Raw genomic sequence first — 114,679 nt, 5'->3', positions numbered from 1 at the left:
GAGGATCAAGAGTTCTTCGAGCGACGTGGCATAAAATACGCGAGGCGGATCGCCAGAACATCGTTTATGCTGAAGTGGCAAAGGGAATGGGATTTCTCCAGCAAGAGTAGATGAACACACAGCATGTCTAAATGGACGAGCGGGCCCCATGGCGAGGTGAATTTTCACTTGATACTATTTCTGTCCGGCCATTGCACAGTGGTTCCATTTGTTCAGGGAAGCGGTCATAACTCATTTTCTTCGTTTTTTGAAGGGCAGAATTTTTATAAGTGACCGGAAATAGCATGTTATGACTAAAAAATGATATTCCAGTTCATTTTCATGATCATCACTTGAAAAATATGAACTTTGAACATTTTTATTTATGATAAATGAAAATATAATTTAAAAAAACCTTTATTTTGCACAGAAATCAGTAATCAAATATTTTAAATTATTATGAAGAGTGGGTCGAATTCTGAGGAATTTCTGCTAAGTATTGCACGTTAAAACATGTATAGCACGACTGTATCATAATAGATTCTTGTGAATAGAATCAGTATTAGCATTATAATTGTGATTTTATTAGTAGGTTCTATTTCTACTGCAATAAAATAAATATATGAAACTGAATATTTTTTCCAGAAATAAGGTAGTTTGCATTGTCGAAACGCAGAAAAAATCATCACATATCGAATTAGTATGTATAACTACAGTACCTAATGCCCAAAAGCGATAATTCTGAAACAATAGTAACAATAGTGCAATTACAGAATCAATTACTTCTGAAATTATTTCAAACATATATTGAGGATTAATTCACAAAACGTACGTAAAAGGAAATTTTTCAACCATACAAATATTTTTTGATTTTTTTTATTTTTTATTTATGTGTATTTATGTGTATCTCCTGTAAAAATTTCAGTCATTTTGGTACGCATTTCAGACAATTACAGAAAAACTAGTATATATGAAATTTTGTAGTTATTTTAATACATATTTTTTATAAAAATAACGGGTAACTTCCAATACATCCTGCAAGTTTGTATGCAAATATTTGCAGCTACAACCTTCACAGATTGATTCTCCTACTCAAATCTGATCATTTGCTGGCGGACGATTGATTAAATGTGGTTAAGAACATGTTTGAAATGTTACATGAATTTTTATTATGTATATATTCTATTGGTAAAATTATGTGCCTATTACTCACATCCCCATTGGTCCAAAAACATCCAGATCCGGTTTTTAGCGCTTCGAATTGGAAGATAAACATCTATTCTGATTCTCTGCGTTGAAAACCAATTGAAAATCTACTTGCTCTTGTTATACGAAGACGCGGTGTACAACTCAAAATCATGTGTTTTTTCGACAAATTTAAAAAATGTAAAATCGCATAACAGTACCCACGCTCTCATGCAAAATATGCAACAGAAACTTACATAAAAATGGATTTTCTGCATTCTTGGGAACATTATTGATTAATAAAAATTATACAAACTCATAAATTAGACAATCAATTTTTCGATTTTTGGCCTATGGCGGTACCACTGTGCATTGGCGCTTAAAGTGGTATCAGCTCAGATTCGGACATGCAAGCTCCCCCGCATGTTCTGGATGCGCAGACTGCAACGAGACCCACTTCGAATGCCCACGCTTCATGGAGCAAATGTGGAGTATGCAGGAGATATGCGGTAGAGATATCACTCCGGACAACATTGATGAAAGGATGGAAAGGGGACGGATAAGTGGGATTCCATTATTTCCACGGTCTCCCGAATCGTACTTGAACTACAGAGAAAATGGTGAGCCGATCAACAGTAAGTTGAGTTGGCCCCTTTTCCATCCGGGAGCTTGAGTCCAACGGTACTAGCCAAGACCCAAGCTTTCAGGGGAGAGAGGACAACTTAAGGCAGTACCTGGAGGAACGCTTACCAATAGAGAGTACTCATGTACAGTCCCCCCCTCTTTCTCCAGGCATCCCCTAACGGGCGTACCGCGAAGATAAGGAAGAGAGAGATAAAGTTTTTAATGGGTCGTTCCCGACATAACCCGAGAACCACCTCTTGGGTATCTGATCAGCAGATTTTCTCATTCTATATAAAAAAAACTACGACATAAGGAAGTCACATCATTATAATCTAATTATTTCAATTGTAAATTGTAATGCTGTAATATCTCGAGACCTTTTTCAAGTACTTCTTAATTATTCGATTTTATAAATTTTATCCAAAATGCATTCATAAAAAAAGTAAAACTAAATACTTTTCTTCGATGTGAATTAATGCGTGTAATTGTATGCAATGATAACAGAAATATCTGACCCTTCTATTAATATCGCATAGGCACCGACAAAATCAATACCCAAGGTTATCACTAATTATGCATGCAACAGAGCACTCGCATTTCCTTAATGATCTCAATAAAAAATACAACAGAGTTTTAATCACATCAATTAACTTCGAATCACAAACCAGTAAACTCAGAAAGGCGAACACATCTTCCAGGGTCACGGGGGCCTGTCACCAGCAATGCAGTTTGATTAAAAGTGCGTCATATAGAAACCATAGATATGCATTCCTTTCGACAATATCTTACCTTTCAACAATGGATCTTCTAGCGATAAACAGTTCCACAGCCTCGTTAATGTCCGTTGTGAACATAATCGCATTAAACTACTTCACGGAATTCCACACCGTGTGTGTGATCAAAACTTCACTTGATTACGTCCTGATCAACGTACCGATTCCAACGGCCGTGATTACTGTGGATTCTACCTTCAATGAGACTTTTCAAACTGCCGTAGATGAGGGCTGTCAAGCGTTTATCGTATCCGAACGGGCGTTGATGACATTCATGGATGCGTTCGTCGAAATTCATGACAACTCGGATCAGAGATCTTCTAACAAGAGGCTTTTGGTACTTTTGGATATGTACGATTTGGAATTTGTGAATGCATTCATCAAACATCCAAATACACTGGAGCTGCCGAGCACTGCCCTGTTGGTTCCAAACTACTCCGAAGATTCCGTTGATGTGTACTCTACAAAGTTTTTCAACGATGGTACGAGAAGCACTGTCGTGGTGGAGATTGAACCCATCGAAGGGCTGGATTGCTATCCGGATAAATTTAGTAACATGAATGGTGTTCCGATCCATCTGTGCACGCTTATGTATCCACCGTATGCGTACTATGAGGAAACGGTTGGCAGGTTACACTATTGTTGAGAACATTTTGCCAAGGTGAAGATTTTCTTGTAGATTCCGGAGAGAGCTAACGCTCGTTATCATACGTCCTTCAAGAAAGAAGACATTCCATTGTATTTGGATGGGACTGAGGTGATACTGCTCGTAGAATTCTGCCGCAAGTACAACTGCAGCGTAGAGGCGTCATTTGGTAAGTTCTGCTACGTTGTTACAATAATTACCATGAAATTAAACTCAATCGATTCCGGCAGACGAAATATTCCTGTGGGGAGAGGTGTACGACAACCATACCGGGAATGGACTCTTGGGCTCTGTGGTTGAGCGTCGAGCTGACATTGCCGTGGCAGCCATCTACTACTGGTAAGATCTTTGCACCCCGTAAGTTTCTTTCACCATATTCTCATTTACAGGCGACAACCGTACAAATTTGCCACCTACACACAACCGATAAGTCGTTCTGGTATAACGGTTCTTGTTCCAAAGCCTCGTATTCTACCACCTTGGAGAACACCGTTCCTTTCATTCTCGTCATCTCTGTGGTTAGCAGTCTTTGTAGCCTTATGTGTTGGCGTTTTAGCCGTATGGTTGATAGAGAAAATACGCTTCAAAGTACTGCAACCCAAGGAACTACCGGTTACGATTAGCGATGCACTGTTAACAATGATCGGTTTCTACATGGAACAAAGTGCTCGTATGAGAACCGATATGATTTCATGTGTCCTGCTGTTCACCTCTTTGTTGTTTGCTGGCTTCATGGTTGGTAACACCTACGGTGGAGGCTTGGCAGGTATCATGACCATTCCACAATACGAGAAACCTATTGATACTACCATGGATTTGGCTGAGACTGGGATTATGTGGGGAGCCACCGCCCTGTCGTGGATATTCTCTATTATGTCAGCACCACAGGTAACGCTACTTAATATAGATTCGAATAAAGTTAACAATGATCTCGTACCTAGCCGTACATGAAAAAGCTGGTAAAGTCATACCGAGTTATTAGTGATGACTTCATGGCAAAGCATTCCAAAACCCACGATATGGGATTTGCCGGAGAACGTACCGAGTTCCAGCATTTTGTTCCGGCGGATTTTGTCGACAGTGAAGCATCGACCATGCTTCAACTGCTGAAAGACGACCTCTACTGGGAAAGCGTTGCTGCAATCATCACCAAAACATGCCCTTTCAAGCAAAAGTTCAACGACCTTATCATGCAGGTCAAACAATCCGGTATACAAAACTACTGGGAACTTCAGGTGAGCTGCGCACATTCCTAAAACTGGAGTTTAACTAATAACCGTCCCTCAAATTCCAGGCCTCAAACAACTATCTACACGGAACGATTCAGTTGAACATTCTGAATGCTAGATCCGTCGGATCCGGTGACAACGTTGTCCGACTGACGATTTCGCACTTTTTGGGCGCGTACATGATTCTGGGGGCCGGACTTGGCATGGCAACGTTGACTTTCCTGCTGGAGATTTTCCGTGTTCGGTTGACGCAGGCGATACACCGGAAAGCTCGCCAATTGAAACAAAAGCTGTACAATTTGAGTAAATCCGTCGTGAACGAAGCATTCAGTGAATAAAACAAGTTTACGTAAAACACTGTGATAAGTTTCCGGACCTACTTACCTTACCGATCAGGCTAAGGCCGGGGTGGCCTCTGCTGTATATAGTAGCCGCCTCCATTCCACTCGGTCCATGGCTGTTTGTCTCCAGTTCCGCACTCTGCGTAGGGTCCGCAGATCGTCCTCCACTTGGTCGACCGACCTAGCTTGCTGCGCTCCACGTCTTCTTGTACCGATCGGATGACTCTCGAGAACCATTTTAGTCGGGTTGCTATCCGACATCCTGATGACGTGACCCACCCACCGTAGCCTCCCGATTTTCGTGGTATGGACGATGATTGGTTCTCTCAGCAGCTGATGCAGCTCGTGGTTCATTCGCCTTCTCCAAGTCCCGTCTTAAATATGCACTCCGCCGTAGATGGTACGCAACACCTTCCGTTCGAAAATTCAAGGGCGTATTAGTTCTCTGCATGTAGAGTCCATGTTTCGTGCCCATAGAGAACGACCGGTTTGATCAGCGTGTTGTAGATAGTTAACTTCGTGTTACGGCGAACTTTATTCGATCGTAGAGTTTTGCGAAGTCCAAAGTAAGAACAATTTCCTGCCACAATGCGCCTCTGAATTTCTCTGCTGGTGTCGTTGTCGGCGGTCACCAGTGAGCCCAAGTACACGAATTCTTCAACCGCCTCGATTTCATCACCGTCGATATAAATTCGGGGTGGCGGGCGCGTCGATTCCTCCCTGGAGCCCTTTGCCATCATGTACTTTGTCTTTGACACATTAATGACTAATCCGATTCGCCTGGCTTCACTCTTTAGTCGGATGTACGTTTCCGCCATCGTCACAAATTTACGAGCAATAATATCAATATCATCAGCGAAACCAAGCAGCTGAACGGACTTCGTGAAAATTGTTCCACTCGTGTTTATCCCCGCTCTCCTTATCACACCCTCTAAAGCAATGTTGACCAGCAAGCACGAAAGACCATCACCTTGCCGTAACCGTCTGCGAGATTCGAAGGCACTCGAGAGTGTCCCTGATACTCGAACTACGCACATCACTCGATTCATCGTTGCCTTGATCAATCGTATCAGTTTATCCGGGAATCCGTATTCGTGCATAATCTGCCATAGCTGTTCTCGATCGATTGTATCATACGCCGATTTGAAATCGATGAACAAGTGATGTGTGGGCACGTTATATTCGCGGCATTTCTGCAACACCTGGCGGATGGCGAACATCTGATCCGTTGTAGCGCGTTCACCCATGAATCCAGCCTGATAGTGCCCCACGAACTCTCTTGCAATCGGTGATAGACGGCTGCATAAAATTTGGGAGAGCACCTTGTAGGCAGCGCTCAGTAGTGTGATCGCGTGGTAGTTCCCGCAATCCAACTTGTCGCCCTCTTTGTAGATGGGACACACGATACCTTCCATCCATTCCTCCGGTAAAACTTCCTCCTCCCAAATCTTGGTAATGGCCCAGTATAGTGCTCTCACCAGTGCTTCTTCACCATATTTTAGAAGTTCGCTTGGCAGTTGATCTGCTCCAGCGGCTTTGTTGTTTCAACCGGCCAACCTCCTCTTCAATCTCTTGGAGGTCAGAGGCCGGAAGTCTTTCGTCCTGTGCACATACTCCTAGATCTGTTACCACGCCACCTTCGGTACTTGCAACGTCGCCATTGAGGTGCTCATCGTAATGCTGCCGCCACCTCTCGACCACCTCACGCTCGCTCGTGAGAATATTCCCGTGATTATCTCGGCACATGTCGGCTTGTGGCACAAAGCCTCTGCGCGAGCGGTTCAGCTTCTCGTAAAACTTTCGTGTGTCCTTCGCGATCTCGTTCTTCCTGATGGCGCTTCTTCATCCGGAAGACTGAGCTCTGCCTGTTCCGCGCCTGTCTGTAACGTGCCTCATTCGCTCTCAAACGGTGTTGCAGCACTCTCGCCCATGCTGCATTCTTCTCGTTTTTCAACTGTTCACATTCGCCGTCGTACCAATCGTTTCTGTGATTCGGAGTCGCGAAGCCAAGTGCTGTAGCCGAGGTACTACCTATGGCGGATCGGATGTGCCTCCTGCCATCTTCAAGTGTAGCTGCGCCAAGCTGCTCTTCCGTTGGTAAGGCCACTGCTAACTGCTGCGTGTAGTCTTGAGCCACTTCTACGTAACGCAGCTGCTCGATGTTGAGCCGCGGCGTTCGACTTCGACGCGTGGTGATACTGTCGAAAGTTTTGAGCGCATGCATACAGCGACTAAGTAGCGATCCGAGTCTATATTCGCACTGCACTGCGGTATGTGCGAACATTAGTTATATCCGAGAAGAATTTACCGTCGATTAGAACGTGGTCGATTTGGTTTTCTGTTTGATGGTCGGGTGATCTCCAGGTGGCTTTGTGGATATCTTTGCGGGGGAAGAAGGTGCTTCGGACTACCACACCACGGGTGGCTGCAAAGTTTACGCATCGGTGGCCGTTATCATTCGATACGGCGTGCAGGATGTTTCGCCCGATTACCGGTCTGTACCTTTCCTCCCTTCCTACCTGCGCGTTCATGTCGCCGACAAAGATTTTCACGTCACGCGGCGAGCAACCATCGTATGTTTGCACAATAGAAATGCAAAGCCAAGAAATATTGAACAAAAGTATATCACGAACCATCGTAATCAATTAGTAAAATGGCCTCACGTGTCACAGCAGTACAGAGAATAACGCTTAGGTAAGCAAACTATAATATTCGAACATCTAGTAAAATCGAGGTTAGAGATAAAAACATTAATCTCTTACACTGGTTGCAAAAAATGAAAAAAAATGTATATAGAGAAACTAAAATGAGGGTGACAAGATTTGCTCAAATCGATTATTTATTTTTGTTTTGTATTATACTCACAACATTACACTCGTTTGCTTTATCATCATACAAAGCTACAGCATAGACATATTTAGACATTATGATAAATTCAGTGCGATTGTTTTTACAAGCCTTTCCTTGTGTGCACATTACCATAAAACCAGACATTTGATGAAGTCATTTTGCAATACAGTGTAACCGTTCAGCTACTATTATCCCAATATTATTTTTAATTTGTGCGTATTGTTGAGGAAACTGTAATGTTTGTTTGTTAAGTGTTTGGAATAAACAGAAGTGGTTAGCGTTAGACTAAAATTGTTAACTGTATTAGGTAGTATGAATATGTTGTAAGGTAAATGTTAAATGTAATTTGAATTAACTATGGTAAAAATGGGTGGCGGGCGAAAATCAACTGTGGCAGTAAAATCAGATAAACCGGTAGCACAATGGGTGGTGCTGCTACCAAGGATAGGAAACATGGAGTAGCGGTTAAGGAACAATGGGAAGGCATGGACTGGAGGGCATTTTAAAACTTGAGCTGATCGCCATGATCACTTTCATTTCGGCATTCGTGTGAGACACAAGTGAGTTTTATTTCAAAGTGGCTTTTTGTAAGAAGTTCAGTGAACGATTATAGTGCTTGAGTCCAGCCCAAGTTCATTCAGGTATGCCACATTAAATGGTCTCTGTGATACCAGTGCCTTTATTCCGGATCATTCCAACAGGACCTTTTGAACTACCATTTTGGTACTGTCACGGAATCGCCCCTCACCATCCACACGATTCGGCCTAGTTCGGTTCCCCGGTCTACGCCTAACAGTAAAAGACCAGGCTCTCTGGTCACACTCACCAACCGTGAGAGAGCTCCTCGGGCTAACGGCCCTAATCACCAAAGAGGACCCTTCTCGGCGTGGCCAATACGATCTCGTCCGTGGCCCGTCGATCGAGCCAAAAAAGTCACACACACTCTGTCATAGCCCAAAGAAATACCATAGTTTCTGCACCCGTTGTTCCGCGTACCCCATCCGAATTACCCAGTAGCATGCCGACCCTGTAGATCCAGCTCTAGGGGTCTCATGCTACTGAGCTAGTTATCCGGGAGTCTTGGTTTAGTCACTTTATTTATTTATTTATTTCATTTCGTCAACCGATGTAGACTAGTACATTATACTTATACATATTTTTTCTTATTTCTTAATAATATACTGTGGAAATCCTCATAGGACACCAGGCTAAGATGTAGGATTTGTCCCAGAGAGCTGGGACTGGGACTTCTTCTTCTTAATGGCTGTACGTCCCCACTGGGTCTTGGGCCTGCCTCGCTTCAACTTAGTGCTCTGAGCACTTCCACCAGTTATTAATTGAAGGGCTCTTTGCCTGCCATTGCTTGAATCTTGTATATTGTGAGGCAAGCACAACGATACACTATGCCCGGGGTTCGAGAAAATTTTCCCGACCGGAACGGGCATCTAATCCGCCATTTCCGGGGTGGCGATCCATAGCCTTAACCACTAGACTAACTGGAGACCCTGTTCTACGCCACCTGATGGTAGTTCGTGTTTGTTAGCTGAGGTTAACGTCGTGCAATGATGGCTAAGTATTGATTAGGTGTAACAAGTAATAAGGTAGGAACATAAGGATTATTCACGATTGTACTGTATGCTAAATTTGTGGCGTGTGATGCATTCTGTGTAAAATTGTGTGATTATTTATTAAATGTAGGACACGCGAGGAAAAAATGTGGGTCTGGCTTGCAGTTTTAGTGAAGTAGGGTTCGGCGTGAACAGACGCGTTAATTGTCATTTTACTCGATTTCACGGATTCGAAACTATTTCACCGGATGATTCATTCTGTAATACTGTTATTACACCAGTATTTCAAGTATTGTACTTTGTATATGTTGTGTATTATGTGCTCAAGGGGTCGCGTCTCTCTACGTGGTGGAATACTTATCACTACCAAATTATATGTTTATGTGAAAGTGTTGATGATTCATCTTTTGAACTTTTAAAGACAATTACACCGTCTTCGACCTTGCGGCCTCTACAGACTGAACAATACTAACATTTGACAACGGACAACACATATAACACCCAGTGGCCCAGTGGAGAATTTTTCGTTTGACGAAAAGTTTTCCCCGACTGGAGCGGGAATCGAACCCACACTCCGAGGCTTATGAGACACCTAAACGACTGACGCCGCTAACCGCTCGGCCACGAAGCCCATAAATCGGAACCAGAACTCCGAATACTTTAGAAACGTGTATTGTTAGGTCGTTTTCTTAAATCTCCTTCAGTTTAGTCGAATTGTAGGACAACTTAAATCATTCTTCATAAGCCTCTTGTAAAAGGCTATATAGGGGAACTTACGTATTCTCGGCAGTTTTGTTCTCTTCGTCATGGGAGGTTTTTTGAAACCTGTTGGTCTCAGAATTGGCCTCAAATCCTTCCCAACCAAGCTGAGTTTTATGCCCAAATTTCAGGCGATTCGGCCCACAAAAACCCCCCATGACGAAGAGAACAAACCTGCCGATAATACCCTTCGTCACCCTACCTACTTCTCCGAAAACAGTAACCCCATCAACCTTTCTCAGTAACAAACAAATTTACATGTTGCCTTTTCTATTCATAGGAATTGCACTCCGTCGCTTCTCCAGTCCATTAATATGGAGTCGCAAACGCGTGCTCCATTCACTCAGCAATGGAGCTTCTTACGGGGGACAATTCCACTACAGTTCTGAACGCTTCGCTCACAGCGTATGTGAACTACCTGGTTCTACGCTATCTTTCGAGTTACTTTGCAGTATGTGTTTTCACGAATCCATCCGACGACATCCAGATCAACATACCTGTCCCGGTTGTGGTCATTTCGATCGATTCCAGCTTCAACCGTAGATTTCAAGATGCCGTTGACGGTGGATGTCAAGCATTCGTTGTGACTGAACAAGCGATGACTCCTTTCCTGGATGCGTTTGTTCCCGTCCATGACAACTCAGATCAACGGTCTTCGGAAAAGCGACTGCTGGTCGTGATGGAATCTGAAGATGAGTTACATTCGAAGAAATTCATAACACACCGGAGTTTTCTGGAGTTCACCAACGTGGTGATTGTGGTCCCAAACCATTCCACCGAGTCTGTAGATCTCTACAGTAGTAAGATTTTCAACGACGGGACAAGGAGTACAGTGAACTTCAGTTTTGAGCAAATAGAAGGACCAGACTATATGCCAGATGCGTTCCAAAATATGAATGATGTTCCTGTTCATCTATGTACTCTTATGTATCCCCCATTTTCGTACTATGAAGAAACTGTGAGTTGTCCTTACAATGTCGTAGAACAATCACAAACTTGACCGTACTTATAGGTGGATGAAAAAGCCAATGCGCGTTACCATGCATCTTTTAGCGAAAAAAACGTGCCTCTATTTCTTGAAGGAACCGAAGTAACTTTGATCGTAGAGTTCTGTCGCAAGTACAACTGCTCCATCGAAGTTTCATTGGGTAAGATCATTTTCGTAACCTTAAAAAATACGTCCAAGTTTCTCTCCATTTCTGTAGACGAAGAACATCTGTGGGGTGAAGTGTTTGACAACCGCACCGGAAATGGCATCATGGGAATGATAGTAGAGCGCCGAGCAGACATTGCAGTATCCGCCATCTTCTTTTTGTAAGAATCTACAAAACAATACCAACAAACATTCATGTGTTGTTTCATCTTTCACAGACTTAACACATACAAATTCGCCACGTACACACATCCGCTGAGTCGTTCTGGAGTTACGGTTCTTGTTCCGAAGCCGCTTATACAGCCACCCTGGCGGACACCATTCCTATGTTTCAGTCCCTCTGTATGGTTAGCTGTAATCGTAGCTTTCTGCGTTGGAGTCTTGACCGTATGGTCAATAGAAAAGGTACGCTTCCGGATATTGGATCCCAACGAGCAACCGGTAACCTTCAGCGACTCGACTATGACGATGATCAGATTTTACGTGGAGCAAAGCTCTACGATACGAACCGACCTGATGTCCTGCACTTTACTGTTTATCTCGCTGATTTTCGCCGGCTTCATGATTAGCAATACTTACAACGGAGGACTGGCAGGGGTCATGACCATCCCGCAGCACGAGAAGTCCATCGATACGGTGCGGGATTTGGCCGACTCTGGAATGCGATGGGGACAAACGGTTCTGGCTTGGTTGCTCCCTATCATGACAGCATCGCAGGTAAGACTTTGCCTGGTTTGCATACACAACAAGACTACAATTCAATATTCCAGCCTTACGTGAAACGTCTGATGTCCACCTATCGAGTGGTGGATAAAGAATTCATCATCAAACACACCAAGATGCACGATATGGGCTTCATTGGTGAAAGGACCGAGTATGATCATTTCGTTCCGGAGGATTTTGTGGATCATGAGGCGTCGACTATGTTGCAACTGCTGAAGGACGATCTTTACTGGTCGAGCGAAGCAGCTGTCGTTACAAAAACATGTCCATTCCGACAGAAGCTAAACGATTTCATAATGCTTATTAAGCAGTCGGGCATACAATACTACTGGGAATTACAGGTAGGACATCAATAAAAACTGTTCGAAAGAATCTTTCCTAAGAAATTTATACTTCGTCTTACAGGCATCCCACAAATACCTGAATGGATCAATTCAAACCACCATTTTGAATGCCCGATCCGCCGGGTCGAGATCAAAAGGGCACATGATGAAGCTTACCGTTTTGCACTTTGTAGGAGCGTACATGATTCTGGCTGTTGGTCTTGGACTCGCATCAATAGTATTCCTTTGGGAGATTTCTCAAACTCGCAAAACAAACTTATCGACCAGAAGGAAGCAGACTAAACGGGAAGGCTGAAATGCTTCACTGTGTACCTTTTTAGGCTATCCAAAGCAACGTGATAGTTATTCTGCATCTTGATAATATTTCTGCAAGTATAGCTTAAAAATATTTTAACTTATTTTTATACGGTATATACAATGCATATTTATTCATTTATATAACATGCAATGTATGATAGAATAAATAGAATGGATTGTCATTCTGATTGATTAAAGCCCGTAGGCAAAAAAATCGGATTATTTTTAGTGCAAAAGTTTTCCTTTTAACTCCTTGCAGGTACTCGGATGGCGATCAGCCGTTCTAACCTGGAGGATCGACCCTCAGGTTTGCAGAAGCTAATCTATTTTTTTCTAAGCGGTTTGTAGTTTGCCTCCCTTTAGTCTCCAAAATAATTTGCTGCTCTATGGTTTTTGGAGGCTAACTACAAATTGTTGGAGGCTAACTTTTCTGGGCATTGTTAGGCAAAACCTAAGGCTTTAATCGGAATAAATAAATAAATAGAGGAAGGTAACCGGGACGTTGTTTAGACAGCAATAACCCAGATTACATAAGAATTGCAACGAAGTGAAGCGTTTCCTCCACGGGGGTGCTACGGTGATCTGATTTTGTTGCCGCTTATCATGCGCAACCAGAGCACACTAGTACCAACATTCACTCAATACAGCAGCGGGAGAAAATAAGGAAAACGCACTTCGGCGAACAAAGTTTACAAAAAGAGGAATTGTGTGACTTTTCACAAACAATTATCATTCTCTATAGGAACTTTATCTAAACATCGGCACTCTCAAATTGATCATGATCAAAACTTTTAGGGGCTGTCCATTAATTACGTAAGGGAAATTTTACGACTTTTCAACACCCCCACCCCCCCTTGTAAGATTTTTTGTATGAGAACCCAAATATTTTTGTATGGCGCGTAAGATTTCTCAAACCCCCCCTCCTCCATAAACCCTTACGTAATAAATGGACAGCCCCTTATGAGATCTAATGTGATGTGAGCGTTTTGCACCGATACCCCTCGTAAAAAAGTAAACATTCAAATTTCACGACTGTATTGGTGAATATTTTGGCTGGAGCATAAATTTATGCTCCAAGTAAGGAGACACAATCCAACCTGTCAAACTCCATAGTGAAAAAATAGGTTGCGGTCCCCTTGGTTTCCTCCCAAAGTAGTACTTAAAGGTGTAACACGAATAAAAAAAAAAACTGGATGGTGGCTCTAAAGAGGATCAAGGCCTATGGTCAAGTTGTTTAATACGCTAAAGCCCAACCCAAGCAGCACACATGTCACAAAAGAGTATCGACAGCACAAGTTTTTGGTTGTACAGGAGCCACAATTATGTTATTTTAACCAAGAGCCAAGGCGGGAATCCTTGAGAAATCCCTGTGAGAATCTGGAAAGGATTCCTGGAGAAAGTATTAAAAGAATTCCGGAAAGACTTTCTGAAGGATCTCAGATGGAATACCTAGGCGAGTCCTTGAATGAGTCCCTGGTAAAATCTCGAAAGGAATACTGAGAAGAACCAATGAAGAAACCCCGGGAGGATTCAATGGAAGAATTCTGGAAGAAATTCCTGAAATAATTCCAGAAGAAATCCACCACGGATCCCCAGAAGATATCCATGAAGAAAGCCTAGCAAAATCCCTCAATAATTTCTGAAAATAATCTTGGGCTTACCCCTAAAAGATTATCAAATGGAGTCCCTTTTAATATTTGAAAAAAAAAATCACAGGAGGGATCTCTGGGAATCGAGGAGACATCCCAGCAGGAGTCCTGGAAGGAATGCATGAAAGTAGCCCTAAAGGAATTATTTAAAGAATCTCGGGAGTAATCTCGAAGGAATACCTGAATAAGTTCCTAAAACAAACAAAGAGGAATCACGAAATGTCTGAGTAAATGCCTAAATAAAAGTATCCAGATGTGATCGTTGAAGAAACCAATAAAGAAATCTTACTAGAAATCCTTGGAGAAATCATAAAAGGAATCCCCGTGAAAATTCATGAATAAATCTAACGAAAACCTGGTAAAATTCGGTAAAGAAATTTCGAGAGAAATCCTTGAGGGAAGCCCGGAAAAAATCCCTGAAGGAATCTATGATGGAAGCCCAGGAGCAATCACTAAATAAATCTCTACAGGAATATCGGAAGGAATCCTGAAAAGAATCTTGGACTTATCCCTGAAAAAATATCATAAGGTGTCTCTTTGAATATTCTGGAGGGATCCTTTAAACGGCCCTAGAGAAATTTCTGAACGAAATTACTGCAGGAATCCCAGGAGAAATCTCGAGAGGAATGCTGGTAGCAATCCCTGAAATCATTAAAAAAAAATCTGGAGGAGAATTTCAAATGAATATCGAGATAAATTTCTAAATGAAGCCCGGGAAGAATCAATAGGTAAGAAAATCATTAAATATCTGAATAAATTCCTTAGATGATCCAGGCAGAATCCCAAAAGAATTCCGGAATAGAAATCAATGAAAAGAATTCAGAAAGCATCCCTGAATAAATCTCAGTCTAAGGGAGTTCCGAGAAGAATCTATGAACAAATCCTAAATGCATTTCCAAAGGAAACATGGTAAAATTCAATAAAGAAATCCCGGGAAGAATCTATAATAGAATCTCGAAATAAATTTCTGAAAAAAGAGTTATCCCTCTATGGTTGGCTTTTTCGGTCCGGATAAATTATAAGCGGGGTGAAACTATTTCATCCGACGTTTCGACCCTTGCTTTGAAAGAAATGCCTAAAGGAATCCCATGAAAAAATCTAGGAAGCATCCAGGAGAAATCCCCGATACAATCTCGAGAATAATCTGTACATAAATTCTGGAAGGAATCCCAAATGGAATCTCTTAAGGAATCCCGGGAGAAATTTTAGAAAGAATCCCGGGATGAATCCCTGTTAGAATGCCGGAAAATATCCCTGAAGAAATCTCGATGGAATTCCCTGAAGGAATTCTGAGAAGAATTTCTAATAGAATCCCGAGATGAATCAATGAAAGGATTTCGGAAAAAAATTAAAACGGAAACGAATCACGAAATAATTCCCGAGGGAAATCGCTAAAGTAAAAAATGACAGAAGAAATTCTTTAAAATATATCCGGAGAAATCAATCAGGAAAAAGCTCTAAATGAAATTCAGTAGAAATCATTAAAGGAATTTCGGATGTAATCCCGAGAATAAGAAAAGGAATACAGGTGAGAATTCTGTATGTAAAAAAAGTTCTGAATGGATCCAGTGATGAGTCCTTGACGGAACGCCGAAAAATATAATTAAAAAAAATTTCGTAAGAATTCCTAGAAGGAATTTCGGGAGGATTTCCTAATGAAATCCCGGGAGCAATCAACGGACGCCTTGCGGATAGAATTTCTAACCGAATCCCTGAAAGAATCCCAGGAGAAATTCCTCAAGGAATCCCAGGAGAAATTCCTCAAGGAATCCCAGGAGAAACCCCTAGAGAAAACCTAGTGAAAATCAATGATGAAATCATTAAAGGAATCTTAGAGGAAATCACGTAATCAATCCCGGAAAAAATGCCAGAACAAATTCATAAAACAGTCTCAAGGAATCATTGAAGGAATGTGGGATAGAATCCCGGGAGAAATCTCTGAAGAAATCCCGGGAAGAGTTCTTGATAAAAAAAAACCCTGAATGAATTCAGTAAGTAATGCCTGAAGGAAATCCGTTAAAATCGTTGTGGAAATCCCGGGAAGTACCAATGAATGAATCTTGGAAGGAATACCACAAGTAATCCTTAAAGGAATCCTGAGAAAATACCCCTGAAAAGTTGTGGAGAAGCCTCTGATGGAATCTAGGAAACAATACATGATAGAACGAGGAAGAACTTCCGGGAGGAAAACCTAAGGAAATCCTAAGGAAAACCTAAGGAAGGAATCGATGATGAAATTCTAAGATAGCTCATATACACTTGAACAAAATAAATACAGGTTGTGTTATTTTGTTCCAATGATTTTTGTAACAACGGTTGTTATAAACACTTGTACCGTTAGTAGTTGAAATAACAGAAATTCTAACAAAACTCGTTTCCATTCAATATAAAAGTACAACAAGTTGAGATATAATCATAACAAGATTATATCAAAATTTGTTATACTAAATATGCTAAACTATAAAAAAAATAACAAGTGCTGTTATATATTTCAAAACAAATTTGTAACAAGTTTTGTCTAAAAATCTCATGACCGCGGCCGTTTATAATCTTCGAAGCAACGTTTAAGCCAACTAGTGAGCCATTTCCGATGGTAATTTTCGCAATGTACAAAGTATGGATCTTCTAAACAACTTCTACGGAGGCAGAATGCTGACATATTGTGGAACTCTCCAGATATTCACTTAAAAAGTACTGACCCTTACATATGACTGGGGTCTCCAGTTGGCCTCGAGGTTAACGCTATGGACCACCAATCCGGAGACGGCGGGTTTGTTCCCGTTCTGGCCGGGAAAAATTTCCCGACTCCCTGAGCATATTGTACCATTGCGCTTGCCTCACAATATACAAACTCATGCAATGGCAGGCAAAGAAAGCCGTTAAATTAATAACTGTGGGAGTACTTGAAGAGCACTAAGCTGAAGAGAGACAGTCCCAGTTCCAGTGGGAACGTAAAGCTATAACGAAAAATAATAAGAAGATGATGAATAAGAAGAAGGTCGCTGGTCGTTTGGAGAATAGGCCGCTGGACGGATATGGGTAAGTTTGTCTGGATGTGCTCCTGATGGTGGCTTCGGAGAGGATGAGGGTTATGTGGCTTAAGTTTTTCTGGATGTGCGAAAGTCAGACTCGAAGAAGTGAAGGGAGGTTATGTCCAAAGGCTATGTGCTCCAATTTATTTTTTTAATGATAAAAGTCCACGAGAAACTCTTTTTCAAAATTACGAAGTACTTTGGAAGCCAGGTGTAATTTCAGTGGTTTCTTACATCATGGCCAAATAAAAACAGCAACAGTAAAATCTCCTTTACTACACTGGCAACAAAAATCGAAAACAACAATGTGCAAATAAACTTAAATGCGGGTAGGTTAGATACATATGCCCAAATCGATTACATATTTATCTTTCAATTGCGTGTCTAACATTATACTCGTATGCTTCATCCTTATACGAAGCTAGTATAGAGATAGACATCATGGTAAATTCAGTTCCACTGTTTTTATAGGCCTTTCTTTGTGTGTACATATTCAGAGCCGTAGCGTGCAGTTGGCCAGATTGGCCCCCGTCAAGGGTGCCAGGATCAGAGGGACGCCGAAAAGGCTTAACTAAAGCTATAAGAAATGATGACTGTTTTCTTCAAATTTCACTGTTTCAAAGTATCTTAGATTATTCATGTGCAAATGCCGTTTCCCCAAAAAACTCAGATTTTCCTAGTTTATTTTGAATATTTTCCATGATGTTATCTGGGAATCAATTTACTATTTTATTTTGAGAAACTTTTTTTTTTTCAATGAGCAAAACAAAATCAATATGCTTTCGAAATTCTAGTGAAAATTTCTTCCAAAAAAATCCTAAACATTCACACTGGGGAATGTCTAGAGGTTACTTCCGAAGACATTTGTCGCATTAATTCAAATATTTTACAGTGTTGTTATTTTTTTTTTTAATGGAAACATTCAGGTGATGCCTTCAGTTCATACAATTGTTATTTCTCGATAATATTTATTTGGGCTTGTAAATCTAGCAGAAACCACTCAAGTTCCATTGACCAAAAAAATCAGTGAGTTTTTTTTTTTTACATCCTCAAAATAAATTAAGTATTTCAAGAATTCTTCATAAATATCACTAGATAATTCTTTTGAATTTCTTGCTGGATTTCTTTTGCAAAGACTTTGGAAAATTCTCAACGAATTCCTCCAGAAATTCTTGCAAAAAAGCTTCTTCATTAATTTAAAAAAATTAAAAACAATCTTCTGGACATTCCTCTTAAAGTTTCTCTGAAAGTCTCTCAAATAAAGATAAATCAATCAATTAAAGTTTCTTGTATGCTTCCACCACAGATTCCTTTATTAATTATTCTAGGGGTTGATACTTTTATTTTTCAATAATTATGTTTCACAAATATTTTACTGCGTTAATCCTGAAATTCTTTCCATAGTTTCCTTCAGAAATTCTTATAACGACACGTGCAAACATATCTTTGAGGATTAATCAGAAACCCTTGAATAGATTTCCTCAGTAACTTCTCCTTAGATTCCTATGAACAATCCAGCAGAGATTCTATTCAGAAATCCTTCAAGAGATTCCTTCATAAATGCCTCTGAGAACTCCTTCAGAAATTCTTCCAGGTATTTTTTTATGAAATCTTCTTTAGATTATTAAAGAAATTCGACCAAAGTTACCTTCCGAAAATTGTCCATAGATTCATTTAGAAATGAGAAATCGCTCACATCGTCTAATGGTTTCCCTTATAAATTCCTCCAGAAAATCTTAAATTGCAAAAGTTTCAGAAATGTCTCCAGGTATTGTATTAGAAACCTTCATCAAACCTTTTAGGGATTTTGTTTTAGAAAATCCTCCAGAGATAACTTAAGAAACCTTTTCAGGTATTCCTTCAAACATTCTTTTTTCAGAAATTATTCCAACGGTTTTCCACACTCATACTTTTTTAAGAACTGCTCCAGGAATCCCTGCGAGAATTCTCCATAAATTCCACTAAAAATTCTTGCTGAAATGTCTTCCGGGTATTAACAGGTTTTCCTCCGGATTTTCCTGCAAGAATTCCTCCAAAGATTCCTGTATATTATCATTCAGTAATTCTAGCAGGAAGTTTTCGAGAGATTTTAACGAAAACTCAAATAGAGTTTTCTTCAGGAATTCCTCCTGGTATTCCTCCATGCCCATGGTGCGTCTAATCATTACAGTAAATCTTCTTATAGATCTTCTGGGAAATATTTTGATTAAACTTCTGAAGAAACCTTTGGCAAAGTTAATGAAAAAATCTGCAAAAACCGATTCCTGAAAACTCCACCCCTAAAACTCAATTAAGTATTTTTAAAAACAAAATACAGTAGAATAAAAAAGAAAAGAAAAAAAAACTGTTAAACTTTATGAAACAAAATATGCATTATTTATGTTAGGAATCTGAAATGTAAATTCCAATTATTGTGGTCTCAATGATATTCTTGAAATCCAAAATGTGGTCGTACATACAACCGTATAAGAGAAATAAATTTTAAAAAACATGTGGGTGACTTCCACTGAAATTCCTAAAAAAATATACGAATGTAAAACACTTCGAACCACCAAAATCCAAGTTATAGAGAAACCTTGGAAAAAATTGAATGCCCTTTTTCAACGTTGTCTAATAGTTGTAGGACGTTAATCTGGATGCTTGCCGAGGGCGCCATGGTACCACGCTACGGCTCTGTACATATTACCATTGAACCAGACATTTGATGAAGTCATTTTACAATACAGCTACACACAAATGCTAGTAATGGAAGATGCAAACATTAGTTATGCGTTCAATGAAAGCTCTTGCTAACGGTTAAAGCCCTGGTTGTCAGTATTCTTTCTGACTCATAAAATATTAAAGGTAAGCTAAATTCAATCAGAGCAAACTCTGAATACCTAATACTGTCAGCTATCGGAAAGCTATCGGAAGTAATGAATCACATGCATTTAACGATCAATTCAAATTTCATTTGATTTGCGCGATCGTTCCACCAGATGCGCTAGTGTTCGATCGCTTTGACGTTTGTCAGTGTACACGTTGCTGAATGCTGCAAACGAAAATAACAGGAAATTTGTGTAGTAGTGTGCGTGTCAGCAAAACGTCCAATCGAAATCCATCATGATCGACAGTGTCGCGCGCGGTTTTACCAACAGGTGGCAGTGTGCTCATGAAAATGACACCGGGAATGTGAACGAAACAGCATCATGTGACACGTCGAATTTCGTGGTTTTTCAAGATACATCATTCTGAGCTGCTTTTGTGTTATCCAAAATACTTCCTCCTGGGATTTCTTCAAGGACTTCTCCATGTTTTTTTTTTTTTTCAAGGAATACCTCTATCGATTCTTCCTGTGAATTTTCTAGGTATTCCTTTATGGATTCCTCCCGATATTTCTTCAATATGCTTCTCTTGGGATTTTCCAGGCACCCCTGAAGTTTCACTAGACATTTTTTTCAGAGATTCCTTCAGAAATCCCTCCTAGGATTATTCTAGAAATTCCTACTATGATACCTCCCGCAATTCTTCGAGGGATTTCTCTCTTGATTTATATTGTTTTTTTTTCAGGAATTCTTGAAGAGATTATTCAAGACAATCTTCCTGTAATTCTTCCAGAAGTTTCTCAGGCGATTCTTCCAGGAATTCCGTCAGAGATTTTGGCCTGGAATTTCTCTTCATGGGACTCCTCCAAGAACTCGTTTTGGCCTACCTCCAAGAATTGATTGCCTGCAATTCTTTCAGGGATTCTTTCATGGATTTCTCTAAAATACTTCTAAGGATTTTTCCAGGGATTTCTCTAGATTCCTTCTGGTATATATTTAAAGAACATCTTTCAGGATTCCTCTAAGCATTCCTTATGGGATTTCACAAGAGATTTCTCTAGGAATACCTACTAGCACAGACAAACAGACGTAACACTCTTAAAAACGGCTTGGCACATGCAATTTGACGATCAATTCGAATGTCGTTTGATTTCCGCGATCCTTCCACCAGAGGCGCTAGTGTTCGATCGCTTTGACGTTTGCCAGTGTACACGTTGCTGAATGATGAAAACGAAAATTACATGCGATTTGTGCAGTAGTGTGCGTGATAGATAAACGTAAAATCGAAATTCATCATGGCCAACAGTGTCTCGCGTGGTTCTACCAACAGGTGGCAGTGTGCTCATTTGAAAGACATCAGGCAAAAGTTGTTGACGAATTTCCTCTAAGAGTTACGTCTGTTTGTCTGTGCTACTAGTCTTCAGAAAAATCACTAGAAGGCATTTCTGGAAGTATCCTAGGAAGACTACTCGACAGAAACACAGCAAGTATGTCAAGAGGGATTTCTGCAGGCATCACAGTAAAACTTTCTGGAGGAGTCATAGAATCATCATTCATAGTCACAGAAAGAATCACAGTAGGAATCGCTTGTTGAATCCCAGCTGTAGCTCCAGAAGGAATTCCATGGGAAATTTTCGGAGAAATCCCAGGATAAAGTTTGTGGAGTAATTTCTCGAGGAAATACCTTCTGGAAGAATCGTAGAAAGAAAACTCTTGATGATTGAATCATCCTAAGAGTTTTTGAAAGAACCCCAGGATAAATTACAAGAAGAAACCCTAGAAGAATTAGGTATTACAGTAAGAATTTCTGGATGAGTCATGGAAGATATTGCTGGAAGAACCACAACAGGAATCGCTTTGACGAATCCAGCTGGAACTCCTTCGGGAAAACCAAGAGGAGCTCCTGAAGGATTCCCATGAAAATATAAAACTGTGGGAGAATCCTGAGATAAAATCTAAGCTTTTCCAGGAGTTCTTCTGGTGATTGTTCCAGGAACGTCTTCAGAGATTTTATTCAGGAATTCCAGCTGGGATCTTTTAAGCAATTACAACTGTGGTTCTGCCAACAAATCCTCCTAGGACTCCTCCAAATGTTCTTGTTTTCATTAGTACCTTCAGGAGTTCTTCTAGGAATTTCTCTAGAAATTCTTGTGGGATTTATTCAGATATGTTTGCTGGGATTATTCAAGGCAATATTTTGAACATTCTGCAAAGTTTCTCCGGTGATTCCTCTAGGAATTCATTTAGAGACTTTATCGCGGGATTCCTTCACTAATGTCTTATGGGATTCCTCCAGGAGGTCCTCATGACCTTCCTCCAGGAATTACAGCTGGAATTCGTCGAACAACTCTTCCTGCGGTTCTTACAGCTATTCTTGCTAGGACTCCTCCAGAAATTCTAACTGTGAAACTTCAAAAATACTGCTAGGGATTCTTCTAGAGCTTTCTCTTGGCTTTTTTGCTGGGATCCTGTCAGGCAACCCTCCTGGAATTCTTGTTGTAATTTTTTCGGTTGTTATTTCAGGGATTTTTCCAAGGAATCATCCAGGAATTCCTCCAAAGATTTTTCGTAAAGATTTTCCAGAAAGTCCTCATGAAACACCTGCAGAAATTCCTCTTGTCCTTCCTCCAAAGATTCGCCAACCAACTTCTCCTGCGGTTCTTCCAACAATTCCCCTCTCAGAAATTTAGACTATGGTACCTATGGTTCTTCTTGTGATTCCTATAGAATTTTATCCTGGCATCCTGGCTGAATTATTTCCGGGAAATATCCGTGAGATTTATTCAGCATTTCCTCCTGGAAATTCTTCAGGGCGTTATCTATGAGTTCCTCCAGAATACCTCTACCGGTTCTTCTAGGGACTTCTCTAGACATCCATATATTTTTTCTAGGAATTTTTCTTTGGATTCCTCCAGGAATTCTTGATGGGGTTTCTTTAGAAAGCCCAGCATAGTTTCCTTCAGCAATTCCTCCTAAAACTTCTGCCGAGATTTATACAATGATAAATCCCGGAATCCTTCTAAGAATTCTTTCAGAGACTTTTCCTAAGATTCTTCCTGAAGTTCCTCCGGAGATTCCTCCAGGTATTTTTATCCAAGAAATTTTATTCAAAGATTCCCCCATAAATTTCCCATGGGATTCCTCCAGGAGCTCGTATTGGGCTTCCTGAAGGAGTTCCAGCTGGATCCCTCAAACCAATACTTTTTCCAACAATCCCTCCCACGACTTATCCAGATTTTTTTTACTGTAATACCTCTCGGAAATCATATAGGGTTTCTTCTTATAATTTCACCTGAGGTTCTTACGAAAACTTTTGAGGTGATTCAAGGCAATCTTTCTACGATTCTTCCAGAAGTTGCTTTGGTGTTTCCACGAGGAATTACTACACAGATTTTGTCCTGGGATATCTAAAAAAAAATCCCATGAAATTCCTCCAGGAGCTCCAGTTGGGATCCAACAAGCGATTTCTACTGTGATTCTTTCAGGAATGCCTGCTGGGACTCCTCCAGAAAGTTTTACTGTGATACCTTCAGAGAAACCTCTGTAGATTTCTGTTGACATTCTTGCTGGGATACTTTCAGGAATGCCTCTGGTGATACTTCTAGTGATTTTTCTAAAGACTAGTAGGTATTACTAGAGTAAGTATTCTCTTGTGAAATCCCATAAGGAATTCTTGGAGGAATCCTGAAAAATGTTCTTTGAATATATACCAGGAGGAATGTCTAGAGAAATCCCTGGAAGAATCTTTATAAGTATTAAGCTCTCGGTTAATAACTGTGGAAATGCTCACAGCTGAGATGCAGGTTTTGTCTCAGTTATAATTTTATTTATTGATTTATTTTTATTGTTCCAGTCACGATTTTTTTTTCAAACTCGCGTTTTTCGTGATTCCGACGGTAATTCGGCTGGTTCTACACCACCTGATGGTAGTTCGAATTTGTGAGCTGAACTGAGGTTAATGTCGTGCAATGGAACAATAGCAGTGGTTAGGTGCAACAAGTATTAAGTTAGGAAAATAAGAATTTTTCACGATTATACTGTACCTATACTAGCTTTGTGGCGTGTAATGGCATTGTGTGTTGTGTGGTGTAATTATTTTTTGAATGTAGAACACGCGAGATAAATATGTCTGGCTTGTGGTTTTAGTGAACTAGGGTTCGGCGTGAACAGACGAGTTAATTGTGTCATGTTCCTCGTTTCCACGGAATCGATGCTATTTCACCGGATAATTCATTCCGCCATACTGGTGTTACACCAGTAACACAAGCATTGTACTTTGTAAAGATTGGGTATTATGTGCCCCATGGGTTGCAGCCATACGCTGTTGAAATCTCTCTCGCATCGTACTGATTTTATCGCTCATTCGTATGAAATTTTGTTCGATATTTACAAGCTACTTTTTTTTGCTGTAAAATCAACAGAGACGAGAGAATAGTGTTTTTTTGCTTTTTGTGCTGTTGTGTGTACGTACGTACACGTTATATTAACACCAACACCATTGCATAAGTGTTCGGGACTCCACGCTGTGAGAACTCAATGAAATGAAAACCTAAAGGACGTTAAGGAACCATCTTTACTAACTATATGATACAATTTGGTGAGCTTGTTCCATGTTTTATATTCCCATATATTTTAACATGTTTTTACACATTGTCAAACTTCTTAACTCATGCAACTTAGTACGGTATGTCTTCGAATCCTTCATTCGAGAAGGATTTCTATGCTCACAATTAATATTACAATATGACATCGAAACACTTCAAAGAATCATTCTTGCGGTAAGCAAAACCGCTTTGATGCTTGTGTCATATCTAATGATTTGCAACAATCATCAATATTGACAGGAAAAATAATAAGACGTAATCTAACCCGATTATTTTTGTGTCAGCCTAAATACCTATATTCGATGAGAAAAACCAACCGATTTTTTTTAAGAACACTCGCTACGTGATGAAATGCTTTAATCAATACCAAATTATATGTTTATGTGAAGGTGCTGATTATTTATGATTCTGTATAACTTTACCGCTGCATGATCATAAACTGCAACCAGTACTCCGAAGACTTAACCAGTTACATGTATTCATCTGTCGTTTTCTTTAAACTCCTTCAGTTTAGTCGAAATGAAGGATAACTATAATAATTCTTCCTAAGCCATTTGTAGAAGGCTATATACCTACTTCTTCGAAAACAGTAACCCTATAAACCTTTCTCAGTAACAAACAAATTTACATGTTACCTCTTCTATTCACAGGAATTTTACTCCGTCGCTTCTTCCATCTATTAATATGGAGTCGAAAACGCGTGCTCCATTCACTCAGCAATGGAGCTTCTTACGGGGGACAATTCCACTACAGTTCTGAACGCTTCGCTCACAGCGTATGTGAACTACCTGGTTCTACGCTATCTTTCGAGTTACTTTGCAGTATGTGTTTTCACGACTCCATCCGACGACATCCAGATCAACATGCCTGTCCCGGTTGTGGTCATTTCGATCGATTCCAGCTTCAACCGTAGATTTCAAGATGCCGTTGACGGTGGATGTCAAGCATTCGTTGTGACCGAACAAGCGATGACTCCTTTCCTGGATGCGTTTGTTCCCGTCCATGACAACTCAGATCAACGGTCTTCGGAAAAGCAACTGCTGGTCATGATGGAATCTGAAGATGAGATACATTTGAAGAAATTCACACATCCAACTTTACTGGAGCTCGTCAACGTGGTGATTGTGGTCCCAAATCATTCCACCGAGTCTGTAGATCTCTACAGCAGTAAGATTTTCAACGACGGGACAAGGAGTACAGTAAACTTCAGTTTTGAGCAAATAGAAGGACCAGACTATATACCAGATACGTACCAAAATATGAATAATGTTCCTGTTCATCTATGCACACTTATGTATCCCCCATATTCGTACTATGAAGAAACTGTGAGTTGTCCTAACAATGTTGTAGAACAATCACAAACTTGAGCGTACTTGTAGGTGGATGAAAAAGCCAATGCACGTTACCATGCATCTTTCAAAGAAAAAAACGTGTTTCTATTTCTTGACGGAACCGAAGTAACTTTGATCGTAGAGTTCTGTCGCAAGTATAATTGCTCCATCGAAGTTTCATTGGGTAAGTTCATTTTTGTAACCTTAAAAAATAAGTCCAAGATTCTCTCCATTTCTGTAGACGAAGAATATCTGTGGGGTGAAGTGTTTGACAACCGCACCGGAAATGGCATCATGGGAATGGTAGTAGAGCGCCGAGCAGACATCGCAGTATCCGCCATCTACTATTTGTAAGAATCTTCAAGCCAATACCAACAAACATTCATGTGTTGTTTCGTCTTTCACAGGTCTAACATATTCAAATTCGCCACGTACACACATCCGCTGAGTCGTTCTGGAGTCACGGTTCTTGTTCCGAAGCCGCTTATACAGCCACCCTGGCGGACACCATTCCTATGTTTCAGTCCCTCTCTATGGTTAGCTGTAATCGTAGCTTTCTGCGTTGGGGTTTTAACCGTATGGTCGATAGAAAAGGTACGCTTCCGGATATTGGATCCCAACGAGCAACCGGTAACCTTCAGCGACTCGACGATGACGATGATCAGTTTGTACGTGGAGCAAAGCTCTACGATACGAAGCGACCTGCTGTCCTGCACCTTACTGTTTATCTCGCTGATGTTCGCCGGTTTCATGATTGGTAGTGCTTACAACGGAGGCCTGGCAGGGGTAATGACCATACCACAGCACGAGAAGTCCATCGATACGGTGCGGGATTTGGCCGACACTGGAATGCGATGGGGAGCAACGGCTCTACCTTGGTTGATCCCTATCATGACAGCACCGCAGGTAAGACTTTGCCTGGTTTGCATTCACAACAAGACTACAATCCAATATTCCAGCCTTACATGAAACGCTTGGTGTCCACCTATCGAGTAGTGGATGAAGAATTCATCACCAAACACACCAAACTGCACGATATGGGTTTCGTAGGTGAAAGGACCGAGTATAATCATTTCGTTCCGGAGGATTTTGTAGATAGTGAGGCGTCGAATATGCTACAGCTGCTCAAGGACGATCTTTACTGGGCGAGCGCAGCAGCTATAGTCACAAAAACTTGTCCATTCCGACAGAAGCTTAACGATTTCATCATGCTTGTTAAGCAGTCTGGCATACAGTACTACTGGGAGCTACAAGTAGGACATCAATATAAACTGTTCGTAAGAATGTTTCATCAGAAATTTATACTTCGTCTTACAGGCTTCCAACAAATATCTGAATGGATCGATTCAAACCACCATTTTGAATGCCCGATCCGCGGGGTCGAGATCAAAAGGACACATGATGAAACTAACCGTTTTGCACTTTCTAGGAGCGTACATGATTCTGGCCGTTGGTCTTGGACTCGCCTCAATAATGTTCCTTTGGGAGATTTCTCAAACTCGTAAAACAAACTTATCGAATAGAAGGAAGCAGACTAAACGGGAAGGCTGAAATGCTTCACTGTGTACCTTTTTTGGCAATCCAAAGCAACGTGATAGTTATTCTGCAACTTTATAATATTTCTAGAATATTTCTAGAACCATAACTATATATTAACAGATTTTGTAGGGTGTACAATACAGATTCATGCAGATGAAAAAATAATAATGAATAATACCACTTCATAAAGTCGGTTTAGGGCTGCCATTTTTATTTTTAGTGCAACAGTTTTGCTTTGAACTCCTTGCAGGTGCTTGGATGACGATCAGTCTGGAGAATTAACCCTCAGGTTTGCAGAAGCTAACCCCTTTTATCTATCCCTGGTACGATTGAAGCTCTTACCGGAGAAGGCTGCTCAATCATTTCTTAGAACGCTTGCATTTCGGCCGGTTCGACATGAAGCATGGTAAGGATAACGTACCACGTACTCACTTACCTACTTGCCTAAACGGTGCTGGGATAAAAGAAACCACAAAGCATGTATTGAGGGTAGAAAGTTCGTTAGTACTGGGTACCACATAAATAAATAAATAGAGGAAGGTAACTGGGTCGTTCCTTTGACAGCGATAACCCAAACTACCCAAGAATTGTAACGAAGTGAAGCGTTTCCTCCCGAAGTAGTACTTAAAGGTGCAACGCGAAAAAAAGAAAAACAAAATGAATGGTGGCTCCAAAGAGGATCGAAGCATGTGGCCAAGTTGTTTATAATGTTAGAGCCTAAGGTGTCTCAAATCTTCACAAATCTTCTAATAAATGTGTTGTCACTAGTCACGTTTTAGTAAAATAAACATGATTTCCAGAATGAAATAGATGTATATGGTGTAGTTCAAAATAAAATCACAGCGGACCCTCAAAATCTAATAAGTTTTATTTTAGCACAATTTTTAAACTATCGTTATATTCTGATCCAGATACAAGATAACTCCAAGCGACTCAAAACAGAATAGAGAAGTGACTGACAGATAACAGTACAGCTTACTACAGACACGTCTGTCCATATCAAAAATTTATCTTATTTTCCTCTAGCACTCCCACTTTTTTAACTAGTTCCTTTTTTTATTCTGCTAGGCCTTGTTGAAACTGTCTGACTTCGATTACCGGTTGATCCAGGATCTTTTCGTTGGAGAAATATTATCAATAATGTTGTTTTTAATCAATTCTTTATATTCTGCTGCTACTTATAACATATTTTTCCATGCATGTAAGGCTTGTTACATTATTGAAGAAAATCCCGAAGTAATTCTTCTAGTAATTCTTGCAGGAATCCCGGGAAGATTATCATGCCACAAAGCATGTATTTCAGTCTCAGCAAAATTGCGAGAAATCCCAGGAGGAGAGGAATGTCAGAAGAAATCAATAAAAGAATCCCTCAAAGAATTCCGGGATAAATCCCTGAGGGAGTCCTATAAGAAATCCCGAAAAAATCGCGGGAGCATTCCCGGAAGGGATCCTAGAGGAATCCATGAAAGAATCCTGAAATAATTCCTAAAAAATCTCAAAAAGAATCACTGAGAGCATCTCTGGATAAGAATCCCACAAGAAATCTCTGAAAGAATCTAGGAATCTGGAGTCTCTTTGAATATTTGAAAAGAATGTCAGGAGAGATCTCTGAAAAGTGTGAAGAATTAGCATTAAGTTAAAATTCACAAATACAAGGAAATTAAAAAAAAAATCTCTGAAAAAATCCTTTAGGAACCCAGGAGACATCCCAGCAGGAGTCCTGATAGGAATCCCTGAAAGTATTGTTAAAGGAATCATTAAAAGAACCTCGGGAGGAATCTTGAAGTCATACCTTTATAAATTCCTAAAACAAACAAAGAGGAATCAAGAAATTTCTGAATAAATGGCTAAAAGGATTCAGATGTAAGTTGCCTGTACCAATTATGGTACTACATAAGGAAAACTATTTGTACGAAAATAACGAGAAGACCAACGAATGTCATCAATATGTTAAAAGATAGCTTAGTTTCCACACTTTACAGGAAAAATATAGAAACGGACCCAAAACTATTTTTAGTATTTATTACAGCGTGTGCCAATAATAGGAACCCTGTACCAGTTATGGTTACATTTTTAACTTCGGTTCCTCTTCGCACTATTTGCATGGATTCTTTACGGGGTTAGCCATAATTGATACAATATGGCGAAAAATTAAAGAAATTTTAAAGAAAATGATTTATTTCTACCATAATTTAGGCAAAATGTGTTTGCACTCATTTACATCTTTTGTGAGCGCGATCTTTTGTTCACATTTTTTTTTCTTGTTGATTTACATCATTAAAGAATGAAAATCAACTATGGCTAATTATTAGTACTATAGCAATTATTGGAACACTTACGCTAGTTCCAAAATAGAATCTCTGGAGGTATACCTGGAAGAATGCTGGAAGGAATCCCGGAAGAAGCCAATGAAAGGATCTCAAAACAAATCCCTGGAGAAATTTTTAAAGGAATCTCCAGAAGAATGCACTACAGAAAACCCTGCAGGAATCCTGAAAAGAATCTTGGACTTATCCTTGAAAGAATATAAGAAGTAGTCTCTTTGAATATTCTGGAGAGACCCCTTAAAGGTCCCAGAAGAAATCTCCGAAAAAAATATGCAGGATTTCCTGATGAAATCCCAAGATTTATTCCGAGAGGAATCATGAAAGTGTTCCTGAAGAAATCATTGAAAAAATCTGGAGGATATTTTCGAAGGAATACTGTGATAAATTTCTAAACATAGCCCATGAAGTATTAATAACAAAAAATAATAAAGTTTCTGAACAAATTTCCGAGATAATCCAGCAGGAATTCCCAAAGAATTCCGAAAGGAATCCCGAGAGAAACCAACGAAGGATGTTAAGAAAGAATCCTTGTAGAAATCTCTAAAGGAATCCCGGGAAAAATCCATGAAAAACCCCGAATGAATCTCTAAAGGACACCTGGTAAAATTCAATAAAAAAAATCCTGGCAGGAATCAAAGACGGCATCCTGGAATAAATTCTAGAAGAAATTCAAAAGAAATTCTTGAGGGAAGTCTGGGAGAAATCCCCGAAGGAATCCCAGGAAAAAATCTAGGGAGAAATCCCCGATGCAATTTCGAGAATAATCCGTACAAAAATTCTGGAAGGAATCCTATATGAAATCTCTTAGAGAATTCCGGGAGACACCCTGTTGGAATGCCGGAAAATATCCCTGAAAAAATCTCGAAAGAACTCCCTGAAGGAATTCAATGAGGAATTCTTAATGAAATCCCGGGAGGGATCAAAGAAGAGGAAAATCTCTGAAGTAATCCCGAAGAAAATGACAGAAGAAATTCTTTAAAATATCACTGGAGAAATCATCTCGGAGAAAAATCTCTTAATGAATTTCAGACAAAAATACTGAAGCAATGTTGGATGGAATCCCAGGAATAAAAGGAGGAATGACGGCAAGAGTTCTGAATGAAAAAAGTCCTGAATGAATCTTGTGAGGAATACCTGAGAACTACCTGAGAAAATCAATGCAGAATGCCCGTGATGGATCCTTGACGGAACGGCGGAAAATATACTCCAAAAAATCTCGAAAGAATTTCTAGAAGGAATTCCCAATGAAATCCCGGGAGTAATCAACGAATGCCTTGCGGATAGAACTTCTAACAGAACCCCTGAAAGAATCCCAGGAGAAATCCCTTAAGGAATCCCAGGAGAAACCCCTAGAGAAAACCCACTAAAAATCAATGAAGGAATAATGAAAGGAATGGTAGGGGGAACAGTCTCTGGAGAAATAAATGAAGGAATCTCGGAAAAAATATCTTAGGGAAAAATCCCTAAGCTAATGATGGAAGAAATCATTGAGGGAATGTAGGATGGAATCCCGGGATAAATCTTGATAAGTTCTTGATGGAATAAGAACCCTGAATGAATTTAGTGAGTAATGCCTGAAGAAAACCCAGTAAAATCGTTGTAGAAATCCCGGGAAGTAACAATGAATGAGTCTTGGAAGGAATCCCACAAGTAATACTTAAAGGAATCCCGAGAGAATAAATTGTGGAGAAGCCTCTGATGGAATCTAGGGAACAATACATGAAAGAACGAGGAACAACTCCCGGGAGAAAACCTAAAGAAATTCCGGGAGGAATCGATGATGAAATTCTAGGATGGCTCATAGATAGCTCATGGCTCATGGTAGATAGAAAAAAAAAGACAAAATAAATACAGGTTGTGTTATTTTGTTTTAATGATTTTTATAACAACGGTTGTTATATAAACACATGTACCGTTAGTAGTTAAAATATCAAAAATTCTAACAAAACTCGTTTCAATTCAAAATAAAAATATAACAATTGCAATAACAAAGATTGCAATTCAATTGCAAAGATTGCAAATTATCATGCATAATCTAACAAATGTTGTTATACATATGTTTGAATAAATGAAACAAGTTTTGTTATAATTTTGAAACTAATATTATAACAAATGTTAATATAATTTTATTCACCTGATAAAATCCTTATAACAGAATTATATCAACTTTTGTTATTTCTAACAACACTTGTCATAATTTTGTTATGATCTTGTTATGTGCTTCTAGCCGGGTTATGCTGCGACATCTTTATATCGCTACACTGAGTCGCAACAGTAGCTTTTGTTTTCTTTCCTGAGCCGCCCTTTCGATGGATTTGATATTAATAATTATTTACATAACCAGACAAAGCTTGACCAAATAAACACATTTGCAGAAAATCAAATTGTATCAAATTGTTGGACTGAGATACTATGAAATAAATCAAGAGTACTACAGCACCATCTAGTGAAAAAATTTCTTACAAGAAATCATTTGAATAGAAGATTCACATCCGTATGAACAATTGAACAACTCCGCCAAAGACACCAGCTTTTAAACCCAAACTCAAATTTACTTCACATTTGATATTGAGCTCATAAAACGTGGCCGTTTATAACCTTTGAAGCAACGTTTAAGCCACCTAGTGAGCCATTTCCGATATTAATTTTCGCAATGTACAAAGTGTGGATCTTCTAAACAACTTTTATGGAGGCAGGATGCTGACATATTGTGTAACTATCAAGATATTCACTTCAAAAGTACTATCCTATTTGATTCGATTCCCGTTTTGGTCAGCAAATTTTTGTCGACACCCTGGGCATAATGAATCATTGTTCTTGCCTTACAATACACAAATTCAATTAATAACTGTGGAAATTCTCAAAGAACACTAAGTTGAAGAAAATCAGACCCAGTTCCAGGGAGAACGTAGATCAATAAAGAAGAATAAGAAGATTATAAAGAAGAAGAAGAAGAAGAAGAAGAAGAAGGCGCTGAGCGTTCGGAAAATCTATCCATTAAATAGGCCTTTGGGCAGATATGGGTTAAGTTTATCTCGATATGCTCCAGATGGTGGCTCCGGAGAGGATTAGGATCTAGTGGCTTAAGGTTATCTGGATGTGCGAAAGTCAGGCTCCAAGAAGTGAAGGGGAGTGATGACATCCAAAGGTTGTATGCTCCAAATTTATTTGTGTGATGATTGAAGTCTACGTGGAACTCTCCATCACAGAAGTGCTTTGAAAGCAAGGTGTGATTTCTGTGGTGTCTTACTTCATTCAAAGTGGTGTCTTAGATCAATAAAGAAGAATAAGAAGATCATAAAGAAGAAGAAGAAGAAGAAGAAGGCGCTGGGCGTTCGGAAAATTTATCCATTAAATAGGTCTTTGGGCGGATATGGGTTAAGTTTATCTCGATATGCTCCAGATGGTGGCTCCGGAGAGGATTAGGATCTAGTGGCTTAAGGTTATCTGAATGTGCGAAAGTCAGGCTCCTAGAAGTGAAGGGGAGTGGTGACATCCAAAGGTTGTATGCTCCAAATTTATTTGTTTGATGATTGAAGTCTACGTGGAACTCTCCATCACAGAAGTGCTTTGAAAGCAAGGTGTGATTTCTGTGGTGTCTTACTTCATTCAAAGTGGTGTCTTACTTAGTTCAAAATAAAAATTTACAACCTAAAGGAAATAAGTGTTGAGGCCGCCTGGCAGCGACTAGGGCACAACATTGAGCATCAAGTAAGTATGTGAAACCGTATAATTTTATTCATTGTCTTTCACCAAATCTGTTTTGGAAGGACACAGCACCCAAATTTCAACTATAAAATTCACAAACGCGCAGAGTAATCCGAACCCTAGAACGATCAAACCTCCCAGCACGTCCTCCACCGCCAAAGCTTTCGGTTCATTCGGCTCACGAATATGCGAATTGAGGGCAACCATTTGTACGTAATAGTCATTGTACTGGTTGATATTCTGATACTCCTTAAGCAGCAAGAGTGAAGCTTCGGTAGCCTGCCCCAGTAACTCGTTGAACCGTTCCATCAGAGGCCACGTTTTGGTAGCCATCGCAACCTCATGCTCGAAGTAGAGATCGTTCCTCATCAGGTGGTATTTACGGATATTATCGGCATTGATCCAATCACCCAACATCAGATGACCGTTATGGAGCCGAGCTAGGGCGAATGCAGAATTTCCTTCGTCGGCCATTTGGCGGAGCGTTGGTAACGGGTACACTCTGAAGTTGGAAAGAAGATTCACTTCCGTTGGCTGTGAAGTTTTGAGCAACGTTATTAGAAAATTCAACAAATTCAGAGTTTACTCACATTTTTCGACAAACGTAATGAGTAGGACCATGCCTCGTGAGCTTGTATCCATGGGATTCCACTTTGAGCTAAACTTTCTTTAGTATCGATTGCTTGTTCAAACATAGGAATAGTTCGCAAACTCGCATATTTTCCCAAATAGATAGTAGCCAAGTTCATGCTGAAGAATAACACAGCTACGGATAGCAACGATTCCGATGCGGAGCGATTTCGAACGATGCTGGTAGACTGAAGAAGATATATGGCCAGTACATTCAGAGCATGCCAGACTACACTTCTCTCCATTGGACCTTGTATCGCAAATCGTACTATCAAAATGTAACATGCCACAATGCAACAGAATGCAACAAAAATGGCCACATAAACAGATCTTGTGAACCCCATTGCAATTTCTTTCCAACGGGGAAGTTGTCTGAAAATGATCATTAGTCACGTTTAGTTTCAAGAAAGTACAATCTTCATTAAAGCTACTTACTTTGGTTTTGGAACAAGGCAAGCAACACCACCTCTCTCATAAGCAAAGGAAAACGCCAAATACTGATAACAGTGATACCAGCTACTCAAGGCTCCAACGCCAACATCAGCACGCCTCTCCGCGACATTTCCCAATATTCCGTTGCCTGTTCTATTTGGATGAATTTCTCCCCACATATTTACTGTATCTGTAAAAAGGTAATTGCGTCAAATATACCGTCATATCGAAATGATACCTACCTACGATCAACTCAATCGAACAGTTGTGTCTTCTTGCAAACTCCATCAGTAGAATACCGTTCGGTCCATTTAGTGAATAAGCCTGATTATCATATTTAATTACAGGAGTTTCGATTTCTGGCTCCACCATAAATATATGTGGGTTGATGTCGAAGGTCGCCACGCGAATTGCCTTACCCATCCAATCCAACGTTTTATCCGGAAACAATTGATGTCCCATTGAGAAGGAATGGTTGTCAATTGTATACCGATCAACCAAATACCATTCAACATCTTGCCCGGTGTTAGTGAATCGGTGAGTTAATAAATCAATTGCAGATCCATCATATGTCGGCTGAAATATAAGTAGATGTATGATTTCTCGCATACTGGAATGCCCTCGTATAGATTCCAGCAAGCCATCCGAATCAGAATATTCCAAGAGAAATATTATGTGTTTATTGGCGTTCCTGTAACCAGCTTGGTCGTGGACTTTTATAAATACGTCTAGGAAATCCTGCACCGCGTGTTGATATACCAAGAAACTGTTACACCCGGACTCAATTCCCGCCAACAAGGACGAGGTAGATAAATTAGTTTGACCGACCCCATCCAGACTTATCAGTACATGCGGGATGTTGGAAAAGGCTGTCACGTGTGCGAAATTGCTGATAGGTTTCCCAAGTATCACACAAACTGCGTAGATGCCAGCTACGTAAGGAAAAACTAAAATTGCAAAGTAATTAGTACAGAACGCAATATCTTAATTGATATTTTCCCATACAAATATGATTTAAAATTTCTTCATAAGTATTCCAATGTGCCACGAGCTCTAAATCACGTTCACGATGCTCCATCCTGAGGTAAATATGACCACAACGATTGATACCCACTTTAGTGATCAAACAATACCCACAAGCCAGCAAACAAAAAAGTCTGTTATATAGTCAATCAGCAATGGTTGGAAGGATAATAACTCAATTCAACGATACCGTCAAGATAAACCTATTTTCCACTGTTGATTTGAGTTTTTCCAGGACCTTCGTCCATTCAGTAGAATCGCTCAAATTGGTTGTTATCAACCGAAGCCTGGGCAAGCGTTGATTAGTATAAATTCTAATATTCACTGAATAATGACGACTCTACTCCAACTGTTTTATTCGACCTTAAGAGCAAGGTTTTATGAACAGAAGATATAAATAACTTAACATGTTTCAGTCGAGAAAGAAATTGCATCTTGGAAGATCATTCTGTAATATGTTTTATTCACGATAATGCTTTTCACGGGGTTCGTGGTTAAATGATTACTGAAAGACTATTAGGTATGATAAATAAGAAATGAACTTCGCAGCGTCGATCAGTAAATGTGAATGATATTTCGTAGCAACTTTAATAATATTAAATGCCTTACATTGATAGTACCGTAAAACGGGGTAACTTTGATAATGCGGGTAACATTGATAGTGCGACAGGCATTGTATAGTTTATCTTATAACTATGATTCCTTCAATCAGTTAAGAAAAAGGCAAACGTAGATTGGTTCTATACACATGAAAGTACATCTTAGACGTATTTTCATTAAAACCTAGTTTATATACAACTTTTTGGGCAAAAATAAAAATTGTTGATGTTTTTGCCATTTGTCAACCCCTTCAAACAATCTGGTATACGACTTCGTTTCAACTATTTTTTCAATGAATGGACTCTTATTCTCGATAGATCCATCATAGTAGATTCCAAATCTGGCCTTGAATCTCTTAACGAAGTGAGTTTTGACGAAATGGAAGCAATTTTGTAAATTGTGACATAAATCTCCATATACCGATAAACGCCTAAAAATATGCAATGCCGCTGTTATTTCATGTAGCTAAATCTGTGTAGTTCAAAATTTGTTAATAAAACATTCAATAACAGCCCCAAGAAAGAAAACTCGCCATGAATAGCATGTAAATATATGTTGATGTACCGTTAAACATATGTTTTTACAAAGATAATGATTTGCGATAGCCAAATTCACTTTGTTTTCCCTCAGTACTCCACAAACTCATTTTAATATGAAGAATTTAGTAGAAAAAATCAATGTTTTGATATAAAATTTCTATCTGATAAATTTTCCAAGGCTTCTCTTATCATGTTCATAACCTAAGATTTCAATCAGTGATTATTTTTTAAGATTTGATACGTTTCACATGGCACTATCAAAGTTACCCCAAAGTGAAAATCTGATTCTTACTCATATGAAAAATCAAAAGTCACCTAAAATATTTGAGATGATCGGATCTTTCAATTGCAATTGATAACTGATACCCCAGTACTTGTTTAAAAAATATAAAACTAGGGGAAATACTGTTATAAGGAAAAATATTACGGAAATTCGCTGAAAAACTATCAAAGTTACCCCGTTTTACGGTATATTATTCAATATTGTGAAATTTCACAGTACCTACTATTAAATGTGTTCTTAACTTCTAAGGCACGAAGACAAATGGAGTGTAAGGGATAGCCGGTGGCTATTGGTATATTGGTTTTTTGGTTACCAATTTGCAAAATGTGAGGTTATGTTTCGTTTATTTTTGACAGACAACTACTTTTTATCTGGAGACTTTTAGTGGCTGAGAATTATCACTTTGAAATTTCGAGCCACATACAGGGGATAGACAAAATGATCGGGACAGGCAAAAATTTCACTTTTCAAAAAATAGTCAAATACTTTTCGAAAAATGCATAAAAAATCTCAATTTTTTACTGTAAGTTGTTCAAATAGTTTTGTATCAATGGTCCAATTTTGAGAAAGATTGGGCTATCCTACATGAAGTTACAAAGATTCTAGAAAACCCTAATCAATCCACCTAGTGGTGATGGCGCCTTTCTCGTGCCTTCGAAAACCCATTTCAAAAAAACTTAAGTGACATGGTGATAAATATCGCACTTTCATGCGTTTAATAAAAATCAATTCAACCTAGGCCAATTCTACAAGTTATCGTTTATCTGGCTTTCGATGTTTGAGCCTCAAACCCTTAAGAAAAAGCCGCTATATTATAATTTGAGCAGCCACTTTTGATTCAAGTCCGCAATCTTGAATATTCTGGTCGCCATTTTTTGACTGCAGACTTCTTCCCCATACCAGATATACCCATTTTGCATGGTTTTAGAGTCTAAAACTTCATTGAACAGCCATCATCTTGAATTTTGAAGCCACCATCTTGGATTTTAGGTGGCCATCTTTGATATTCTGGTCACCATTTTCGGACTCTAGACCTTTTCCCCAAGGGGCCATATAGCCGAGGCGGTAAACGCACGGGTATTCAGCATGACCATGCTGAGGGTGACGGGTTCGATTCCCGGTCGGTCCAGGATCTTTTCGTAAAGGAAATTTCCTTGACTTCCTTGGGCATAGAGTATCTTCGTGCCTGCCACACGATATACACATGCAAAATGGTCATTGGCAGAGGAAGCTCTCAGTTAATTACTGTGGAAGTGCTCATAGAACACTAAGCTGAGAAGCAGGCTTTGTCCCAGTGAGGACGTTACGCCAAGAAGAAGAAGAAGACCTTTTCCCCATATCAAATATACCCATATTGCATGGTTTTAAGGCCTAACACTCCATTAAATAGCCGCCATCTTAAATTTTGAGCCGCCGTCTTGGATTTTTGATATTCTGGTCGCCATTTCTGGAATCCGGAGCTCCTTCTTATATCAAATATACCCATACTGCATGATTTTGGAGCTTAATTCAAGATGACGCTTCAAGCTTCAAAATTCAAGATGACGGCCGTTTAATGGAGTAAACGGCCGTCATCTTGAATTTTGAAGCCATAATCTTGGATTTTGGGTGGCCATCTTTGATATTCTGGTCATCATTATCGGACTCCAGACCTCTTCCTTATATCAAATATACACATATTGCATGATTTTAGAGCCTAAAACTCCATTAAACAGCCGCCATCTTGAGTTTGAAGCCGCCATCTTGAGTTTGAAGCCATCATCTTGGGTTTTAGGCGGCCATCTTGGATATTCTAATCACCATTTTTGGACTCCAGACATCTTCCTCATACCAAATATACCCATATTGCATGGTTTTACGGCCTAACACTCAATCAAATAGCCGCCATCTTGAATGTTAAGCCGCCATCTTGGATTTTAAACCGCCATCCCATATTGCATGGTTTTCTATTCTATTCTGTTCTATTCTAGTGCTTGCACAGCCAGTATTGAAAAGCATCCTGGAAATATCAAAATTTCTTTCGATATTTTCTTGTCAGCATTAATATTTGCAGCATATCAGAAATGATGTGACACAAATATTAAAACGGCCAGGCGCACTGTGCAGACTAATGGGTTGGAAGATAATTCAAAAAGGCAATCAGATTATCCACTTATGAATAACGTAATTGACTAACTTTTTTGAATTGAATGAAGGAAGAAACGGGAACAACCGTACCAACCGTTTCGTTTTAGGAGAATGGATATACCCATATTGCATGGTTTTAGGGCCTAAAACTTTATAAAATAGCCGCCATTTTGAATGTGGAGCCGCCATCTTGGATATTCTGATTGCCAGTTTTGGACTCCAGGCATCTTTCTCATACCAAATATACCCATATTACATGATTTCAGGGCCTAAAACTCCATTAAACAGTCGCCATCTTGAATTTGAAGCCGCCATCTTGGGTTTTAAGTGGCCATCTTGGATATTCTAATCGCTATTTTTGGACTCCAGACATCTTCCTCATACCAAATATACCCATATTGCATGGTTTTACGGCCTAACACTCCATTAAATAGCCGCCATCTTGAATGTTAAGCCGCCATCTTGGATTTTAAACCGCTATCTTGGATTTTAGGCCGCCATCTTTGATATTCTGGTCGCCATTTTTGAACTCCGGACATCTTCCCCATACAAAATATACCCATATCGCATGATTTTCTATTCTGTTCTATTCTATTCTAGTGCTTGCACAGCCAGTATTGAAAAGCATCCTGGAAATATCAAAATTTCTTCCCATATTTTCTTGTCAGCATTAATGATGCAGCATATCAGAAATGATGTGACTCAAATATACTAATAGGTTGGAAGATAATTCAAAAATGCAATCAGGTTATCTACTTATGAATAACGTGATTGACAAACTTTTTTAAATTGAATGAAGGAAGAAACGGGGACAACCGTACCAACCGTTTCGTTTTAGGGGAATGGATATACCCATATGGCATGGTTTTAGGGCCTAAAACTTTTGGAGCCGCCATCTTGGATATTCTGATTGCCAGTTTTGGACTCCAGACATCTTTCTCATACCAAATATACCCATAATACATTATTTCAGGGCCTAAACTCCATTAAACAGTCGCCATCTTTAATTTGGAGCCGCCATCGTTAATTTTAGACCGCCATCTTGAATTTTGAGCCGACATCGTGGAGATTACGGTCTCCAGTGTTGATTTCCGCACAGAATTCGTCAACCATTCTAAAGGTTACACAAATCACCGCAGTTTGATGTGTCGCGTGATGAAACTCGGTTCAGTTTGAAATACGGCCATTTCTACCGGTGCACCGCAGCGCTGGTCCGGATCACTGAATTGGCTATATCTCCGGAACGCCCTGATCGATTCGGACCATTTTTAATAACAACAATGCGGTAAATTTCCGGTTCGATTCGAACTATAATCCGAAAATCGGTCGATGGAAAGTGCCTTAAAAGTGAGTGAACTTTTTTGTACACAGACATACATTCACAAACATACATACACGCAGACATCATCTCAATTCGTCGAACTGAGTTGATTGGTATATGTGATTTGACACTCCCAGCCTTCTATCGAAAATTCATTTTTTTTTCTTGAGTGAACATATAGCCTTTCAGTTCACTTAGGTGAACGAGAAAGGCAAAAAGTCATAATTATCCGATAGCCAACTTTGGACTGTTATATCTCCGGATTCAATAAACCGATTGCAACGAAACTTTAAGCGTTTATGACTCATATATTGAGCTTTGAAAACAAAATAACTAAACTTGAAATTATTAATAAGAAAGGAAGTTAAAGCGATTTATTTAATGATTTTTTAGTAAATTGTACTAACTTTAATATGCTTTCCATTACTTTTCAATTTATTGCCGGTTATTTTGTTATTTACGTCCTTTAAAAATATATTCATATTGAAGTTAATTAGAGGGAATTGGCTTCTTTAGCGTAGTTGAGATAATTCCATATTCTGAATCTGCATGCCAAACTGAGCCGAAATCCAAATTGTCATGAATTTTGGTGCCCGGGAACCTATTTAAAAATCAGTTTGAAGTTTATATGGGAGCGATTTGTTGAATCACCCCTCGTCGCATTTTGTACTGGGCGGAGTTGTCAAGCAGTTGCACAGCTGTCAAAAGGTGATTTCAAAAAATCTCTTCATAATTGATTTTAACCCTCTACAGGAAACCTTAAATGATGGTCCATTTCGGAAACCTGGTGTTTGTACAAACAGTCGTTAATATCTCGTTTTACCCTATTCTGACCATGCAGTATAACACTAAGACAATCAATAAAAGATAGTATTTATTAGAAATCCTCTACATAGAGATGAGCGGAAGTTACATACGTCGATTCGGCAACGCTGTTTGTTTTGTTTACAACAGCTGCCAACACTTGCTACAAAGCTAGATGTTCAAACTTTGTGCGTGACTTCGTTGTGGTTCAAGTTGTTTTGTTTACATTTTCTAATTATAGTAGATTTTTTTTCAAAATTTTGTTGAAATAGCTGAGCAATCGAAGAAATCTGAAATTCATTGCAAAAGTGTTACGCTAATCATATCGGCAGAAGTGAAGCAAGAAGCAGCAATGGAAGTTTTTTCGACAAGTTCAGCAACAAAAGTGTCGTCATAAGCATGAGCTTTTGAAAGCAGAATTAATAAATTTTTATCTTTTTACTAAACATACATATGCCGCCAATATCTCGATATTAAAAATAAATAATTTTAATTTATTTAGTTCCGATTGCAATACCGTTCAAACGACGCCTTCCTACGAACGATAAGCATGTTCATTTGGCTCACACTTTGACAGTTCTCTCTGCACGATTGGCTCACAATGGCCGCCTCCGCAGATCTCTATAATGTAGGATTACTAGTATTTATTATGCCTCCACCATGGTCGGACGGCTCCGTAATCGATCTTGTTTTATTCAATATTAAATCACACAACGTAATCCAATGGGTCCTCCCGTGCGCGATCACCTGGGGTCCATTTGGACCCCAAATTCATTCTTCTGTATCGCATGATCCTGATTTATTAGAATAGCGGTGTCTTCAGTAAAGTTGTTGGGTTGGTCAAGGACTTACAGATGCTGGACCGTTAATTTCGGAATTTCATATATAGGTTGCGCTAGTGAGCATGTAAGTATTCAGTATTTGAGCACATATATATCAAGATCCTGACCACATAGAATTTTGGTGTCCTCAGCAAAGTTGGTTTACTAATGATGGACCGTTTGTTTGGAAATTTCACACATAGATGGCGCTACTGAACATGCAAATTTTATATTAATATATCTCAGGATCCTGATCACCTAGAATGATGGCATCTTCACGCTAAGATCAGTTTACCTATTTTTCTAAAATATGGGTAAATTTTATTCAAATTTGCGTAAACTTTACGCAAATATGGGTAAATAAAACTCATATTTTGGAAAAGTGCACAACCTCATTTATAGGTAATATTAACCCATATTTGGGTGACAATTACTCATATGTGTGTCCACATTACCCATATTTGAGTTTTGGTAACCTATATTTGAGTATCATTTACGCATATTTGCGGTTGTGCACTTTTTGGAAAAAAGGTAAACTGATCTAAGCGTGTTCAGCAAAGTTGTTGAGGTTGCCCAAGGACTGACAGATGCTGGTCCGTTTGATTCGGAACTTCACATATAGGTGGCGCTAGTGAGCATCTAAGTATTAAGTATATTTTCACATTTATATCAAGATCCTGATCACATAGAAATTTGGTGTCTTTGGCAAAGTAGCTTATAGGGTCAAGTGTTTACTAATGATGGACCATTTGTTTGAAAATTTCACACGTAGATGGCGCTACTGAGCGTGCAAATTTTATATTCCATATATCAGGATCTTGAGCACCTAGAAAAATGATATCTCCGTCATAGTTGTTGGGTAGATCAAGGAATTACAGGTGATGTAGCGTTTGATTTGGAACTCCACGTATAGGCGGCGTTACTTAGGCGCCATCCACAAATTACGTAACGCTCTAGGGGGAGGGGGGGAGTATAGCCGAGCGTTACGGTCCATACAAAAAAATTCGGGTTTTCATACAAAAAAGCGTTACGGAGGGGGGAGGGGGGGTCGAAAAATGACGATTTTAGCGTTACGTAATAAATGGATGCTGCCTTAGCACGCATATTTCATATATCTCATATATCGCGGGATTCTGATCACTTAGAAAGATGGAATCTTCGGAAAAGTTGTTGCGTAGGCCAAGTACTTACTGACCATGGGCTGTTAAATTTGGAAATTCGCCATACGTAGATGGCATTGGTCAGCATGCAAATTGTATATGTGATATATTTCAGGATTCTGAGCTCAAAGAAACATAGAGTCTTCGGCAAAGTTGTTGGGTAGATCAACGACTTACAGTTAATCGACCGTGTAATTCGGAACTCCACATGAAGGTGACGGTACCGAGCATGCAAATTAAATATATCATTTATCCCAGGATTCACTGCCATACAGGGTGCGGCAGGAAAAAATGCGAAAACTTCAAGACGCTATCACACGCTGAATATGAGATATATATGACTATTTTTTCATGACAATGTATCAGTCAATGTCTATATTCTAGCACTACAAAACAAAAATAAAAATATTTTATTTTTAACATGTGATAATGTAAGCCTGAAAAGTGGGTGTCAAAAAACTGCGCGCCCAATGGTCATTGAACAAATTGACTATAATTATAAAAAAATAGCTTAAACTCGATGAACAACCAGACCACACTGATCCAGAGCCATGCAGTTTCACATACTAGATGAAATAAGTACATATATTTAATGATATGGTAGAGAAAATTAAAAATTTTGTTTTATCAGTGTTGGCGCGGAACAGACCCAGAAAAGCATCGAAACACCGAGTTGTGAGCAGCACATTAAAACGCTTGAAGTTGACGATTTCGTGCAGCTTCAAACTGCAAAAAGGCGGTTTATTAATGGATAGTTATTTACCATATAATGAATTCATGTTCCTTACACTTTAGGTGTCATTATGTAGTACCACTGCGGTCTGTTCTACCACGCTACAGTTAATATAAACTTCTGCACACTGTAAATAGTTCATTTTTAATTAGTTCTAAGAGTTCACTAGTTTTAAAGATTGTGTCACTTACTCGTATTGTATGTTTAGGTATAATAACAAATTCAATTAGATATAAGTAGAATAGTAAATTTAGGAACTTGCCCTAGCTTCTTCCTCTTTCAGTTCTGACTGTCTACGATGACAAGCATTCTCCCTATTGGCTATATTGTTCTAATTATATATGTCTACAGCTTGGATCTCTGCCAGTGCTCCCAGCGGCAACAATCAGATACGAAATTTAGCGACCTGTGTACTTTTCTACGGTTTGAAAATTCTGATTGTTTTCAGTTTCAGGCGCCGCCCTGCAAGAGTTAGTTACCAAAATGGGAAAATTTTCAATAAACTTTTCAGAAAACTAGCCTATTAGTGATCATGGATCGTTGAAACATATATTGGTTAATGTAAAATGGACGAAAATGAGGTTTGAAGTTGAAAAACACTTTCGCATTTTTTTCCTGCCGCATACTGTAACTTTCAGGTTACCGGTAGTAATCCGGAACCGGTTCCGGTTGTCCCGCCGGAAGTGGCAAAATATAAAAGTGAACCAAACCCATGCATGCGACACATCAAATCGCCGCTTTTTCTATAACCTGATGAATGGTAAGCAGGAAAATAGTCTCAGACCATTTCTGAACCGGTAGCATTCCGAAAGTGGTCAAGCAGGCGGACTGAGAGGACTGATATTATCAGCGCTTATACGTTGAACATAACGTCGGAGTAAGTGCTTCAATTCGGCGCAGTATCATAACGTCCGAGGCCATAATGTCCCAGGGATTTTTTGGTGCATTTTCCAGGGCATAACGTCCGAACATACAAATACGCCACGAAGTCCAAGGAAAGAAGACACATTGGATATTATGACGCATCCAAAGTTTCGGATGTTGTTTCGCAAAAAAACGCGACTTAACGACCGGGACAGTATGGCCTCGGACGATGTAAACCGGCCCCTTCAATTCGATGATGACTTTGATAAAATTCTTGCTTTTTCAAATGAAGTATTCTCAGGATTCAGAAATTAGTTGGTGGTACAGGCCCAGATCGTTGTTATAATTATTTCCTCCTTCTCGTCCGTTACCAAAAACACAAAAAAAATGGGGCTGATCACTGACTCTAAGGCAAGATTGATATAACGTCGACATATTCGACGAGGAAGGCATAACCACCACAAGGTGGATTAATATGGGTTTATAATCTTTTTCGTGAATTTCAACTCCTAAAGAAATTGATAAAGAAAGAATTACCAAAGAAAGTTCAAAGGAAATTTCCAAGGAAGTTATCAAAATCATTGCCAAGTGCTAAACTGCCTTACAGAGTTCAAAAGGGGAAGAAAATTCCCAAACGAATTATCGACATAATTTTCTAAGGAATTTTCAAAGAAATTTCCGATTAAATTACTGGAGGAAATGAATGGATGTGGAAAAATATCCATGCATACATATAGAGAAAAATATGTTACCGAGAGCCGATACACGAGAATGCGATACTACCTGTCGACATACCTCACTATTGTCACCAAGTTCAATCATATTTTTCCCAGAAACACTGATTGCACATATGCGTGTACGACTTGAGAACTCCCATATGTCTGTCAATGAAACGAATGCGAAAGTGATGACAATCGTTTTATGAACCTAGGTATTACTTACGATCGTTGATTATAGAAGGTAGATCGGTCGTTAACAGTTCAGCGCTCTCTAGAACGGTGGGGCGATGTTCCATGCGATGTGATGCATTCCGCAACATTCACTTACTTGAGTTCTGATCGGTGAGATCAACCGTGTATTGCTGCTGAGAGCTATGCATCATCAAATATTCGCTTTTACATTGTTAATAGTGTTCGGATCAGTCCTGGGATCCATGACCTTCGAGGACATGAAGGAAACTGCCAAGATGATGCGTGGTATCTGTCAACCCAAGTACGATATTCCGGATGGTGAGTAATTTTATACGGTTGTTTCAAAGCGTTTCAAACATAAGATGTCGTGGGTTGTGTTATTTTTCAGATGTTGCGGAGAATGCATCCAGTGGAATTTTCCCGGATACTAGGGAATTCAAGGTGAGGATCTTTAAGCAAGGTTAAGCAACCACTTTTGACTATTTTTATTCTGGTATAAACTGCTACGAAGTCGTAGTGTACGGGAAAACAATAATTATGTACTACTTGTCCAACGTTTCGACACCGGAATTGTGTCTTCTTGAGGGATAACCAATGGCTTTTTCATTTCTTTTTCCACAGTGCTACGCCTCATGTTTGATGGACCTTACTCACACCGTGAGTGACGCAGTTATTCCAAGGAGAAGATATGATATTACTTACTGATTGCTTTTTTCCTGTTCTGAACAGGCAAAACGAGGAAAACTGAACTATGAAGCCGCTGTTAAGCAGATCAAAATGCTACCGGATGACTACAGAGAGCCATTTCGCGTTGGGCTGGATTCTTGTAGGACTGCAGCAGATGGAATTGATGACTACTGTGAGGTGGCATATACTCTTCTGAAGTGTTTCTTCACAGCAAGCCCAAAGTTTTTCTTTCCCTAACTCGGATCTTGCTGGAATTAAATGCGTAATAAAATAAGTTTATTTTTCAATTTATAGTCAATACTGTTTCGTATTATGATCTGTTTGATCTTTTTGTACATCTCGAACCCAGACCTCGATCACAAAGCACACTAAAGCGCAGACTAGTCCACAGCCGAGAATTAGAAGGCATCCAAGCACGTCCTCAACCGCCAGAGCTGTTGGTTTATTTTCTCCCCGAATATGTGAGTTCAAAGCGACGACCTGTACGTAATAGTCATTATAGCGGTAAATGTTCTTACGCTCGTGAACCATCAACAGTAGTCCTTCAGCTGTTCGGCTCAGTAAATCATTGAATCGTTCCAGCAGAGGCCACGTTTTTGTACTCATCACTACCTCCAGCACGTAGTACAAATCATTCTTCATCAGCTGGTACTTGTGAATGTTGTTCGCATCGATCCATTCTCCCAGCATCAGGTGACCGTTGTGCATCCGAGCTGAAGCAAATGCAGCATCGCCATGATTGGCAATTGGGTTTTTAAATTAGGAAAAATATATTGATTTTTCGATTTGATACGAAAGAGCACCTTTTTCTGAGCCACTATGATTTTTTTCAGATTTTTAGAACCTTATTTTGGTATCTAAAATCAATTTCAAAGAAATTTTTTGAAATCACCTTTTGACAGCTGGGTAACTGTTTGACAGCTCCGCCCAGTACAAACTGCGACAAGGGGTGATTCGACAAATCGCTCCCATACAAACTTCAAATTGATTTTTAAATAGGTTCCCGGGCTCCGAAATTCATGAAAATTTGGATTTCGGCTCAGTTTGACATGCAGATTCAGAATATCGAATTATCTCAACACCGTTAAAGAAGCCAATTTGGTGAAGTTTTGGGGCCGGGTAAATTTTGAAGGTGGATCGAAGAGTCACTTCGGTTGGCTGAAAAAATGTGAAGATTAAAAATGACTCGAAAATTGTTGAATTCAAACTCTTACGTTTTCTGACATACTGAAATCGTAAGCCCATGCTTCGTGAATTTGCACCCATGGAATTCCACTTTTAGCCAAATCGTCTTTCGAATCAATTGCAGGTTCGTACATGGGTATTGTTCGAAGACTTGCATACTTTCCTGAATAGATGGTAGCTAAGTTCAAGCTGAATATCAACACTGTCACGGAGAGCAGCGATTCCGAGGCAGAACGATTTCGAACAACGCTGGTAGACTGGAGAAGATATATAGCCAACACATTCAGAGCATTCCAGACGATAGACTTTTCAAACCGACTTCGTACTGAAAACCGTACTATCAGCATGTAGATTGCCACTACGAAGCAGAACGACACAATCGTAATGAGATATACATAAGTAGAGAAGGCCATCGCAATTTCTTTCCAGCGTGGAAGTTGCCTGAAATTTTTTGAGAAATATGTTTTGAAGATCACATTCATTATTGGAATGATCGGTAAAGATATTTGTGGAGGAAGCCCTTTCTCGACCGATAGAAGATTAAAACTGGAAACATTCCACAGCTTGCGACGTTTCGTCCCATGGTTTGGGTCTTCCTCAGGGGGGTTATATTGACAGCACTATTAGTTTATGGCCCATTACTTGAAGGTGAACTATCGTCTTTGTAGGGTTTAAGCCATCAAAAGAGTGTTTCCTCCACAAAGAGAACACTGATGAAGTTTAAAGAAACTCACTTCGGTTTCGGAACAAGGCAGGTTACGCCACCTTTTTGAAAAGCAAACGAAAATGACAAGTATTCGAAGCAGTGATACCAGCTACTTATTGCTCCGATGCCGAAATCAGCACGTCGTTCAACGACATTTCCTAGTATTCCGTTTCCAGTCCTGTTTGGGTATATTTCACCCCACATATGTACCGAATCTGCAATAGTAACATTAACAGCTTAAACGATGTATATTCAATCACACGATGTTGAATAACCAACCTACTACCAACTCAATCGAACAGTTACGTTTCTTGCAAAACTCCACAAGCAAAAATCCGTTTGGTCCATTTACCGAATACACCTGATCACCAGACCAAATCTTTGGATCTCCAGCTTTAGGCTCTACCATGAAAATATGTGGATTGACGTTGAAGGTTGCTACCCGTATAGACTGTCCCATCAAATCGAATGTTTTGTCGGGAAACAGTTGATTTCCAACTTCCAGCGCGCGTTTTTCAATATGGTATCGATCGACCCGGTACCATTCCAAATTCTGTTCTCCACTCACGAAGCGATGAGTCAACAGATCAATCCAAGATCGATCATCACTAGGCTGAAAGATAAGCAAATTCATTACTTCTCTCACGCTGGAATGCGCCCGAATGGACCCCAGGAAGTCATCCGACGCTGGCTCTTCCATCAGAAAAAGCACATATTTGTTGGGATTCCTGTAATTGGCCTGATCGTGAATATCCACAAAGACGTCCAGGAAATCCAGTATCACGTGGTGGTGAATTATAAAAGTGTTACACCCAGACTCGATCCCAGCCAACATCAGGCTGGTAGTTGAATCGAGCTGGCCGGCTCCATCTAGCTCAATCACTTCATATGGCACATTAGAAAACGATTTCATGAGAGTAAAGTTACTGGTAAGATTCCCAAGTATCACGCAAACTGAGTAGATGCCGGCTATGCTCGGAAGCACTGTAAATGAAATGCAATTAGCACAAACGACCTGGATGAGATTGCCACTTTGCTTTACATAAATCTTTCAAAATGTTGCTGTAACTAGTCCACAGTGCAACAGCAGTTAGACTTTGTTCGTTATATTTCATAATCCTGTTCATACTGACATCAGTTAGTACCCACAACAGTGTACAAGAATAATGATAAATGAAAAGCTCAAGATCAATCAACACTGCTAGCGCTAATTGATAGTAATTATTTCAAAGTGAATTTTAACCCGTAGACTACGGGGCTTACAACAAAATTTCAAACCGCTGCCAAAGACGCAAACATCAATATTTTTCAATGAAATTTTGAGGTTCACTTCACTATTAGTTGTAGTTTCAGTTATGCTGGGAGCCACAAAAATTGAAGCCACGAGGACAGTTTTATTCCGGTGGACGTCTGGGTCAGGAGGGGTAAAAATTGCATAACCTTCCTTTTAGCAAGGCCCCATTAGTTGGAATTCAAGTGAATTCATCTGAAAAGTTGTTAGTTCTATGTATTATTGTATATTACGTCAGGCCTGGGGGTTAAGAAGTATATAAGTGGTGTAGAACTTTTTCCAGGCCTCCAAAATATTTTCAATTTTGAGTCTAACTTCTATGCGCTTGTAGAAGATTTTGAGGCACGCAAGAAGTAGATTTTCCTGTCTTAAGCATATTGAATTTAACTATAAGTAAAGCTTGATGGTAACACACTGTTTTTGTTAGAAAAATCATGTTTTCCACGAAAGTAACACGATTTTACAAGGAATTGCCTACTTTTAGGCGATAAATGCGGTACCTTTTATGATACATTAAACGCCTAAAAGTAGGCTATTTCTTGTAAAATCGTGTTACTTTCGTGAAAAACATGATTTTTCTAACGAAAACAGTATGTTACCATCAAGTTTTACTTATAGTTTAATTTAATATGCTTAAGACCTAGCTTAGGACAGAAAAATCTACTTCTTGTGTGCCTCAAAATCTTTTACAAGCGCAAAGAAATTAGACTCAAAATTGAAAATATTTTGGAGACCTGGAAAAAGTTCTACACCACCTATATACTTCTAAACCCCCAGGCCTGACGTAATATACAATAATACATAGAACGAACAACTTTTCAGATGAATTTATTTGAATTCCAACTAATGGGGCCTTGCTAAAAGGAAGGTTATGCAATTTTTACCTCTCCTGACCCAGACGTCCACCGGAATAAAACTGTCCTCGAGGCTTCAATTTTTGTGGCTCCCAGCATAACTGAAACTACAACTAATAGTGAAGTGAACCTCAAAATTTCATTGAAAAATATTGATGTTTGCGTCTTTGGCAGCGGTTTGAAATTTTGTTGTAAGCCCCGTAGCCTACGGGTTAAACAATTGGAAAAGCGATTTCTTTTTCTCCTTTTTGCGTTCAAACGCGCTCCTGAACATAAAGAAATGCCAGTATAGTAATAACACTAGTCAATGCTAGCTAGGAAAGTAATGTTTGATCTCTAAACCACGGATCTAGCCAACTAAACTCTTTTCTCCAAGATAAGGGCAATAAATGTCAATTGATGTAATCAACATCTTCCTATTATTTATATCTTAATTATGAATAAGTTGTCCATGAATAAATCAATTTATCACGCCATGAGTCGAGCGTCACAACTAACTTATTATGACACTCAAAATGCACAGGAAGCTTACACACGCTGTTTGCTGAAAATTTCCGTTTTCTATCTTTAATAGTTGGGTGTAGAATAAATGAATTATTCATTTCTATGTAGGAACAAAGGCACCCAATAGCTAGGAGGCTTAAGGTGAAACGTCAAGAAATCCCATGGCAATTTTCCATATAAACTTTAGAGGCACAAATCTGACGAACGAAGCATCGAACGAAGTCACACTTGTTTATCCTGGCTTTGCTCATTTGCAAAAAGAGGCAGCTTTTCAAAATCAAGCCCATTTATTCACGATTTTTTAAGATTGATGCTCTTGAAAACGTGAGTAGGGGTCCAAGTCGGCCATTGTGGCAGCCATATTTGTATTCTCTGAAGTTTCTCCTTAAGGAAATTTCCAGAAATTGTAAGCACAACTTTGCAGCTCAGCCATTTATGAATGAGTGCAAGAAAAAAACTATATTTTCTCACATAGGTATCTACTCTAATACGTAGCATCAAATAATGGCTATCCACTTATCCGCGAGCGATAATGGCGGCGGCGGGCACAGCTAACCGATTCGAATTTTGACGTTTCTTGGGGATCGCAATCGGTTGGCGCTACCAATCGGTAGGTGAAGGGGTGAGGAGGAGATTGAAACTGTTTTGACTTTCCCCCAAGAAACGTCAAAATCTGAACCGGTTGGTTATGCCCGCCAGCGCCATCACCGCTCGCGGAAAAGTGGATTGCACTATTTTTTTTTTTCGGGCTATTCGGGCTCGTTTGGAAGTTAACCATCAATGTTAACTCCTAAACTACCAAGGGTCCAAAAAAAGTCGGAAGTCCAACTTTGACAAGGTATATTTCGGCCGTTTTTCAACCGATTTCAAAACTTTTTTGCGATGGAACCGGACAGGTTTTAAGATCATCGTCCATTTAAAAAAATATAAAATAGATGCGTCTACCCAAAGTTATTAAGCAATAGGCACTTCCTAGTTTTTTTTTTTTGAGAGCGCATTTTTTGCGCACATTGATTAATAAAACAAAATTTAAAGCGATGACATATGGTTTTTTCGACTCTAAATCACGCGTACAGCTGGAGTGAACATGTTCGGGTGATCGTGACGGTCCTCCAACTCTCAAGAGCAAACGCAGTTGTTGTTATGCTGTTAGCTTTAAGCTGAAATATTGTTTATTTAGTTGGGTGCTTTGATTTCATTAATTGTACTTACAATTTTGGTAAACCGATAGTGTTATGGAATGATGAGTCGACAGATTTCGTGTGTATATTTTTATGCTAGATTAAGATAGGTTAAGATAACATTTACTGATGGTATATAGGTAAGTTTTAGGCAAACAACTTACTTGTACTTTTGTAGGATAAGCAATTAGCAATAATTCAGAAAGTTCACTAGTCTAGGCAAATTACTTTTAAGTACAAATTGATAGAATTAAGGATTTTAGTTTAGAAATGATTTTTCACGATTCACTAATGCGATCAAAGTTGTCGTCTCGAATGTCAGTCATCGTCGTTGACGTGTCCGTCATCAGCACGAAGCGAAGAAGCGAAGCGTTTTGGTTCAGTAAGCGCCGCCGCAACGGGGGGTCCGTCGCCACATACCCCCGCCCGTAAACCTTGGTGATCTGCTGGACTTTCGGAACACATCAGGTCCGGTTTACAAGAATTCGCGACGTCCAATATAGCTAGTTTGACCGCTGGTCTTCGAAGAACTCCCGTTGCTGTGCGTACCAAAGCTTGGCGTACTCTTCCGTCCTTACCCGGGAACACTTGTTGTACACGGCCCCGTAACCAACGGTTTCTTGTTGAGCAGTCGACCACCATCACGAGATCACCAACAGCAAGATCCTTCGTCTCCTCGAACCATTTGCACCTTCGTCTAATCACTGGTAGATATTCTTTTATCCATCGTCTCCAGAATTCTTCCGTGATGAACTGCGCCAACTTCCAGCTGCTTCTAAGTACCGATCGACCATCTACCGGGGCTGTAGGTAGTATCTTGACCCCAGAGGAACTTCCCAACAAAAAGTGGTTTGGCGTCAGAGCCTCTTGATCAGCCGACTCCAGTGGTATGAACGTTAGCGGCCTGCAGTTGATCATCGCTTCTGCTTCTAGTAGAACAGTTTCCAGAGTCTCATCGTCCGGCTTACGTGCTGCATCCAAAATTGCCCCCGTCGCCACTTTCACCGATCGAACAAGTCGTTCCCAAACACCACCCATATGTGGTGCTGCAGGTGGTATGAATTTCCAGCTGGTCTCCGCACTTGTGAAGGTCAATGCCAGGGCTTCGTTTCTACGTTTCATTTCTTCCTTTAGTTCCCGGCTCGCACCCTGGAAGCATGTGCCGTTGTCCGTGTAGAATTCTCTCGGAGGGCCTCTTCGAGATACGAAACGGCGTACGGCCATAATACACGACTCCGTGCTAAGAGAGTGCACCACTTCCAAGTGTACTGCCCTAATAGTAAGGCAAGTAAAAACGGCAACCCACCTTTTAACTAGGCTTCTGCCAGCCCTTACAAAAACTGGTCCGAAATAATCAAGGCCGACAAACGTGAACGCCCTGATGAACGGAGTGAGTCGAAATTCAGGCAATGAGGCCATGGCGGGAGGTCGTGGAGCGGCTTTGACAACACGACACCGTATACAATTTTTAGTAATCTTTTGAACCAGCGATCTCAACTTCGGAATTTCAACCTTTTGCCGAATCTCATTGACGACTGTCTCGCGATTGGCATGACGGTATCGACGATGGTACCAGTCCACCACGAGAAATGTTATTTGATGATTTTTGGGCAAGACTACTGGAAATTTGGTTTTATACGATGTGTAGGGAGCTGCACTAATCCTGCCACGCATCCTCAAGATTCCACGATGATCCATGAACGGCCACAGTTTGTAGATGCAGCTTGATTTCTGAACGGTATGATGGTGATCCTCAGGCTTCCCTTGCGACCGTCCAAGAATGGATAATTCTTCCGGGAAGGCCTGCTTCGGCGCAATTCTCCATAGAAGTTCCTCAGCTTGTTCCAGTTCGACTTGGGTGAGTACTCCCAGCTGCAGACTTTCCCGTTTCCTTTTTCGGCGGCAATTGTTCACATAGCGAAACACAAACGCCACAGATCGCTGAAGCTTCGACCACGAGTTGAACCGATGAATTTCGATCGGAAGGTCTACCTGAGACGTAAGATGGCACAGTACTATTATCGAGCGGAGCTCTTCCTTTGTCGGGTTAGCTTGACGCTGTATTGGCCACGAATCTTCGGGTTCAAACAAGAAGTTTGGTCCTCGAAACCAGGGGTTCTCCATTGAAAGCTGGGGGCCATTACTCCACTTTGTTGCTTGGTCCGCAACGTTCAATTTAGTCGGTATCCACCTCCACTCTGTGGGATTAGTTACCGTTAGGATTTCACCAATGCGGACGGCAACGAATTTGTTGTATCTGCGATGGTCGGAGCGAATCCAGGAGAGTACGGTACTCGAATCGCTCCAAAGGAATCTCCGGGAGATCGGTAGGCTATGGTAGGATTGAAGAGTTTCCAACAGGCGAGTGCCAAGGACTGCGGCTTTCAGTTCGAGTCGAGGGATAGAAATGGTTTTCAGTGGGGCTACCTTCGTCTTTGAACCGATGAGTACCACTTGTGCCACACTGTTGACTTCCAACCGTAAGTATGCCGCACAGGAGAAAGCTTCTTCGCTGGAGTCACAGAAGACATGTATTTGCAGATGGTTAGAGTTTTCTGGAATTCCGGATTCGAAATAACATCTAGGAATCCGCAATTGCTCAAGTTTCGGGAGTAGAGTCGTCCATTGCTGCCATCTATTATACAAATCCTCTGGAATCGCCGCATCCCAGTCCGTTCCTCTTGCCCAGATATCCTGGATAAGGATTTTTCCGTGGACGAGAAAGAATGAGATCAGTCCCAAAGGATCGAACAGCGTCATGACGACTTTGAGAACTTCGCGTTTTGTAGGGATATGACGTGGTTCCAGAATATGCCGAATATCCTCTCGCATCACTACGGAATAGGTGAATACGTCTTCGATTGGAAGCCACTTCATCCCCAGAACCGATTCGGAGTGCTCTCCTCGTTCCAGCGATAAATCCTTGCACTCTTCTTGCGCGGTCTCTTCGATACCACGTAAAACCTCCAACTTGTTAGACAGGAAGTGTCGCAGAGTGAAACCGCCTTTCGAATGCACCATCTTCACCTCATTCACTACATCTATCGCCTCTTCGATGGTCCTAAAACTGTCCAAATAGTCTTCCACGTAGTGCTTTTTGATTATAGCTTCGGCAGCACGGGGAAACTCTTTCGAGAAATCATGTGCGTTCTGGTTCTTCACGTATTGGGCCGAAGCAGGAGAGCAAGACGACCCGAACGTGGCCACGTCCATGACGTAAACTCGTGGATAATCACTGGGGCTATTGCGGAATACAAACCTTTGTGACTGGCAATCGGGAAACCGAATTCTTATCTGGTGAAACATTTCCATCAGATCTCCGCTGACGGCAACTGGAAACTGGCGGAACTGGCACAGGACCTTCGGCAGTGGAGTTAGCAGATCGGGTCCAGTTAAAAGTTTGGAGTTGAATGACGTCTCGCCCACCTTTGCAGCCGCATCCCAGATCAGCCGGACCTTTTCGGGTTTTTTGGGGCTGGTTACCACTCCTAAGGGCAAATACCAGATGCGGCTTGTGTCCACCGAAGTCAGCTCAACGAGAGTTGCCTTGTGCGCATAGCCTTTGCGCTCGTAGTCTGCAATCTGATGTTTCACTTTTTCGGCCAAAAGTGGAGTTTTCTGCAATCTTCTTTCCAGAGATTCCAATCGTCGGACCGCCATTGGATAGCTGTCGGGGAAGTCTGGGTTGTCCACCTTCCATAACAGCCCAGTTTCAAACCGGATCCCGTCTTCTGTCCGCTTTGTAGTTTCTGTCAAGATTCGATTCGCACGTTTGTCGTCTTCGGATTCTAGCTTGTAGTTTGAAGCTGTAACTCCAGTATTGTCCAGCGCGAAGTAGTCACGCAGTTGCTCGTTCATTTCGTCTTCGTGGGTGGGCGCCGCAGCAGCATGGAAATTGACGATACCTCGAAGAGTTGTTTGATCGGGAACACAGCCATAGATAGTCCATCCCAAGCGACATTTGGCGCCAACTGGTTCGTTTTGCCCCCCTTCGCGGAGTTTCAGAGGAATGCCTAATCTGAGATTGTCCAGCCCAATCAGAAGCTTTGGTTGAACTAGCTCGTAATCCTCCACCGGAAGGTCGCGTAGATGTGGAAATCTTCGGGCGAGTTCACAGTATTTAAGAGTTTGACAGGGAAGCATTAAACTACTAACTGTCCGGGCGTGTACCAGTTTGTACTTGGAAGAACCCCTTTTCCCGCTAATCTCCGCTTGAACGATCCTCGATTGGTGTTCGGTACGTTTAACGTCCCCTGTCCAATGAAGGGTGAGTGCTTCCTTGGGTCCCGACACGTCAATCTTGTCGGCGATAGAATCTTCCAAGAGGGTATACGAGGAACCTTCGTCGATGAATGCGAACACAACCTGGGAACCTCGGTTCCCGAAGAGAACTACCGGTAGAATTCGAAAAAGCGGCCAAGAAAACTCACCAGATGATACATGACTTGCTGACACATTAACATTGTCCGAAGCCGAAGAAGTGTGGAGAAGCGTGTGGTGCTTCTGGCGACATCCTTCAATCTCACAGCCTCGCCATGACCTACATGGCCATTTCCCATGATTGTTGAGGCATGTTCGACACAGTCCTTTCTCGTTAACAAGCTTCCACCGATCATCCATGTCGGCCAACTTGAACTGTGGACAGTCTGCTACACGATGGCCATCCCGTCCGCAAGATGCGCAAGGCTTACCTGGTTTATGTGGTGAAATGGAAGAAGAATTGCATACACCGGGGGTATGCGTATGGAATGACCCCGATTCCTTTTGTTTCCGCTTTTCCATTCTGTACGAGCTGTTGCCACCCGGGAGATCGTAGGTAACTTCACTCGCTGCGGTGACCAGGTTGGACATGAAATTTCCGAATGTTTCCAGATTTACCGTCTGAAAACGAGACTTATACGCAGCCCAATCCAGGCGGATCGAACCCGGCAACTTTTCCACTAGTTCCCGCATTAAAACCGGATTCGATAAGTGGTCCCGTTGGTCGGCTGCCACGAGATGGTCCACAAGGTTCTGCACCGAAATACCAAAATCTATTAGGGTATCGAGTCGATCTTGTCTAGGTGCCAACGCTTGATGAATCTTGTCAAGGAGCGAGTGGATCAGCAGTTCTGGTCTTCCATAGAGCGTGCGTAAAGTCCGTATGACGTGGGGCACCCCTGCAGGTAAAAGTAGACGACTCTTGACAGTTTCTAGAGCTCGGCCACGTAGACATCTCTGCAATCGGATGAGGTTTTCTGCCTCTGTGTAACCGCAAGCGATCGTTGATTGCTCAAAGCTACTGATGAAAATGGGCCAGTCTTCGGGGTCGCCACTAAACATCGGCAGTTCCTTGCCCAGAACCTGTCGCGCCGCGATGTGATGTTTGGTGAGGGTTACAGGTTCTTGAACCGCATGTTCGGAATCACTCATGTTCGCGCGCTCGGACCGTTGATCGTTAGGATTGAGGAACCTTCGGCTTTGGTCCAGATGGCGCAGAACTGGATGTTCATCAGGCTGCAGCGGAGTTGAATGGATCACTGGCCGACGGGGTATAGATTCCGGTCGTCGAGGTAAAATGCCACGAACTGATGAATGACGCTCAACAGCTCGTTGTACTGGGTCAGCAGGAACCTTCTTAGAGGGGGGGTCGACGATATTGTTACTGCAATTTTCTCCCATTTGATTCCCTTCTAATCTTCCAGCACCCGAATGCTCTTCCAATCATTCCGATACCTTTTGGATGGAGTCCGCAACAGATTCACTTCTACTCATTGGCGTAACTAGGTCATAGCTCTAGGGGGGGCCAAGGCTATGTCGATATAGATTTTTTATACAAAAAATATACTTTTCGCCTGAATTGCTTGATTATTTTTCCGAAATGGATTATTCTGGAGGGGGCCAGGCCCCCCCTGGCCACCCCCTATTTACGCCAATGCTTCTACTGCTGCTTAACGCCGCCTGGCGAATGATTTCTTGCCGTTGCTCCATGGATTCCTTCCTTAACTGAGACTGCATAGCTTTGAGCTCTTTTTCTTCCTTCGACTTCCTTTCACGTAGGCTTCTTTCTTCTTCGGCTATTTTTTCTTTTCCTCCAACTGGCGCTCCGATTCTTCCAGTTCCCTCTTCTTGATCTCGGCTTGTTCCAACAAATCCAGTTCCCGTCGCTGCAGCTCCTCTTCCGCAATTTTCAGTTGAGCCTCCATCATTGCTGCACGTACACTCGACGTCACACTTGCTGCCTGGGTTCTCTTCGAACTGGCCCGAGTGCTTCGAATAGGGCGATCTTCCGCGGGGAGCGGTAATTGCTTACTGACAGCTCCCATATTTCTACGACATACCTGGCAATTATACCGGCGATCCGGTTGTTTAATCGTTTCATCGACGCCGGCGCAGCCAAAATGCTCCCACAGCTTGCACATACTACATTCCACCATGTCCGTTTCCGCGGCATCTGGTCGATTACACGATTGGCAACTGTGGAGTGTGGGTTCATGTCGATCTTTCATCATATCGTCACTCCGGTACAACATTCTCCGACAAAATTCTTAAAGAACTGTTCGGGTGATCGTGACGGTCCTCCAACTCTCAAGAGCAAACGCAGTTGTTGTTATGCTGTTAGCTTTAAGCTGAAATATTGTTTATTTAGTTGGGTGCTTTGATTTCATTAATTGTACTTACAATTTTGGTAAACCGATAGTGTTATGGAATGATGAGTCGACAGATTTCGTGTGTATATTTTTATGCTAGATTAAGATAGGTTAAGATAACATTTACTGATGGTATATAGGTAAGTTTTAGGCAAACAACTTACTTGTACTTTTGTAGGATAAGCAATTAGCAATAATTCAGAAAGTTCACTAGTCTAGGCAAATTACTTTTAAGTACAAATTGATAGAATTAAGGATTTTAGTTTAGAAATGATTTTTCACGATTCACTAATGCGATCCAAGTTGTCGTCTCGAATGTCAGTCATCGTCGTTGACGTGTCCGTCATCAGCACGAAGCGAAGAAGCGAAGCGTTTTGGTTCAGTAAGCGCCGCCGCAACGGGGGGTCCGTCGCCACAGAACATGTTTATGCAAAATTAGTGATTTTTCAGTACACTGATATTTTACCTTACTCAAAAAACTGCTAAAATACTCTATATTTCACATAAAATAAGCAATAAATCAAAATTCAAAGCAATGACATACAGTTTTTTGGTCTTAAATTGTTCGTAGGATTGTACTCGACATTTTTGATGAACAATGAAAATGTTCTAATTACACTCTTATTTTGTTTTACCCGGAAAACTACGAAAATTCCATACTTTTTACACAAAATAGTCAACAAAACTAAATTTAAAACGATAACATGTAGTTTTTTAGCCTTGAAATGTTCGTAGCAGTTTGGGGGACATACTTGAAGAATAATAGTGATGTTTTCATTACACTCAAATTTTGATTCACTCAAAAATCAACGAAAGTATCATATTTTTCACGTAAAAGGGCTGTTTGCAGTTCAGAAGGAATTTCTCGGCCTATCTAGATGCATGGGAAATTCCTTGCCTGAATCGCCCAAGAAACCGTTTTTCTTCCGTCGCAGTACGCAGTTGCGAAGAAATAACAATTCAAATGGCCGTCACCATAAAAAGTTTCTACCAGGAATTGCTCAAGAAGTTTCTTGAGCGATTCCTTTTGAACTCGAAACTGCGCTAAAGTGATGAACAAAAATAATGGCTTACAATGCAAAGTAGTTTTTTTACCTTTAAATTATTCGTGAAAGCGTACTGGACGTTCTTGATGAGTAATAGTGACGTTTTCATGACACACTTAATTTATTTTACTCGAAAAGCTACAAAAGTACCATAATTTTCATACAAAACAGTCAATAAAACAATATTGAAAGCCATAACATGTAGTTGTATGGCCTTAAATTTTCCGTTACAATGTACTGAACCTGTTTTTGATAAAATGTTGATGTTAACATCACACTAATATTTTGTTTTATAAAAAAATGTACGAAAATACCACAAAAAAGCGAATAAGCCAAAATTTAAAGTAATGATATTTAGTTATTCAACTTTGAATTTATCGTAGTAGTTTAGTGGATTTATTTGAACAACCCTAGTGATGTTTTTATGACACTCATATTTTATATCACTCAAAATACCACATTTTGCACACAAAGTAGTCATCAAATTGGAGTCATTGCATTAGTTTTTTTTTGCCATGAAATTATTTGTAAAAAAGTACTAGACTCACGCTTTACTTCTCTTCCGAAGGAAGAACTCATATTTTGCGGACCCACGCTTTACTTCTCTTCCGAAGGAAGAACTCATATTTTGCGAGTTTGTCGGGAGTGGGATTCGATCCCAGGTCCTCGGCGTGATAGTCAAGTATTCTAACCATCACACCAAATCCACTCCACAATAGTGATCTTTCAATTACACTCGTTGTTTCCTAAATTAGTTTATAAAAAAATCAAAAACAACTCAAATAAAGAGAACTTACTATGCGCAGCATATAGTCACATGTTGATGTACCGTAAAAAATATATTTTTACACAGATAATGATTTTTAATAGCTAAAAGCTAAAAGATTTTCACTCCATCTGAGTGACTTTGTTGACTCCACTGACTTCGTTATTTATGATTTTATAAAATTATTCATGTTTTGATACAATAAATTAACCTAACATGTTTCATACGGCTTTTCCCACCATGCTGATACTCTTTGCGTTGCATTCTGTAATATGTATTTTTTGGGATTTAATATGTTTTTCAGAGCACTATCAAAGTTTCCCCAAAATGAAAATGTGATTCTCGCTCATATGGAAAAAATATTGATCACCCAAAACAATTAAAACTGTCCAATCCTTACATTGCAATTATAACTGAGACAGTACAGGCGTTTTAAAATTATTAAATCAGGAAAAATACATGGAATAATATTAGGGAAATTTGCTGAAAAACTATCAAAGTTACCCCGTTTTACGGTATTGCTTCAGAAACTCTTTTACACAGAAAAAATATGTAATTAAAATTCAGTGAGAAATCATGCACATAAAGAGAATGCTAGAGTTAGTGCACTTTTACATGAGATATAATGTAAAATTACTTTACCATCGTGTAAATTTCCGCCAATTATCGCGTAAATCACCATGGACTCTAACCGGTTACGTGACTATTAGCGGAAATTTACACGATTGTAACGTAATTTTACATGATATCTCATGTAAATATGCACTAACTCTAGCATTCCCTTTATGTGCATGATTTCTCGCTGAATTTTACATGAATATTTTTTCTGTGTACGTACATTTGTTTTTCAGAAATTTCCCAAAAGGTGCATTTATATTTTAGGATATGGTCGGGGTTCTGCTAAACCGAACCAAAGACCTTTTTTGAAAAAATGAGTTTTCTTAACCATTGGATGAAGAATATGATGATCTACCTTCAGTGTAAAAATCCAGTAGTTCTTACAGCTCTTCGTGGAGTAAATTCACAATTTCTGTTTGGCAGAACATACAAAAAATAAAATTGTACCCAGCCAGAGTGAACTGTAAACCATTTCATAGAATCAGCGAAATATTTTAGTATTGATCTAGATGATGAACATTTCAAATTTTCCTCATCGCCGTCAGATTTCTAACTTCTAACCGATTCATAGTAACAATCTGTGAGAGAATTGAACACGTAATTAGAAATACGGGTGTTGGACGATCTAATTATATGTCGATGAACCTGATCGCCATTTTTCCAAATCACATTCAGCCAGAGTGAACCAAATCCACTGCATTTTAGAATCAATTTATTCTCAATAATTCAAATATCAACTGGTTTTGAATACCTGCGTTATGTCGATACACCTTATACTGATACTTTAACACAGGAGCCGTCATTGAACAACAAGGATAATAAGAATAATAAAGATTGAAATCAAACACTTGGTTCGCTTTTGCTGATCAAAAAATGGCGTTTTCACGAAAATCATCCTTAAGAAGAATGTTTAGAACTTGATTCTGATTTAACGACTGTTCTTCAGCTAGGTAAAATGGCCTAGAGGTAACTCGCTTGGTTATCACTCAAATGATCCAAGTTCGAACCTCTTTCGTATTTTTGAAATTAGTTTTGTCTTGGTTCACTTTGGCAGAACATTTTCATGGTTTTCTTCGACCAGCATTCATATTCGACCGCCGTTCATATTTCAAACTATTTTGAGACCTTAGTGCTACTATACTATACGTGGCCTTTCTGATTCATGTTAAGAATTGTGAGTGATATTTACTTCAACTTCAGACGATGAAAAATCGAGATTTTTTTTCACAATCCGACTGGTTTTCTCTGAAACAAAGAAACACAGTCAGCCACACTGAACTATAAACCATATTCCAATGTTTTTGTTCAGCCAGAGTCAACTGATTGCAAAGTACTGAGAAATCAAATGTAATTATATCAATGATTTCAAATATTTTACATGTATTCTTTATTTCTGATGGTTAATAAAGGCTTGTAAGTTACATGTGTGCGGAAAAGTGTCAAATTATCATAACTGTTGTTTATTTGTGAGTTGTTGAACTTTAAACTTAATTATCTCGGAATAAACTTTTTGGTGCTTAGTTCGGTTTAGCAGAACCCCGGCCATATCTTCCAAAGATTCTTTCAAAATATTCAAGATTCAAGATTCTTTCAAAATATTCAAAAAATCTTTCAAAAATATTCCAGAGAGAATCTTTCAGGGATATTTTCAAAAACATCAAGGATTCATGCGGAATTTATTTAGGGGTTCTATTTCTCGAGAAATTCTTTTAAAAATCTTTTGAAATGTTTCCGTGAATTATTCCTTTGGGTTTTCATCAGAAATAGAGACGAACCAGCCAAGGGCTGAAAGTCTCTCAAATGAAGATAAATCAATCAATTTCATCAGAAATTCCTTTAGCGATTGCTTGATAAATTTCTCAAAAAAGGATTCATTTAGAAAACCTTCCATAGATTTTCTCAGTGAATCCACCAAAGAATCATTTAGAACAGTGGTGCTCATCTTGCGACCCGCGGGCCGCATGCGGCCCTCCAAGCCTTAAGATGCGGCCCGCGGAGTACTTTTAGACGAATCGAAATTTTTTAACGATTATATGGTATAACTCGTTTAATTTATTAGGAAACAAAAAAAAATGCTGATCAATTTTCACAGTGTTGAACACAAATTAAATCTCAAGGGCTGAAAGTCTCTCAAATAAAGATAAATCAATCAATCAACAAATTAAATCTATATAAATAAAAATGGAATGGTGTTTGTATGTCACGAATAGGCTCGGTAGCGGGCCAACTGATCTACACCATTCTTTCACTGTTTCATTCGTGCAGGGCTCCGACGTGTTCGTACAAAAAATATTCGGGAAAATCGAACGGGAACGCACCGAAAACGAGAAAGTTTGAAATTCCATTTTGAGGGACATTTTCCTACAAAGCTGCATGTCAAAAACACAATAGGCAGGCAGAACGACGTTTGCCGGGGCAGCTAGTGATAAATAAACAAATAGAACAATCCGTTCTATTAAGATTCGAAATCGCAACTCCGAAATATTTCGGCATTTCAGCTAAGTCACGAAGCCAGCTTGTAGTTATTTATAAGTCGTACAAATCAAGTGAAAGTTTGTTTAAATTGTAATCTTGAATCATTTAAGAATTAGTAGCAGTTTTTAAGCGCAGTCAATGCAACGCTGAGCAAATATTTCACATTTCGCCTTTCCGAAGAACATAAAAACACAAAGCACGAAGTATGGGATCTTACGACTGGGAACTTGATGGAAAGGGGGATGGCTTTCTCAGTCTTTGATTCAAAAACGATTTTTATCTACATTCCCGACGTTTCGGCCTAGGGATTTGGCCTTTTTCAAGGGTCGTAGTGATAGACGGTACGACCCTTGAAAAAGGCCAAATCCCTAGGCCGAAACGTCGGGAATGTAGATAAAAATCGTTTTTGAATCAAAGACTGAGAAAGCCATCCCCCTTTCCAAAGCACGAAGTTTTTGACAAAATTCTTAACTTGGTTGGTTTTCACTGTTTAAATTTCTATTATAAGACTCACACATTTTTCGAAACAAAACTTACGAATACAATTTGAATTGTCCAAGCGAAACTCCTGAACAAACTTAAAAAAAAAATCTCGGGAAAGATTCATAAAGCGTCTCCTGTGCCCTTTTGGAGAAACTTTTGGATACATTTTCGGAGAAACTCCAGGAAACATTATTGGAGGTAAATTTTAAGCAACTCTAAGCGAAATATACGGAGAAGCTCAAATCATCCTGGAGAATCTCAATGAGAAAGTTGTGGCGATACTGCATGGAAATTATGGGAGCATCTCCTAGAAAAATGTTCTGGTGCCACTCTAACAGAAATTTCTTAAACAACTTCAGAATAAATTCCTCGAGCAACAAAAAGAGAATTTTCAGGAGTAACTACAAACAAGATTCCAGGACCAAGACACAAAAGAAGCCTAGAACGCCTGAGGAGAATTTGAACAATAAATTTGCAGCAACGTATGCAGCAACTTTAAAAGATAATATTGAAGAAACATCCGGAAACAATTATAAAAAATCTAAATCTTGAAGAAATTTAATGATGAAGTATTTTATCAACTTTAGAAGAGACTCATGGAAAGAATCTACTAAAATCTTTATGAAACTCCTGGAAATTTTTTGGAAAAAATCGGAAGCTATTCTAGGAGAAATTCTTGGAAACGATTAATGAGGAATTCCTGAAGTAACTTCAAGTTAGTTCCAAAGGTAAATCTAAGAGGAGTTCTTAGAGGTGTTCCAAGAAAATTCTAGAAAAACTAAAAGAAACTTCAAGAAATTTCTCGAAAATCTTCTGGAGAAACTCCACAAGAAATTTCAGGAGAAAATCCAGCAAATCTTTTTGGAGCGATTCAAAAGAAATTCTTGTAAAAGCTGCTTGACAAGTTCTTGAAGTGGCTTCAAGGCAATTCTAGGGGTAACTTCTAAATTGTTTGTTTGAATTTCAATTTGAAACTCAAACGTTTTTCTCAACCAAACTTATGATTTTTCATAAATATGCTTTAGAATTGTTCTTTTTGTGCATCGATGTTTTAAGCGGCCCGCAGGCCGATCACGAATTGCAAATTTGGCCCGCGGTATCCTTCAGCCTGAGCACCACTGATTTAGAATATTATCATATTTTTTTTCAGGAATCTTTTATTTTTTTTCCTGGAGCATTTTCGGAGCTTTTTTTTCTGGCTTTCTTCAGTTCTCTCAAGTTTCCATCCTAGTTCCCATGCAAAGTGTTTTTCTTTTATTTGCTCTTATTAATAGTTCCTTCCGTGGTTTTTTCTATATTTTTAGAGATTTCCTATAATTACTTCTGGAATTTCTGCCAAAGAGTTTTCCGATATTTCTCCTGAATTTCTTCGCTGGTTTTCATGCGGAGTTTCTCCCGCAATTTTTCTTAGAGATTTTCCGAGTTCTTTCATGAATTTTCTAAATATTTCCTACCAGAGCTATTTTCCGAGATTTCCCAGTCCTTCTCAGGATTTTTTCCGAAGTTTCTTGCGTTCCTCATTGCAGAATTTCTCGCAAAAATAACGTGGATTCATTCCGACATGTTTCCGGGAATTTACAACAATGAATTTTGTAGGTTATCTCAGGCAGGAGGTTTTCCGAGAAACACTACTAGAAAAGTACAATGCGTCCAGTGACCAATTTTCATACAAAATGCTTAAGTTTGGAGCTCTGTATTTCAGCTTCTAGAACACAAACTCCGAGAGTAATCTCAGGTGAAACTTAAAAAAACTCTCGCGAGAACCTTTATAAGATATCCCGGATGAAACTTCAGTAGAAATTCGGGGAGAAACTCCAGAAAAAAAAAGTCATTGAAATTTTTTTAAACTTCGGGAGAAATCCTAGAAGCAATTCCTTCAGAAAACTCGCGAAAAACTCCTTTAAAATCCGGGAGGAGCCTTAGTTGAAATCCCAGCAATAGTTTCTGTAAAAACCTTAGAAATCCCGGAAAAATCTCATGGAGAAGTACCACCATGAAGAAAACCTTCAAGAGAAATTCCGAGAGAAACTCTGAGAGAAATTCTACGACAACATCTGATGTAGGTATATTCCAGGAGAAAAGAGAATAAATTCCATAAAAAATTGTTTGGGCAAAACGCAGGAGGAAAAATCCAACGAGAGACTCTGAGAGCAAACATGGGAAAATCTCTGGAAGAAAATCTACAGGATTCCCATGAAAACCTTCAGGCGACAATATTTGGATTTCAGAAATCCTGCAATATTCTCCAGGATTTTTTCCGGAAATAACTGTTTGAATCTAGGGTAAAAACGTCGATAGGAATACGAAAGAATCTCCGAGAGGAATTTGAAAAGGAATCCCAAGAAACAGGAATAAAAGAAGGCTGAAAATCTCTCTAATGAAGACACATAACCTAACTTTAACTTTGGAAACCAGTTAAGTTCGTAACTTTTTTTTCGTTTTCGATTTCCGTTTATTTTTTGATGATTGCTACTGCATGTTCAGGAGACGCAAATGGACTCAAATTAAAACAAATAAAAAAATCCCTGATGAATTTTCGGTTTGCCTTGTATTTTTTTCAGGTAGTGGATAGCCTGAAACTGGTACAAAAAAAATCAGTAAAAGAAATCTGCATGTGTTTTTTTTTTTTTTTGAATTTTGTGTTATTGGCTATTTTGCGTGAAAAATATGGCACATTCGTGATTTTTTAGTTAAACAAAATGTGGATATGATGTAAACATCAAAATTTTATCAAACACATGTCTAGTACATTCTAATGGAAAATTTTAGGACTAACAACTACATGTATTTGCTTTAAATTTTGTTTTATTGACTATTTTGTAAGAAAATTATGGTATTTTAAAAACTTGTTTGGTAAAATAAATTAGGAGTGTCATGAAAGCGGTATTATTGTTTAATGTTCATCATTTCACGAAAAAATTCAAGGCAAAAAACCTGAATGCATTGCCTTATATTTTTATTTGTTGATTACTTTGTGTAAAAAATGTGGTATTTTCCTAGTATTCCGAGTGAAATAAAATATGAGTGTCATAAAAACATCACTAGATCACTGAATCCACTAAACTACTACGAAAAATTCAAAGTTGAAAAACTGCATATCATTGCCTTAAATTTTGGCTTTTTTGTGGTATTTTCGTACATTTTTTTTTATAAAACAAAATATTAGTGTAATGTAAACATCAACATTTTATCAAAAACAGGTTCAGTACATTGTAACGGAAAATTTAAGGCCATACAACTACATGTTATGGCTTTCAATATTGTTTTATTGACTGTTTTGTATGAAAATTATGGTATTTTTGTAGCTTTTCGAGTAAAATAAATTAAGTGTGTCATGAAAACGTCACTATTACTCATCAAGAACGTCCAGTACGCTTTCACGAATAATTTAAAGGTAAAAAAACTACTTTGCATTGTAAGCCATTATTTTTGTTCATCACTTTACGTGAAAAATATGATACTTTCGTTGATTTTTGAGTGAATCAAAATTTGAGTGTAATGAAAACATCACTATTATTCTTCATGTATGTCCCCCAAACTGCTACGAACATTTCAAGGCTAAAAAACTACATGTTATCGTTTTAAATTTAGTTTTGTTGACTATTTTGTGTAAAAAGTATGGAATTTTCGTAGTTTTCCGGGTAAAACAAAATAAGAGTGTAATTAGAACATTTTCATTGTTCATCAAAAATGTCGAGTACAATCCTACGAATTAACTTCTTTAATGCTTCTGACTCTGTGAAGAGCATTGTCAAAGCACTTCTTCCTTGTGTGTCTCCTCTTTTGAAGCAGTTGGCTTCTAAAATGCCCCTCCTTGCGACATTCGTATCTTTCGATGGCTAATTTAATCACCGAGGTCGAAGATATGATTTCTGTGCTACACTGGAACTGTCGTAGTATCGTACCAAAATTAGACGCTTTCAAGTTTTTAGTTAACAATTTACAATGCGATGTTTTTGCGCTATCCGAAACATGGCTGACACCCGATGTAACCTTACCTTTTTCCGATTTCAACATTATCCGTCTTGATCGGTCCGACTCGTACGGAGGGGTGCTTTTAGGGATCAAAAAGCAGCACTCATTTTACAGAGTCGATTTTCAACCGATGACAGGCATCGAAGCCGTCGCATGTGAGGTGACAATCCGAGGTAAAACCCTCAGTGTTGCCTCCATATAGGGTATCGGGATGCTTCGTTGGCATAGTCCCCTCGTTCGGCCTATCTTAACGTTAACCAAAAACTCAAACAAACTCGCCGAACTGGATATCGGAAAAGCTTTGCGCCAAACAACTGTGACATTTCGTTTCAGTTTTATCACTTTGGAGTATTAAAATTGTATGAAAATGTCACTTTGTTTAGCTTTTGTAGACGCCATGATTCTTCGGCTTAGTGGGTAGTCTATACACATGATCATAAATGGCATGATTCTGGAATATTTCGAAATGCCTTTTCAATAACTGAACATTTGATGCGACGGTCAAAGATGCTATGCTATTTTGAATTTGTATGTTTGTTTTTAACGAATAATAACTATTTTGCAAATTACATGTGGGCCGAATATTGAGGACATTTTTTTCACTATGTACCCAAATCTTGGCCCATCAGTAAAGTGACGTCAAAAACACCGATAAAGTGACGCCAACAACATTGCTTGCGCAAGTACCAGAAAGAACGAACAGAAAGATAGATTTTGTGTGCGGTGACTGTAAAAATATAACACAATAATCGGGTTGCATTGTTTTCGTTACTTAATAAGAAAGAACTTTAGTTTAAGTGATTTTTTATAGTTTGTTGAAAATTTGACTGCGCAAATGTAATTTGAAAGTATGATTAGTAACCAAACAGAGGTAATACTGTAGCAGAAATATTGAGAAAATGAGATAATAAGTGGTTCTAGTGCATGGAAAGCAATAGGCCAACGTTGTATCCACTAATAGGCCAATTTTTGTACCATAGACCAACGTTGCATACCATCACATCGAATCTTTTCAACTTAGTTAAGTAAATTCTTGAATATTTACGTTAGTTTACTTCCAATTGGTGAAACATGCATTGCCTAGAGTGCGTAATAGGGTCAACATATTATTTCTAGTGCTATTAATTCATGAGTTATGGTCAAAATTGTCAAGGCGGTTTGCAAATTAGGCCAAGGAATGATCCATATACCCTATCTTCCACCGAGAACTGCGATATCTCGCAGGGATCTCGCCCACATCTGCTCGGTTATGCCTGAGCCACGGCTGCTCATGGGAGATTTCAACTCCCATGGTACAGGCTGGGGGGAACTGTACGATGACAGCCGTTCAACTTTGATATATGACCTCTGCGACGACTTCAACATGACAATTTTGAACACCGGAGAAGTTACGCGAGTGGCACCTTCAGCTAAAGATGGCAGTCCTAGAGACAGCCGATTAGACCTCTCAATCTGTTCGAGCTCACTATCGCTGGAGTGTACATGGAAGGTTATCCAGGATCCCCATGGTAGTGATCACCTTCCGATCGTTGTTTCTATTTCCAATGGTTCACGTCAACCTCCATCTATCGACATTTCCTACGACCTCACGAAACACATTGACTGGGGAAAGTACGCGGAAGCAATTATCGACGGTGAGCAATCGGTAGAAATTCTTCCACCGCGGGAAGAGTATCAGTTTCTATCAGAACTGATCATCAGTAGCGCGCTTCAGGCACAACGTCGGCCAGTTCCAGGTCCGTCGGTTCGCAGGAAACCCCCCAATCCGTGGTGGGATAGCGAGTGTACAGAAATCTATCGCGAGAAGTCCGCTGCGTTCAAAGAGTTTCGGAAACGCGGTTCGGTCGAAAACTTCAAGCGGTACACTGCCCTTGAAGGCAAGTTTAAGAACTTGATCAAGGCGAAGAAAAGCGGTTACTGGCGTCGGTTCGTCGAGGGTTTATCGCGTGAGACATCAATGAGAACTCTTTGGAACGTCGGGAGAAGAATGCGTAACGCGTCGTCGGTAAACGAGGATCGAGAAAGCTCTCCTCGGTGGATTCTCAAGTTCGCAAAAAAAGTTTGTCCAGATTCCGTACCCGTGGAGCGAATAATTCGTGATGTTTCCGAGGATAGGGACGACATGGATAGGCCGTTTTCGATGGTTGAATTCTCACTTGCTCTTCTTTCATGTAACAATTCCGCTCCAGGAATGGATCGCATTAAGTTCAACTTGCTTAAAAACCTCCCCGACGTCGCTAAGAGGCGCTTGTTGAACTTGTTCAATCAGTTCCTGGATAACAACATCATTCCGGATGATTGGAGGCAAGTGAGAGTGATAGCTATTCAAAAACCCGGGAAACCCGCGTCGGATCATAATTCGTACCGTCCAATCGCGATGTTGTCTTGTCTACGGAAGTTGTTGGAGAAGATGATTCTCTTTCGACTGGACAAATGGGTTGAATCGAATGGCATGTTGTCTGATACACAATTTGGTTTCCGCAGAGGCAAAGGGACGAACGACTGTCTTGCGTTGCTTTCTTCAGAAATTCAGCTTGCCTTTGCTCAAAAACAGCAAATGGGCTCAGTGTTTTTGGATATTAAGGGAGCTTTTGATTCAGTTTGTGTCGATGTTCTCTCCGACAAACTACACGAAAGTGGCCTTTCACCAATTTTGAACAACTTTTTGTATAATTTGCTGTTTGAGAAGCAGATGAGTTTTGCTCATGGCGACTTGACAGTTTCACGAATTAGCTACATGGGTCTCCCCCAGGGTTCATGTCTTAGCCCCCTTCTTTACAATTTTTATGTTAGAGACATAGATGATTGTCTCATGGAAAATTGCACGTTAAGACAGCTTGCGGATGACTGTGTTGTTTCTATAACGGGATCAATAGCAGTCGATCTGCAAGGACCACTACAGGATACTTTGGACAATTTGTCTACTTGGGCTCTCAAGCTGGGTATCGAATTCTCTCCGGAGAAAACTGAGATGGTTGTCTTTTCTAAAAAACACAAACCGGCAAAGTTTCCGCTCCATCTGATGGGTAAGACAATCACTCATAGCATGTCTTCTCAATATCTCGGCGTCTGGTTCGACTCCAAATGCACCTGGGGGAAGCACATTGTGTATCTGATACAGAAATGCCAAAAGCGAATCAACTTTATGTGAACTATTACCGGAACATGGTGGGGAGCACATCCGGAAGATCTGATCAGGCTGTACCAAACAACCATTCTGTCGGTTTTAGAATACGGTAGCTTCTGTTTTCAATCCGCGGCGAAAACACACTTGCTGAAGCTTCAACGGGTTCAGTACCGTTGTCTTCGGATCGCGTTAGGTTGCATGAACTCAACTCACACTATGAGTTTAGAGGTACTCGCTGGTGTACCGCCTCTGACAGACCGCTTTGCGGAGTTATCGTTCCGGTTCCTCATCCGATGCGAGGTTGTGAATCCATTGGTCATAGAAAATTTCGAAAAGCTGCTCGAACAGAACCCTCAAACTCGTTTTATGAGTGTGTACTACTGGTACATGACGCTGGAGGTAAGCCCATCTCCGGTTAACACCAATCGTGACAACTTCTCAAACTTCGACAGCTCCTCAGTGGATTTTGATCTCTCTATGAAGGAGGAGATCACCGGTATTCCGGAATCTTTTCGTTCCGTAGGTATTCCACAGATCTTTGCAAGTAAGTTCGGGCATGTTAGCGGGGACAGACAGTTCTTCACAGACGGTTCGAAAACCGATGATTCGAGTGGTTTCGGTGTCTACAACGAATTTCATAGCGCCACCTACATGCTTCAAAAGCCATGTTCGGTATACATTGCTGAGCTAGCGGCTATATACTACACCTTAGAGTACATTCGCACTCTTCCACCTGAGCACTACTTCATTTTTACCGACAGTCTTAGCTCTCTGGAGGCTGTTCGGTCAATGAAACCGATGAAGCACTCAGCGTACTTCCTGAATGGAATACGCCAAGTCTTGAGTGCTTTGTCCAAACGCTCATACATCATCACCATAGCTTGGGTCCCTTCACATTGCTCAATTCCGGGCAATGAGAAAGCGGACTCTCTGGCTAAGGTGGGCGCTAGCGGAGGCGATATTTACGAGCGTCAAATCGCCTTCGACGAATTTTTTGCATTGGCCCGTCAGGAGACCTTGATCAGCTGGCAACACAAATGGAGAGATGGAGAGATGGGTAGATGGTTGCACTCCATCATTCCACAGGTGTCGAAGAAGCCATGGTTCAAAGAGTTGGATTTAGGCCGCGATTTCATTCGTGTAATGTGTCGGCTGATGTCCAACCACTATTTGTTGAATGCACATACCTTCCGTATTGGGCTCTCAGAAAGCAATCTCTGTGTCTGTGGCGTGGCTTACCAGGATATCGAGCATATCGTGTGGGGATGCGATGAGTATCGTGAGGTCAGATCTGAGCTGCATGAAATTCTCCGGGTCCGAGGAAAACAACAGAAACCCGATAGAGAAGTGTTGGCAGGACTTGATTTGGAATACATGAACCTGATTTACCAGTTTTTGAAACGTGTTGATGTAAGAGTTTGATGTAGTACGTTCCTTGTTTTCGTTGTCTGCCTTTTGGTTTTGTTGTTCGACCCTGTCTGTCGTCGCCCCCCTTCCGTTTGTCCTCTTCTTGTCGTTGTCTACCAATAAAGTCCTTTCTTTTTGGTTCCGTTACAGATATGGACAATTTGTCCCATCAATGTTTTTAGTATAAGTTAGCAAATAATTTAGTTTTAAACCCATAAACCCGTCCTTCCCAATTTTATTTTTATTTTTTATTTATTTTTTTTTCAATCCTTAACCTCGAAACAGCCGCGAGTACTTCGGCTTCCCAAACTAACATAGTCTTAAGGCAGTAATAAATTGTAAAATGTAAAATCAATGTAAAAACAAAAGATTTCGGCTCAGTTATGCCCATGTGGCGCCCGAGCCTTCCAAATAAACGAATAAGTAAAAAAAAAATCCTACGAACAATTTAAGACCAAAAAACTATATATGTCATTGCTTTGAATTTTGATTTATTGCTTATTTTATGTGAAATATAGAGTATTTTAGCAGTTTTTTGAGTAAGGTAAAATATCAGTGTACTGAAAAATCACTAATTTTGCATAAACATGTTCACTCCAGCTGTACGCATGATTTAGAGTCGAAAAAAACATATGTCATCGCTTTAAATTTTGTTTTATTAATCAATGTGCGCAAAAAATGCGCTCTCAAAAAAAACTAGGAAGTGCCTATTGCTTAATAACTTTGGGTAGACGCAACTATTTTATATTTTTTTAAATGGACGATGATCTTGAAACCTGTCCGGTTCCATCGCAAAAAAAAAGTTTTGAAATCGGTTGAAAAACGGCCGAGAAATGCCTTGTCAAAGTTGGACTTCCGACTTTTTTTTGGACCCTTGGTAGTTCGCGGGAGTTTTTACCCCCTCTGTAGTTTAAGTGTTAAAAGTAAGCACACATGATAACAAAAAGAGCGGAATTAAGCAGTACCGCAATCGTTTTGTTTTCTAATAGGATGAAGTTCAGGAAGTGATATGCTAAAATTGTAGAAAATGTACATTTGAAACGCCCAAATTTGTCTCTTCATACACGCTATTATTCCCAAAGTTGATTGCTTTATGCGTGAATGTGATTACTGGTTACGAGCACGCCAACCAGTTTTCTCGGTTCAAAGTATAAAAAATATCCACCTATAATTAATCGGAAGCCTACTGATGAAAATAATTAACAGTATTCTGTATCACATAACCGATAACGTATTTCGCTAATTGTCACCTCTAGCATCATCTCACAACGGGTCATTTGAAACCTATAAATCCCAACCCCACCGACAGCTAACCCCTCAGTTTGCTTTCAACAACCCATCTCAATCAAAACTGATTATCCAATAAATCTCAAGTGCAATCTAAACAGCGAACGATTGAGGGATTCACCCTCCTACAACGGCGACGACGATGACTTGTTGAAGCCGTCATCGCTATCGTACCTTACCTGTCGCATCAACGAACGGTTGCCGCTCGCGTACCTACAATTCAACGGAAAATCCCCTCCCCCACAATTAACAGCCCTGGGTGGAAAACACGAAACGATGAAGACCCTCGCCTCACCTGGCACCTCGTGATATAGCGTGTCTATAGAACGAGCATGGAACGCAATCGGACGATTATGCTACTGCTGACGATCACCCTAATATTGTGCACCCAATTCGGCGAACATGAATGCGTAGGTGTTTGGTAGAAAATGGTAGGTAGTGCTTAATAGTGTTCTAAAACGGAGCCGTTTTTTCATGTCGCTTCCAGGCCGTCACCAAGGAACAAATGGAGAAGACGGGCAAGTTGTTCCGACAGGTGTGTCAGCCGAAACATAAAATGTCGGATGGTAAGCTTATATTATATTTTTACCAAAAAATATAGAATAATTGGTGATTCAAATTCAGCAATGTATACGCCGTACCGTAGTACATAGCTTACGCTTACTCGAGACTATTGCCGAGTGACTTGACATCATCCTCGACAATGCCAGAATGGCTATGCTTGCCCTTTTGCAGGGATATTCCACGTGTCTAGCGAATTTCAGATTATCGTCGATCATGACCCCCCCCCCCTCTTTCTTCAGTAAGCGCCGTTCACTTCCTTTGCAGCGCTATCTCGGCCGAACTGGTTATCCGAGAAGCCAGAGTCATGTCGGTCTAGGTAGTTTCCCGGCAGTGTCCAGAAGGCAGATAGGTCGGTGAAGAAGCATGCCCTCTACGGTCTGTGAAGATCACAAGAGGAACCCCTTGGTGGAACTCTGATCTGGCGAAACTTAGGAAACAATGTAGAAAGAGTTGGAACAGACGACGTTCGGCTGGTTCGGAGGCTTTCAGGTCGGCTCGCAAGGCCTACAAGAAAGCTCTCCGGTCTGCTGAACGATCCGGCTGGAAACACCTTTGTACAAATGTTTCCAATTTGAGTGAAGTCAGTCGGTTTAAACAAAATCCTTGCGAAATGTAAGGATTTCCGAGTGAACGAACTTCGTTCGCCAAATGGCGATCTGACTTCCTCTGATGAAGAAGTTCTGGAATGCTTATTCAGCACACACTTCCCTGGATGTGTGGATATTACATCTTTGGATGAACCTGATGTCTTTTCTTGTAGTTACGATTCCCTGGCTTCGGCTGGGAGTATTGTAACTATAGAATCGATTGAGTGGCCACTTAATAGCTTTGCTCCTTTCAAATCTCCTGGGGCAGATGGGATTTATCCTATTTTGCTTCAGAAGGGATTTGATCATTTCAAACATGTTTTGGAAAAAAAAATATTGTTTGCAGTTTTGCTACAGGGTATATTCCCAAAACCTGGCGGGGTATTACTGTGAAGTTTATTCCGAAAGTGGGCCGTGCGTCGTATGAAGAAGCAAAGAGTTTCAGACCTATCAGTTTGACCTCTTTTCTTCTGAAATGCTTAGAACGCATTGTGGATCATCACATCCGTGATGTTCATCTGGCCAACGTGCCTCTTCATGTGAACCAACATGCCTACCAATCTGGTAAGTCCACTGTCACTCTTTTACACAAGATTGTTTACGATATCGAGAAAGCATTCGCTCAAAAGCAATCTTGTTTGGGTGTTTTCTTAAATATCGAGGGTGCCTTTGACAACGTGCCTTTCGATGCCATATTGGAAGCCGCACGGGGTCGTGGCATATCACCTATGATCTCCAATTGGATTCACCAAATGCTCAAAAACCGACATCTCTTCTCGACATTGCGTCAAGCGGCGATTAGGAAATTGAGTGTTTGTGGATGCCCCCAAGGGGGAGTCTTGTCACTGCTTTTGTGGAATCTCGTAGCAGATACAATTCAATAATAGCTGGCAACTCAATAATAGCGATTTTCCTACTTATGGTTTTGCCGACAACTACCTAGCATTGTTAGTTGGTATGTGCATCACCACCCTTTTCGACCTGATGCAAAGCGCCCTTCAGGTAGTTGAGGGTTGGTGTCGCCAATATGGCCTTTCAATTAATCCGAATAAAACATCTATTGATGATTTTGTGGCTATATCGGTCTCTTTCTACTCATAGTATAAGGGAGTAGAGATCAAAGTGGATAATGAAATGATAGATATGATAGAATTCGCTAGGTAGCGAACAAGTGTGAAAATTTTATAGAAGGTGAAATTAGGCAAGTAGGCCATGTATTGAACGAATACATCGAATGCGTGAAACTTCTGCCGTGCGACCTGTGCTTTTAAACAGATCGGCTTGGTTGGTAGTTCATACCACCTTACCAAGACTGGCAAAAGTTTCAGGCACCCGACTGCCTATGTATTGTCCTGTTTTTATGATGACGGCATCGTTTGTTACAATGATGGCTCCCTTTTCGAAGGTCGAGCAGGTACTGGCGTTTATTCTCGTGAGCTAAGGCTGCGTCAGTCTTATTCACTTGATAGACACTGCACCGTTTTTCAGGCCGAAATCTTTGCTCTTATGTGCGGAGTGCAATCAGCACTTCAGCAGCACGTAATGGGCAAAGTAATATACTTCTGTTCAGATAGCCAGGCTGCTATTAAAGCACTTGCATCGGCCAACTCTAGGTCGAAGATAGTTATCGCTTGTCGAACTCAAATCGAGGAGCTGAATTCAGCAAACGCTGTTCACCTTGTATGGGTGCCTGGCCATTCTTCCATCGCTAGAAATGAATTGGCTGATGAGTTAGCTCGCACTGGAGCATCACATGACTTCATTGGCCCTGAGCCAGCTATTCCGATATCGAAGTGTTGGGTAAAGCTTCAGATTCACACCTGGGTTGCTGCACAACACAGACAATACTGGAATAGTTTGGAGTCATGTCGTCAAACCAAATTGTATTGTACTTAGCCATCTCCAAGGTGGCGAAGTATCTTACAAATCTGTCAAAGCAGAATTGCAGCATTCTAGTTAAAGCATTGACTGGCCACTGCCGACTCAGCTATCACATGGCGAATATTGAGCAAGCTGATTCATTTGCATGTGATAGCTGTGAATCCGATTATGGAACTTCGTATCATTTGATATGATAGCGCAACTGCGTTTCCGAGTATTCGGTAAACACTTCAGGGCGCTGTTTGATCCCATTGTGGTACGCTTATGCGTTAGTATCCTCTTCCAGGGTACTTTTCCTATTTCCCAACCTGTCCTTATCCCCATCCTTATCCTTATTTCCTTCCTTTTCCCTCCAGTAGATGATGAAATAGGCTATTATTTTGGCGATGGCACAAATGTCCCAAATGGAGGATAACGTGCCTCTGGAGCCGGCCTTCTGATACCTGATACCTATAGGAAGAAGAAGAAGAATAGCGATGATGTTTTGAAAAATCCCTATCACTATAACACAGGGGAAGATTTTAAAGTGCCTCTATAAAATCTAAAACAAAAACTAATTAAAAACGGTTTGATATAGGTGATATGCCATGACCCCGGACGGACTACACATTTAACATATAAATTTAAATTTAACATTTTTTTTCTTAATAAGGTACTTAATTTGTAGTCCGTCCAAAGTCTAACACCGTACATCAAAATGTTCTTAATTAGATTTTGTTTTAGATTTTATAGAGGCATTTTAAAATCTTCCCCTGTGTTATGGGGATAGAGATTATTCAAAAACATCATCGTTTTTCTTCTTCTTCTTCATGCAGCATCAAGTCATCAATGATGTAGCGCGCTAGTTTTGAATAGCAAACACGTGCTGCATGTAACAACCGAGAGTGAATGGGGGCAGATGTCCTTATCTTGCTTTCGTTAGCTGAAACCGCAACTAAATTAAGTTTTACCGTTTCATGGTCTTCTACAAAGTTGTCCCTGATGGTATCAACTACTATTTTGTCAATTATGAGCCAAATCAAACTCTTCAAACCAGCGTGCTAAATGAGAGACTGGAGGTCATCCAATTTCCCATACATTTGGACTGAAGATCCCATACAAACCTTCAACTCATTTGCACCAGCTCAGTTTGAGCTGAAATTTGCACAGATTATTCTCCTTATCCAAAGGCACGACTCTAGGGGGTGCCCCGTGAATTTTCCCAACTTTTGTTTCTCGCCATACAAATGTGGGCCGATCTAGTCCGCACCGGTCATCTGTCTCCACTTGTAGAACATCCATCTGCTCACTGCAGCGGTGGGTCCACCAGCGCCTCGTAGTGGCGATCTCGCCAAACCACCATGCGCGAACGGGTTCAACGCCGCTCCCTCCGCTGCTGCTGCTCACCCAGTCACGTAGTTGTGCCTACAGGCAGCTTACACTAGAGAGAGTCGCCTTCGCCGTTAGGGCTATCACCTGCCTTCGCCCAGTACCTCCTGAGCTAGTGCCTTGTAGGAGGTGCCCTTCTTGGCCGCTTCCTTCTTCAGCACTAGCATCATCTCTCCAGTCCTGGTGCGCCGGATGCTTTTTACATTCTCGCCCTGTAACTAACCGCATTTACTTGCACTCATCAAACACACGCTTCACTCTTCGGTCAGAAAGTCGCACTCCTTCGTGGCCAGGGCCATCGACTTGCGAAGCTTCAGAAGACCTTGCTTGAGGTCCTTGCTGATGTTGCTCCGTGTATCATCAGCTCATCGAGCTGCTCGACGACTACCAACATTTTCGGTAGCCCACTTTCGTTGCGGTTCAGCGCTCACGTGAGGTCAGCGTCACGTTGGAAATGTCTGAATGTTGGGAAACGGCAATTTGACAAAGGTTTACATTGATGCGTGGATGTCGTTTAATATGTAAATATGAGATTTTGTGTGTTAACATTACTGACGACCGTGGGTTGCCTTTTTGTAGGCGTAATATGATAGATTGATGTGCACTGAAAAAATATATCACATATCCAATGGAAAATTTCCATTAGTTTGGCTATATAACTGTTATTGGATTCCCCGATGAAAATTTCTTCGGAAACATCACATGAAATCAATACGGTCTATGGAAAACATTAGAAAATCACATAGCTTCTATTGGAAAATCACATAACTTCGCAAAATCTATGTGATATTCCCATAAAATTCAATGGACGCGCATATGAAAACAGTCCATGTGAAAATCAGATGAAAACAATGTGAAAACTTTTTTCAGTGTGAAGTTGTTAGGAAGGAGAACGACTTATTCATTCGGTTTCTGGTTCTAGCGATGGCTATGAATGTATGAGTTACATATGAAGAAAAGAGGAAAAATTACATAGACACACACAAAACACAAAGCAGGAGGATAGAGACGTATCATACTCTACAGCTGCTTCAGGCCGCATATCGAACGGACATATTATCACCGACGAACCGACGTGACAGTGGTGTTTCAAAACTGTCCCCCCTCAATTTAACGGTCGGCTAACAAAGCGAGCGAACCCTTCTGTCAAATCAGCGCAGACGCGAACCTCTTCCTATATGAACACCCGGGGGTTTGGGGTAAAGGTAGTAAATCATCGCGAACCGTTATAGAGGTGGCGATAGTGTTCGGCTATTTTTCATCATGGCGTCGCGGACAGCAAATTTGAATTTGTTTGTTCTAGCTGTCACGTCGGTTCGTCGGTGATATTATCGTCTACCGTGTGAATAATGGTATATTTTCGTCTTCCTCTAGATGTTCTTGAAGCCGGTAAAAACGGTGTCTTCCCCGATACGAAGGACTTTAAATGCTACATCAGTTGCCTGCTCGATATGATGCAAGTGGTACGTTCATTAGACCATTAAGATTAGTTTCAGATCTGATTCATTAAATTTTTGCAAACATCCTAGACAAAACGAGGGAAGATCAGCTATGAGAAGTCCTTGAAACAAATCGATCAACTACTTCCAGATGACTTGAAACCCGCTTTCCGTCAAGGATTGGAGGCTTGCAAAGATGTCGGTGAGTAACTTGCGTTACATGCATTTTTGTGCTTCTAGTAATCCAAAGTACTTATCATTCCACAGCCTCGGGAATCAAAGATCATTGTGATTCAGCCTACGTTCTACTGAACTGCTTCTACAAAAACAATCCAGAATTCATGTTACCCTGAATAATGTGTTGACCCTTGCTATCGTTTATGGAATCGAGTATGGAATCACGCTTTCAAAATATAGTAAATGTGATATATGTGTTAGTCATTTTGTATGTATTTGTTGTACCCTGTAGAACTGCACCACGTAACGTAATTGACGTTTTGAAATAAAGATCGATGTTTTATTCATGCTTTATTCATGCTTGCAATTTATTTATATATCACTAAAACTATAATAGGTACCTATTAAATTAACTAAACAATAATATTGGGACCACCAATATAAATACAACAGCAGCAGGAAAACCTTATGTGTTTGCGTTCAAGCAAAGAAATACTTGGGATTGTTCTGATGCAAACACTTGACCAGCGCCCAAGCTGCTTCACAGTTGTTCTTGATACCGTCCGCTAGAAACAAAATCAGACAGACCAAATTCATTCCAGAATTATTGTAATGGTTTTAATTTTAAATTCTTCTTGACTTACCTGAATTTCGGCAAATATCGAATGCCTTTTTGGTAGGTTCTCCTATTTCTACCGGGATGAGTAGGTCTACCTGCTTGATGGCACCATCGGCATTCACCTTACCTTTGCGCATCTGAAAAGGAAAGTAGAAAATAAGTAGCAGAAACGGACATATGCGAAGTCATCGAAAGGTGGAAGTAGCCATTCGTCGAACACCTGAATAACATGGATAACGGTCTAAGTCATCGGAGAAAATAGCTACTACAATTTGTTAACCTCAAAGACATACTGAGCAATGAACGGAGAAGTTGATGTCAGGGTCAGTCTACGCGTGGGAATTTACCAAATAGCTTTCGTGAATGGCAGATCGTTCAAAATTTTGCCGTAGTTACATGTTGAAGGCTGTTCGGGCCCGTTTGGAAGTTTACCATCAATGTTAACTTCTTTTCCCGATCAGCCTAGAAAGCTGTGTAGTGTCGGTACCCGATCAGAAAGGCATAACAAAATTATAACCGATTAAGTTATTTATTTCAAAGATTTTTCATAACAGAATGAGTTATAAAATTCGCCGGTTAGGTGTTAAAATAACAAAAATTATAACTAAAATTGCTCTAGTCATAACATAATTATAACAGGTCTTGATACAATTATAACAAGCTTATAACAAAATGAGATATAAAAAATCAATCAAATTATATCACATGTTGTTATAAAGCAGTTATAAATATATTGGGTAAAAATTAAGTAGAGTAAAAATTAACTCATTTTTGGGGTATCAATTTTTAGAGTGAAATTTTATTTTTTGTAAAAAGTTACTGGCATCAAAAAACTTCTCCACATAGTATACATAAAACCCAGGGATTCGAACCTACGACGGCTAGAACCTAGAACAGGAGCTCGTCGTTTTTACCAGTGAGGCCATCACAGCACTTGAAGTGAGGGGCGATATATGCTGAAATGGTTCTTCATATTGGTAGCTCCTCTATAAATAGACTCGCTGATCCAACATACCGGAGAGGGAAAGTATGACGTCACCATACCCAGTTATGACGTCACCATGCACGTTATTACAGCCCATTTAGTCCCTCAGCTTCAATGTCGTGTGCGCTCGTTGTGCACTAGAGCCATCGTTCACTACTTCGGAGCTGGAGCCCACATCGCTGTACCAACGAGAATGGACGTCACACGAAACTGTTTTTAATACAGTTAATAGCAATTATATCTTCGTGTTATTAACTAAGTTGAACAGATAGCTAATGACTTTCAAATAGTGAAAAGTGTGTAACTAAGCACTAGTTGCGCCAGCGTTTATTTAAATGTTTAAAGCGTTTTTCGGAATGTTTTATTTCATTATTATTAATTAAAGATGTTCCTTCTGCAAAGTTGTTCAGTAGTATTATGGCGCTTAAGTGGTGAATGTTTCGGTAGGAATATACCGCAAATTCTCGCAGGAATATTCCCTTGGAGGGATTTATGCGAGGTTTTTTAAAAGGATAGAAAAAAGCATTTCCATAATGAGTCATTGGTGTAATTGTCGATAAAATTTGTAAAGAAACCTTTTGATAAATACTTGGAGTAATTTGTTTTCGAACACAGCGCGTTCAGGAAATCCAAAGGGATATCAAAACACTTCGTTTCGCTGTTGAACTGAATATTTTATTAACTTTAACAAAACAACTACACTTCATTTGCCAGTACATAACTATTTTGATCGGCAGATATGCATACACAGATTATCTATGCGGAAAAAAGCTGTAGTTAATTGTAGTGATATTTACAACAGAGACTGAGTGACCACATACTAAGAAATTTCTAAGAAATTGGAATTGGATTGAATAGTTTAACTTTAAAACTAGAATTTTTTTAATTACTGAGATCCTTCAGAATTTCTGATGCATTTTCCCTGATGGAGAATCCTTTAAAGAATTTGTGATGCCATAGGCTGAAGTTATTTGCTAAGAATGTCTTAAAGAATCTCCCTTTTGGATTTTCTGAAGAAATTCTCAAGGGAGGAAATGTATGTTGGATTTAAAACTTAAGTTAAACCTTGCGGGAAATCTCTATCATGAATGATCTGTATACTGTACAATTGAATTCATATAAGTAGTTTAAGTTGAGAGCTCCGACAGATCAAAAGTGACGTAATCTGGTCGGTGAAATATAATTGGTGAATTGGAATGTGTTTTCGTGTTCTATGATCAGTGATGATGGTTCATAAGCAGTGCCGGATTTAGGCTTCGGGGGGCCCGGGGCAAACCGTATGAAGTGGGCCCCCAAAAACAAGATTTTGAATATGTATACCGTACATCAACTTTTTCTTTTCAATTGTTTATTATTCGTTTTTTTTTGCTGATTTTTGTGGTTTAGGAAGAAACTATGTCACTCAACTGTTTTGTTCATTCGAATGATGAATGTTTCATTTATTTTTTATTTTTTTATGATGAAATATTAAAAACCTTCAGTTGCAATTCTCCAAAATATCGACCGATGATTCTAACAAATGAAAAAAAATGTTACGAACAAGCATTCTAATATTTATGCTAAAATGTCAAGATTCCGCATACAGGTTTACAGTGTAAATGTAATCTTATTCAGATCGTAGATATATTTTAAACTATCATCCGAATTTAAAAGATTTATGACAATTTTACAAATTAGCGTTGCAGCGTACTGCAAAATTCTACGAGTGAACAAAGTCAGGATTGTAGGGGGTAACTGTAGCAATAACACTGTAAAAACATTGTTCTGAGATGTTTTTAAAAACTAGGTTTCCAAAACTGTCCCAAATTTCTTGAACTTCTCCAGGAATCGTTATCTTCTCTTTCCCTTGATAACATCTGTCCTCAACGAACTAATGCAGATGGGTACTGATGGCACCACTGCGCTCTAGAACTGGATTGGCTGCGGGTGACGTATGGGTTGACAGATCTCTTGACAATTAGAAGCTGGTGACGAAGAAAACCGAAAGGAAAACGAAAAGGCTACAAAAAGTTGGTTTGATAGCGTGGCAAATTTGTTATTCTAAATTAAATTACTTTCTTTATTATATTAACTATTATCTACACATTGTGAGTATTTACATTCTTCATACTAGTTTATTATGTAACTAACGATGTGAATTCTTAGGTTGTAGTCACAATCTCTATACAGTTCTTGTTTGGATTTGGTATTTCATATGAAGGAAACCATCAATGTAAGCCGGAATGATATTCTAAAATTTATTGAAAATTTGTTACTTATATGGAATAAATCTACTCTCATCAATTTTTGAGCTACACCCAATAAAACTGGTTTGCTGCAAAAAAGGTTTTACTTTTACCCGTCCGAACAAAACTCAAAAATTGATGATGAGTGGTAATGAAGATGATTCTAACCTCAATGCCACCAGCTATGACTGCGGACTTTGCGATCAGCCGAATCACGCAGACCGACAGATGGTATACTGCGATGTCTGTAAGCGCTGGTTCCACTTTTCCTGCGTGGACGTCACAGACGAGATCAAAGATGTGTCGTGGACCTGCGAGGCTTGCAGAAATATCACGGCGAGTGACCCTGGATACAAAACTAGCGAGCTGTGGATAGCCAACGAAAAGGAGCAACAAGAAGCCGACGAAGCCCATAAGCAAAACCTGGAACTGATGAAACAGATCAAGCTGCGGAATTTCCAACGGGAGCTGGAGCGCCAAGAACAAACGCGACTTGCGGAGCTTGAACTAGAGCGAGAGATGCAGCAGATGAAGAGGATGGCTGAAGCAAGGTTCCAGAAAAGGAAGGAGGAAATATCCGAAGATCACAGACGGTCGAATACTACTGCCATTGGAGCTACGAGCAGCAAAGAGGCAAACAACGATGCTGTAAACGACAGGATGTTGGGGGATCGACCGCAAAATCCGGCGAAACAAGCGCAACAACAAGAAACCGTTGATCGCCGAGGCGCCTATCCGAAAAATTCTACACCTGTTGGCGTCGAGCCAAGAAGCAATCAACCAGCGAATAGTGCATCCGGGCTGAATCTATCTCCACTAAGATGTCGGCCGGCGCTCTGTAGAACCCTTGATGGAGCAACTACAAGATTCCAGTCACACCACGATCAGCACTCCTCGAGTGAAGACAGCGAATTCAGCAACGACGATGACCACCGGGAGCTACGAGAAGAACCTGGTTTAACCAAGGCACAACTCGCCGCTCGAAAAGGACCATTTCAAAAGTTGCCGGTCTTCACCGGACGGCCTGAAGAGTGGCCACTATTTTACAGTAGTTGGTGCAACAGCAACAAAGCGTGTAACTGGTCGAATCTGGAGAATCTTGGCAGATTGCAGGAAAGCATAAAAGGAGTTGCTCTCGAAGCGGTTAGAAGCAGGTTATTGCTTCCACAAACCGTACCGGCAGTCATCGAAACCCTGAGGAACCTCTATGGCAGACCGGAGCTTCTTCTCCAAACATTAGTGTCAAAAGCTAGAAAGGCAGAACCTCCTAGAATCGATCGACTGCAAACGTTCATCAAATTCGGGGTCGTTGTACAGCAACTAAGTGATCACCTCATTGCTGCTGGCCTCCGGGATCACCTGATTAATCCTATGCTAATTCAGGAGTTAGTGGACAAGTTACCTTCGACCACCAAGCTCGAATGGGTGCGCTATAAACGACGGCAAGTGGAAGTGACTTTGACTACGTTTGCGGATTTTCTATCGGAAATAGTCGCCGATGCCAGCGAAGTAACGCTCTTCGGAGAGATGCATCTGGAGCAGACCCAGCGAATTGGAAAAGACAAGCGAGATTCGAAGCGAAGAGAGAAACATCCAGAAGGATTTTTGCACACACACATAGGTGAAATGGATAATCAGCGATCAAGTGGCACAGTGTCTTCCACTTCAGATGCTCGGTTTATCAAAAAACCGGAACAACGGGATGAAGGTCGAAAGCCGTGCCGAATCTGTAATCGAACAGACCATCGAGTCAGGTACTGTGAAGATTTCAGCAAACTCTCCTGGGAACAGCGAATGAATGAAGTCAATCGGTGGAAATTATGCAATATTTGCCTCAACGAACATGGTCAAGTGCGATGCCGATTCAAGATAAAATGTAACATTGGGTCGTGTGAAGAACGTCATCATCCGTTACTTCATCCACCAAACAACCAACGCCCGACGGTACCGCTGACAACTGATTGTAACGTACACGAGGTGCATGTACAGCAACCCATCATATTTCGAATGGTTCCGGTTAGGCTGACTAATGGCGATCGGTCTGTGGACGTACTCGCCTTTCTCGACGAAGGCGCATCCTACTCATTCGTAGAAAAATCAGTGGTGGATCTGATCAAGTTGGAAGGAGTTTCCCAGCCAATTGTGGTAAAGTGGACGGCAGGAATAACACGAGTTGAACGCGAGTCCAAAGCAGTTCATCTCTCGATCGCGGGAAGAAACTCGGCCGAAACGTTTGTTTTAAAAAATGTGCACACCGTTGATCAACTGGAGCTACCAAAACAGACATTGGACTTCTCCACCGTCGCAGCGAAATATCGACACTTGAAAGGGCTGCCAGTATCCGACTATCGAAACGGATCTCCCAAAATATTGATTGGACTGAAACATCTCCACGTCTATGCACCTTTAGAGTCACGTATCGGCAATATCGGAGAACCGATTGCAGTCCGTACACATCTTGGTTGGACGGTCTATGGACCACAAGAAGGAGTTGAAGCGTCAGCAGGATTTGGAGGTCACCACGAAGTTAAAAATGCGGCAGATGTTGATCTCCACGAACTACTTCGAAGTCACTATGTTTTGGAACAATCTGGAATCTCAGTGACTATGCTGCCAGAATCAGCGGCGGACCGTCGTGCTAGAGATTTGCTGGAAAAGACCACTGTTCGGGTTGGAGATCGGTACGAAACTGGTCTGTTGTGGAAGGAGGACAATCCGCAACTGCCGGACAGTTTCCCCATGGCGGTCAAGCGTATGAAAAATCTGGAAAAAAGGCTGTCCAAGAACCCAGAGCTGCAGCAGAACGTGTCCAAGCAAATCGAAGATTACTTAAAAAAGGGGTATGCGCACAAACTCACCGCACAAGATTTGGAAGATGCGGTACCTGGAAAAGTATGGTACCTTCCGCTGAATGTGGTACTCAACCCGAAGAAGCCTTCTAAGGTACGCCTAGTGTGGGATGCGGCGGCAGCGGTGAATGGTTCGTCGTTGAATTCTGCACTACTCAAGGGCCCGGATCTGTTAACAAATCTACCCGTCGTTCTGTACCATTTCCGTGAACGACCAATTGCCTTTGGGGGCGATATTATGGAAATGTATCACCAGATTCGAATTCGGCGAAGTGACAAGCAATCCCAGCGTTTCCTCTATCGTAATGATCCGTTTGGTCCACCTCAAACCTACGTTATGGATGTGGCAACGTTTGGTTCGACTTCATCGCCATGCTCTGCGCAGTACATTAAAAATAAGAATGCGCAGGCTTACGCTGAGCAATACCCGGATGCAGTCGAGGCAATCGTCGACAAACATTATGTCGACGATTATTTAGATAGCACCGATGCTGTTGACCAAGCTGTAAAGCGGGCTCTCGAGGTAAGAATGATTCATTCCAAAGCTGGATTTCACATCCGCAGCTGGGTTTCCAACTCGTCCGTTTTCCTCGATAAGATGGGTGAACCCAGATCAAACCACCTTGTGCACTTCAGTTCCAAAGCCAGCTCTACAGAAAGGGTTCTAGGAGTTTCTTGGGATCCGTCGGAAGATGTGTTCCTGTTCTCGACAACATTCCGCAACGATTTGGAACCGTTTGTCACCGGTGATGTACGACCAACGAAGCGTCAAGTGTCCAGCTGTGTTATGAGCTTATTTGACCCACATGGATACCTATCGCCTCTTACAATTCATGGAAAACTCATCATCCAGGACTTGTGGCGCTCTGGATGCGCATGGGATGATAAAATCGACGACGAATCCGCATCTAAATGGCAGCGATGGACCGCAGAAATTCCAACGATTGAAGCTATAAGAATCCCTCGCTGCTATTTTTCTTCAGCATCCCCAATTGATCACGATACGTTGCAACTGCATGTTTTCGCCGATGCAAGCGAAAACGCTTATGGCTGTGTGGCTTATCTTCGAGCGGTGGTTAACGGCCAACCCCGGACAGCGCTGGTTGCATCTAAAGCAAAAGTTGCTCCGTTGCAACATTTGTCTATTCCCCGGCTCGAATTGTTAGCAGCGGTACTTGGAGCTAGGTTGTCTGAATCCATCAAGGCAGGCCACTCACTCCCTATAGGAAGAACCTTGCTTTGGATTGACTCTCGCACAGTGCTGGCCTGGATTCAATCCGACCACAGAAAATATAAGCAGTTTGTGGCTTTTCGCATAGGTGAGATCCTCACCCACACAACCACCGACGATTGGCGCTGGATTCCCGGTAAGATGAATATCGCTGATGCACTGACCAAATGGAAATCTTGTCATCCTCTGGACCCGAATGGTGAATATGTAAATGGTCCAGAATTCTTGCTTTATCCGGAGCATCATTGGCCGTCACAAGAAGTAGTAGTGCCTAACCCGAAGGAAGAGCTTCGCGCGGTTCATCTTTTCCACGAAATTGTTCTGTCGCAAGAAGTCGTAGATACTACTCGCTTCTCGTCTTGGAGAACTCTTGTCCGATCCATCATCTGCGTGTTCCGATTTATTGCAAATTGCCGGAAGAAGAAGCAAGGAGAAACCATCGCAGCCGTACCAGCAACATCGAAACTGTTGGAGATCGTCAAACGTCCTGTGGTGGGGGTCGTAATACCGTTCACACAAGGTGAATATTCTCGTGCTGAAAATGTCCTATGGCGAACAGCGCAACAAGAAGCGTTTGGAGATGAGTTGAAAACCCTTTCCAAAAATCGAGATCTGCCAGTCGAAAAGATGCATCCTTTAGAACGTTGCAGCCCACTGTTCAAACTGTCCCCGCTGTTAGACGAACATAACGTAATAAGGATGGAAGGAAGGTCCGCTTATGCTGAGTTTGTTCCCTTCGAGTTGAAGTTTCCCGTTGTGTTGCCGAAGAACCACGACGTGACGAAGAAATTATTGATGTCCTACCACCAGAAATTCGGTCACGGCAATCGAGAAACGGTCGTAAATGAAGTACGCCAACGCTTCTATATCCCAAATTTACGAGCAGCGGTGCTACAGGTGTCAAAAGACTGCGTTTGGTGCAGAGTCCACAAGTGTCGCCCTACTACTCCAAGAATGGCACCATTGCCCAACCAACGGCTCTCTCCAAGAATGCGACCATTTAGCTTCGTGGGAATTGATTATTTTGGACCGGTCCACGTAACGGTCGGAAGGCGCTCAGAAAAGCGATGGGTTGCATTGATGACTTGCTTGACTACCAGGGCCGTTCACATGGAGGTAGCACATAATCTCACTAGTCAATCCTGTATTATGGCTATACGCAGGTTCATGTGTCGCAGAGGAGTACCACTAGAATTTTTTTCGGATAATGGTACCAATTTTCAGGCCGTTAGCAAAGAGTTTGGTCTGATTGGTCGGAAGATTGACACCGATTGTGCGGAAGCTTTCACCGATGCGCGAACACAGTGGAATTTCAATCCACCCTCAGCACCCCACATGGGCGGGTGCTGGGAACGCTTGGTTAGATCCGCAAAAACAGTAATGAAGGCGTTCGAGGATGGCCGACGACTAACGGACGAAATGTTGTTGACCGTTTTAGCTGAGACTGAAGAAATTATAAACTCTCGGCCGTTAACCTACATGCCCCAGGAATCTGCAGAGGCGGAAGCGTTAACCCCTAACCACTTCCTTCGAGGGTTTCCGCCTGATGAACGCAAATTTCCACACGTGGATGTAGATCCTGCTGCAGCCTTAAGAGACGAGTATCAAAGATCACAACAGTTAGCCGACGTTATATGGGATCGCTGGATTAGAGAGTACATCCCCACTATTAACCAGCGCACAAAATGGTATGGAGAGTGTAACCCGCTTGCCGAAGGAGATTTGGTCTACGTTACGGACGGAGACAGCAGAAGAACTTGGGTTCGTGGGATTGTAGAACGTTTAATACATGGAAAAGACGGACGAGTACGTCAGGCCCTAGTCAGGACCAACCGAAGACTTCTCCGTCGGGCAGTAACTAAGCTGGCGGTGCTGGAACTCGGAGGTAAATCTGGCCAAGTTGGCGAACGCCGCGAACCCGGACCAGAGTTACGGGCGGGGGAAATGATGGCACCACTGCGCTCTAGAACTGGATTGGCTGCGGGTGACGTATGGGTTGACAGATCTCTTGACAATTAGAAGCTGGTGACGAAGAAAACCGAAAGGAAAACGAAAAGGCTACAAAAAGTTGGTTTGATAGCGTGGCAAATTTGTTATTCTAAATTAAATTACTTTCTTTATTATATTAACTATTATCTACACATTGTGAGTATTTACATTCTTCATACTAGTTTATTATGTAACTAACGATGTGAATTCTTAGGTTGTAGTCACAATCTCTATACAGTTCTTGTTTGGATTTGGTATTTCATATGAAGGAAACCATCAATGTAAGCCGGAATGATATTCTAAAATTTATTGAAAATTTGTTACTTATATGGAATAAATCTACTCTTTTCAGTTTTGAGCTACACCCAATAAAACTGGTTTGCTGCAAAAAAGGTTTTACTTTTACCCGTCCGAACAGGTACAAAGCAGTTATTTGATAGAGATGCTTTTTTGTTGTAATGTTAAGTCTTAAAACAGTTTTTCAATTGAATTCAACAAGAACTCCATGGGGTTTTATAGAAACTCGCGTAGACTCGCGTACTTCATTTTACCTGATTATTGAATACTGTTATACCTATCTAGATATGTGTTTGCTGCAACCAAGCATTAAAACCGATCCCTCAAATAAGTCATTCTGGGAAATACACTTCAATTCTACGGTTGAATTGCTTAGCAGTTAAAATAATGTGTTTTTTTTTTTTAATTTAATCGAGAGAGCAACATTTTTTGGCACCAAAAAAATATGAAACTAAGTTTTGATGTGAAGATATAAAAAAATATGAAACTTTGGATTTTCAAGTGAAAATTCAGATATGAAATAATCTGGATACCGTTAAAGAACTCAATTATAACTACACTAGGACATGTACAAAATGCAATTGTCTCTTGTAGGGCATTTTATGTTTTGATGAAGAAAATATATAGTGCTTCAGGATTCTTGGGGGGCCCCTCTGATCGGGGGGCCTGGGGCACTTGCCCCCTTTGCCCCCCCTTAAATCCGGGCCTGTTCATAAGAGTGGTTTACTTGAGATCTCAACATGTATATGAACTAATCTTCCAACAAATCTTTGGGGCAAAATTCTTTGAAGAATTCAAAGAGGAGGTCATGGAAAAAGTCATGGAGGAATTGTTGAAGAATTCCTTAGAGGATTACCCGAAAGCATACGTGGAGGAATTTCTTATGGAAACTCTCGGAGAGATCTCTGGAAGAACTTCTAGTGAGCTCCCTAGAAGACCTATAATAGAAATACTTTTAATATCCCTAGAAATATTCCCTGAAAGCCCTCCGTGGTCATCCATAATAAACATTCAACCTGTAAGACATGTACAAAATCCTGTAAACAAATGTAAACGCCGCAGTTCAATTACATATAACATTTTCCAATTGAGAGCCTAGGACTTCTCGACAACTTCGCTGATGAGTGATGATCCGAACTTCCTAGGACAGCAGAGTAATGAGATTTATCATATCAAACATCTCATAGTAGTGAAATTTTGCTTACAATTGTACACCATTCGTGAATTTCAAGAATCTGAACAACTTTGCTAAATATACGAACTGTGCAGGTGATCTGGATCATGATAAGAAACATTTAAAATTACCCAATATCATCACGTAATGGTGGAGTTGCTTATCTCTGTACAAATTTGATGAAGACATGAGCTTTTTTGGTAGTTCATATAATAAAGGATATCAACAATTGTGTATTTTCTAAACACAATGGCGCTATACAGCGGTTAATTTACGCACTAAACACTACCAAAAAATATTGATTAGTTACAAATTCCATTTTAAAAATTATTACTGAGTTTGTTATAATGTTGATGTAATGATGATCAAATCACATATTCATTTATTGTAACTGACTTTGTTAGAACCTTGAAATAATACAAACTAGTTTTCGTACCGATTCCAAAAAATATATCTAAATATAACAAACCTTGATATAGATATCAACCGTTGATATAATTATGTTATGTTTTTGTTATGCCTTTCTGATCGGGTAGCGGTTGTCTCAATTGGCTAAGAATAACACTACGGACCGCCTGCTCCAGTGGTAAGAGTCCACTAAACGGGTGACCCCTAATTCATGGTGTTATGCGGCTTTATGCTTACCGTGCCAAGGAATGAATGGTTAGTGGGGTCTAATAAAAACCTAACCACAAATGGAGCCTGTGGAGCCTCCGCAGTATTACGCTTTTACGGCGCTAACCGGAGCAATAGTGCAGTGGACCTTGCGTTTCTCCGAGATAATCAGTTGCCCTTCTTAAGTCTTAAATTTGAGGCTAAATAAGGGCAAAATTATTCAAATGTTGTAAATTAGCTTACATTACTACCTTTATGGTTTCGCTTAATGCGTTTTCGCCGTTGGCGTTTTTCAATTGACACCGATTTGGTTTGTCGTTGATGTTTCCTTCTTGTGCTGTGATTGTGAAGAGTGTAATCCTGTCTAGTTTGGGTAGTGGCTACGGCTAGGAAACCTCAGATCAATTTTCAGCGTAAGAAGCGTGCGTAGCTCAAGTGGCTCTACTTCGAAAAGTTCATTTTCGTAGGGTAACTTCTGTATAGGTTACCTTGTGAACCCAGTTTGCTTGTTTCATTATAAATGAAGTGTGGTGCCTCGAGCATGCTATATCTTAGAATAACGTTAACAGTATGCTTCTACATTTCCTTATGGATGCCTTCAAGCAAGCTCTTGTATTCATCATCTTTTCGCTGTCATTTGGCAGTATTGCTACGATGATTGCATCATCTGAAGTAGCTCAAACATTAATTTGAGATGCTTAAGTTGGATGGATTATTTAGGATTACTTCATGGATAACTTAACATAGAATTGCACCTACCTAACTCATGAGTTGACTGAGTGGCATGTGTTAGATGAGGAGTCTCCATTTGACCTTCTTTGCACTTTTGAGTGTTCCTTCGCTAAATTTGCGTATTCAGGCGATCCTGCTCAACAAACTAGGGAACCTGTACTAATTGGTTGCGTCCACATTTTATGGATAACTCGCTTCCATAGCTACTCCAAGAGAGTTTCATTGTGCTTTTGTACCTACAACGCCCTCCATTGTGGTATACCATAACTATTGCTTTGAAAGAAGCTTGTCCTCTGCGGTCTGTACGGACCGTAATAGGTATTCCTGAATGGAACTCTGATCTGTTCAAGTTCAAGATATCTTCGGATAAACAATTCTTTTGTATAGTTACGAATCTCTAGCTTCCGCTTGAGAATTATAGATATATAATAGACTTAGTGGGCCCTAAAAAGCTCTGCTTACTTCAAATCTCCAGGTGCAAATGGGGGTTTGTCTTATTTTTCTCCAAAGGGATATGAGTATTTCAAACATGTTTTAAACTCTTGTAGTTTGCTATTGGGTATTTTCATGGCGTGAAATTACTTTATAGTTTTATCCCGAAAGGGTGCGTGCGTTATATAAAGAAGGAATGAGTTCCAGATTCATCTGGTTACCTCGTTCTTTCTCAAATGCTACAAACGCATTGTCGATTATCACATCTGTGATGTTCGTCTGGCTGACATGCCTTTTCATGTGAACTCACATGCTTCCAAATTTGGGATGTCCACAGTGACTCTTTTACACAAAGTTGTATACGTTTTCAAGAAAGTACTCGCTCAAACGTAGTTTTTGCTTTCTTGAATATTGAGGATGCTTTCGATGACGTGCCTTTCAATGTCATTTTGAAAGAGGCATGACGTCACAAGCTAACTCCAATGAGCTATAAGCTCTCTTTACGCTTATGCGTTTTACAATGTCCTTTTCAGGGCACTGATTAAACTCGTTGTGGTATGGGCTATGAGCTCTCAATGCGCTTATGCGTTCATTCCCTCTTCTAGGGCACCCCTTCCTATTTCATCACCTTTTCCTTTCCTAATCCCATTCCATCCCTTGTCCCATTCCCTCAGGTAAATGATGAAATAGGCTTATATGTATGGCGATGGCACAAATGTCCCAAATGGAAGATAACGTGCCTCTGGAGCCGGTCTTCTGATACCTGATACCAGAACTTTGCCGTAGTTACATAACCAGCTGATCAACCGTTTCTTAAACTAAAGTTAAAAAATCAAGATGAATCTCTGAATCCCTAAAACCGAAAGAATTCCCAATAAAACCCAGTAGGTAGAAATCGATGTTATAAGCGAACTTCAAAAACACTTTCAAATTTTTGTTACCGTGATGATTTCATCATCAAAAATTCTATAAATATTCAAATTTCTGCATAAAATTTAACTTTTCGGAAGTAACATTTAGTATAGAATTTGCATACTTTCAGGCGTTAGATTCTAAAATTGTATACTAGAATAATTAAAAAAAAGTAAACTTTAGTTAAATAAAAGTTTAGTATACCTTTTCACATTCTGGGCTGGTTAATCCAGGTAGAAAAAATATGTTCAGCACTTACAAAGGCATTTCACTGACTGATCAATTTCGCCCCGAAAGTAAAACTTTATTTTTTATTCTAAATAATTTTTATTATATGTAATAAAATGATTTGCACTAAAAGTTTCAACCTCGTTGACTCATGAAAAGTATGGTCGTACTTGTTTTGAAGCATTCCCAACTAACCATCACAATCCACAAACAAGCACGCATGCTGAATTGATGTTTTATAATAATAACGATGGGGTCTCCAGTTAGCCTAGTGGTTAAGGCTTTGGATCGCGGTTTCGATTTCTGTTCCGGTCGGGATAATTTTCTCGACTACCTGGGCATAGTGTATCATTGTCCTTGCCTCACAATATACAAATTCATGCAATGGCAGGTAAAGAAAGCCCTTCAATTAATAACTGTGGGAGTGCTCAAAAGAACACTAAGTCGAAGCGAGGCAGGCCAAGTCCCAGTGGGGACGTCGAGCCACAGAGAAGAGGAAGAAGAAGAATAATAACGATAGCTGAACCAAAGTTATGCTGTACATGTTACTGTACATATGCTTTTTCTACTGAAAATGTAGCCAATGTTCAACATTTCGTATCAGTTTTAACAAGGATAATTTGAACACTTTTCAAGAGTTTAATAAGTTTTCTGTTCGATTTGCAGTAATTACTTAACAAAATGGTTTAACAAGACCTTTTTTCTGCTTCTTGTTCAGCTTATGTATAAGTTAGCACATAATGTATTTTTCACAAGTCATATAAGCGCTTTCATTTCATCATACTTCGACTGAGAATACAGAATGCAAAACACGTGTTTTTTTTACTGAACAGCAGCTGAATTAATATGTTGTTCAGTTGTTAACCATAATGTTGTGCTAATTCACCACTGCTGAATAGGAGTAGAAGTGTTGTTATTATTAATCCACGGGAAGTTTATGTTTTGGTTTTAGTGCTTCAATTCATTATCTCTAGGATGGCGCATAGAGGAAGGCATGCGGCTGGTAATCGACGGGTCTTGAGTTCGAAACTTGATTTTGGTAAATTTATTTGTAGTTATTATTTCATAACAGTTGTTCATAGCCTAAGTGCCAATCATAAAATCTCAATTGAGTTTAACCTGATTGATTAATATTCAGAAATTAGTTCTCAAAAACTGCGAAAAATGATCAATTTCATCTAAAATTACGGTGTGCCAAGAGAAATCCCTTCATAAATTCAGGAAGGAATCAATAAAAGAATCCCAGTAAGGCATTTTAATTAATACCAGGATGAATACCTTATACAGTTATTGGAAAACCCGGACACAAACACAGAAGTAATTTCTATAAAATTGCCCGGGAGAAACAACTTATTTCCTTAGATAAATCAATGAAGGAATCCCGGAAAAAAATCACTGAAAGAATTGCGATGAGATATCAGGCCAAACATTTCAATAGGTCCTATCTGCATTTGAGAGGCTCTCTTTGTTCACTTTCTCTTTCAATTATTGCAATGTAATGGTACACTTTTCAACAACTTTTGCAGTACAAATCAAAAGACGATTGGTTTGACCATCGTTCAATGCAAAGAGACAATCATAATACAAATTAACAGTTGAGATATTAACGAAAGAGAGGGAAACCAAAGAGAGCCTCTCTTCTGCAGATTGGACCTTTAGACATGTTTGGCCTGATATCTAAAAAAAATCTTGCAGGAATCACTAAAGGAATCCCGGCAGAAATTCTTAAATGAGGAATCAATCAAGGAATCCCGGGACGAGCATTTGCAGTAATACCAGAAGGAACTCCTAACTGAATTATTGAGAAAAATCCCTGGAAATACCCAGAAATCCAAGAGAAATCTACAAAGATATTACCAGAGGAAAGAATCTTGCAGGAAAGGCTGAAAGTAGCCCGGGAAGAATCAGCGATGGAATCGCGAAAATAATCTCGAGAGATCCTTGAAGGAATTGTTGACGGACACCTGGACGAAAATTTCGTAATATCAGAAGGAATGCCGGGAGAAACCGCTGGAAGAATCTTAGGAAGAATCCCTGTAGGAATCCGGGAAGAATTCTTGTTGAATGCCGGGATGAATGGGTGAAGGAGGAATCCCTTCTAGAATATTGGGAAGAATACTTGCAAGAAATCCAGGAGCAATTCCTGACGAAACCCCCCGAAGATTTTTTTTTATCTGTATTAACGAGATTTTTAGCACTAGGCTAGTTCATCTCGGGACCCACACTTAACTTCCCTTCCGAAGGAAGAACTCACATTTTGCGAGTTTATCGGGAGTGGGATTCGATCCCAGGTTCTCGGCGTGATAGTCAAGTGTTCTAATCATCACACCAGGTCCGCTCCACAACCCTAGAAAAATGCTTGAAGGAATTCAGAGTAAAATTCTGTGAGGAATTCGATAAAAAAAACATGAGAGGAACTCCTAGAGGATTCTCGATGGCAGATCTGGCAGAATTACGTAACGAATCTTGGTAGGAATTCCAGAAAAAATCTATGGAGAGATATCAGGAGGAAATGCCTTTTTATGGCCATATAATGTAGACCATAGGTTCCCAAACTTTTCGGGTGCGCGACCCCCCTTTACCAGCAGACGTACTTTTCGCGACCCACCATAGAAATTCTCTCATTTGTTGTCTGTTACAGTAAAATATTCAACTGTCCCTCGCGACCCCCTGGATGAAGGCCAGCGACCCCCCTGGGGGGTCGCGACCCACAGTTTGGGAAACTATGATGTAGACCAATATATCCGAGCATCAGTGCCACCTATCCACTTATCCGCGAGCGGTAATGGCGGCGGCGGGCATATCCAACCGGTTCGGATTTTGACGTTTCGTGGGGGAAAGTCAAAACAGTTTCATGCTCCTCCTCACCCCTTCACCCACCGTTCGGTGGCGCCAACCGATTGCGATCCCCAAGAAACGTCAAAATTCGAATCGGTTATTTGTGCCCGCCGCCGCCATTACCGCTCGCGGATAAGTGGATAGTGCGATACTTTTTAACTAGAAACCAACACATGCCAATCGAGCACTTTAATGCTTCAACGGCATTGTTGAAGACGCCATCTTTATGTCTCTTCACTAAGGTGGTATCACGAAGCCCGTAGTGTTGCAAAGTTCAGTGATTCCCAATCTTGAGTCACGGATCGCAAAAATGTCTCAATGTGAGGACAAATCTGACCCCCAATCTGGGGTCAGGATTCACGCGAAAAATTCAATGACAAAGTGAAAATGCTTCTGGTAATTTGCGCCTCAAAAATAAATAACTGGCCAAACAAATCTGGCGTTCGATTTGAATAGGTCGTATCAGCATAAGAATCACAGCAAACATACGACCTATTCAAATCGAAAGCCAGAAATCTCCTATGCCCGTGTACACTCAGAAATAAAAGTATACTTGGAATTACTATTATTTATGCATTTTGTATCCCCATCTCTCTCACTCTCTTTCTGTTTTCATGCTATCTGCCGTTTAGCCTGGGGTGAAGAGAAGTGTTTCGTCAACCCAGGCGAAGCACCAGATAGCATGAAAACAGAAAGAGAGTGAGAGAGATGCGGATACAAAATGCATAAATAATAGTAATTCCGTGTATACTTTTATTTCTGAGTGTTGATGTCGGCTTAAAATAGCACAACGGAAGGAAAAACTTTGGGCCTTATTACATTTCATACCTTGGTAAAAGTCACAGGTCTCGATTTGGTTCTAGCCGAGATGGATATCGAAACAAGGAAAAATGGGTTAGTATTCCTAATCTTTTATTCTGTGCTCTCTGTTTAAGGCAATAGAGATATAAGGGTTTCACTTTGTTCTCACATTTTCGGTTCTTTAGAAATTTGCATCGCCCGTGACACGAAATTGGTTGTAATTATAAAGCCTTGCAACACCACTATATTAACAATACCGTAAAATGGGGTAACTTTGATAGTTTTTCAGCGAATTTTCTCAATATTTTTACATGTAACGGTATTTCTCCGAGTTTTATATTTTTAAAACAAGTACTGCGGTATCAGTTATCAATTGCAGTTGAAAGATTCGATAATCTGAAATATTTTGGATAACTTTTAGTTTTTCATGTAACCGAAAATCAGATTTTCATTTTGGGGTAACTTTGATAATACCCTAAAAACACATCAAATCTCAAAAAATAATCACAGATTGTAATCTTAGGAGTATGCACATGATGAGAGGAGGTTTGTGGAACATATTAGATATAATTTTCATATCAAAACATTGATTTTTTACTAAATTCTACATATAAAAATGAGTTTGTGAAGTATTGAGTGCAAAATAGAATAAATTTAGCTATCAAAAATCATTATCTTTGTAATAATAAATGCTTAACGGTACATCTACATACAATTACATGCTCGCTCGCTCGCTCGCTTCTTGGCGTAACGTCCTCATTGGGACAAAGCCTGCTTCTCAGCTTAGTGTTCTATGAGCACTTCCACAGTTATTAACTGAGAGCTTCCTCTGCCAATGACCATTTTACATGCGTATATCGTGTGGCAGGCACGAAGATACTCTATGCCCAAGGAAGTCAAGGAAATTTGCTTCACGGAAAGATCCTGGACCGACCGGGAATCGAACCCGTCACCCTCAGCATGGTCGTGCTGAATACCCGTGCGTTTACCGCCTCGGCTATATGGGCCCTACATGCTATTCATGGTAAGTTTTCTTTTTTTGGTAGTTTTTAATGTTTTATTAACAAATTTTGAACAACACATATTTATCTATATGAAATTACAAGGGCATTGCATACTTTTAGGCGTTTATCAATGTATGAAGATTAATATCCCAATTTATAAAATTGCTTCCATTTCGTAAAAACACGCTTCGTTAAGAGATTCAAGGCCAAATTTGGAATCTACTATGATGAATCTATCGAGAATAAAAGTCCTTTCATTGGAAAAATAGTTTTAACGAAGTCATATAGCAGATTGTTTGAAGGGGTTGATAAATGACAAAAATATCAACAATTTTTAATTTTTGTCCAAAACGTTGTATATAAACTAGATTTTAATGAAAATACGTCTAAGATGAGCTTTCATATGATAGAATTGATTTACGTTTACCTTTTTCTTAACTAGTTGAAGGAGTCATAGTTATAAGATAAATTACACAATGCCTGCCGCACTATTAAAGTTACCCGCATTATCAAAGATACCCCGTTTTACGGTACTACTTCTTGAGATGACCTATCCAAAACCTCGTTTTTTAACTTTTCCAGTTTTTGAGGAATCAACGTGGCCCAGGTAGCCGATGTGGTAAACTCATGGGCATTCAGCGTGCCCTTTCTGAGGATGATGGGTTCGATTCCCGGTTGGTCAAGGAAGTTTTTTGAATCGAAATTTCCTTGTCTTGCTTGGGCACAAAGTATTTTCGTGCCTGCAACACGAAATATCAACCCGAAATAGTCATTGGCAGAAGAAGCTCTCAGTTAATAACTGTGTAAGTGCTCATAGTTGGGACATTACGCCAAAAATAAGAAGAAACTTTGCGACATCACAATATTGTAAAAAAGTGAACCTTGACCCAAAGAATCCTTAAAACATTCCTACGTTGTCCTCATACTTTCGGTTCCAGAAAAATGAGCATGGTTCGGGAATACTGAGCTTTGCAACATCTCTATATTGGGAATAGCGCTCATTGGGTCACAGAATCTGAAAACCGTTTTCACTTTTACCTCACACTTTTGGTTCTTGAGAAATTCGTATGGCCCGTGATCCCATAGTGGAAACTACTGAGATATGTCAAACAGTTTCATAGGTGATACTGCTGCACTACTACATCTTCGTAGTACTGTCGATTTTCTTGATAAAATCGAATAGCTTGTTACCACAGATTGAGAACCACTGCACTGAATTTAGCGCATTTAGTTCACCACTGGACTATCGCACTAGTTTTCACGAGTGCGAAAACGCTAATAAAAGTGCGCGATTGCATCAAATCAACTCGGTCAGAGAAGAGAAGGGCATCTCAGAACAAACCGACCACACGAAAAGTGATAAATTTTAGGCGTGAAAAATCGACTCGATTTATTTTGCTTCTGCCTATTTCGTTTCCATCGTGCATAAACGTCAAAACAACTGCATGGCTCAACGTGTATTGATTAGTAGACATACCATAGATGTTTTTTGCAATTGCAGGCTGTTATGAAGCATAATAATGATGTTTTACCAAATTTTCTTAATTATCATAATGATATTAAACATATTCCCACCACTATTGTACCGCGTGCCTTATTTACGGTTTAAGAGATAAGCAACTTTGACTGTATCCTCGAAATACATTCTAGTTAAACATAATCTTTTTGCGAATCAGTTTTTGAGTTGGTGTACCTGCCTCCGAAATACTTTGTTCATTCGTGTCAACACGGTTGAAAATTTCCGTGTAAAAAGTGTGACTTCAACCGCTAGGTGTCGCGACCAACAGCATGAAATATTTATCAATTTCTGACTCCGTAGATGACCTTCTCTTCTCTGACTCGGTGTCTTCAGAGCACTTGTTCTCCATAGATTGAAGAAATAGTGCGCCGAAGACATCAACCTGATTTGATGCAATCGCGCACTTTTATTTACGCTTTCGCACTTATAATGTCGCAGTTCGCAGTCCAGTAGTGAACTAAATGCGGTATATTAATTTTCACGGGTTATTGGACGCTATCTCCTGTCAAAATTCATTCATTAAATCGGCTCGTAAAACGAACTATAGAATGACTGGAAGGGAAAGTGGCGGGGGAAATAAGTCTATGGTGGCGTCATGTTCCAATTTTGACAGGTCGTTTGAAAAGGGAATTTATATGAATGTGACAGATAACCACTGTTACAATTATGACATTGACACCACTCTCCCTTCCAGTCACTCTAATTTATTATAGTTAACTTAATAAGGCCTGATTAAGTACACAGGGTCTAATATCTGATAAGGAAAGAACTCAAGAAACAACATCAGTTTGACACTAATGAAAATTCGATAGAGTCAAACAAGATGTTTGAGCATTGGTTTTTTTTTTGGACAAATATTTGACCCTGTGTACAAACAGCTTATGTAAGTTAAAACTTATCAAAATTTTGAAACGTATCTCGTTTACGCACAGAGCATTATCAAACATTATCAAACCAGAAATTTCTTCAGTTAATCCAGGACTCCCTTACTTACCGCCTGCATCATTTCCAGCACACAGTTGGCGTAACATTTGAGGTCCTTATTCTCGCCAAATTCTCCTCGCCCCAAACCATCGACCAGATCCATGGGGGCTTTCGTCTTTCCAATACACACGCCACGCATCATTTCGCTCGCTTTGGCCATCTGCTCCATGGTCGATTTCTGATGCGCGTTCATTGAGGTGACACAAAAAAAAAACTTAAATTGATACAGATTGTGGAACGAGGACAATTCAGTTCAAATATTTACACTTTCGATTAGCTGCACGGATAACAACAGGACTCCCAGCAGAACCAGGAACGCAAATTTCCCTCTATGCAAACCCATTTTCTTGGGACTGTGCTATGGATGCAACCTGAATTGAATCCAATTTGAAAAGATCGATATGCATGCACCCACTAATGGGGTTTGTTTTATTGATGGGACATTTTTATACAGCACAATGAGTCGGGCACCCGGCAGGAAGCTCCGTTTGATCATAACCATTTGACCGAGTTGTGTTAGGCAAATTACATGTTCTGGTTAGGTACTTACTAGGTACGGTACGGCGGGCAAGTGCCGCAAAATCACCATGTGCGCCTTTGCTGACAGCAAGCAGCACCCACCGGAAGACGACTCAATGCAAATCGATGATTAGCGATCGGCATCATCGGTGCATACATGAATGAGTGAAAGCAATTTTCTGAACCATGAATGAACAATGACAACGTTATTATTCGTTTGTCTAGTTATATTGCAGTATTGATTTGCGTCAAGAAAACTTTTTGAAACAAGGACAAATAGAGGAAAGTCCTTTCGAAACGGTTCTATCTCAAGCATGGTGTCCAGGACGGTTTCCGTAGAAAACTCGGAATGGTCAATTAGATCACTGACAATTTTTATGATTAGTATGATCATCAATATGCCTGATAAATGCTGGATAATGGGTATCATCATTGCTACTTTACGAGCCTACAGAAGCAGAAATAATATAAAATAAAAGGATAAAGACGAGAGCCTCCTGACGGACGAACGTGAGGAGACTGAAAGGTGGAAGCATCACTTTGGATAAACACCTAGGGGCTAGGCAAATTGTCCGTAGTAAAGCAGCGCTGATATCGCGTCTGACCATCACCTACTGATCGGCGAAAAACGGCTACGCATTACTCAGATTCAGCGGCAGGAGGAAAGACTCAGACGACGATACAATACACGCCGACTAAAAAATCTAGCTGTGAAGGGATCGTACGTAGACGAACTTGAAGCCCGAGTAGCGGATATTCCGGAAGGTGGCAGCGTAGAAGAGCAGTAGACGTAGCAGTAGCAGTAGAATTTCTCTATTGAAACCACTGGGAGTAACCTGGGTGAGCTGCATGCTCAGCGAAAAGAATGGATCACTGTTGAAACCTGGCAGAAGATCGAGGAATGCATAGAAGCAAAGGCCGCGATAGAGCGGACAAGAACCAGAGTAGCCAAATACGAGTCCCGTTTATTTGGCTCTACAAAAGGAAATCAAACACTGCTGTCTACAGGACAAGCGAGCGTGGATGGACTCCCTGGCTGACGAAGGAAAGAAAGCCGCCATAACTTACGATATCCGCTTCTTCTTCGAAATCTCTCGACGCCTGAGTGGAGCAAGGATGAATCCAAGGATGCCAGTGAAAGACATTACTCACCGACCCAACTGACCAGCCTCAAACTAAAACGTTTCAGCACTTTGAACAACTTCTTTAAGTCCAACGGAGCTCCCGGGGTCGATCGCATATCAGCTTCCCGCGAATGTGTGTACGTTTTAGTTCGTTCTTCTAATAAAGGTTTCAGCATGTTTGTAATGTACGTTCACGTCTAATTTATGTGCAACGATGCACTCGACAACCCCGCCGGCGCGTTCGTACCTAACACATACAGGGTATACTCAAAATAACTGGGACAGGTTAAATTTTCACTTTTAAAAAATGTTCAACTAGCTGTATTTTTTTTTTGAAAAGGGCATCAAATATTCTCAAATTTTGACTGTAAGTTCATCAACTAGTTGTGTATCAGTGGTTCAATTTTGGAAAAGATCGGGCCATTCTACACGAAGTTATAAAGGTTCTTGAAAAAGACACCCTCATTCTTGTTTTCGATCGAATCCACTTGTTGCGTACAGTTTTAGTACGCTTTGATGTTGGTTGGAACTGGTAACCCTGATGTACGAGTGGAATGTATAAGCGGCCGCACGAAGGCCGACGGTAGCGATAATTTTATGACTCGGCAGTGTCGTTTGGTTCACGAGGAAGATAGGAACTGCACTCCGGTTAGGAGATTCGTCTGTCCCGAGAACATTTACTACATTGTAAGTTAAATTACGTGATAAGTTTGAATATAATATAATTAAATAAATTTGCAGTATTGGAGCTGCCTGAAGTAGAAGCTGCTACCGATGTGTGGTTTTTGTTCCGCGACAAGTCGTCCTAACAAACTCCAATAAATGTAATTCATCAGCCAGAAGAATCCCGCCATGGAAAGTACGTTGAGAGAACTTTCCCTTCTAGAAGAGAAGAGCGCGCTATGGCGGACGCATCAACAAGAGCAGAGTGAGTTGCGGCGAAAATGTTATGAAGAAGAACAACGCCGAATTGAAGAAGAGTACCAGCAAGAGCTGGTGAAAATTGAGGAAGAATTCAAAAAGGCAGTACAGAAAATGAGGTCAGAATTCAGCGCGAAGAGGGAAGCAGTGTTACGGCAACACAACGGGAGTAAAGTCAGCGAGGGAACGGCGGAGGAGCCGAATCCGAGTGACAAAACCCAGCCGCAAAATGATTGCACTAAAGCATCGCATTCGAAAAATATAGACTCTCCAGTTTCTGTTCCGAAAAGCGTCATCAGCTGTGACCCAGTGTGTACGGCCTGTACGGCACACACAAAGCGCGGAGAGATCAGGAAAATAATACCAGCTGATTCTTCAGCTGTTTCGTTCGTTAGCACCCGATCGCTGACGTCATCGATCAACGGGAACAAACGAATGTATACTACAGCTCCACAGAATGAATCAAACTACGAAACTGAAGTCGTGAAAACAATGTCTTTTGTTGAGTGTGACGCGTACGAGACCTGTGCGAAACGAAACTGTTTGGATGAGTGTGCTCGCCGCCGCCGCGGTAGAAAGCGAGGCGATTGTCATCAAATGAAAACGCTGCTGTTTGATCCCGGCGGGAATTGCATTCTAGCAGTGGAAGGTGTTGGCTCGTTTTTCTCGTACCTACAGCAATTCGTATCTACTGCTGTACGGTGTCGCCATCTAATTCAAGGTTGCTGTGTAGCAAAGCGTTTTGCAAATCTGAAGAAGCATCGAACCGCGGGACCTATTTCAATAAATTGGAAGATCTAGTTCGTCACCAGTTCCACGGGGGGGAATGTTGCGTACAGTTTTAGTACGCTTTGATGTTGGTTGGAACTGGTAACCCTGATGTACGAGTGGAATGTATAAGCGGCCGCACGAAGGCCGACGGTAGCGATAATTTTATGACTCGGCAGTGTCGTTTGGTTCACGAGGAAGATAGGAACTGCACTCCGGTTAGGAGATTCGTCTGTCCCGAGAACATTTACTACATTGTAAGTTAAATTACGTGATAAGTTTGAATATAATATAATTAAATAAATTTGCAGTATTGGAGCTGCCTGAAGTAGAAGCTGCTACCGATGTGTGGTTTTTGTTCCGCGACAAGTCGTCCTAACACCACTTTCGAACGAAAATCGTGCGCATTCCCGTTTACGCCAGCAAAATCAAATGGCCTACTGATTCGATCGAACCAAAAACGTTCGAAAGTGGATACGTCCGTAAACAAGGATAAGGGTGATAATCATGCGATAGCCAACTTTGAGCTGTTATATCTCCGGAATCAATGAACCGAATGCAATCAAATTTTGATCATTTCTGACTTATATAATGAGCTATTAAAAACTTTTGACTAAACTATTTTTTTTTACCCGAAAGAAAATTATAACGATTAGATTGTTTTTCTAATATAACATTAATTTATCCAAAACTTGGGCTGCAAAACGGTGAGTCGATAAGAAGAGCGCCCAATATAGCTCTGGTCCTCACAAGTTCCTACCTCATGCTTCCACGGGTCAAGCGATGACAAAGACCGCCAGCTAAGAATTGTGTGCTTAACTATGGTAGTGCAGCCTGGGCACTGTTGTCCTTCTGACTTCAGCTAGGAGGTACGATTCGAGCGTCTGTTCACTAAGGAGGTGCGGCTCAAACAGCGTCTGTTCTGGCATCCAGCGGCTGAGTAAGAAACGCTGCACCACGCCCAGCTAGATTCAAGGTGGTAGCCCCATCAGCGTGGTCGTCCCAGTGTTGGTTGGAACGGTCAACAGAACTGGCACGATGGCCCTCCGGCGAGACAGGAGTGTTGGCGTAGGCCCAATAAGCCACCCGTAAAAATCCCCATTGCGAATAACATAGGAGAAAATACGACTCAATACAATCGGCAAAGACCTACGCGACGAAATAAGGACTACGATTGGAAACTTGGAACATGGAATTGCAAGTCACTAGGTTTCACAGGATTGGACAGGATAATTTACGACGAACTACATCCCCGCAACTTCGACATCGTGGCGTTGCAGGAACTTTGTTGGACTGGACAGAAAGTGTGGAAAAGCGGGCATCGAGCGGCTACCTTCTACCAAAGTTGTGGCACCACCAATGAACTGGGAACACGATTTATAGTGTTGGGCAAGATGCGACATCGTGTGATCGGGTGGCAGCCGATCAACGCAAGGATGTGCATGTTGAGAGTTAAGGGCCGTTTCTTCAACTACAGCATCATCAACGTCCACTGCCCACACGAAGGGAGACCTGATGACGAGAAAGAAGCGTTCTACACGCAGTTAGAGCAAACATACGATGGTTGCTCGCCGCGTGACGTGAAAATCGTTATCGGCGACATGAACGCGCAGGTAGGAAGTGAGGAACTGTACAGACCGGTAATCGGGCGAAACAGCCTGCACGCCGTATCGAATGATAACGGCCAGCGATGCGTAAACTTTGCAGCCTCCCCCGCAAAGATATCCACAAAGCCACCTGGAGATCACCGACCATCAAACAGAATCCAAATCGACCACGTTCTAATCGACGGTAAATTCTTCTCGGATATAACCAATGTCCGCACATACCGCAGCGCGAATATAAATTCGGATCACTACTTAGTCGCTGTATGCATGCGCTCGAAACTTTCGACAGTTATCACCACGCGTCGAAGTAGAACGCCGCGACTCAACATCGAGCAGCTGCGTAACGTAGAAGTGGCTCAAGACTACGCGCAGCAGTTAGCAGTGGCCCTATCAACGGAAGAGCAGCTTGGCGCAGCTACACTTGAAGATGGCTGGAGGGACATCCGATCCGTCATAGGTAGTACCTCGGCTACAGCACTAGGCTTCGCGACTCCGAATCACAGAAACGACTGGTACGACGGCAAATGTGAACAGTTGAAAAACGGGAAGAATGCGGCATGGGCGAGAATGCTGCAACACCGTACGAGAGCGAATGAGGCACGTTACAAACAGGCGCGGGACATGCAGAACTCAGTCTTCAGGATGAAGAAGCGCCAGCAGGAAGAACGCGAAGCGATGGAAGAGCTGTACCGCGCTAAGGATACACGAAAGTTCTACGAGAAGCTGAACCGCTCGCGCAGAGGCTTTGTGCCACAAGCTGACATGTGCCGAGATAATCACGGGAATATTCTCACGAGCGAGCGTGAGGTGGTCGACAGGTGGCGGCAGCATTACGATGAGCACCTCAATGGCGACGTTGCAAGTACCGAAGGTGGCGTGGTAACAGATCTAGGAGTATGTGCACAGGACGAAAGACTTCTGGCCCCTGACCTCCAAGAGATTGAGGAGGAGGTTGGCCGGTTGGAAAACAACAAAGCCGCTGGAGCAGATCAACTACCAAGCGAGCTTCTAAAATACGGTGGAGAAGCACTGGTGAGAGCACTACACTGGGTCATTACCAAGATTTGGGAGGAGGAAGTATTACCGGAGGAATGGATGGAAGGTATCGTGTGTCCCATCTACAAAAAGGGCGACAAGTTGGATTGCGAGACTACTGAGCGCTGTCTACAAGATACTCTCTCAAATTTTATGCCACCGACTTTCACCGATTGCAAGAGAGTTCGTGGGGCAATATCAGGCTGGATTTATGGGTGAACGCGCTACAACGGACCAGATGTTCGCTGTTGGGATTGAAACACTACACGTGTGGAGTTTACAAGTGTACTTTTATTTATGCTCTTCTTCTTGTTTACATGTTGGTGACAGTATATTTGCTTTATAACTGCATATAAGTTGAAAATTCGCTATTTTCAACATCCTTTCATCTATTGGAAGATGCTTCAGTTCTGGGCTCTTTCTAAGTTGATGAAGGGATTTATAAATGCTTGCAAGGACTTGGCCAGGTGTGTGGAGCTGAGTGAATCTATGACATTGTAGATAGTAGCGACCTCAGCAATGTCAATGGAAATATTCAACTTTGCAACTCCATCCAAGATTTGTGCAAGTATTCATGCTATGCTATGCTATGCTATGCTTCTTCTTGTTTACATGTTGGTGTCGTTTTCATCTATAAGTTGCAGTGCTGCCAAGTTTAGTGAAACACTATAACATATTTCTCTTTTTCTAATACAAAGAATAACAATGAAAGGAATTCAAACTAACTCAAACAGTAATCTTCAAAACGCTTAGGTAACGACACACTTCTACGAGGTCGGCGGTGATGTTCGTCAAGGGGTTCTGCAACCTCAACTGGCTCACCGGAAACCGATCTCGAAACGTCCAAAGGTTCAGCTGCAGTAGGTGGGTGGTATGCCTTGAGATGTGATGTATTTCGCTTGAACCGCTGTCCGCTCTGGGTCTCCACTGTTGCCATACTTCCCATTTTCTCGACCACAGTTGCAGGAACTGGCAAGAACGTTGGTGTTAGTTTGTTTGCCGGCTGCATGTTCTTCATGAGGACTTCATCCCCCACATTGATAGTTGTTTCCTTCGCTCCTACTTTCTTGTCACGATATTCCTTTGCACGGTACTTGACAGTGGCATCCCTATCTCGCATTTCATCGTCGAACGTGGCTTCATCTTGCACATGGGGAAATAAGTCTCTGAATCGACGCCCAAACATCAATGTTGCAGGTGGGATTCCTGTGACGCTATGTGGCGTCACTGAGTACATGTAAAGGTACTCCTGGAGCGCTTCTTCCAAATTCGTACCCCGTTGCTGACTTATTTTAAGAACTTTCAGCAACGAGCGGTTCTGCCTCTCGACCTCACCATTAGCACATGGCCAGTATGGCGTGGTGTGAGTAAGCTTGATTCCATAATCAACGCAGTAGTCTTTGAGCTCTTGACTTGAGAAATTTTTAGCGTTGTCAGTTGTTAGCACGAAAGGCAAGCCCATTTTGGTGAAAATCTGCCGCAGTACACGAATGACATCTGCAGACAGAGTGCGGTTCATAAACTCAGCAACCACGAACCGGCTGTAAAGATCCACTAGTACGAAAATATACTTGCCATTTGGAAGAGGTCCTAAAAAGTCTGCACTAACATGTACCCAAGGAGCTGACGGTAATTCACGAATTCGTAAGGGCTCCGGCTTGTTTACAGGTCCAACCATCTGACACTCGACACAGCTTCTGCATGCCTCCTCGACATCTGCGTCCAAGCCCGGCCACCACACCGCTGTTCGTAGACGACGCTTCATTTTCTCCTTACCCGGGTGTCCAGAGTGTGACAACCTTACAACTGCTTCACGAAGGTCACCAGGGATGACGATTTTATATCTCCGCAGCAGAAGGTCTTTCGAAAAGCACAACTCGGATTTGAATGGTGCGTAAGCTTTCAAATCACTCCATTGGTCGTCATTCAGGGCTTTCTTCACCTTTTCGAATTCCAGATCATTCTGCGAACTTCGAATAACCTCGGTCATAGTTATCGCAGACGGTATGTTAACCTCCGCAATCGAATACAACGCATCTTCCGACCGTTTGTCATACGTTTTCGCATCAACCGTTTCGCAGAGCCTGGACAGCGGGTCCGCAATGTTCACTTCCCCAGGGACGTGTTTTATGGAGTATCGATACGATTGCATTCGGAGCACCCATCTCTCTTGCCGTTTGTTTGGACAGGAGGACTCACTGAAGATGTGAATCATCGGTTTGTGTTCGGTGAGAATCGAAAAATCCAAGCCTCTTAGATACATTTCAAATCGTTCGGTTGCCCAAACAATGGCAAGCGCTTCTTTGTCCAGGGTCGAATATTTTTGTTCCGTTTTAGAGACTCTTGCTAGCGTAACTAACTGGTCTCGTTTTGGAGTTGCTGGTTTGTAGCAAAACAGCACCGATCCCATTATCACTTGCGTCGGTAACCAGAGTAGTTTTGTACCGGGGATTGTAGAAAGCCAAGTGATTAGGGTTCGCCATGGCCTGCTTCACCTCGTTGAACGATAATTTCGCTTCTCTTGACCAGTGAAATTTGACACCCTTAACTATCATTTTGCGAAGTGGAGCAGTGACGGCCGACAGATTGGGGATAAACTTCCCCACGTAATTCACTAGCCCCAAAAAGCTTCGCATCTCGCTGGCCGTTTCAGGACGACGAAAATTTTGAATGGCACTAACCTTTTCGTTCGTAGGAAGAATTCCGTCTTCCGACAGTTGATGTCCCATGAATTTAACCATCGGTTGGCCAAACTCGCACTTCGCCTCGTTGATCGTGAGTCCATTCTCCTTAAGACGATCCAGTACTGCTTTCAAACGTAAGTCGTGCTCCTCCTTAGTCGCTCCATATACCAGCACATCATCAATGAACACTTTTACTCCTTTCAGCCCTTTCAGCACTCTTTCGATGCACCGTTGAAATATCTCCGGTGCGACTTTCATCCCAAACATAAGCCTCTTGTAGCGGTAGTACGCGTCCTGAGTCACGAAGGTAGTGATATCACGTGATTCAGGTGCCAGCTCAATTTGGTGGAATGCCTTTACCAAATCAATTTTGCTGAAGACCTTGCACCCTTCCAGATGAGGCATTATTTCTTCGAATGTGGGCAAAGGGTGCTTTTCTGGAATTATTGCCTTGTTCGCTTTACGCATATCTATGCAAAGCCGAACAGAATGCCCGCCGTCCTTCGGAGTTACTACAAGAGGAGAAGCCCAACTGATGTTCAACGGCGCCGGCTCGATAATGTCTTGTTCGAGTAGGTCCGCAAGTTTTTCGTCCACTAAAGATTTCAACGGAATCGGCAGACGTCTGCACGACTGCTGAACTGGCGATACACTTTGATCCAGTTTGATCCAAGGTTTGATCTGAACTTGCACATTTTTCAATTTTCCTATCGGTGGTTCACCATTGTCAACACTGAACACTTGTCCGCGAATTTCAAGTAGTCCGAGTTCGATAGAGGTTGCTCTGCTTAAGAGATTGGCCCCTTTTTCGCTGTCAACAACACAAATCTCGTGGTGCACCGTTTTATCTTGCGTTGCGATGTCCGTTTTTATAACTTTGTGCACTTTCAACTTCCCATCGCCATACACTCGAAGCACTTTTTCTGATTTACATTCCTTGCTCACTACACATCCCTGTTTCTTCAGCCACTTCCACATTCCTCGCGTTATCACATTTACGTGGGCTCCGGAGTCGATAATCCAATCCGTTTTGACGCCTCCGACGAAGCAAGTAGTTTTATCCAGGCCCGAACCGTTCGCATACACCTGCTGCACATCGTCGTCCGACTCCGTTCCTTCGCTGGATGAATCCGAAACGCTGTCACGAGTTTCCCGTACTTGCTGGATCTTCTGCTTCCGTGCCGACGTTTTACCTGGCCTCGTCTTCATCTTGGTCTTACACATCTTCTTGAAGTGACCCACGATTTGGCATTTGTCGCATACTTTTGACCTGGCCGGACATCTCTTGTCGTTTGCGAAATGCCCTACGTTTCCACAGCGAAAGCAAACTTCTTCACGGCCCTGCTTCTTCACCAGGCTCAACTGCGCTTCCTCCACTGATTTTTTCATCTGATCGCGATTTCGTTTCACCGTCTCCAGTACTCGACCTTCTTCCGCAATATCTTGAACCGTCATTAATTTCTTCTTCAATATCGCCTCTCTTAGTGCGTCGGACACACAGTTGTCAAATACTTGTTCCGTGATCCTCATCTCTAAAGCGGCACCATAATCGCAGGGACGGCCTTGATCCCGAAGCCGGTGAATGAATTTCTCAACCGGTTCATTCTCCTGTTGTGTCATCTTCCGGAACACGCACCTTTCGTACGGAATGTTGTTGAGTGGAGCGAAGTGAGCATCAAGCAAACGAATAGCTTCTGTGAAAACATCCGATCCTGGCGGAGGATCTGCATCATGGCCCTCGATATTGTAGAAAATATCCTGCACTTCTGATCCGGCATAGTGCAGCAGATACGAACGCTTGCGGGAGGGAAGAGCTACACAATTCACGTCCAAACATAGCTGAAGGGATCTTTTCCACTTCGTCCATCGACTCGCAATAGATGCCGAGTCCGTCACATCGAAAGGTGCCAAAGTTGTTTTTTCCATTTTCCGCTGGTTGAGGTTATGCTACTGTATGCAATCGGCGAAAACGATCCCGACGACTTTCAATCCGGAACAGCCGCGCCCGATACGTTTATCCGATCTACTCGTATTTAAACCGATACTTTCCGCATTTAAGCAACTTTTTTTCGAATTTAATCGCGAAATCCCATCTTTAGTCGCCAAAAATGTTGGGATTGAAACACTACACGTGTGGAGTTTACAAGTGTACTTTTATTTATGCTCTTCTTCTTGTTTACATGTTGGTGTCGTTTTCATCTATAAGTTGCAGTGCTGCCAAGTTTAGTGAAACACTATAACATTCGCTATCCGCCAGGTGTTGCAGAAATGCCGCGAATACAACGTGCCCACACATCACTTGTTCATCGATTTCAAATCGGCGTATGATACAATCGATCGAGAACAGCTATGGCAGATTATGCACGAATACGGATTCCCGGATTAACTGATACGGTTGATCAAGGCGACGATGGATCGAGTGATGTGCGTATACGCACTATAGTTCGAGTATCAGGGACACTCTCGATTCCCTTCGAATCTAGCAGAGGGTTACGGCAAGGTGATGGTCTTTCGTCCTTGCTGTTCAACATTGCGTTAGAGGGTGTAATAAGGAGAGCGGGGATAAACACGAGTGGGACGATTTTCACGAAGTCCGTTCAGCTGCTTGGTTTCGCTGATGATATTGATATTATTGCTCGTAAATTTGAGAAACGTACATCCGACTAAAGAGTGAAGCCAGGCGAATCGGATTAGTCATTAATGTGTCGAAGACAAAGTACATGATGGCAAAGGGTTCCAGGGAGGAATCGCCGCACCCGCCACCCCGAATTTATATCGACGGTGATGAAATCGAGGCGGTTGAAGAATTTGTGTACTTGGGCTCACTGGTGACCGCCGACAACGACACCAGCAGAGAAATTCAGTGGCGCATTGTGGCAGGAAATCGTGCTTACTTTGGACTCCGCAAAACTCTACGATCGAATAAAGTTCGCCGTAACACGAAGTTAACTATGTACAAAACGCTGATTAGACCGGTCGTCCTCTACGGGCACGAAACATGGACCCTATGTGCAGAGGACCAACGCGACCTTGGAGTTTTCGAACGGAAGGTGTTGCGTACCATCTACGACGGAGTGCAGATGGAAGACGGGACTTGGAGAAGGCGAATGAACCACGAGCTGCATCAGCTGCTAAGAGAACCAACCATCGCCCATACCGCGAAAATCTGGAGGCTACGGTGGGCGGGTCACGTCATCAGGATGTCGGATAGCAACGCAACTAAAATGGTTCTCGAGAGTCATCCGACCGGTACAAGAAGACATGGAGCGCAGCGAGCTAGGTGGGTCGACCAAGTGGAGGACGATCTGCGGACCCTACGCAGAGTGCGGAACTGGAGACAAACTGCCATGGACCGAGTGGAATGGAGACGGCTACTATGTACAGCAGAGGCCACCCCGGCCTTAGCCTGATTGGTAAGGTAAGTAAGGCTACTACGATTGAAGCTTGCTCTCGTAGCCATGGTAGCAGGCTTCCATCCATGCTTCAAGGATATTGGTTGTTTTAGAGGGGGAGATGTTACATCATAGCATCCGAGCAACCGATAAATTTAAGCAATCTATTGTAACTTGGTTATGACATTCAATAAACTTTCAATTCATTCTTTGTCCAAACTTCAAATAAGACTTCAGTAGGGTAACCCGGGGTAATACGCACCCCCGGGGCAAAACGCTCTCACGCTATTTCATTATATATGAGGAGTTCCATTCCATGCAAGTAAAATAAACGTAAAACTGAGCCGGACAAGCCCAAGAATGCAAAGAATATTCGAATGAAAAGCGTGGAAAACGAAGATTTTCCTCATTTGGAAAGATTGTCTAATTTGAAGCGCACACAATTTAAGCAATTGCGCGCTGATTATATGGAATCAACCTATAACCTACCATCCGCCTCCTACTCCTTCCATTTGCTGCCGTAAACAGTAAGATGGAGCCGCCTGGTATTTCATTAGAATTCAAAGCGGAAAATGCCAGAGGTCATATTGCCCCACCTCAAGGTGCGTTTTGCCCCCAATAGTTTTTCAGCACCCAAAACGTAACAAATTGATATCACTCGGACCAAAAGTTGGCATCTCTTAGTCAAATAGGTAAACTAACTTTCAAAACGCAAGACACCCATAAAACCATCTTAATCTTAGCTATAGCGCCACGTTTGCTTAGCGGGTGCATATTACCCCACCTTCCCCTACACGCTTTGCCAAGTGTGCAAACTTTTCCGCACGCATCAACCAACATCAACGCAAACGCTTGCCATTTCCGATGTTTTGTCAATGTTGCGATCGCTGTTGGCCTGCTGGGTTATGCGTGCGGAAAAATTTGCACACTTGGCAAAGCGTGTACTGAAGGCCTCATCCACGGACATTTCATAAAATTACCTTCTCAAGAATATTTTTTTGAAAATTTTCCACGAGTTGGGGCATAGTTTTTCCGGCTTTTCTTTACGAATTTTCTCAACTGTGAAAAATTTAGTGGAAAACTTTTTAGGTCATATTTTTTTGGATTTCTGAGAAAATTTGCTTTCATTTTCTTAAAAAAGCATCGTAGAACTTCGTTCTTGAGTTATGATTTTTAAAAGCAAGTAGTGTCAGGGGAAACAAAAAATTTCCACCTGTTTTCCAGGAAAATAGGTGACCTCGATGT

General features: G+C 40.9%; 7 protein-coding genes across 7 annotated transcripts; 4 read left to right on the top strand and 3 right to left on the bottom strand.

Moving 5' to 3' along the window:
• Positions 1–2,460: 2,460 nt before the first annotated feature.
• Positions 2,461–12,933, top strand: LOC109415510 (uncharacterized). The gene is made up of 13 exons (XM_062857408.1): positions 2,461–2,527; positions 2,600–3,183; positions 3,241–3,376; positions 3,438–3,546; positions 3,597–4,095; positions 4,149–4,442; positions 4,502–4,772; positions 10,275–10,912; positions 10,967–11,102; positions 11,160–11,268; positions 11,326–11,824; positions 11,878–12,171; positions 12,236–12,933. Exons 2-13 carry the CDS (start codon positions 2,626–2,628, stop codon positions 12,467–12,469), a joined length of 3,777 nt encoding a protein of 1,258 aa, XP_062713392.1. The 5' UTR covers positions 2,461–2,527; positions 2,600–2,625; the 3' UTR covers positions 12,470–12,933.
• A 12,346-nt stretch (positions 12,934–25,279) lies between these two features.
• Positions 25,280–28,185, top strand: LOC115261320 (glutamate receptor ionotropic, NMDA 1-like). The gene is made up of 6 exons (XM_062857407.1): positions 25,280–25,885; positions 25,940–26,075; positions 26,133–26,241; positions 26,299–26,797; positions 26,851–27,144; positions 27,209–28,185. Exons 1-6 carry the CDS (start codon positions 25,280–25,282, stop codon positions 27,440–27,442), a joined length of 1,878 nt encoding a protein of 625 aa, XP_062713391.1. The 3' UTR covers positions 27,443–28,185.
• Positions 28,186–33,138: 4,953 nt separating this feature from the next.
• On the bottom strand, positions 33,139–50,763 carry LOC109415514 (uncharacterized). Its single transcript, XM_062857406.1, has 10 exons — positions 49,334–50,763; positions 48,571–49,275; positions 48,320–48,506; positions 47,615–48,026; positions 47,442–47,558; positions 35,533–35,689; positions 34,770–35,474; positions 34,531–34,717; positions 34,056–34,467; positions 33,139–33,999 (listed from the first exon to the last, which is right to left on the bottom strand). The coding sequence occupies exons 1-10, from the start codon at positions 49,416–49,418 to the stop codon at positions 33,493–33,495; spliced, it is 3,474 nt and encodes a 1,157-aa protein (XP_062713390.1). The 5' UTR covers positions 49,419–50,763; the 3' UTR covers positions 33,139–33,492.
• Positions 45,826–46,693, top strand: LOC109415515 (general odorant-binding protein 72). Its single transcript, XM_019673302.3, has 4 exons — positions 45,826–46,031; positions 46,102–46,154; positions 46,335–46,370; positions 46,443–46,693. The coding sequence occupies exons 1-4, from the start codon at positions 45,896–45,898 to the stop codon at positions 46,635–46,637; spliced, it is 420 nt and encodes a 139-aa protein (XP_019528847.2). The 5' UTR covers positions 45,826–45,895; the 3' UTR covers positions 46,638–46,693.
• A 1,676-nt stretch (positions 50,764–52,439) lies between the features above and the next one.
• LOC134290301 (uncharacterized) lies at positions 52,440–57,533 on the bottom strand. The gene is made up of 4 exons (XM_062857405.1): positions 56,666–57,533; positions 54,766–56,512; positions 53,761–54,633; positions 52,440–53,394 (listed from the first exon to the last, which is right to left on the bottom strand). Exons 1-4 carry the CDS (start codon positions 57,531–57,533, stop codon positions 52,440–52,442), a joined length of 4,443 nt encoding a protein of 1,480 aa, XP_062713389.1.
• Positions 57,534–73,962: 16,429 nt separating this feature from the next.
• LOC109415518 (general odorant-binding protein 72-like) lies at positions 73,963–80,304 on the top strand. Its single transcript, XM_029875038.2, has 5 exons — positions 73,963–74,344; positions 74,422–74,500; positions 79,709–79,797; positions 79,864–79,975; positions 80,041–80,304. The coding sequence occupies exons 1-5, from the start codon at positions 74,267–74,269 to the stop codon at positions 80,124–80,126; spliced, it is 444 nt and encodes a 147-aa protein (XP_029730898.1). The 5' UTR covers positions 73,963–74,266; the 3' UTR covers positions 80,127–80,304.
• Positions 80,285–101,821, bottom strand: LOC109400802 (general odorant-binding protein 72). The gene is made up of 4 exons (XM_019673301.3): positions 101,650–101,821; positions 101,395–101,562; positions 80,595–80,706; positions 80,285–80,516 (listed from the first exon to the last, which is right to left on the bottom strand). The coding sequence occupies exons 1-4, from the start codon at positions 101,725–101,727 to the stop codon at positions 80,431–80,433; spliced, it is 444 nt and encodes a 147-aa protein (XP_019528846.3). The 5' UTR covers positions 101,728–101,821; the 3' UTR covers positions 80,285–80,430.
• Between the last annotated feature and the right edge of the window lie 12,858 nt (positions 101,822–114,679).

This window comes from Aedes albopictus, chromosome 3 (assembly GCF_035046485.1).
Source record: "Aedes albopictus strain Foshan chromosome 3, AalbF5, whole genome shotgun sequence".
NCBI classification, from domain to species: Eukaryota; Metazoa; Arthropoda; class Insecta; order Diptera; family Culicidae; genus Aedes; species Aedes albopictus.
The sequence above is the reverse complement of the archived record's forward strand: the minus strand, read 5'-3'. Positions and strand labels throughout refer to the sequence as shown.

Bases quoted from the DNA above. Each gene is read 5' to 3' on its own strand.
- LOC109415510 (XM_062857408.1), top strand. From the start codon at position 2,626: ATGTCCGTTGTGAACATAATCGCATTAAACTACTTCACGGAATTCCAC. The intron at 3,377-3,437 runs GTAAGTTCTGCT...CGATTCCGGCAG, and splicing joins CAGCGTAGAGGCGTCATTTG to ACGAAATATTCCTGTGGGGA. The intron at 4,773-10,274 runs AAAACAAGTTTA...ATTAATATGGAG, and splicing joins GAACGAAGCATTCAGTGAAT to TCGCAAACGCGTGCTCCATT.
- LOC115261320 (XM_062857407.1), top strand. From the start codon at position 25,280: ATGGAGCTTCTTACGGGGGACAATTCCACTACAGTTCTGAACGCTTCG. The intron at 26,242-26,298 runs GTAAGAATCTTC...CGTCTTTCACAG, and splicing joins GTATCCGCCATCTACTATTT to GTCTAACATATTCAAATTCG. The intron at 27,145-27,208 runs GTAGGACATCAA...TTCGTCTTACAG, and splicing joins AGTACTACTGGGAGCTACAA to GCTTCCAACAAATATCTGAA.
- LOC109415515 (XM_019673302.3), top strand. From the start codon at position 45,896: ATGCATCATCAAATATTCGCTTTTACATTGTTAATAGTGTTCGGATCA. The intron at 46,155-46,334 runs GTGAGGATCTTT...CTTTTTCCACAG, and splicing joins CGGATACTAGGGAATTCAAG to TGCTACGCCTCATGTTTGAT. The intron at 46,371-46,442 runs GTGAGTGACGCA...TGTTCTGAACAG, and splicing joins TGATGGACCTTACTCACACC to GCAAAACGAGGAAAACTGAA.
- LOC109415514 (XM_062857406.1), bottom strand. From the start codon at position 49,418: ATGAACAGGATTATGAAATATAACGAACAAAGTCTAACTGCTGTTGCA. The intron at 35,475-35,532 runs GTATGGGAAAAT...TTGCAATTTTAG, and splicing joins AGAAATTTTAAATCATATTT to TTTTTCCTTACGTAGCTGGC. The intron at 34,468-34,530 runs GTAAGTAGCTTT...GATCATTTTCAG, and splicing joins TGCCTTGTTCCAAAACCAAA to ACAACTTCCCCGTTGGAAAG.
- LOC134290301 (XM_062857405.1), bottom strand. From the start codon at position 57,533: ATGAGTGATTCCGAACATGCGGTTCAAGAACCTGTAACCCTCACCAAA. The intron at 56,513-56,665 runs GTAGGTCATGGC...TTCTACCGGTAG, and splicing joins CAATCATGGGAAATGGCCAT to TTCTCTTCGGGAACCGAGGT. The intron at 53,395-53,760 runs GTATAAAACCAA...CCTTACTATTAG, and splicing joins AGTGCAGCTCCCTACACATC to GGCAGTACACTTGGAAGTGG.
- LOC109415518 (XM_029875038.2), top strand. From the start codon at position 74,267: ATGGAACGCAATCGGACGATTATGCTACTGCTGACGATCACCCTAATA. The intron at 74,501-79,708 runs GTAAGCTTATAT...GTCTTCCTCTAG, and splicing joins GAAACATAAAATGTCGGATG to ATGTTCTTGAAGCCGGTAAA. The intron at 79,976-80,040 runs GTGAGTAACTTG...ATCATTCCACAG, and splicing joins GGAGGCTTGCAAAGATGTCG to CCTCGGGAATCAAAGATCAT.
- LOC109400802 (XM_019673301.3), bottom strand. From the start codon at position 101,727: ATGGGTTTGCATAGAGGGAAATTTGCGTTCCTGGTTCTGCTGGGAGTC. The intron at 80,707-101,394 runs GTAAGTAAGGGA...TTTCCTTTTCAG, and splicing joins TGCTGGAAATGATGCAGGCG to ATGCGCAAAGGTAAGGTGAA. The intron at 80,517-80,594 runs GTAAGTCAAGAA...TTTTGTTTCTAG, and splicing joins CGATATTTGCCGAAATTCAG to CGGACGGTATCAAGAACAAC.